Source organism: Somniosus microcephalus, chromosome 11, assembly GCF_052327205.1.
Source record: "Somniosus microcephalus isolate GS21.2 chromosome 11, FLI_Smic_1.0, whole genome shotgun sequence".
NCBI lineage: Eukaryota > Metazoa > Chordata > Chondrichthyes > Squaliformes > Somniosidae > Somniosus > Somniosus microcephalus.
In genome coordinates, this window is record NC_140997.1 from 148,758,542 (window position 1) to 148,902,720 (window position 144,179).

General features: G+C 45.8%; 1 protein-coding gene across 3 annotated transcripts; it reads left to right on the forward strand.

Annotated features, from left to right (window-relative positions):
* The first annotated feature begins 11,854 nt into the window (after positions 1-11,854).
* On the forward strand, positions 11,855-62,796 carry edem1 (ER degradation enhancer, mannosidase alpha-like 1). Of its 3 annotated transcripts, XM_086001371.1 has the most exons (12): positions 11,868-12,659; positions 19,175-19,247; positions 36,794-36,897; positions 37,915-38,086; positions 40,037-40,220; positions 43,018-43,192; positions 45,202-45,322; positions 45,422-45,592; positions 48,529-48,602; positions 54,831-54,927; positions 58,603-58,788; positions 59,663-62,796. In XM_086001371.1, the coding sequence occupies exons 1-12, from the start codon at positions 12,163-12,165 to the stop codon at positions 59,750-59,752; spliced, it is 1,944 nt and encodes a 647-aa protein (XP_085857497.1). In that variant the 5' UTR covers positions 11,868-12,162; the 3' UTR covers positions 59,753-62,796. The 3 variants fall into 3 exon arrangements, 2 of the variants coding, with proteins under 2 accessions (XP_085857499.1, XP_085857497.1); XR_015080017.1 differs by lacking the exon at positions 54,831-54,927 and having other exon boundaries at positions 11,855-12,659; XM_086001373.1 differs by lacking the exon at positions 59,663-62,796 and having other exon boundaries at positions 11,856-12,659; positions 54,831-54,910; positions 58,603-58,696.
* Positions 62,797-144,179: the final 81,383 nt, after the last annotated feature.

Sequence of the window (144,179 nt, forward strand, 5' to 3'; positions counted from 1 at the left end):
AGGCATGTTATAGATGCAAGGACAATCACCTGGCGAGTGAATGCTGGTTTCTGGAGGAAAAGTGCTACAAGTGTGGGAAACAAGGACACACAAAACGAGCTTGCAGGGCAAAATCACCTGTGGAGGAATCCAAACCAAAAGGGGGAGGAAAGCAAAACCAAGGAAGAGAAGTGAAAAAACATGGAGCACACCACATCAGCGGGGAAGAAGAGGACATGTTCATAATGTATAGCATGTTAGAGAACATTCCAAAAGTGGCTCCTATCACATTGCAACTGACAGTAAATGACTCTAAGGTGAACTTTGAAGTGGATACAGGGTGTGCTGTGACCATAATGAACAAGGCAGAGTACTCAAAATTGTGGAACCGTGCAAAAGTTCCAGAGTTAAAGCCTTGCTCCCTGCATCTTAAAACATATACAGGTGAACGAATAGCAACATTAGGTATAGCTAAGGTAACTGTGCAACACAGGGACACAGTGGAACAGCTACCTGTAGTTATAGTATCGGGTACCGGACCAAACCTGTTAGGTCGGGGCTGGATAAAAGAACTTAAATTAGACTGGGGAGCAGTAAATCAAATAGATGAGGGCAAACAGTTGACTTTGCAAGAAGTGTTGAGTGAACATGAGAATGTATTCAAGGAGGAACTTGGCACATTTAATGGCCCCCCAGCTAAGATTTATGTAGACAAGGAGGCACCGCCAAGGTTTTTTAAACAACAACCTGTGCCTTATGCCATGAAACCAAAGGTAGAGGGTGAGCTTGACCGTCTATTGAGAGAGAACATACTGGAGCCAATGCAATGTTCGGAATGGGCAGCTCCCATAGTACCTGTTTTAAAACCGGACAATTCGGTAAGACTCTGTGGAGATTATAAATTGACAGTCAATAGAGTGTCCAAACTAGAGCAGTATCCTATTCCCAAAACAGAGGATCTCTTTGCAAACCTGGCTGGAGGAAAGAAATTCACAAAGTTGGATATGAGTCATGCCTACTTGTAGATTACACTGGATGATGAATCAAAGAAGTATGTTACCATAAATACACACAAGGGTTTGTTTACATATAACCGCTCTAGTCCAGCTATCTTCCAGAGGACAATCGAAGGTGTACTGCAAGGGATTCCACATGTTTCCATCTATCTGGATGACATTCTGGTGACGGGAAGAACCGACCAGGAGCATCTGAGCACTCAGAGAGGTGCTACAGAGATTGGAGAGGGCAGGGTTACGACTCGAGGAGTAAGTGCACTTTCCTGGGGAATGAGGCAGTGTTCCTGGGACACAGAGTGGATGCTACCGGGCTCCATCCACTCAAAGAGAAGGTACAAGCACTGCAGGACGCCCCTGCTCCTACCAATGTGGCTGAGTTAAAAGCTTACCTGGGACTGTTGAACTATTATAACAGGTTTTTACCAAACTTGTCAACAGTGTTGGCACCTCTTCACAAACTACTGCGCAAGGAGACACAGTGGCAGCGGGGAGAGGAGCAGGGGGTTTCATTTGAACAGTCCAAGAAACTGATGCTGTCGTCGGATGTGCTGGTTCACTACAATGCAGAGAAAGACATCATTCTCTCTTGTGATGCTTCGCCTTATGGGGTGGGGGCAGTTCTTTCACACCGCATGGAAGATGGAACTGAAAGACCAATAGGGTTTATGTCCCGAACTCTAACACCAGCGGAAAAAACTATTCCCAGTTAGACAAAGAGGGGTTAGCAGTAATGTTTGGGTTACAGAGGTTCCACAAGTACATATATGGCAGGAAGTTCACCATATGCACTGATCATAAACCTCTTCTCTCTCTTTTCAATGAAATGAAAGCAGTTCCACAGATGGTGTCACCCCAGATCCAGAGGTGGGCACTGACGTTGAGGGCATATGAGTATGTCATCGTCTACAAGGCGGGCAAGTACCATGGGAACGCAGATGCCTTGAGCCGTCTTCCACTGCCAGGCACACCGTGCAGCTCCAGAGGACAGAGTTTTGATGTTGGAGGACACAAACACGGCACTTGTGACTGCAGAGCAAGTAAGAACATGGACAGGTAAAGATCCAGTACTGTCTAGAGTTCGAGAATATGTGGTGAGGGGATGGCCACAGCATCCGGAAGGGGCTGACTTCACACCCTACAGTGTCAGGAAAACAGAGCTGTGTGTGCAGGATGGTTGCGTGTTGTGGGGAGCACGAGTGATTATTCCACAGCCAGCACGACAGTCTATCCTAGAGCAACTACATCAGTGTCATTCTGGGGTCTCGCGTATGAAAGCCTTGGCTAGGAGTTACTTGTGGTGGCCAAAGCTAGATGAGGAGATAGAAAATCTAGTCAAGACATGCAGCACTTGTCAGGTACACAGGAAGGCGCCAGCAGCGGCTCCTTTCCACCCCTGGGAGTGGCCAGATAAACCATGGAGAAGATTGCACTTAGATTATGCAGGTCCATTCATGGGGAAGATGTTCCTCATAATCATTGATGCACATTCCAAATGGATGGATGTTTATCCTGTAAATTCTGCTTCCGCCACTACTACTATAGACTGCCTGCATCGGAACTTCAGTAATCAAGGGCTACCAGAGATCGTGGTGAGTGACAATGCCACTTGTTTTGTGAGTACAGAGACAAAAGAGTTCTTGAGAAAAAATGGCATAGTGCAGGTGACCTTAGCTCCATACCATCCGTCCTCAAATGGACTTGCGGAGAGAGCCGTACAAACATTTAAAGAGATGATGAAAAAAAGTGCAGGAGTTTAGCAGCTAAAGTGTCACGGGTTCTGTTCAGCTACAGAATAACACCTCAATCCACCACAGGACTCTCTCCTGCTGAGATGTTATTAGGTCATAGACTACGCTCCACTCTTGACCTTGTCCACCCAGACCTAAAAAGGAAAATGGAAAACAGACAAAACAAACAAAAAGAGAACCACGACAAAAGAACAAAGAGCCGAAGTTTTGGAGAAGGAGATGCGGTCCTTACCAGGAATTTCAGTAATGGACCAAAGTGGATTCCTGGCTTCATAGACTCAATGACCAGTCCAGTATCATACAAGGTCATGTTGGGAGATGGTAGGGTAGTACGCAGACATGTAGATCAGATACTTCCCATACAAGGGGAAATTGAAATGAAGGTTCCAGATGCAATGACTGAGGACAGGATTGCCCCCAGTTATCCAAGTGCATCTGTGGTGCCACCACCAGGGACAGAGACAATTCCACAGGAACCCATTCGTCAAGAGGAAACCATCGTTGCAGAGTCAGATACTCTGAGCACTGCTCAGGAGCAGCTGGTGGCTTCACCACAAACAAGCAGGGACTTTACTGTTAGACGTTCACCAAGGTCTCGCAAGCCACCAGGGAGATTGATACTGACCTGTTAGATTCGTCAAGTATGGAACATGGTGAATGGAGACTTCTTATGTGACCCTTAGGAATGGTTGTTTGTTAAGAAATTCATACTGAAATCTTAAGGGAGGAGGGATATAGTGATCTGGGTTGTTATGGTTGGGGTTGTCCACCGGGTGGTGCTGTAGCCAATGCTGCTGCTAAGGTCAGGGGTTTTGCTTCCTGTTAAGGTCAGCAAAGGTGGAATGTAAAAGGCTGCAGGCCTGTATGTGTTTCCCAGTTATTAATAAAGTATTTGCGTTAATTCTAAGATATCGCCTCTTCGAGTCCTTGTTCCACTTTATGGATTTATCACAGACTAGATGCAGGAAGGATGTTCCCGATGGCAGGGGAGTCCAGAACCAGGGGTCACAGTCTAAGGATAAGGGGTAAGCCATTTAGGACAGAGATGAGGAGGAATTTCTTCACCCAGAGAGTGGTGAACCTGTGGAATTCTCTACCACAGAAGGCAGTTGAGGCCAATTCATTAAATATATTCAAGAAGGAGTTAGATATATTTCTTAAGGCTAAAGGGATCAAGGGATATGGGGAGAAAGCAGGGACAGGGTACTGAATTTGGATGATCAGCCATGATCTCATTAAATGGCGGAACAGGCTCGAGGGGCCGAATGGCCTACTCCTGCTCCTATCTTCTATGTTTCTATATTCCCAATAACTCTCAAACAATTTTTTCTCATTTTTCCCCTAGCTTTTTTGCCAGTTATCTTCCTCTGTTGAACATAAATTTGTCCTCTAATTGATCCAAGTTGAATGCACGAATGGAGGTTGAAATGCAATGAGTGAATTCACTGCCAATGTTCAGAAGGGAGCTGGACGAGTTCCTGGCTGAGGCACATAACCCAACAGTTCACCTACCCTTTGCATGCAGTGATATGTGCCTCGTGGTCACTGGTCTCCTGCACTTTCTTTGATCACCTTCAGGGATCAGATGAATTTTCTAGAATTCTTCATCCCTGAATTGGCTGGTGGGTGGGAGCATTTGGGAGGGGATTTGGGGTGGTCAGATGGACCAGCTGGTCTTTTTATCTGACTTTCATTTTCATATGATGAAAAGGGGTGGGAGGAAGGCCATGTGTAGCATAAACATCGGCATAGAGCACTTGGACCAACTGGCCTGTTGGTGTGTGCTGTACATTCTATATAATTTTTATTTGTTCTGGGATGTGGGCGTCACTGGCAAGGCCAGCATTTATTGCCCTTGAGAAGGTGGTAGTGCGCTGCCTTCTTGAACTGCTGCAGTCCTTGTGGTGAAGATACTCCCATAGTGCTGTTAAGAAGGGAATTACAGGATTTTGACCCAGCAACGATGAAGGAATGGCAATATATTTCCAAGTCAGGATGGTGTGTAACTTGAAGGGGAATTTGCAAGTGATGGTGTTTCCATGCGCTTGCTGCCCTTGTCCTTCTAGGTGGTAGAGGTCACAGGTTTGGGAGGTGCTGCCGAAGAAGCCTTGCTGAGTTGCTGCAGTGCATCTTGTGAATGGTACACACTGCAGCCACGGTGCACCAGTGGTGGAGGGAGTGAATGTTTAAGGTGATGGGTGGGGTGCCAATTAAGCGGGCTGCTTTGTCCTGGATGGGGTCGAGCTTCTTGAGTGTTGGAGCTGCATTCAGCCAGGCAAGCGGAGAGTATTCCATCACACTCCTTACTTGTGCCTTGTAGATGGTGGAAAGGCTTTGGGGAAGTCAGGAGGTGAGACACTCACTGCAGAATGCCCAACCCCTGACCCACTCTTGTTACCACAGTATTTATGTAGCTGATCCAGTGTTTCTGGTCAATGGTGACCCCCAAGATGTTGATGGTGGGTGATGGTAATGCTGTTGAATGTTAAGAGGAGGTGGTTAAACTCATGCTTGTTGGAGATGGTCATTGCCTGGTACTTGTGTGGCACGAATGTTACTTGCCACTTATCAGCCCAAGCCTAAATGTCATCCAGGTCTTGCTGTATGCGGGCATGGACTGCTTCATTTTCTGAGGAGCTGTGAATGGAACTGAACACTGCAATCATCAGTGAACATCCCCAATTCTGACCTTATAATGGAGGGAAGGTCATTGATGACGCAGCTGAAGATGGTTGGGTCTAGGACACTGCCCTGAGGAATTCCTGCTGAGATGATTGACTTCCAACAACACAACCATCTTCCTTTGTGCTAAGTATGACTCCAGCCAGTGGACAGTTTTCCCCCTGATTCCCATTGACTTCAATTTTAATGGGACTCCTTGATGCCATACTTGGTAAAATGCTACCTTGATGTCAAGGGCAGTCACTCTCACTGCTCCTCTCGAATTCAGCTCTTTTGTCCATGTTTGGACCAAGGCTTAATGAGGTCTGGATCAGAGTGGTCCTGGCGGAACCCAAACTCAGCATTGGTGAGCAGGTTATTGGTGAGTAAGTGCCACTTGATAGCACTGTCGATGACACCTTCCGTCACTTTGCTGATGACTGAGAGAAGACTGATGGGCAGTAATTGGCCGGATTGGATTTTTCCTGCTTTCTGTTGACAGGACATAATCTGGGCAGATTTCCACATTGTCAGGTAGATGCCAGTTTTGTAGCTGTACTGGGACAGCTTAGCTAGAGGCGTGGCTAGTTCTGGAGCACAAATCTTCAGCACGACAGCCAGGATGTTGTTGGGTCCCTTAGCTTTTGCTGTATCCAGTGCGCTCCCAGAGATGTCGGGGAACATAGGGTCTGATGAAAGGGAGGAACTGAAAGAAATCAGTATTTGTAGGGAAATGGTGTTAGGGAAATTGATGGGATTGAAGGCTGATAAATCCCCAGGGCCTGATAATCTACATCCTAGGGTACTTAAGGAAGTGGCCCCAGAAATAGTTGATGCTTTGCTGATCATCTTCCAACATTCGATGGAATCTGGAACAGTACCCATGGATTGGAGGGTAGCTAATGTTACCCCACTATTCAAAAAAGTTGGTAGAGAGAATACAGGGAATTACAGACCGGTAAGCCTGACATCGGTAGTGGGGAAAATGCTAGAGTCCATTATAAAAGATGTAATAGCAGAGCACTTGGAAAACAGTGACAGGATCGGACAAAGTCAACATGGATTTACAAAAGGTAAATCGTGCTTGACTAATCTACTGGAATTTTTTGAGGATGTAACTGGTAAAATAGATAAGGGAGAACCAGTGGATGTGGTGTATTTGGACTTTCAGAAGGCTTTCGATAAGGTCCCGCATAAGAGATTAGCGTGTAAAGTTAAGGCACATGGGATTGGGGGCAAAGTATTGACTTGGATAGAGAACTGGTTGGCAGACAGAAAGCAAAGAGTTGGAATAAACGGGTCTTTTTCCGAGTGGCAGGCAGTGACTAGTGGGGTACCGCAGGGATCGGTCCTTGGACCCCAGCTATTCACAATATATATTAATGATCTAGACAAGGGAACTAGATGTAATATCTCCAAATTTGCAGACGACACAAAGCTGGGTGGGCGTGTGTGCTGTGAGGAGGATGCCGAGAAACTCCAGGATGATTTGGACAGGTTGGGTGATTAGGCAAAAGCAGGGCAGATGCAATATAACGTGAATAAATGTGAGGTTATCCACTTTGGTGGCAAAAACAGGAAGGCAGATTATTATCTGAATGGCAATAGATTGGGAGAAGGGGAAGTGCAACGGGATCTGGGTGTCCTTGTGCACCAGTCACTGAAGGTAAGCATGCAGGTGCAGCAGGCGGTTAAGAAGGCAAATGGCATGTTGGCCTTCGTAGCGAGAGGGTTTGAGTACAGGAACAAGGATGTCTTGCTGCAGTTATACAGGGCCTTGGTGAGACCACATCTTGAGTATTGTGTGCAGTTTTGGTCGCCTTATCTGAGGAAGGATGTTCTTGCCATGGAAGGAGTTCAGCGAAGATTCACCAGGCTGATACCTGGGATGGCAGGAATGACGTATGGGGAGAGATTGGGTCGATTGGGCTTGTACTCGCTGGAGTTTAGAAGAATGAGAGGGGATCTCATTGAAACTTATAAAATTCTGACAGGACTGGACAGACTAGATGCAGGAAGGATGTTCCTGATGGTCGGGGAGTCCAGAACCAGGGGTCACAGTCTAAGGATAAAGGGTAGGCCATTTAGGACAGAAATTAGGAATTTCTTCACCCAGAGAGTGGTGAACCTGTGGAATTCTCTACCACAGAAGGCAGTAGAGGCCAATACATTAAACATATTCAAGAAGGAGTTGGATATATTTCTTAAGGCTAAAGGGATCAAGGGGTATGGGGAGAAAGCAGGGACCGGGTACTGAATTTGGATGATCAGCCATGATCGCATTGAATGGCGGAGCAGGCTCGAGGGGCCGAATGGCCTACTCCTGCTCCTATCTTCTATGTTTCTTCTATATGCTCAGCCATTTCTTGATATCACATGGAGTGAATCAAATTGGCTGATGATTCTCTTCTGTGATGGTGGGGACCTCAGGAGGAGGCCGATATGGATCATCCACTCGGCACCTCTGGCTGAAGATGGTTGCAAATGCTGGAGCCTTGTATTTTGCACTCGCGTGCTGAGTTCTGCCATCATTGAAGATGGGGATATTCATGGACCTTCCTCCTCCCGTTTGTTATTTAATTGTCCACCGCCATTTACGACTGGATGTGGCAGGACTGCAGAGCTTTCATCTGATCCGATGATTGTGGGATCGCTTAGCTCTGTCTATAGCCTGCTGCTTCCGCTGTTTAGCATGTATGTAGTCCTCTGTTGCAGCTTTCCCAAGTTGGCACCTCATTTTAGGTACAGCTGGTGCTGCTCCTGGCATGCTCTTCTGCACTCCTCATTGAACCAGGGTTGGTCCTCTGACTTGATGGTAATGGTAGAGTGAGGGATATGCCAGGCCATGAGGTTATAAATTGTGGTGGAATAACATTCTGCTGCTGCTGATGACCCACAGCGCCTCATGGATGCCCAGTTTTGAGCTGCTACATCTGTTCTGAATCTATACCATTCAGCATGGTGGTAGTGCCACACAACACGATGGAGGGTGTCCTCAGCGTGAAGACGGGACATCATCTCCACAACGACTGTGTGGCGGTCACTCCTACCAATATTGTCATGGACAGATGCATCTGTGACAGGTAGATTGGTGAGGACGAGGTCAAGTAGGTTTTTCCCTCGTGTTTGTTCTCTCGCCACCTGCCGCAAGCCCAGTCTGGCAACTATGTCCTTCAGGACTCGGCCAGTAATGGTGCTATCGAGCCACTCTAGGTGATGGAGATTGAAGTCCCCATCCAGAATACATTCTGTGCCCTTGCTACTCTCAGTTCTTCTTCCAAGTGGTGTTCAACATGGAGGAGTCCTGATTCATCAGCTGAGGGAGGGCGGTAGGTGGTAATCAGCAGGAGGTTTCCTTACCCATGCTTGACCTGAAGCCATGAGACTTCATGGGGTCCGGAGTCAATGTTGAGGACTCCCAGGGCCACTCCCTCCCGACTGTATACCACTGTGCCACCACCCCTGGTGGGTCTGTCCTGCCGGTGGGACAGGAAATACCCAGGGATGGTGATGGAGGAGTCTGGGACATTGGCTGAATTGTATGATTCTGTGGGTATGACTATGTCAGACTTGACTAGTCTGTGGGACAGCTCTCCTAATTTTGACACAAATCCCCAGATATTAGTGAGGTGGACTTTGCAGGGTCGACTGGGGTGGGTGTGCCGTTGTATTCAAAGCCGGTGCCTTGGTCGATGCCAGGTACTCCGTCCGGTTTTATTATTAGTATTGTTTCTCGTCGTGGTTTGTTACAACAGAGTGGCTCGCTAGGCCATTTCACAGGGCAGTTAAGAGTCAACCACATTGCTATGGGTCTAGAGTCACATATAGGCTAGACCAGCTAAAAACAGCAGATTTCCTTCCCTAAAGGACATTAGTGAACCAGATGGGTTTTTACGACAATGCGATAATTCCGTGGCTCACCATTACTGCTACTAGTTTTTTATTTCAGGTTTATTTCATTAGCTCCCCCAGCTGCTGTGGCAGAGATTTGAACTCACGTCTCCAGGCCTGGGGATTACTAGTCCAGTAACATAATCTCTATGCTACCGTTCCCTTTTATGTTTTTCCATTCTCTTGGGACTATTTCTCCTCTTGCCCCTCTCCCTTTCCACCTGTGGTTCAGAACCTGGAGGCAAGCATCCATGATGGGTCAATGATATGTCTAGGTCTGGATGATGGGTGACTTGACTGTGATGTTGCTGTGTCCTAGCTTGAGCACATAAATCTAGGCTGACACTCCAATGCAGTGCTGAGGGAGTGCTGCATTGTTGGAGGAGCCGTCTTTCAGACGAGACGTTAAACCGAGGCCCATCTGCTCTCTCTCAGGTTCACGTAAAAAGAAAAAGGGTGGCTAAAGTGAACGTTGGTCCCTTAGAGGATGAGACCGGGAAACTAGTGGTGGGGAACATGGAGATGGCAAAGACGCTGAACAAATATTTTGTATCAGTCTTTACAGTAGAGGACACTAAAAATATCCCAACACTGGACAAACAGGGGGCAATGGGGGGGGGGGGAGGAGCTAAACACGATTAAAATCACTAAGGAGATGGTACTCAGTAAAATAATGGGACTTAAGGCGGATAAATCCCCCGGACCTGATGGCCTACATCCTAGGGTCTTGAGAGAAGTGGCGGTAGGGATTGTGGATGCATTGGTGATCATTTTCCAGAACTCCCTGGACTCAGGAAAGGTCCCGGCAGATTGGAAAACTGCTAATGTAACACCCTTATTTAAGAAGGGAAGTAGACAAAAAGCTGGAAACTATAGACTAGTTAGCCGAACATCTGTGGTTGGCAAAATGTTGGAGTCCATTATTAAGGAAACAGTAACAGAGCATTTGGATAAACATAATTTAATAGGACAGAGTCAGCATGGGGAAGTCATGTTTGACAAATTTGCTCGAATTCTTTGAGGACGTAACGTACAGGGTGGATAAAGGGGAACCAGTGGATGTAGTGTATTTGGACTTCCAAAAGGCATTTGACAAGGTTTCACACAAAAGATTACTGATCAAGATAAAAAATCACGGGATTGGGGGTACAGTAATATACTGGCATGGGTGGAAGATTGGCTATCTAACAGAAAACAAAGAGTTGGGATAAATGGTTCATTCTTGGGCTGGCAATCAGTAAGTAGTGGTGTTCCGCAGGGGTCAGTGCTGGGACCCCAACTCTTTACAATCTATATTAACGATTTGGAGGAAGGGACCGAGTGCAACATATCCAAGTTTGCCGACGTTACAAAGATGGGAGGGAAAGCAGTGAGTGAGGACATAAAAAACCTGCAAAAGGACATAGACAGGCTAAGTGAGTGGGCAGAGATTTGGCAGATGGATTATAATATTGGAAAGTGTGAGGTTATGCACTTTGGCAGAAAAAATCAAAGAGCAAGTTATTATCTAAATGGAGAGAAACTGCAAAGTGCTACAGTACAAAGGGATCTGGGGGTCCTGGTGCATGAAACACAAAAAGTTAGTATGCAGGTGCAGCAGGTGATCAGGAAGGCCAATGGAATCTTGGCTTTTATTGCAAGGGGGATGGAGTATAAAAACAGGGAAGTCTTGCTGCAGTTATACAGGGTATTGGTGAGGCCACACCTGGAATACTGCGTGCAGTTTTGGTTTCCATATTTAAGAAAAGATATACTTGCTCTCGAGGCGGTTCAGAGAAGGTTCACTCGCTTGATTCCGGAGATGAGGGGGTTGACGTATGAGGAAAGGTTGAGTGGGTTGGGACTCTACTCATTGGAGTTCAGAAGAATGAGAGGCGATCTTATCGAAACATATAAGATTGCGAGGGGGCTTGATCGGGTGGATGCGGTGAGGATGTTTCCACTGATGGGTGAGACTAGAACTAGGGGGCATAATCTTAGAATAAGGGGCTGCCCTTTCAAAACTGAGATGAGGAGAAACTTCTTCACTCAGAGGGTAGTAAATCTATGGAATTTGCTACCCCAGAGAGCTGTGGAAGCTGTAACATTAAATAAATTTAAAACGGAGATAGACAGTTTCCTAGCAGATAAGGGAATTAGGGGTTACGGGGAGAGGGCAGGGAAGTGGACGTGAGTCTAGGTTCGGATCAGCCATGATCCTATTGAATGGCGGAGCAGGCCCGAGGGGCCGTATGGCCTACTCCTGCTCTATGTTCTTATGTTCTTATTAAATCACATGGCACTATTTCGAAGAAGAGCAGAGGAGTTATTCCTGGTGTCCTGGTCGATATTTATCCCTCAACCAACATAACAAAAAACAGATTTTCTGATCATTATCACATTATTGTTTCTGGGAGCTTACTGTGTGCCAGTTGGCTGCTGCGTTTCCCACATTACAACAGTGACTACACGCCAAAAGTACTTAATTGGCTGTAAAGTGCTTTGAAACGTCCAGTGGTCGTGAAAGGCGCTATATAAATGCAAGTCACCTTTTTTGTTAGGAGGTGTTGCCCAATAAGGTAATGGTCCACTTTCCTGCCGCGCCGTGTTTAAAGGTGCAGTCTCTATGACGTAATCCAGAGGTGAACCCGCCCCTTGCCATTGGTCAGAAGTTACTCGAAGGGGCGGGGCGACGCTGGCGACCGGGTTCAGCCTTAAACTGACAGGAAGACGGACCAATCAGCGAGTAGCACGTCAACACCGTGGCCAATCAGCGGCGCCGGGGGGCAGGCAGGCAGCGGGTGCAGGGGCCTGCTCCCTGGCGGCCCTACCGAACACTTCACTTTAGCGATGTGGTTGTGGCAGCGGACGGCGCCGTTGATCTGATAATGCAATGGCGCTCGATAGTGCTGGGCCTTCTGCTGCTGCGGCTGGGCCTCCACCTGACGCTGTGGCTCCTCTTCGGCTTCGGGCCCAGCCTGGGGTTCTACCAGAACTTCGTGCCCTTTCGCCTGGGCTTCAGTGTCGTCCGGAACGCCGAGGCCCAGGCCGCCGCTACCGCTGCCAAGAAGCCGTCGTGGTCCGACCAGACCTGGGCGAGGAGACAGGCGGCCGGTGGCCCGCTGAGGAGAGGCGACCAGATGGTGTGTAAGCGGCGGCCGCCCTCGGCCTCCACCCCCGCCGGCCCCGGCTATAATTTCTTGGACAGTTTCGGCGAGTACAGCCGCAAGTACAGCGCCTTCCCCGAGCCGCAGCGCCGCCGCATGAAGGAGGCCGCCCTGCGCATGTTCTACTTCGGCTACGAGAACTACATGGAACACGCTTTCCCGCAGGACGAGCTCAACCCCATCGACTGCCGGGGCCGCGGCCCGGACCGGGACAACCCGTGAGTGCAGGGAGGAGAGGTGGGCTGGGGGAGGCTATGGTGGGGTAGGGCTGGGGAGAGGGTAGGGCGGGGGAGGAGGGCTGGGGGGAGGAGGAGGGCTGGGGAGAGGGTAGGGCGGGGGAGGAGGAGGGCTGGGGAGAGGGTAGGGCGGGGGAGGAGGAGGGCTGGGGAGAGGGTAGGGCGGGGGAGGAGGAGGGCTGGGGAGAGGGTAGGGCGGGGGAGGAGGAGGGCTGGGGAGAGGGTAGGGCGGGGGAGGAGGAGGGCTGGGGAGAGGGTAGGGCGGGGGAGGAGGAGGGCTGGGGAGAGGGTAGGGCGGGGGAGGAGGAGGGCTGGGGAGAGGGTAGGGCGGGGGAGGAGGAGGGCTGGGGAGAGGGTAGGGCGGGGGAGGAGGGGGGCTGGGGAGAGGGTAGGGCGGGGGAGGAGGGGGGCTGGGGAGAGGGTAGGGCGGGGGAGGAGGGGGGCTGGGGAGAGGGTAGGGCGGGGGAGGAGGAGGGCTGGGGAGAGGGTAGGGCGGGGGAGGAGGGCTGGGGAGAGGGTAGGGCGGGGGAGGAGGGCTGGGGAGAGGGTAGGGCTGGGGAGAGGGTAGGGCGGGGGAGGAGGAGGGCTGGGGAGAGAGTAGGGAGGAGGAGGGCTGGGGAGAGGGTAGGCGAGGAGGAGGAGGGCTGGGGAGAGGGTAGGCGAGGAGGAGGAGGGCTGGGCAGAATTCTGTAAAAGTATCCTCCGGACTCAAAGGAAAACAGTAAACAATGCATGCAGGGCGGAACTAGGCCAATATCCATTAATAATCACTATCCAAAAAAGAGCCACCAAATTTTGGAATCACCTACAAATGAGCAATCCCCAATGCTATCACTACGACGCCCTGAAATGCCAAGAGCTGACCATCAAGAAGAATACCCTCAGTCAACTAGTCCTGGGACTCAGTGAAGTAACTACTAACAATACTAACAATAACCAGCCCCAGGACAGTGACAGGGTAACACAAAGAATTCGACCCAACACAATCGTCGCTAAGCAAAAGGAAAAATATCTGACATATTGGGCAGAAACAACAAAAACCCAAAGTAAACTCAATTGCTACTTGGCCCTAAACAGACAATACAACATAGCTGATTACCTGACCATGGTAAAGGATAACAAACTGAGAAGAACCTTGACAAGGTACAGACTTAGCGAACATAGCCTAGCGATCGAAAAAGGCAGACACAGGCAGACCAGGCTACCAAGAGAAGACAGGATATGCTCTCACTGCAGTCAGGGAGTAGTGGAGACAGAGATGCACTTCCTCACAGCCTGCGGAAAATATCAGGGCATCGGAGAATTTCTACCAAAAATTCACACAAATATGCCCTGATTTCAGAAATCTGAATGACAACCAAAAACTCCCATTCCTACTGGGAGAGGAGAGAAGCTGTGTAACACTGGCGGCACACTATGTTACAGCTTGCCATGAACAGAGGGACAACCAGGAAACTAAGAAAAGAATATATATAAACAATGCGAATGTATATTTATACACTCAGGGATATACCTGTTTATACACTGTATGAATAGAACTGCGTTTATGTGCTAAACCATAAATGTATTTTGATGCTTTGGCAACATAAGATGTAACTTATCATGCCAATAAAGCGATTTGAATTGTGAATTGTGAATTGGGAGAGGGTAGGCGAGGAGGAGGAGGGCTGGGGAGAGGGTAGGCGAGGAGGAGGAGGGCTGTGGAGAGGGTAGGCGAGGAGGAGGGGGGCTGGGGAGAGGGTAGGCGAGGAGGAGGGGGGCTGGGGAGAGGGTAGGCGAGGGGGAGGGGGAGGGCTGGGGAGAGGGTGGGCGAGGGGGGGAGAGGGTGGGCGAGGGGGAGGGCTGGGGAGAGGGTGGGGGAGGGCTGGGGAGAGGGTGGGGGAGGGCTGGGGAGAGGGTGGGGGAGGGCTGGGGAGAGGGTGGGGGAGGGGGAGGGCTGGGGAGAGGGTAGGCGAGGAGGAGAGGGGGGGGCTGGGGGGAGAGGGGGCGAGAAGAGGGGGCGAGAGGGGGGGAAGAGGGGGAGAGGGGGGGGGAGAGGAGGAGGGTTGGGGGGAGGAGGAGGAGGGCTGGGGAGAGGGTAGGGTGGGGTGTTCGGGGGTGGGTTTCTCTCCTAACGGTTTAAAACAGCTCGTTACACTTCTGCTCTGATCAAAGCTGCGCTCTCAGCAGTTTCTGCATGGTCGCTCCTTTCAGTGTGTCCGGGCTTGTTCCACATCCACAGTGGAACTTGCAGCCAGTCTAGTACAACTTTTTTCTTTGGAGGAAACTTTTGATTCGGCTGCTTCCTCCTTGGAAAGGGAGGATCTGTTCTAATCAGAACAAATCTAGTATTCCCCTTTTTATCCTTTCAATGTTCTGACACTAACTTCAGTGCATTTCATGTGTTAACTGCTGTCAACATTAAAAGAGCTGGTGCTAAGTTCATAGCCAGAGATGGTAAATCTCATGACCACAGACTAGGACTAATCATAGAAAAGTTACAGCACGGAAGGATAACAGGATTAATACTGGAAGAAATGCAAGTAATCAGTATCTGACAAAGAAGGACAATGGAGTTGACAGGACTGCACTCCTAGTGTTTTCTTCTTTTGGGTGCTAATGTTCCTACTGTCTATTTCCAGCACTTTATCCAGCTTTGATTTCAGATTTGCAGCATTTCATACCAGAGCAGTTGGTTTGCAATTTGAAAATTTGCAGAGCAGTATGGTTAGTATGAAAGTATTTACTTCAGCTGCAAGAAAGTAGAAAATGGCCAACAAGCTGTTAGCTGTGCTGTAGGCAAGAATAAAACTGTTTAGCTAGCTTTCAATAGACAGTTAATGTAGTCTCTTTTGTGGTGAGTAAAACCCAACATTCAGTTTTGTTTTGCATGAACACTTCATCGGATATTTGCCACATGAATTGAAACAGGCAAATGCAAATCTAGCTTGTTACATTCAACTGAGATCCCATTATGGTTTTTTAATAATGTACTGTAAATAGGGAGTCATGACAAAATTGCAAAGGCATGAACAAGGATTTATAGCAGTGATTTTGAGTGTTTTAAGTGCAGAAATTTGAGTTTAAAAAAGAATCGCAACCCTTTTTCATTATTAAATTTGTACATGTAAAAATATGAGGGAATTCAGCATTTTGAATAGCTGAAATAACTAACTTTAAAGTGGCAGTTTTTTGAACCCCCTTATCCCTGTTGCTTTGTGGATTCCTTGTTCTACAATGAATTCGTAATTTGTTCTGCAGATCAGTCCTCAAGTTGAGTGCGCAGCAATATAGAAATAGTTAGAATCAAAATGGAAAAACTTGAGATTTGCAGTGTGTTTGGAACAATAACCTATAAAATCTACAAAAATTGTTTGTCATAAATGTACAGTCATGCACTACATTATAAATTGCAAAATTGTGGTCTGGCTTATAATTTTCGATGTTCTGAATAAAACATAAATTGTAGCTTGAATGTTTAACTTTACCTTTTATTGATATGAAGAAAATTAAATGTCACATTTGAAGTGTTTTGCTAATTATTAAAATACACGCATGTTGGTACTTTAGTTGATTGTATTCAACAAATTAATTGTAAAAGTAACTCCTGTCTTCCCTCTAACCCCCACAGAACTGGGGAGAAATCTTTCTTGCAGTCTCAGTAATTTTGGAGGTCTTTCATGTGGGTACTTGACCTACTAACAATGACTTTTCACAGTTAGTGAAACTGAGTAAGATGTTTCCAGTTGTGTTTTCCCGGAGATGTCAGTAAAGCAATTGCTTAACATGACTTGACAATGTCATTCACTCCTGTCCAAAAGGTGCTGTTAAAAATAATTAAATAGAAAAGTTATATTGTACAGAGTTTAACTGAAAGCTGTAATAAGTTAATGAAAACAGAAAATCGCTAACAAAAGGAATAGTTAAGGCGAAGAGCATAGATGCATTTAAGTGGAAGCTAGATAAACACACGAGGGAGAAAGGAATAGAAGGTTATGCTGATGGGGTGAGTTGACGGAGGCTCTTGCCGAGCATAAACACCAGTGTAGATCTGTTGGGCTAAATGGCTGTTATTGTGCTGTGCATTCTATGTAAAATGCTGGAAAAACTCAGCAGGTCAGGCAGCCACTAGAGAGCGAAACAGTTAATGTTTCAGGTCGATGAGCTTTCATCAGAACATAATTAATTTTGTTTTAAGATTTCATACAGTTGTCCTGACCCATAAGGACATCGCCATTCGAAACTTTTGCTGATTGTCGTTAATTTTGCCAAATGTTTCTGGATTGGTAAATGTAGATTAAAAATATTAACGTGGTTTTGAAAGCCAAATTAATGTTCCTAGTGTACTGGGAGTTTCTAGGGTGTTTAACTGATTCAAGTCTATCTACGAACTTCAGGAAGGAATTTCTTTCACAGAAGTGATCCTTTGGTTTTCATAGAATCATAGAAATTTACAGCACAGAAAGGAGGCCATTCGGCCCATCTTGTCTGTGCTGGCAGACAAAGAGCTATCCAGCCTAATCCCACTTTCTAGCACTTGGTCTGTATCCTTGCAGTTTCTGGCATTTGAAGTGCATATCGAAGTATTTTTTAAATGTGATGAGGGTTTCTGCCTCTACCACCCTTTCAGGCAGTGAGTTCCAAACCACCACCACCCTCTGGGTGAAAAAATTTCTCCTCCAATCCCCTCTAAACCTCCTACCAATTACTTTAAATCTATGCCCCCTGGTTATCGACCCCTCTGCTAAGGGAAATAGGTGCTTCCTATCCACTATCTAGGCCCTTCTTAATTTTATACACCTCAATTGGGTCTCCCCTCAGCCTTTGCTGTTCCAAAGAAAACCACCTCAGTCTATCCAATCTTTCCTCATAGCTAAAATTCCCCAGCCCAGGCAACATCCTCATAAATCTCCTCTGCACCCTCAAGTGCAATCACATCCTTCCTGTAATGTGGTGACCAGAACTGCACGCAGTATTCTAGCTGCGGCCTAACTAGTGTTTTATACAGTTCAAGCATAACCCCCTGCTTTTATATTCAGTGCCTCGGCTAATAAAGGCAAGTATCCCGTGTGCCTCCTTCACCTTATCTACCTGTCCTGTGCCTTCAGGGATCTGTGGACATGCACTCTGATCCTCTGCACTTCTCAGTGTCCAACCATTTGTAGTGTATTCCCTTGGCTTGTTAGCCCTCCCCAAATGCATTACCTTTTATTGGGGAAAAAGTTGCAAAACATCGCAGAATTCCTTAATGTGTGCCAAGAGTGCTTCGTGGACCCAAAAATAACCAGGATGATTTACAGATGCAGCAGTCAGTTCAGTAGTATGATGTGTGACAAACAGTAAATGCTGGAAACACTCAGCAAGTCGAGCAGCATTTGTGGAGAGAATGAACGAGTTAATGTTCCAAGTGTGGACCCTTTATTAAAACTGTTTTGACGAATGGTCCACACCCGAATTGTTAACTTATTTGTTCTCCCCACAGATGCTGCCTGATGTGCTGAGTGTTCCCAGTGTTTTCTGTTTGTTTCAGATTTCTGCAGTTTTTTGCTTTTCAGTATATGTACACTTATTACTGATTCAATTCTTAACAAACTCACTTAAAACTGGAATGCAGCAAAGCGCACACATGTTGTTGTGGCTCATGCAGTGAATTTTGAAAACCTAATTTCATACCGCCGTTTGTTTTTCAAGTTTGGAAAACAATCCTCTGACAGCTAGTGAAAATCCCTGCAAGATTGTTTGAGGATGTGCTGCAGAAAAGGAGTTAGCATTTGACTTCATTGCAGATCCTGACTAGCCTGCTTGTAGTTGAGTGTGCACAATATGTATTTTAATAGTGCTGCAGAAAAACATAGAATTTACATACAAAAAGCAATTGCAAGCAAACAGAAAAATGTTTTATCTCCAACGCAACCATACATGGTATTATACACCTCAAATTAGGATGATTTATATACAGAGGAACTTAAATTTCAGGTCCTCTTTATAGTTTGAGAGTTATTACTGTTATGCAACATACTGGGCTTTTGTGTGTCTACACGCGCAAGTTCCATAATTTGAATTGCAGTGCAGGTCCTTGTGTGACACTTTCTAAAAGAAAAACTGCCCATTACGATCTTTCACATCAGTTATAATGGTTTTTGTAGGCGCATGCCATTTTGACTTTGGCCTACTCAGCACGATAATTAAAGAAGACAAGCTCTTCTCACTCCGAAGCATCCATGATGTCACTGGTGTATATTTAGGTTATGAAATCAGTATTCATGCAGTTATTTAAGACCATGCCTATCTTTCCAGTTTAGTATTACAGTTAGTTCAGTTAGTTTGCAGAGCCAGACTGCAAATAGGTAATAAAATCTTTGTCACAGAAGTTCTAATAAGTAGGAGGCTTGATGATTTTCTTGATATCCATGTAACACTTGACCAGTAAATGACTAATTTCATTCCCGATCCCAATCTTGGACAATTTGGGTTCATTTTGCTTTTGGAACTTGTAATTGATTTTGTTTTCTTTCTAGTTCAAACATAAACATTAATGATGTCCTTGGGAACTATTCTTTAACACTGATCGATGCACTTGATACACTAGCGGTGAGTAACAGATGTTTGGTTTAGTAATTGCTTCGCTCAGTGGGACTTTTCATTCTTTCTATTGTGTGTTCACTACAGAACTCCAGCTGTGTAAGCTGCTTGTTTTTCCAAACTAATTTTGTAAACCGCCTTAAATAAAATTTTGTGTAGAAAAATCTGTTTTAGCTACATGAGCTAAGTTGGAAATCTGTACGTTAGCTGCAAGTCTTCTGAAAGCCATTATATTATCCAGATTGTTTTGTCCTCAATCTTTTTCACCTGGAAAGTTCAGGTTGCACATACTCTCTGGTGACATCGTCTTGTTTACTGACTGAATAAAATGACCAAGATTGTTGGAATCATGCTCAGTGTCTCTGTGATTGTGAAATTCTACATAAATGAAATAGCCTAAATGCATGTAGGCTAATAATGTCTCCAATTGGAATTAACAATGGCCCAGAAATAGCTGGAAAAATAATGGTGAGTTCATGGCGCCATTATTGGTGCGTTTATTTAAAAAAAAAAAAAAACATTTTGTGGCAGAGATATGCCCCCGAGTTCCTAGTCCCCATAAATCCATAAATTGCTGGTTGATTTTTACTGCTTCCCCAGTCAGCTTCGCAAAACCTCCAAAATTGCAAGCTTGCCATTAGCCCCTCCATTGAAATTAATTGCATGTCATGTACAGGAAACTTTGTTATATCCGGCACTGACGGGACCGAGCTGTTGCCAATCTATCAAAACTGCCGGACATAAAAAGTTAATGTTGAAGCATACGGAGGTTTTCATCTCCGTATTTGACAACAAACACTGTTGCTTAGCAACAGCTTGTAAACAGTCGGCCCGTACCTTGAAAGCGTCTCTGTAGCTTAGCAACAGCTTCAGAGAGACTTTCCAGAGCCTGACTGTTGAAAACAAAGCCACAAGAAGAAAAAAAACCTAACAAAACGGCTCCTGATTTCTGCCGGTAGATCGAGGTTTCCGGACCTACAACCTCCGGATAAACCAAAGTTTCCTGTAATTGCTGGATTTTCACCATAAATGTAAATTAATCTCGCCGCTGCCATTTAGGGCTGGTAATTCATGCCACAAGGACCCTGTTGATGGTGTGATTTCTGGTCCTGACATGGCACTCAACCTTGGAGGACCAGAAAGGAGAATGGCCGAATGGCGGCCTCCTGTGCTGTATGATTCTGTGAAATGAAACTGTGGCGTCTTCGCTAGCAGGTAGTGAATTGTTCGTAGAGGATTTTAAGCTTTTCTTGGGACAGTCTTGCCATCCACATTCCTGTTCGTGTTGGAACACAATAATTTTCAGGATGCAAAGCTGTTTTCTCACTCAGAAATGCAAAACTATTTCTTTCGGAATACAATTTTGGGATACAGTATATCAGTAAGAATGTTTGAACATTTCACATGCCCTGCCATTCACTCACTATTAACTTCTCAAGGATTGTTGCAACAATTTCCAAACGGAACTGGGTGACAATGTCCTTCTGTCTTTTTAAAATTCTTTTCCTTTGTCTCTCAATCCACTTCCTTTCCCTCTTTATTCTTTCACCCTATTTCCCGCTGTTCTGTTTCTTTCTCTATCCTTAAATTTGCCGTGCCAATATCAATTCAAATTCGCGACGCAAAATTAATACGATCTGAAGGGCGAGGTAAAAAAATCCGATTCATGACGCTCACCGCAAGATGCACCACTCCAGCAATTTCTGGGCCAATAAGAAACTATTTGTAAAAAGTGTTCAAATGAACAGGAAATGCTTTTTTTTTTAGCTTCAGTTAATACTATTCACAATAATCACATTAAGATTTACGATATCTCTTGGCGATTACATGGTGGTGTAGGGAGTGTATGTATTGTGATGCATAAGGCATTGCAAATGTATGGGACAGGCTGGATGGACCAGTAGGTCTTTTCCTGTCATGTTTTGTATGTTCTTGTGTTTTAAGTAGTAAACTAAAACAATTTTTACCTTTTTTACATAGCTATAAAATGTGAAACACCTCTTTATACAGTGGCTTAGTATTAAATATTGCAGGATTAGACTCCGTTTTGGTAAATTTATAAAATGTAAAAAAAAAATTGTACCATCTTCTAAAAGCAGTTTGAAGTGGCAAAGCAAATCTGTGCTAGTGTCTGCTCTGCAGAATTCCAATGACATTCAGACAGTTACTCCATTGTGCTTCATTGGATTTTTCAACAAAGTTGTTTTTAGTAACTAGGGGATCTCCCGTGGCATTGCTTTTTTTAAAATTCATTTACGGGATGTGGACGTCGCTGGCAAGGCCAGCATTTATTGCTCATCCCTCATTGCCCTCGAGATGGTGGTGGGAGCCTCTTTCTTGAACCGCTGCAGTCAATCTGATGAAGGTACTCCCACAGTGCTGTTGGGTAGGAAGTTCCAAGATTTTGACCCAGCGAAGATGTAGGAATGGTAATATATTTCCAAGTCAGGATGGTGTCTGACTTGGAGGGGAATTTGGAGGTGATGGTGTTCCTCCACACCTGCTCCCCCTGGTCCTTCTAGGTGGTAGAGGTTGCATATTTGGGAGGTGCTGTCGAAGAAGCCTTGGCAAGTTGTTGCAGTGCATCTTGTGTGCCAGTGATAGAGGCCGCGAACGTTTAAGCTGGTGGGTGAGATGCCGGTCAAGTGTGCTGCTTTGTCCTTTGGTGTCGGGCTTCTTGAGTGTTGTTGGAGCTGCACTCACCAGGCAAGTGGAGAGTATTCCATCGCACTCCTGACTTGTGCCTTTGTAGGTGGCGGAAAGGTGTTAAGGAGTCAGGTAGTGAGTCACTTGCCGCAGAATTATCACATTGATGTTTGTGGGAGCTTGCGGTGCACAAATTGGCATTTGATAAGGTGCCACACGAGGTTATTAAACAAAATTAGGGCTCATGGGCTTGGGGATAATATACTAGCATGGATTGAGGATTGGGTAATGAACAGAAAACAGTAGGAATAAACGGGTCATTTTCAGGTTGGTAGGTTGTAACTAGTTGGGTACTGCAAGGATCAGTGCTTGGGCCTCGGCTATTCACAATCTACATCAATGATTTGGATGAGGGGACCAAATTTAATATGATACAAAGCTGGGTGGGAATGCAAGTTGTGAGGAGGATGCAAAGAGGATTCAAGGGGATATAGAGAGGCTAAGTGAGTGGGCAAGAACATGGCAAATGGAATAAAATGTGGAGAAATATGAAGTTATCCACTTTGGTAGGAAAAATAGAAAAGCAGAGTATTTTTTAAATGGTGAGAGATTGGGAAATGTTGGTGTTCAGAGGGACCTGGGTAACCAGCAGCAGTGAGAGCGGCCCTGGGAGGAGCCTGAGCGACAGCGGGGAGTATAAGGAGTGGGAGAGAGAATGAGGCCCAGACTCACCGGCAGCAGCGAGAATGGCCCTCAACAGGCAACATTCGAAAAGGGACGTCCGAGATTAAAAGTGACGTCGGCACAAGGGAAGCAGCTGATTGGTGAGTAGTGGGTGAGTTTTTTTAGTTTAAAGCTTATTCTGTTGTTAGTTCTTAGTCTTTAAATAAAGTGTAGTTCTTGGTCTTTTAAATAAATGTTTCGTACTTAGCCTTTTAAATAGTCTCTTAGATAAAGGGATGACTGGAATGGCAGGGCCGCTCCGTCTAGCGGAGTGCACATCCTGTGGTATGTGGAAAGTCATGGACGCTTCGTGTTGCATGGATGACTACATGTGCACTAAGTGTCACCAGCTGAAACGACTTGAGCGATGGTTTATGGAGCTTGAGTGGCGACTGGAATCACTGTGGTGGGGGCGTTGCGGTATTGGTTAAAGAAACTATTACAGTTGTGAGGAGGGATATGTTGGAGGGATCATCAAACGAGGCCATATGGGTCGAATTGAAAAACAAAAAAGGGGACGATCACGCTGCTGGGCGAGTACTATAGACCCCAAAGAGCAAATAGGTAGACAAATCTCTGGTGCAAAAACTACAGGTCAGTAATAGTAGGGGATTTCAACTACCCCAATATTAATTGGGATAAAATTAGTGATGCGCTATCAATTACTCATAAAAGACTGAGTTAAGAGAGTAACTAAAGGCTTTTATTAGCAAAGAACAGAGCATGCCTCTCGTGGTTGACTGGGTTCCAAGAAGGCAGGGGGCTGCAGGTCAATCACCTTTATACCTGGGCCTGTGTGGGTGGAGCCAGCCGAGACATGTTGAGGCATGCATAGGTACAACAGTGTGTAATAACAACAACAACAGTGGTTTACCACATTCACCCCTTGTTTAAAATTGAGTCCGGCGGGGTGAAGTGTACTAAAGGTTCGTGTAAGTAAGTCTACCAGGTGGACTTGTATGCCGTCCTGATCGTCGTCGTGGCGGCGGTGATGGTGCAGCATCCAACGTTGAGTCTGGCGTCTCATTGAGTGGTTGGGTGGTCAATGACGGGTCCTGGGGCTGCGGCATGCCGTCTAGCGGGGTTGGGTTGTGGGTAGTGGTGGATGGCAATGGTAGTGTTTCAGGGGCACCCAAAGGTGCGAGATCTTGTGTGGGGGCTGTGTCCTCCCGCCCGTCCCGGTACGCTAAGTAAGCGTACTGGGGATAGGCGTGGGTAGTGGTGGATGGCGAGGGGGGGTGTTTCGGGAGCACCCGAAGGTGCGAGGTCTCGTATGGAGACTGTCCTCCCGCCCGTCCGGGTACACCACGTAAGCATACTGAGGGTTGGCATGGAGGAGGCTCACCCTCTCGACCAGGGGGTCCGTCTTATGGGACCTCACGTGCTTCCGCAGTAGGACGGGTCCTGGAGAAGTCAGCCATGTTGGTAACGAGATCCCCGATGTGGACTTCCTGGGGAAGGAGAACATTCTCTCGTGAGGGGTAGCATTGGTGGCTGTACAGAGCAGTGACCGAATGGAATGGAACGCCGCAGGGAGGACTTCCTGCCAGCGAGAGGTCGGAAGGCCCTTAGATTTCAAGTTTAAAAGGACTGCCTTCCAGACCGTCGCATTCTCCCTTTCCACCTGGCCATTCCCCCGGGGGTTGTAGCTGGTGGTCCTGCTTGTAGCGATACCTCTCGAGTGTAGGTACTGCCGGAGTTCGTCGCTCATAAAGGATGAGCCCCTGTCGCTATGAATATAGCTAGGGAAACCGAACAAGGCGAAGGGGTCATTCAGACATTTAATGACCGTGGTACTGGTCATGTTTGAGCAAGGGATGGCAAACGGGAAACGGGAGTACTCATCAATTATGTTGAGGAAGTACACATTGCGGTCGGAGGAGGGGAGGGGCCCTTTAAAATCGACGCTCAGCCGTTCAAAGGGGCGCGTGGCTTTGATCAGGCTTGCTCTGTCTGGCCTATAAAAATGCGGTTTGCACTCGGCACAGATTTGGCTGTTCCTGGTCATGGTCCTGACCTCCTCGATGGAGTAGGGCAGGTTACGGGATTTGATGAAGTTAAAAAACCTGGTGACTCCCGGGTGGCAGAGGTCATTGTGGAGGGTCTTCAGTCTATCGACCTGCGCGTTGGCGCATGTACCACGTGATAGGGCATCTGGGGGCTCATTGAGTTTCCCGGGCCGGTACAAGATATCGTAATTGTAGGTGGAGAGTTCGATTCTTCACCTCAAGATCTTGTCGTTCTTGATTTTGCCCCTCTGCTTATTATTAAACATAAAAGCTACTGAACGCTGGTCAGTGAGCAGGGTAAATCGTTTTCCGGCCAGGTAATGCCTCCAATGTCGCACAGCTTCCACAATGGCCTGGGCCTCCTTTTCGACAGAGGAGTGTCGAATCTCGGGGCCCTGGAGGGTCCTTGAGAAAAAGGCCACGGGTCTCCCCGCCTGGTTAAGGGTTGCAGCTAGGGCAAAGTCGGATGCGTCGCTCTCCACTTGGAAAGGGATGGACTCATCCACTGCGTGCATTGTGGCCTTCGCAATATCTCCTTTTATGAGAGTGAAGGCTGCACAGGCCTCTGCTGTCAGGGGGAAGGAGGTGGACTTGATGAGGGGTCTGGCTTTGTCCGCATAGTTGGGCACCCACTGAGCATAGTACGAGAAAAACCCTAGGCATCTCTGCAGTGGGGGAGGGGGAGCTCCATAAGGGGGCGCATCCTGTCAGGGTCGGGGCCGATGACTCCGTTCTCCACTACACAGCCAAGAATGGCAAGGCGCTTGGTACGAAACATACATTTGTCCTTGTATGTTAGGTTCAGCCGCTGGGCCGTACGGAGGAATTTTTCTAGATTAACATCATGGTCCTGCTGGTCGCGGCCGCAGATGGTGACGTTGTCTAGATAGGGGAAAGTGGCCTGGAGCGCGTTCTGGTCGACCATCCGGTCCATCTCCCGTTGGAAGACTGAAACCCCGTTGGTGACGCCGAAGGGAACTCTGAGGAAGTGGTATGTTGGTCTGAGGGCTCTCAGCAGCTCCTGTTGCTCAGTGTTTGGTGCAGCAGCCTGCTGTTCAGCGTTTGGTGCAGCAGCCTGCTGTTCAGCAAATGTCGACATTTTGTTTTTGCTAATAAAATTGATGCGCTATCAATTACTCATAAAAGACTGAGAGTTAAGAGAGTAACTAAAGGCTTTTATTAGCAAAGAACCGAGCATGCCTCTCGTGGTTGACTGGGTTCCAAGAAGGCAGGGGGCTGCAGGTCAATCACCTTTATACCTGGGCCTGTGTGGGTGGAGCCAGCCGAGACATGTTGAGGCATGCATAGGTACAACAGTGGTTTACCACAATTAGTATGAAGGGTATATACAGGGTAGGATAAAGAAAAAAAGGAGGCATATGACAGAAACTGAGGGCTAAATACCGCAGAATCTTTAGAGTACAGAAAGTGCAGGGGTGCAATTAAAAAGGATATTAGGAAAGCAAAGAGGGAGCATGAAAAATTCTTGGCAAGTAAAAGAAAGGGTGGGGCCTATTAGAGATCATGAGGGTAATCTGTGTGGAGGCGGGAGACGTCGGTAGGGTTCTTAATGAATACTTTGTGTCTGTTTTCACAAAGAAGAGGGGCGAAGCAGACATTGCTATCAGGGAGGAGTGTGAAATATTAGATGAAATAAACATAGTGAGAGAGGAAGTATTAAGGGGTTTAGCAGCTTTAAAAGTGGATAAATCCCCAGGCCCAGATGAAATGTAAGTGAAGCAAAAGAGGAAATAGCAGAGGCCCTGTCCATTTTCCAATCCTCTCTGGTTTCAGGTGTGGTGCCGGAGGTCTGCTAATGTGGTACCCTTGTTTAAAAAGTGAGAAAAGGATAGACCGAGTAATTACAGGCCAGTCAGCCTAACCTCAGTGTGGGAAAAGAATTCTGAAGGACAGGATAAATCTTCATTTAGGAAGACACAGATTAATCAATGATAGTCGGCACCGATTTGTTAAGGGAAGGTCGTGTCTGACAAACTTGATTGAATTTTTTGAGGAGGTAACAAGGAGGGTAGATGAGGGTAGTGCGTTTGATGTAGTGTATATGGACTTTAGCAAGGCTTTTGATAAGGTTCCACATGGCAGACTGGTTATGAAGTTAAAAGCCCATGGAATCCAGGACAAAGTGTCAAGTTGGATTCAAAATTGGCTTGGAGGCAGGAAGCAGAGGGTAATGGTTGATGGGTATTTTTGTGACTGGAAGGCTGTTTCCAGTGGGGTTCCGCAGGGCTCAGTACTAGGTCCCATGCTTTTAGTGGTATATATCAATGATCTAGACTTGAATATAGGGGGTATGATTAAGAAGTTTGCAGATGATACTAAAATCGGCTGTGTGGTTGATACTGAAGAAGGAAGCTGTAGACTGCAGGAAGATATCAATAAGTTGGTCAGGTGGGCAGAACAGTGGCAAATGGAATTCAACCCGGACAAGTGTGAGGTAATGGCATTTGGGGAGGGCTAACCAGGAAAGGGAATACATGTTAAATGGTAGGACACTGAGTAAAGGGACCTTGGAGTGCATGGCCACAGATCCCTGAAGGTAGCAGGCCAGGTAGATAAGGTGGTTAAGAAGGCATACGGAATGCTTGCCTTTATTAGCCGTGACATAGAATACAGCGGGGGGGGGGTTGTTATGCTTCAACTGTATAAAACACTAGTTAGGCCTCAGCTAGAGTACTGCATGCTGTTCTGGTCACCACATTACAGGAAGGATGTGATTGCACTAGAGAGGGTACAGAGGAGATTTACAAGGATGTTGCTGGAGTAGAGAATCTTAGCTATGAGGAAAGACTGGATAGGCTGGGTTTGTTTTCCTTGGAACAGAGGAGGCTGAGGGGAGTCCTTATTGAGGTGTATAAAATTGAGTGGCCTAGATAAAGTGGATAGAAAGGACCTATTTTCCTTAGAGGGGTCAAAAACCAGGGGGCACAGATTTTAAGTAATTGGTGGAAGGTTTAGAGGGGAAATTTCTTCACCCAGAGGGTTGTGGGGGTCTGGAACTCACTGCCTGAAAGGGTGGTAGAGGCAGAAACCCTAACCACATTTAAAAAGTACTTGGATGTGCACTTGGGATGCTGTAACCTGCAGGGCTATGGACCAAGAGCTGGGAAGTGAGATTAGGCTGGATAGCTTTTTGTTGGCCGGCGTGATGGGCCAAAATGGCCTCCTTCCGTGCTGTAACTTTCTATGATTCTATGAACCTTGTGCATGACTTGCTGAAAGTTAACATGCAGGTACAGCAAGCAACTAAGAAAGCAAATGGTATGTTGACCTTTACTCTTATACTCAAATCCTCTTGTAATAAAGATGTCTTAATGCAATTATTTAGGGCCCTGGTGAGACCCCACCTGGAGTATTGTGTACAGTTTTGTTCTCCTTACCTAAGGAAAGATATACTTGCTATAGTGGGAATGCAATGAAGGTTCACCAGACTGATTCCTGGGATGGGGGGATTGTCCTATGAGGAGAGATTGGGTAGACTAGGCCTATATTCTCTGGAATTTAGAAGAATGGAGGTGATCTCATTGAAACATACAAAATTCTTGCAGGGCTTCACAGGGTAGATGCAGGGAGGATGTTTCCCCTGGCTGGGGAGTTGCGAACCAGGGGTCACAGTCTCTGAATAAGGTGTTGGCCATTTAAGACTGAGATGAGGAGAAACTTCTTCACTCCGAGGTTGGTGAATCTTTGGAATTCTATACCCCAGAGGGCTGTGGAGGCTCAGTCGTTGAGTATATTCAAAACAGAGATTGATAGATTTTTGGATATTAAGGGAATCGGGATATGGGGATAGTGCAGGAAAGTGGAGTTGAGGTAGAAGATCAGCCATGATATTGAATGGTGGAGCAGGCTCGAGGGGCCAAATGGCTGACTCTTCTATTTCTTATGTGATCACACTTCAATAAAGTACTTCATTGGCTGTGAAGCGCTTTGGGACGTCCAGTGGTCGTGAAAGGCGCTATATAAATACAAGTTTTTCTTTTTAATGGTGACCCCCCCGGATGTTGATAGTGGGCGATTCGACGATGGTAATGCCATTGAATGTCAAGGGGAGGTGGTTAGACGCTCCCTTGTTGGAGATAGTCATTGCTTAGCACTTGTGTGGCGTGAATGTTACTTGCCACTTTTCTGTCCAAGCCTGGATGATGATCAGGTCTTGCTGCAGGTGGGCACAGACTGTCCCCGCTAAAGCCTCCGCTTTAGCAGGCCAGGAGTGAAGCTGGGGTACTGAGATTAATGAGGTAGGAGCGAGGCCAAGAAAAGTGGCACGTGAAAGTAGGTGGTATTCGCAGAAGAGAGGTGTCCTACTCCTGTGGGTAATGTTCCTCCTACAGAGCAAATTGGGAGGAATAATGGGAGTGTTGATCACTAGACGGTGATGCAGACTAGACCGGCCGATTGGATGGTCGGAATAGGCTCCAAATCCAACAGTTTCATTTTGACTTTTTCTTATTAATTGATTGCAAAATGGATTCATAAGAGGGGTAATATTTTTCCTCTTGGGAAGGCGAAGTTGATTGTAAACAGAATTTATTGTATTCATGCTACAAAATTTATTTACAATTATATCAAAAGTTAGTTTTGTGATGATAACTGACCTGCTTGATGTTTTGTATGTTTAGCCAATTGAAACGTGCCACACAAACAAGTGTGTGTTCTCATGTTGCATGCACCAATCAGTGCTTGATGAGGTAAAGGCCACTTTGATAATGGAACTAGAGTATAAGTCGTTTTGATTTCCTAATAGACAACTTAATACCTGTTTATCCAGCTGACCAATACTCATAGACACTGGAATGTTCCAGCAGAAACCTGGCAGCACAAGCTCTCGCACATAGGATATAGGTCCTATTTAATACTTCTGTAGTCGTCTCCTCTCTCTGTCCCCCGTGTTCAGCTAGAGATGATGAAACCTGCCTCTTTAAGAAGCTTTTTGCCTCTTGACCATTGTTTATTGTGGCATATGTGCTTTGTCATGTAGTGCGAGGGTGAGGGTTTGATTATCCCCATGCCTCATTCTGTCTAACTCCAGATCTTGGCTGCATGGCCACCTTTACATCATCAGTCCTTGCAACAGACCGTGGTTTGCAGCTACAGGAAACTTTCGATTAACTGGAACGCTCTATCCACTGGCAAAATTCAGGAGTCGGTTCAGATAACTTTTATTTTTTTTTACTTCATTTGTTGCTGTGCAAGGGTGTAGCTGAAGCTGTTGCTAAGCTACAGAGACGCTTGCAACTTGTGCCGATTGTTTTGAAGCACAGGGTTTGTTGCTTTATATGGAGCTCTGAGCTCCGTATCTTTTAATATAGCGTTCGGTTATCCGGAATTGTTGATGAACCGGCAACACGTCGGTCCTGTCCGTGCCGGATACCAGAAAGTTTCCTGTAATTCCTTTGCAATGAATCAGTAAAAGTTAATTTGCAGTCTGCATGTCGGAATCATATTAAGCTGCATATTATTAATTGGGTGACGTTCCTTTTAATTTTAAAGGTTTTCCGCTCTCTTGGTGTGAAGTGCAAAGTTAATTTGATTGCCTTGTTTGCTGTCCTTTTGCTTGACATTGACAGTACTGTAATGTTTGCAACAATATCTGATAAAGTGGTTGTTTGAAATTTGTTGGTGTCGTTCCTTTCAGCAGCAGAGTGAATGTTGCAGGAAATAAGATTGTCTTTTGAATAAAATGGTTCGACAAAATGAGTTTGAAGTTTCTTTGTGTGGGGGTGGGAGGGCGGGTGGTAGTTAAGGAGGGAACAACTTTCAGGTGTTCAAAGATGGAGACTTGATAATTGAAGGCATAGTCTTGCAGCAGTCAGGTTATGATGTCTAGTATAAATAGGTGATTTAATTTGAACTTTCAGTGGTTTGACTACAATTCAAACTTGTGCAGCTGTGAAATACCTAGGTAGTATGTAAGGATATACACTTGGAAAGTGACAAGCGAATATCTTGGTGGCTACTAAAAGCAGTTCTACCTTATAAGTGACATGTTTTCATATCTACTACACAAAATCCTTGTAAAAACATAACTGCTTAGCTGGAATGTGTCGCAAGTGAATAATCTGGTTATCCTTGTCTAGTTGCCTATGATGGGACACAGTAACTTTATAGACCTGTATGCATTCATCCATGTACAAACCCCCTTCCCCAAACTCCTAAAGGACCTCCTAGGTACCTGTATGCAATCCCCGATCATCTGTTAACTTATTGTGTGGATTTGCCCCTGTATAAAACAGTATGTGAGGAGACTATTAATTATTGGTGACTAATTCTAAATTTGCAGCCACATTGTGTTATGCTTCTAACAGCATTAAGAAATTCTAAGCACCAAACGGGTATCGGTATATTACTGCAAAATTGTAGAATTATACTGGCACTGTTGCGTTGCTGCAAAGCGGTTTTCTCTCAGCAGTGATGCAAAAGTGACAGTTTTGGTGGTATTTCTATGTTTTTAGTAACTTTAGTGGCAAACATGCAGTCCTCTTGTTGTCAGCTGCAGTTAGAAATCTAAACCGCACGACTTGCCTTGTGCCAGCAGCAGCGGAAACCTAGTTTTTCGTGAACTTGAACAAACTGAGTTTGTTGGCTTCACTGTGGAAAGTTAAATGGGCGAAGTATCAGCTGGATAGTATAGTGCTGCTCTCCCAAAACAGGCCGTGCGGTACAAGTCCAAAGTTGGGTCCGATCTGCTTGGGAGAGGGTATCTTCCAGTAGTTGGACTAGGCATGCCATGAAGTCCAATTTGTCACATTGGCTTTAAAAAGTAGTTCCAGGATTCCTTGGGTGTGCTCAAAGCATTGAAGATTTACCATCTGGAGAAGTAGCGCTCTGCATTAACATATAAGCACAGAGCGCTCTCCTGGTCTCGAGTATGATTCAGAAGTAGGAAGTATGTTGGGTACAGCTCGATTCGATTCTGTAAAAATACAATGATCAATGCAGCTTTAATGTGTTCTGCAGGTGTTGAGAGAAACTGATAATGTTGTGCGTTAGTGTGGTATAAAAGTTAGCATGTCGTATTGGCACCGCTGAAGATGCTCTAGATACTGATGCAGATCTGCAGTACGAGGAGTGGTAGGGGAGGGAAGCTGGTCCATGGTAGCTTTACCACATTGTACGCCACACTGTTTCCAGCTGTCAATGTTCATTTCTGTGCAGCAGCGGGTAACCGATTTGGAAACTTCTTTAATTGGAGTCATGAAGCTAAATAATCAATTGGAGTCATGGAGCTAAATAATCATGACTTATTCTTAAAAGTAACAGTATTTTGACTCAAAACAAAAAGTACTTGCCTTTATAGAGGGAGAAAAAGGCTTGTGACAAAATGGGTATTGAAGTATCTTTAGTGAGAATCATTTAAAGTGGAAGCATTTCAGCAAAATTAAACTTTTCTATCACCGCAATACCAATTGTTCAAATTGAATGTACAATTGACAGCAGCATATTTCTCGTTCAACTCGTAGGAAGGGGGATATGGGTTATTTGTTAAGTATCTCTACTTGTTGAAACTGCACTGAGCTCAGTTAAGACCTTAACTGCTTGGTAAAAGATTTAAATTCTTACAAGCATAAAAAGAGGCCTGTGACATTCTCAATAGGCTGACCGCTTAGGGAGAGTTTGCTGAGTGTGCTGTCAATGGAGCAGCTGTCATGATGTGACTGGTCACTGATGGGCAGAGCACGTGTCTCTCCTTATCATAGTGAACTCTTGCAATTGGTCATTTATTGTGAAAGAATTTTGCTTTGATTTTTGTCCTTTGTTTCATCAGAGCTGCTTTGGAGTAAAGAAAGCCTATGTGTTTTGTATTGTACTGTTTTAAAATTTTGCTTGCATTGGTTAGGCTTTCTCCCTCGAGATGAAGTGGAAATGTAAATTTATGTGGCACTGTGGTTGAGTTTTCTTTTAAATAGAGCAGCGTAGGTGAAGATCACTGATGTGCATTTGTGTGTATGAAGTTCAACAGGACTAACTTCGTACCTACCATGCTTCAATAATGTAACACCACTATATTGGACTCTTGTCTTTTCTTTTGTGTCTTTGTTGGATTGTAGGATTCTCCTTTGCTTTCTTATTGGTGCAGTGACCATCAGATTGCAGAACCAGAGGTGGGATTAACTGGCCACGATAGTTATTTTGTGATGCCTGGTAATCCAGCACACTGGACTGGCTGGGCTCCAACCTGAGCATTAGAAGCAGCAGTTAGTGAGCAGCAGCGGTTGAGGGTAAGTGTCTACCTGAGACCTCGGTGGAATACCGGTGAGCAGTGTCGAGGGAGATTTACTAGTGTCAATTTTTTGGGGGGAAATCCTAATCTGCAATATGAATTTTGAGTACATTACTTTGTTTATTGAGTGTAATTTTTTTTCTGCAGTGAATCTATCTGGACCTAAATCTCAGCATACCTTCCATTGCATCCACCTATTATTTTGTACTCCCATTTCAGCCACCCTAGGGCAGATTATGGGCAGTTTGATGTACTGGAGTGACACCAGTAAGAACTGGTTTGAAAGTGCCTAAACACATGACTGTTAATAGCAGAGTAAAATGTGAACCCCTAGCCACAGCAGAGATCAAACTTTGACTATACAAACATCCATTGTCATTGCAGCAGTCGGAAACTCTACTGGGGGGAAAACTGGTGTCTCCAAAGCACAGTAAGTGCAGGGGGAATTGGCAACCATAACCGCTTCACAAACCCCTTTCCAGTTTTTCTTTTGGGGCAGTGATGGGAAGTGATCTGATGGATCAGCACTCGCCATCAAATGAGAATCGGGCAATAGCAAGCAACTGCAATGGGACTCGGATTGGAAATTGCAAGTTTTTTAATTGAAGATGACAACTTTGAAATCTGGCTCTGCTTGGTCTCAAAAAATACTAACTGTACAAGAAAAAAAATCTTCACATTAACTGGTGGGGAGACAAAGGGACCAGAAATCTCCTTTCATGGGTAAAATGGTTACTATATAACTAACCTGGCAAAAGATGCTCCTGGTCTCTTAAATGTTTGTGTTCAGATGCTGATCAACCATGTAAGGTTTGCTTTAATGGTTAATACATCTGTACCCACTGATTGCATCATAACACTTCCCAGCAATCTTCTATTTTCTGAAGGATATTTGCAAGGATTTGCTATCTTAAAGGCTCCTTGAAAGGTTGTCTTTAGAAATTGGAATATTAATATGAACGCTGTATTGCCTTTTGATTCCCCCTGGTAAAGCTGTTTCAGTAACATTTGTAGTTAAGTAAATTTTAGTTTAAACTTCTTGATTTAGAACAAGATGCCAGTTAATACAAGTTTCTGACCCATAGGAAGTTGCCTTTAGAGTAAATTCACATCCAAGTTGTAAACAGTAAAAGCATGTGTTTTGTAGCTACTGTGGGAAGTTGCCAATAATGTTGTATTTTCAGTGTCCTTTGAAACATAGAAGATAGGAGCAGGAGTAGGCCCTTCGAGCCTGCTCTGCCATTCAATGAGATCCTGGCTGATCATCCAAATTCAGTACCCTGTCCCTGCCTTCTCCCCATATTCCTTGATCCCTTTAGCCTTAAGAAATATATCCAACTCTTTTTTGAATATATTTAATGAACTGGCCTCCACCGCCCTCTGTGGCAGAGAATTCCACAGGTTCACCACTCTCTGGGTGAAGAAATTCCTCCTCCATTTCAGTCCTAAATGGCTTACCCCTTATCCTTAGACTATGACCCCTGGTTCTGGACTCCCCGGCCATCAGAAACATCCTTCCTGCATCTAGTCTGTCCAGGCCTGACAGAATTTTATAGGTTTCGATGAGATCCCCTCTCAATCTTCTAAACTCCAATGAGTATAAGCCCAATCGACACAATCTCTCCTCATACGTCATTCCTGCCATCCCAGGTATCAGCCTGGTGAATCTTCGCTGCACTCCTTCCATGGCAAGAACGTCCTTCCTCAGGTAAGGCGACCAAAACTGCGCACAATACTCAAGGTGTGGTCTCACCAAAGCCCTGTACAACTGTAGCAAGACATCCTTGTTCCTGTACTCGAACCCTCTTGCTGCGAAGGCCAACATACCATTTGCCTTCTTAACCGCCTGCTGCACCTGCATGCTTACCTTCAGCGACTGGTGCACAAGAACACCCAGGTCTCTCTGCACTTCCCCATCTCCCAATCTATTGCCATTCAAGCAACAACTCGGTCAATTTCTGTTGCACAAAAATGCAGATTCAGTGGCAAGATTATCCAGGATTGAGGGACATTTCATTGTAATTATCCTCCATTATAGAAACATAGAAGATAGGAGCAGGAGTAGGCCATTCAGCCCCTCGAGATGAGATCATGGCTGATCATCCCAATTCAGTACCCTGTCCCTGCTTTCTCCCCATCTCCCCCTTTAGCCTCAAGAAATATATCCAACTGCTTCTCATTATAATTTTAAGAAGTTGCCACCTAAGTTACTGAGACTGGTGTGTTGAAGCAGTTAGGTCGTAAGTGATGGTTACCTAATCCAATGTTTTTTTGTTTAAGTGCCAGTGTTTACAACATTACATCTCCCTATCGTGGCATCTCTTGATTAGGCTAAGTTTCTAAACATTAAAAGTTGTGTTCAAACTGAGTTTTCCCTTTTTAACTGGAAGTTAAAATTATAACTTAGTTTCTCGCAGTAAGCTTAAATGTCGGTGAACCTTCCCAGGTTGTTTGCAGATGCAGTATGATTATTTTTTTCGGGTCGGCTGGTTGTCCGAAGGGTCCAGAAACTCTGATAGCTTTATCATTTACGTTGCTGCAAAACGATGCTTATTTTCATATCGCAGCTTAACAGGCAAAGTTTGTGGCTGCAGTGACGTCAACATAGTGCAAAGATCCAGCATCAGCAGGGACCCAACGCAGTAGTCAAACCTTTTTTTGTTCTAGGATTGTGGGCAACATTGGCAAGACAGTATTGCCCATCCCTAGTTGCCCTGAGGGTATTGCCCTGAGGGTATTAACAGTCAACCACGTGGTGTGGCACTGGAGCCACATGTAAGTCAGACTTGGTAGAGGTAGCAGGTTCCCTTCCCTGATGGACATTAGGCAACTAGTTGGGTTTCTACAACAAACTGGCAGCTTTCATGGTCATGTATCTTGTGCTGGCCTGCAAATTGCTAGATTATTGAAATTATTTTCACAACTTGCCATGGAGGTAAGTCAAAGTGACAACATAGTGAACTTGGCCACTGGGGCTGAACTAAGGAGAGGGTGTTGAGAGGAAGTAAGATAGATGAGCAAAGTGGAAACAGCAGTTTGTAGCTGCGTTATTGCGCAGTTATTGTCAAACTCCAGAAAAATTGCAAGAGATCTGTTGGAATATATCTTCCAAGGTCTTCCTGCTGTGAAGTATCTCTTTCTTCCCTGGAGGAATATTGATATATAGCAATCATGTTCTGTACACTTACGTACCCAATCCTTGCCCCTATTGTTTTCTAATTTCTGCAGGGTATTATAGCTTTAATGTTAATAGGTAGAGTTTTTGAAGTTACTCTTCTATCCTTCAATGTATGTCTGTGCCATACACCACCTCCAGAAGGTACAGGCTGGAGATCTGCAGCCATGCCTCTGCCAATGGCACTGTACAGTAGATGGAAGGTGTTTGCGTGGCTCCTGGTGAATCGTCTAGTCTCTGACCGTATGCCCAAGATTGCTATCTCCCTGTGTGGGGAACAGTGAGTGCAAACCTATATCCCTTTACCCCAGCATGGTTCAAACTCGCAAAATGCACTGTGCCAAGCCCCAAGCAAGTTTGTATTCCCCCTACTTAATATTTCTCCATTTCTCTCCCCTTTCCATACCTCCCCTGCCTTAGAGAGGTTATGGGTGCATTTGTTAGGACATGTGCGTTCTGATTTTGATTAGGTTTATACTTTCCCTTGTACATTAAACTGCCATGCTAAACTGGATTAAAATGCGAAGGGCAAAGTGTTCAATGGAAATTTCTGGCTAGCTATTTTGAATCGTTACAAATGGAGTTGATAATGGAAAAGATCACTTGCCATTTCATACTGTGCACCCTTGTTTTGCAGCATATTTATAATAGCTTGTTTGGGACGCTTAATACTCATTGTGCAGCATTTACTAATTTCACACTTCTTAATCTGACGATGCATTTCAAAAAAGTTATCGCAACATTTTTCTGTTCACTGCAGGTTTTGGGCAATGCTTCAGAGTTCAGGAGAGCAGTGAAGCTGGTGATTACCACAGTCTCTTTTAATAAAGATTCAACTGTGCAAGTCTTTGAGGCAACTATCAGGTGAGCCACCGATCTCCTACTTCCTGCACCACAGAACATTTCTGCTCCATGTTTCTATTCCAACAACCCCCCACTCGAAGTTTGTGTGTGTATTAACTGAGGTCAAGCTTGGCTGTAATGCCTAGTGTACAAACATGGGTATAGCAGTACCCCTCGAACCTGTTCCACCATTACCTTTGCTCCATATCCATTGACACCATACTTATTTATCAATCTCATTCTTGAACATTTCAATTGACCCAGCATCCGCAGTCTTTTGGGAGAGCAAGCTCCAGACTAGTGGAAATGTGGGAACCCTTTTTGTGAAACAGTGCTTCCTGATTTTACTGCATATGGCCTAGTTCTAATTTAAAGATTTATGCCCTCTTGTTCTGGATTCCCCCACCAGAGGGAATAGTTTTTCTATCTATGCTATCGAATATCTTAATCATTTTAAATAGGTCTATTAGATCACCCCTTAACCTTCTAAACTCGAGGGAATACAAGCCAAGTTTATGCAGCCTGTCCTCGTAATTTTACCCAGTTATCATTCTGGTGAATCTGTGCTGCGCTGAAAGGCCAATATATCTTTTCTGAGGTGTGGTGTCCAAAACTGAAGGCAGTGCTCCAAATGGGGTCTGGCCAAGGCTCTCTACAACTGAAGCATAACTTGCTCCCCTTTGTATTCCAGCCCCCTTGTGACAAAGGCCACCACCCCAGTAGCCTTTTTAAATTATTTTTTTATGCCTGTTCATTAGCTTTTAGTTAAAGCTTGGTTCAGTGGCCTGTTCACACTCACTAACTAAGCACTTGCATGAAGAATGACCACTTCGTTTATGTACTGGAGTGTGCTTGGCAGCAAGGGAATTTCCCTCATCAAATATCCTTCTCCTTGGTGATAAATATTCCCAAATTTCTGTGTTTAATCTTCATTGCAGTTTTAATCCAAAAAAAATTACCAAGTTAAATATATATCTATCCCCTTTTCTCCTCACTGCACATATTTCTAGTTGTGCTTTAACAGTTTGTTTTGTTTAGGATTTTAGGAAGCTTGCTATCTGCTCATATGATTATAATGGACCCTGCTCAGCCCTTCGGAAACATGGCCCCAGAGGGTTATGATGATGAGTTGCTTCACATGGCTCGTGATTTGGCTGTGAGATTACTGCCAGCATTTGAAAACACCAAAACTGGCATTCCTCATCCTAGGGTATGTGACACACGGTGTTTGAGTTATCAACTATTGTCTGCTTTTTATATCTGCAACATAAAATTGTCAAACATCTTTATTTTACGTTATGGTAAGGGAAAGCTATTACAAGTTCAAGTAATCCATAATCTTGTAAATTTTGGATTTAGAGTATTTGTTGCCTTTTAACTACTGTATATTTAAGCACAAAGTATGATGGGCTATGCATTGGTTGTCCTGTGGACTTGTGCATCTTTTTCCCTTTTTTTTTCCCCCCCTCATGCAAGTGACAAGATTACAATCTTGGTTGTGCCACTTTTTGGAATTGCTGAGCAAAGGTTGTGATCTCCTGTGAGGAAGTAAAATTGGGGAATGTCATCTGTTGAAGTGGTATTGGTGAAAGCTCGGGAGCAGGTTGCTTGACTTCTGGATGCAGGATGGGGAATCGTGTATGGTTGAGAAAGAACAGATATTAAGACAGACCTGTAAAAAGTGCGGAGTACTTGTAAAATTTTAGAACACCAGCCTGAAGAACTACCTTAAGGCTTCGAGGCAGCATTATACATGCTTTTACACTGGCTTTCGAGGGGTGTTTAAAGGCGCTCTATAAATGCATGTTGCCCCTCCCAAAACTTTTGTCTCCTGCACCCATGACAACCCCAGTGTGGATTAGCCAGATTTACTACGGCTGGCTACTGGCATGACTTGAACCCAGGTCACCTGGCGGCTGTTCTTGACAAATCCAGTAAGTGCAGAGTTGCTGAAAAGTGGGTGGGTGTGAGACATGGTGGTCAGAAACCAGTGATGTAAGTAAGCATTCCTCCTAAGGCCAATGTAAAAGCAGCTTTTGTGTGATAGTACTGTAAAGTTGCAGGTAACTTTCTTTTTCACAAAAATTTATTGAACCTTAACTTCTGAATGCTAGTACAGTCCTATCCACTTATCTTGACCTCAGTTAGGTTGACATCCTACTTATGTGGACAGAAATGTCAAGGCACAATCCCTTTACATTTAAACAAAAAGCTTACCATTTGTTGACGTCATCATTAACTCTGGGCTGCTTACATCTACAAAGTTTTTAAAGTCCCTAATAGCATTAAAGGCTTACCGCTTACGTCAACCCTAACATGGACCGGCAAACTCCTTTCCTGATTGACTCCTGTAATCCTAGCACGTTACAAACTCCTTTCGAGCAGTTCGACAGCACGTCATCCCAGCTCCTGGGTCATCTCTGTGCCCCAAGGCTTGACAGTTCACAAATTCCTGTATGCTGGGGGCTTTCTCTTTCACACGGGTTTCTTTTTATTGTATCCTTCCCACCACAGGTAAATCACAGTGATGGCAAGCTGCTTGGCCAGTTTCACGTCAATTTAAAGGGAATTGCTTATGTTGGCAATTGGAATGCTACCTGAAATGTCGACATAAGCAGGTAGGACTGTATCTGTGAACTACATTTTAAATATGATTGAAATGTAGTATTTCGAAATTGTTTAAGCTGCACTTAAAGAAGTTGGCTGTCGGTTTCCAGCTTTTTAAATATTATTTTAAGTTTGCTTGATTGTCCTGCTTGTCCTGTCGGTGGGTGCAAAATGAACATTATTCCTGCTCTTTTGAAAGGTATTCAGTCAGGAACAAATGAGCCACATGCAGTAGCCACATCCACAGTAGCAGTTACAGCTGAGAAGAGCAGGTACTTTTGCTTTACATTGTCTTGAGAAAAGATGAGGTAAGGGCAGAAGATATTTGAGAATTTGTCACAGATGAATGAACTGCAATCGCTTGTTCAACTGGAACATGGAACCCCGACTTCAGAGTGAAGCTCATTCAAACTGAAGCAAGCCAAAGCTTCTTGGGATGTATTGTGGCGGTTTAATTACCTGCTGATCTTGAATTTATTTTGCACTATGTATGGCAGGAAGTAATGAAGTAAAGTGCTCTACCTTTTTGTTTTTTAAAAAAAAAACCCTGCAGGTGAATCTGAAGAAAGGGGTGCCTTCTACTTGTCTTAATGAAACCTGCACTGCTGGAGCTGGCTCTCTGCTTGTGGAGTTTGGAATCCTGAGCCGCCTCATTGGGGATTCCACATTTGAGTGGGTAGCTCGCCAGGCTGTGAGAGCCCTCTGGAAACTGAGAAGCGACGAGACGGGACTGCTAGGTACTTAATGCATTATTTGGGCTTCCGAATTACTCGTGAAACTTTACAAAAGCTGCAATTTAATGACAAAAAGTTCTTGCTGTAAAATGAATTAAAATGTTAGTCTAACACTTAATATTTTGATTAGCTGTTTTACGTCAGGAACATTTTCTGTAAACCTCAAATTGCAGCTTGTGGCGAGAGGTGGGCTGTAATGTGGCCTGTTTTCATTTAAAACATCTGAATCCATTTCAATGTTTGGATAACAGAAGTGACTGAATCCTTGATTAATTATAAGGACAGCTTTGTGTTTGTGGCTAATGCCATAACTTCTAAGAGAAGTTGCCATGGTAGTGTCACCAGGAACTCGAGACTGGCGAACGTTATACTTCATTTTTAATGTAGGTATTATGAATTACAGTAAAAGAAAATGCACGATCCATTTTATTTTTTACGCCTTACAGTACTACACAAAGTTGTTGCCAAGATATCAGACGATTAAAATTTTTGCCCTGCTGCTGTTTACAATTTATCCTTCTTGCTTTCAGTTGAATGCTCTCCTTAATAGCTTAATCGAGCAGGAGCTTGCTGTAGAGAGTCAGCAGTTTTTATTATTGAACTTGTCATCGCATTGTTGTATATTCAAAAATGAAAATTATTTAGCTTGAATATGTCCATCTGTACGTTTGTGGGTTACACAGTGGCACTAGTAACCTACTGACGTGTATTTTTGCTCCAAATATTGGAGAATGCAGTTCGGTATAGTAATATCTATACAATATAATAAGAATCTTGCATATAGGGCACATTTCATAAGTGTAGCATGTTGTGCTTTTTCTGTCAGGCATATGCCATACCAAATCTAATGTTTTTGTGACTCATTTAAATGTAACTATTTCAAGTTGATTTCTTTTATTTGGGGCTTTGTGACTAATTTCAGCTTTGGGTCTGCTGCGTTGCAACTTTGAGGACTACTCCGCTCCACTTGTTTGAGGTCTTTGAGAAACAGGCCTCTGGCCCACCCTGAGCTCCTGCTCTCTCCACCTGGGGCTGGCTTGAGTCTAATTGAAAGTGCTTACTGTGCTTTTGGCATGTTTATTTCCTTTGAGCTGCCCTGATGCCCCTTCATGCCAGGAGACCCTTACCGTCTTCATCACCTGCTTTGACCAGGTGTCGCCCTCTCCAGCTGCATTGTCCTTGTTCACCTTGACCAAAGCCTTGCTCTTCCAGCCACTCTTGCCAACCTGCTGACCTCCCACACCTGAATGAAAATGCTTGACTGAGATAGCTTCTCAGCCTCCCCTCTACACTCCAACTACCTGATATCCCCATTCATGCCTCAGATCTGAGCCACAACAGGAGAATATAGACAGACCACAACAATAAGCATTGAGAAGCAGAAAAGTAGAACGGCAGAGAATCATAACTGGATGAAGATAGTGAGTAAACATTGCAGTATAAAGACAGATATAAGGAGAGAAAATAGGCAGATGAGGGTAAAGGGAGAGACGAGGAGACTGGCAGAAGGCATCCCATAAAAGGATAAACACGCACATTTCTACATGAGAGAAGCAGAAGAAGTGCAACAGAACGGAGATCTTGAAACTAAGAAACTGAACAAACTAGAAAAAGAAATGGAGAAAACCTCAATAATTACATTCATATTGTTAAGACATTCATTCATATCATCTGACTGAGCAATGCCTTGGGAGATCCACTAATATATTGTAGTTTTATTGGATCTCCTTTCAGTCGGGATACATTATTTTATAACCAAACTGGTGTGACCACCACACAGGTGTTAAGTCATGCAACACAATGTATTATCAGTGCCACTGATTTTTTTGGTCACTGATTCAGCCACCTTATGTTTTGGTTACATGTACATTTTTACTTGTATCGTGTTTTGGTTACATATGTATTCTCCATCTGTACTTGGAGGCGACAGTGGGGGGTAGAGCATGAAGTGCATTGCCGTGCATTACCATGAACAGTGGGACCTGGATCCATGTCCTGAACTGAACGTCATTGCTTTGTGGAATATAGCCTCCTGCTGGAGGCTCGATTCTTTGAAAAGGTAGAAAATCGACCGAGTTGCTCTTGACATATTTGGAAGCTTTGGAGGAGGTTGTCGGCGCTCTCCCTTATCTGTCTGACATATGGAGACCCAATTAGAGAAAGGGGATGAATGAACTTGGTGTGTTTGTTTCATTTATTATTCATTCCAGCAATAGCTAAGCTAACTTTTCATGTTTGGAGAATAGCACGCTGACTTTTTTTAACCAATTGACATTAAAATATACCCTTTTTTCTATTCTAACACCATGAAGACTGCCGCTTCAACATACATAAAGTACATTGAAGCCTTATTCATACGGACACCCTGAACTCTTCCAGTATAATTTGATTTGTGAACCAGTTGAAATAACTGGTATATTAAACTGAAGTGTATTACTTGATCATTGGTGTCTACTTGGGATGTAACTGATGTTTGATTCATTTTCCATCGCACCCTAAATTCACAAAAAAAGGATGTCTGAATTCTGGGGGGTAGGGAGATGCTCCACTTCTGATGGGCTTCTTAAACTGTCCATTTGGAAGTTTTCACAGCCCCTATTGGAATTTCTGCACCTTCATTGGGCATCCTTCATCCAGTTTAGAGACTATTAGTTGACCAATTCTAATGGTCAAACTGCTAAGAGAAGCTGTCGTTTCTAAATGGCAGTTAAACTTGAAGTTCCTCTAATGATCTAACTTTTGGGCCCAGAACATCTACTTGAACTCCTGGACATTTAGTTTGCTTTTGTCTTTTACACAGGGAATGTGGTAAATATTCAGACTGGACAATGGGTTGGAAAACACAGTGGATTAGGAGCAGGAATGGACTCTTTCTATGAGTATCTTCTGAAATCCTACATACTATTTGGAGAAAGTGAAGATCTGGAGATGTTTAATGCTGCTTATGAAAGCATTCAGAATCATCTGAGGAGAGGGTATGTTATCCTTATACTGCAGCTTTTAAGCTCATGGATAATTACTGTCTTGCTACAGCCAGCCTTCCTAGATTTCCTTTTTTAAATTTTGTACGTCTTTGCGTCTTGTTGATACAGATTTTCATGTAATTGTACATTCACTCTGAAAATTCATGTAATTTCAGTAAACTGTAATTTTTCTTTTTCTTAAATGTTTTATTGGAGCATTGCACCATGTAGCTTGTAAAGTAATGATGAAAGAAGGAACAGTTATGAAAATTAATAAGCCATTAATTCAGAGAAGCCCCACAAATCTGTTACGTTTGACGTGCAGTGTAAACTTGTGATGAAACGCCAAGTCAGTATTAAACAATGGGTTTTCTTTTGGCCTCCACTGAACAAATTTTGAATAACCCTAATGACAAGATGCTGTTACCTGGAACAAATATCTAATCAATTCAAGGCAAACTATTTTTAACTTGTGCTTGATTTTCATAGTTTTACATTATGGGGAAATGTTGGTCCACTCTATTTTAGGAAATGTTAATAGTATACAGCAAAATCCCTTCTAGAATGTGAGCAGTGCATGTTTTCGGTACCTATGATACCAGCAGTGATAATTATAACCCGACTTCTGTGCTGTACAATGCACAGCTTGCTGATTGAATTACTTTGTATGTGGTTTCAAGAGCTGTAACTAAATCCATTAGCAGTATTTCCAGGCAATGGTTGTGGTTTCAAGTATGCAAAGCATGTTTCCTGCCTTTGTGGGAACAGCAAAATTGTTTTTAGGGCTGCACAAATCCGTTTCACGCCACATTCATTTTGTGATCTGATAGTTATGCAAGTTACACTGCATCAAAGCAATAATAAAATACTGTAGCACCTGATTGTGGCAAATGGTATGAGTACAATGCTCCTTGCTGGAGCTTATTGGTTTGTTCTTTGATTTACTGGATGTTCACTGTTTCACAATAGAACAGCCATGTGTCTGCACTTAGCCATAAGTAGATTGGTTGTCAGTGTAGCTCAAGTTTTAAACCGCGGTCCTGGAATCATGCATTCTATCGGTGATTAGTTGCCAAATGGCTGCTTTTTTACTTTCTGCCTACCAAACAACTATGATTACACTTTATACCATGACACTGTCAGCAATTATAGCAAAGCCTTTCCTAAAATTTTCTATGCCCCATCGTTCATAAAACACACTTTTTGGGGTGAATTTGTTTTTCTGGCCTTAGGGTTTTTAAGCAATTTGAAATATTGCAAAATTATAGTTTATTGTACCAAAATAAAGAAAAATATTGAAGCTGGGAAAGGGTGTCTTCGATATAGAAAAATCTTGGTGGTTGTTACCAGGGAAGGCTTGTGGACAGTATACATCAGTTTGAGCCAATTTGCATCTCTAGAAAGAGAAGCGATTGAGGAATATGATGAAAAGATGGGGTGGGTATCTGAAAAATGGATGGGCTTATTTGGCTTAAAGGCCACCTTCTGCCCCTGAAAATTTGTCTCAAGTACATAGAAGTTAGTTTCCTCTTTCCAGATATAAATTTAAAAAAAGCTACAGACAATTGCCATGTAGTCAGCGGATTGAGCGATGGATTATGAGCGCGCCAGCAATCTTGATGCTTTTTGAACACTGCTGTTGCCCCATTTTATTAGTCTGCTTGGCTCTCCATGCCATGTCTATATAAATAATCTTTGGTCTGCAGATCAGAATCCTCCACATAGGAGAATCAGTCCTACAAGGATTCTTGCCTCAACTTTTTAAAAACAAACATACAATAAATTACCACATGGTATACAGTATAGCATTGGAGCTATATGATGTGATGAACTGATGCTGCCTGTGGCAATATCTTGATGGTCTACTCCTTACTGTATTTGCACAGTAACAAATTTGAGTGGAAACCTATTATAAAGGCGTGTTGGGGCCAGTGGACTCTTCCAGCTCTACAGTTTGTCAATTGGAATTTACTGCTAGATCATAGTTTTAAATTTGTATGTATGTATTTCTTAACATGCAGGCGTGAAGCTTGTAATGAGGGAGAGGGAGATCCTCCGCTCTATGTTAATGTGAATATGTTTAATGGCCAAATAATGAACACATGGATTGATTCACTACAGGCGTTTTTCCCTGGTCTTCAGGTATATTCATTGATTTTAAAATTCTAATTTTTCTAGTCTTTTTAAAACCTTTCTAAGTGTGGCTTTTTATAGTATAAAGGTCTTTTTTATTTATTTTAGGTCTTAACAGGTGATGTAGAAGATGCCATTTGCCTTCATGCCTTTTATTATGCCATATGGAAACGCTTTGGGGCTCTTCCAGAACGGTATAACTGGCAGCTTCAAGCACCTGATGTGATGTTTTATCCACTAAGGCCTGAATTAGTTGAGTCTACTTATCTGTTGTATCAGGTATGGCACCAGAAACGTATTGTTTAACCGTACCCCCCCCCCCCCCCCCCCCCCAAAATCAATCAACCAGGTTACTTCTGGTCTTATTCATTCAAGTTAGCTCTCTTCCACCCCCATATTGTCTCAAGTTGTGCCAGTCAGGATCTCCTTTGGCTTTGGGTGAATGTTGCAGTATTGTGGTCCACGTAGGGAAACATTTGGGTTTCACGCTTAAGTTAGAACGATAGCATAGGATACACTCGGGCACAGCAGACCTTCAAAATCAGGTGGCGATACTGGATTCGCCGGCCATTCTTCAAGTCTTCCGTCATTGCAGCAAATTAATTGCCCAAGAGACTTATCCTGCAGCACCTCCAGAAGGGCCGAAGGAGTTTCACTATATTTAGGGGTCTTTTAGATTGATTTTTTTGCTCCAGATTGTATCGGGTCCATCAATGTTTTGAGGGTATAGGGGTTTTGAGCAGGATAGATTCTCAACACACTAAGTTGGACATGGGCTTGCATTGTAGGTTCACTCAAGGATCCAGCTCTTGTACAATGGGCTGTCATTTACTCTAGGCCTCTCAGTCCATTCCTGACTGATGTGGGTGATCTTAAAGGTTTTTCAGCAGAATTATGGCAATTAACTTGAATTTGTAGGTCCTAATAATCTGCCTGGTTAACCTCTTCAATTCTAAGCTGCTGTTCCACATTTTCTTTTTTTTTTTGAGGGCTCTGGCACAATAAGATTATTTAAAATAAGCGAGACATTTGCACCTTAAATAATGGCCTGGATTTTGTGGTCAGCAGCAAAGAAATGGTGCTCGCTGTCGACCTCCAAGAAAGCTGCCCACAAAGATTTAGCGGGCTCTTTGACGTCGATTTCCCCTATTACGATGTCCGTTTCATTCTGGTGCCATCTATAGGGGATCTCTGATGTCCAGGAACAGTGAAGTTTTCAAGCAGGCTGAGCAGCCAATCGGATTAAAGAATTCTCGCATACAACAAACTAGGAAATAAAAAGCACTGATTATCATTCACTTTTTAATCAGAGAGCAAAATAAAGATTGTGACATACACATGGGATTAAGGTAGAAGCTGAAATACCATAAATAAACTTGGGGGAAAAAAAATTATTAAAAAAATCTGGAACTTTTTCCATGGAATGGAGGGAATGACACTCCACACTTCTACAATTACTTTTTCAGGGACAGAGAGGTTCAGTAATTATGACTTCGTATGCCGTTAAACTCAGTTACACCTCATTCAACAAGGCTTAACTTTTTCAATGGCTTTTACAGCGAGAATAGTGCGTAAATAGTTGAACTTCACATTAAATCTCAAATTCTGTGCTGATTGCATCTGCAAAGACTGCAACAGCACACCCTGTGGAGGAGCAGGGTATCACTAAATTCTGTGCCAATACAGGAAACTTTTTTTTTATCCGGGGCCAGCGTGGTGCCGGTTGATCAAAAAGTCCGGATTACAGAGAGGTATACTTATCAAGGTACGAGAGCCCCGTACATGGCCACAGGTGCAGGAGTCCCTGTTGCACGGCCACAGGTGTAGGAACCCCGGTTACACAGCCACAGATCCAGGAACCCCGGCTACACGGCCACTAATATATAGTAAAACTTACCTGAACCTACTCCTGCATTTTGCTGGTTGAGAGATTTCTGGATGCCGGTTAAGAGTTTTCTGTAATTCTTAAATTTTGGGCCATCTAGCGCACACCACTGTGTAGCAGGTAGTTAGTTTTGGGTTCTTTACTCCAAGTATCTTTGGTTTAGAATTTCAACCCACTCCCTTAGAAAGTGAGGGTTCGTCTGGAGCGTAACTACTACCCAACGTCTAGGTAATTTGTAGTGAGCACAGGAGTTGATCGAGCTCTCTGCACTGTAATTTGGTTTACTGACCGTATTGCCTGCCCCAACGATCTACCTTGATTTTGGAAGGTGGTAGAATAATCGCTTCACTGTACTGTGGTTTAGGGTGACAAATGCCAAACAGATTTATTAAACTATAATTGGATATGAACAGAAGCAATGACTTGCTGTAGAGTTACAGTAGTTACGGGCTTAACTAACCTCATCTTGTAAGATGGAAAGTAATAGTTCGGTACTGACTTTTCCAGGCTTTGCACGTTTTTGCAGAGGACCTTTCAGTAATAGCTGCATACCTATGTTGCAGGATTTTCATGTGTAGCTGTATCTGGACAAATGGTTAGTCTGAGCTTCCAGCCTGGACTCCAGAAATTGGGCTTTTGGTCAGTCATAAGTCGCAACTGGATCCTTTGCAGGACGTGGTTTCTACAGTTCTGTACAGTCAGACATGGAATGTTCTGTGTGGGATAGATTTGTAGTGCACAGGAATCTAAATGCATCCCCTTGGTGGATGGTACCTATCTCTTGATCCAAGTTTATCTACAGATATTCGTGCTTATGACAGATGCCATCTTTGTAGTTCCTTATGCTTGTCTGTTTATGATTGCTCTGGAGCTAAAGTTGCTTAAATTGAACCCATGTATAACAGTATATATGGAAAATGGCTTTTTTTTAACTTCAGTTTTCAAAGTAGGGGACATAGATATCTATTTTTACAAATTTCATGTTTTCTCACCTGTTCTACCCAAGATATTGACTTGTGCTGTGGTACTATTCCACACGTGTACACTTTCCTCAGCCTGGTGACACTGAATTCAGTCAATTACAATATCCCATTATTGTTTTGCCTGAGATCTGCCAACCAGGCACAGACCAGAAACTGTTCTCGATTATATAGTTCAGTGCTCTACTTCGAAGTGTATTTGTTTATTAATGAATTGAGTGGTTTTCAAGAAAATAATTCTATAAACGCTGCATTTAAAAATTGTGCAGTTAATTTTATGTTGTGGAATGCCAGCATTAATTGTTTTCTGAAAATTGTTAAACCATTTCTTGTTTTTGTTTTGATGTTAGGCAACAAAAAACCCTTTCTACTTGCATGTGGGAATGGATATCCTCCAGAGTCTGGAGAAGTACACCAGAGTCAGGTCAGTGCTGGAATAGAATTTATAGATTTTTATCTGGGCGACTCACTGTTCATTTGTTGTTTTTAAAAGTTAAAAATGTAGTGTTGCTCCAAGTTGGTTTCAAAAATTCACTGGCTTCTCGGGATAGGATTTCTGGATTAATACTGTAAAAAAAATTTATATCACTTACCAACACATTTGTATAATCTTTGAGGTAGCGGTAAAAGGATTTTGATTTGCTGAATTGGACGTAACAGAAAATAATTTCCCACTGGTATCTCTCACTGGATTGTTTGAGTCAATGAGCCTGGGAGGAGGTGGGGATGGACACGATCGAGCAGAGTGGGAAGCAAGTGGCAGCCTATTGGAAAGTGGGAATCTGGAGGGGAAGAGGAGAAGTGGGACCTGTGTTGCAGGGCCCCTTGTGTCAGGAGTGCTTGGCCCTAGGTTACCCGGTCAATTGGATATAACAAGATTTTATTGGAACATTAGCAGAATTAATCATGCAGTATTCAAGCAACAATTAACAGAATCAAGGTCGGTATTCTGGGTCTTCGTCTCTGGACAGCCGCGCAGCATGGTAGGTCTTTTTCAAATCTGTTTTGTCCTGTTCGTGCTCTTTCATTTATACCCCTTTCCTTATAGCTCTGTTGTGCATGCATGCCCCTGCATCAGCCGAAACTCATTGGCTCCATTCTGTCTAGTTTCAACCAGTCATGATCTCACACAGACTACTGTGTCCTTGTTTGCCCAGAAATAGGTGTGACCTACCTCCAATCAACTGTCAATGCATGTAATCAATAAGTTAACAGTTAACGAGGTTAAAGCGATCCAAGTCCATCTAACAGTTGATGAGGTTAATGCCATTTAAGTGATTTAAAAGAGTTAATTCATTATATTTCACTGGTATAAAAATAGTTACTTGACATTTCAACAGACCCCAATCTGAGGGAAAAGAACTTTTTCTGATACATCACTATTATTGTTCCCTTAATAAAGTTGCCATGTCATGTACAGTATCTACTTTCTTCTTTAAGCGTTTTATAACACCTCTAAGCCAACAGACTAAAATGAACAAAACTCCCAGTACCACAATCGGAGCAACAGTTAAGGTTCAGATAACGAGCAATAATATTGGCAAGTAAAATCAAACAAAACCCAAAGAGAGCAAGCGAATAACTGAAGAAAGAGTAGGGCCTATTCGAGACCAAAAAGGTAACCTGTATGTTGAGGCGGAAGACCTGTGTGGTTCTTAATGAATACTTTGCGTCTGTCTTCACAAAAGAAAGGGACAATGCAGACATTGTAGTTGAGGAGGAGTGTGAAATATTAGATGAGAAACATAATGAGAGGAAATATTAAGGGGGTTTAGTACCTTTGAAAGTAGATAAATCATCAGGTCTGAATGAAATGTATCCCATGCTGTTAAGACAAACAAGGGAGGAAATAGCAGAGGGTCTGACCATCACTTTCCAATCCTCTGTCTACAGGTGTGGTGCCAGAGGACTGCTAACGTCGTGCCATTGTTTAAAAAGGGATAATGGGATAGACCGAGTAATTACAGGCCAGTCAGCCTAACCTCGGTGGTGGGCAAATTATTGGAAATAATTCTGAGGGACAAGATAAATCATCATTTAGAAAGTCATGGATTAATCAAGGACAGTCCACATGGAGTGTTTAAGGGAAGGTTGTGCCTGATTAACTTGATTGAATTTTTTGAGGCGGTAACAAGGAGGGTTGATGAGGGTAGTGTGTTTGATGTAGTCTACATGGATTTTTACCAAGGCTTTTGACAAGGCCCCACATGGCAGACTGGTCAGAAAAGTACAAGCCCATGGAATCAAAAGGAAAGTGGCAAGTTGGATTCAAAATTGGTTCAGTGGCAGGAAGCAAAGGGTAATGGAGAACGGGTGTTTTTGTGACTGGAAGGCTGTTTCCAGTGGGGTTTTGCAGGGCTCTGTACTAGGTCCCTTGCTTTTTGTGGTATATATCAGTGATATAGAGATCAATGTAGGGGCATGATTAAGAGGTTTGCAGATGATACAAAAATTGATTGGCCATGTGGTTGATAGTGAGGAAGAAAACTGTAGACTGCAGGAAGATATCGATGGGCTGGCCAGTTGGGCAGCGATGTGCCAAATAACTGCCCGAATCCGAAGTTAAAGCTTAAGACTGAAGCCATTTATTAAATAAGAATCATGGCAGAGTTAACAGAGTCCATCATCGACCGAGCCCTTGGTAGAACATACCAGAAGAGGGGCGGGGCCAGGGAGGAGCATTAGTGGTTCCGCCCGGTGGAACATTCCAGACATTACAAGTACAAATATCAGAACAGTTATTTCATCACAGGCAGAAAAGTGGCAAATGGAACTCAATCCAGAGAAGTGTGAGGTAATGCAATGGAGAAGGCTAATGAGGCAAGGGCATACACTATAAATGGTAGGACACTGAAGTGTAGAGGAACAGACGGACCTTGGAGTGCATGTCCACAGATCCCTGAAGGTAGCAGGACAGGTTGATAATGTGGTTAAGGCATACGGGATACTTTATTAGCTGAATATAAGAGCAGGGAGGTTATGCTTGAACTGTACAAAACACTAGTTAGGCCACAGCTAGAGTACTGTGTACAGTTCTGGTCACCACATTACAGGAAAGATGTGATTGCACTAGAGAGGGTACAGAGGAGATTTACAAGGATGTTGCCAGGATTGGAGAATTTTAGCGATGAGGAAAGATTAGATAGGCTGGGGTTGTTTTCTTTGGAACAGAGGAGGCTGCAGGGAGACTTGATTGAGGGGCCTAGATAGAGTGGATAGGAAGGACCTATTTCCCCTAGAGGAGAGGTCAATCGCCAGGGGGCATAGATTTAAAGTAATTGATAGAAGGACTGGAGGGGAGTTGAGAACTTTTTTGACCGAGGGTGGTGGGGGTCTGGAACTCACTGCCTGAAAGGGTGGTAGAGGCAGAGACCCTCATCACATTTTCAAAGTACTCTGATATGCACTCAAGTGCTGGAAAGTGGGATAAGGCTGGATAGCTCTTTTTCATCCAGCACAGACACGATGGGTTGAGTAGCTTCCGTCTGCCGTAAATTTCTATGATTCAAGCTACATTGCAAGTAAACAATAGGGTGACTTTAGGAAACAAAGAAAAGTAAGCAAATTCAGTTAGCTGTGAAACTAGTCTAAATTCTACCCATCTGATGCTACCTAGGCGGTACTGTGGATATTTTAAAAAATTAATTCTGGAGATCTGGATGTCGCTGGCAAGGCCAACATTTATTGCTCGTCTTAGCTGCCCTTGAGAAGGTGGTGGTAAGCCACCGCCTTGAACTGCTGCAGTCCATGTGGTGAAGGCATTCCCACAGTGCTGTTAGGGAGGGAGTTCCAGGATTTTGATCCAGTGACGACGAAGAAAGTGTGATATATTTCCAAGTCGGGATGGTGTATGACTTAGATGGAAATTTGGAGGTGATGGTGTTCCCATGCACCTGCTGCCCTTGTCCTTCTGGGTGGTAAAAGTCACGGTTTGGGATATGCTGCCCAAGAAGCCTTGGCAAGTTGCTGCAGTGCATCTGTAGATAGTACACACCACAGTCACCGGTGGTGGAGGGAGTGGGTGTGTAAGATATCAAGCTCGTTTTAATGTTTGTTCCCTAATTATCCTGCCACCCCCACTTCCTCTCCTGACGATGTTGACTCATTGTGGGCGTATCGTTCCATGGCTCCATGTATCCTCCAGCACCCTGCTTTAAAGGCTAGCCTCGGCATTGAGTGCTGGCAGACTATTGGACAGCAGGTGGCACCAAACAAAGTGTCAGATCCAATCCTGTCCTTGCCTCCAAGACACAGACATGATGGGCCGAATGGCCTCCTGTGTCGTAAATCTCTGATTCTAAGTAGTACCATGGATTCTGGCTTGCATTATACACTCCCGCCATGAGTGTTTTCCTACTTGTTTTATTTGTCTCAGCTGCCTCATTGTCCTGAAGCATGCATAGGTGTTATAGGCTATACCTTGCACCTGGGAGCATGTCGAGTGGGGAACAGAATAGTATGTGTTTCTGGAATTGATATCCCAAGTGTGATTCAGCCCTGCTAACCTTGTTGTTTTAGTCACTTGGTTAGCACTGACCAAAGGACAAAACCTTAAGCACTGTACAATCATCTGTCGCCCCACTTCCAGTTGCATACATAAATAATTTAAAGGCTAACCTGGTTTTCAAGTACCAGGGAGAATTTCACCATTTATCTTGATACCTGTCAAAAACAGGTCCTGATACAGCTGCACATTTTGTTTGTCGCTACTTCAGTAACTAAAATAAAATGTTCCTCTCCCAACTCCTTTCCTTTAGGCAGGCAATTATGCTTGTGCTGGGGCATGGTCCTGTAGGTACTGGTGGGCATCTGGTATCTCCTCCAAGTACCCATTCTCAGTATGTGCACATGAACAGAGCGTGGCAGCAGAGATTGCGGGGGAGGAGGGGCATCTCCAATCTGGTTTCTTCCTGACCTGCAACAACCATTTGCATTTATATAGCACCTTTTTAATGTAGTAAAACATCCCAAGGCGCTTCACAGGAGTGTTACCAAACAAAATTTGACACCGAGCCACGAGATATTAGGGCAGATGATCAAAAGCTTGGTCAAAGAGGTAGGTTTTAAGGAGCGTCTTAAAAGAGGAAAGAGGCGGAGAGGTTTAGTGAGGGAATTCCAGAGCTTAGGGCCTTGGCAGCTGAAAGCACAGCCGCCAATGGTGGAGCGATTCGGGATGCTCAAGTGACCAGAATTGGAGGAGCGCAGATAGCTGGAGGAGATTAGAGATGGGGAGGGGCGAGGCCATGGAGGGATTTGAAAACAAGGATGAGAATTTTAAAATCGAGGCATTGCTTAACTGGGAGCCAATGTAGGTCAGCATGCACAGGGGCGATGGGTGAATGGGACTTGGTGCGAGTGAGGACACAGGCAGCAGAGTTTTGGATGACATCAAGTTTACAGAGGGTAGAAAGTGGGAGGCCAGCCAGGAGTGCACTGGAACAGTCAAGTCTAAAGATAACAAAGGCATGGATGAGGGTTTCAGCAGCAGATGAGCTGAGGCAGGGTGGAGTCGGGCATTATTACGGCAGTGAAAATGGGCGGCTTTAGTGATAGTGCGGATATGTGGTCGGAAACTCATTTCGGGGTCAAATATGACAGGTTGCGAACCATGTGGTTTAGTCTTAGATAGTTGCCAGGGAGAGGGATGGGGTCAGTGGGTCGGGAACGGAGTTTGTGGCAGGGGCCATGTCTTCGGTCTTCCCAATATTTAGTTGGAGGAAATTTTTGCTCATCCAGTACTGAATGTTAGGCGAGCAGTCTGACAATTTTTAGAGACGGTGCAGGGGTCGAGAGGTGGTAGTGAAGTAGAACTGGGTGTTGTCAGCGTACGTGTGGAAACTGGTGCTATGTTTTTGGATGATGTTGCCGAGGTATTGGTGCAGGAGCGGGAAGAGAAGCCGTTGCAGGTGATTCCCTGGCTATGACTGGATAGATAAGAATGGAACCAGGCAAGTGCAGTCCCACCCAGCTGGATGACGGTGGATAGGCATTGGAGGAGGGTGGTGTGGTCAACTGTGTCAAAGGCTGCAGACCGGTCAAGAGGGACGAGGAGGGACAGTTTACCTTTGTCACAGTCACATAGGATGTCATTTGTGACTTTGATAAGAGCCATTTCGGTACTGTGGCAGGGGTGGAAACCTGATTGGAGGGATTCAAACATGGAGTTCCGGGAAAGATGGGCATGGATTTGGAAGGTGAAGTGCGTTCAAGGACTTTGGAGAGGAAAGGGCGGTTGGAGATTGGGCGGTCGTTTGTAAGGAATGGGCGGGGGGGTGGTGGCCGGGGGCTGTCGAGGGTTTTTTTTTTAGGAGAGGGGTGATGCTGGCAGATGTGAAGGAGAAGGGGACAGTACCTGAGGGGAAGAGAACCATTAATATGGGAGCCAGGAAGGGAAATTTGGCAGTCAGCAGTTCAGTGGGAATAGGGTCGAGGGAGCAGGAGGTGAGTCTCGTAGACAAGATAGAGCTTAATATTTTGGTACAGGTAAATTATCATTAGCAAAATTATGATTAACAGAATATGATAGGCCACAAAAAAGTGGGAAGCTGTTTATTCCAATGTACCGTGGAATTTAGTCGTCATGGTGAAAATTAGCACCAATCTGTGACACTTTGATGCTGAAATTACAGTTAGCTGTTTTCTTTGCAAACAGATGTGGTTATGCCACACTTCATCATGTAATAGACAAGTCAAAGGAAGACCGAATGGAGAGCTTCTTTCTCAGCGAGACATGTAAATATTTATATTTGGTACGTTACTCCTGTAAACATTTTTAAATGAAATTAATAAATTTAAAGGGAGTCTATTGGTTAATATCAGTAGAATTCTCTTCAGGTTTAAAAAAAACTGTGCAACTCTATAGAATAATGATTGACTTAGGGTTCAAGGCTGCAACATTGTCTCAAGTTAATGCAAATTATTTGAGCTTTGGTGATCTTTTGCTTGCTGCTACCTTTTTATGCAACAATAATTTATCTTCCATGGTGTTGCATACAGGGAGCCAAGACCAAGTCAAGTCTTCAGGTGAAACGAGGCTGTAGGGCAGGAGATAATTAGACCATGGTGCACACCGTCCCATATTAAAAGTCATGAGTTCTGTCCTTATTTATATTTAAATAGCATTGACAGATGGGTGAAATGGGCAGACACATGGCAGGTGCAATTTAACGCTGTGGAGTGATGCATTTTGGTAGGAAGAATGAGGCGAGGCAATATAAACTAAATGGTACAATTTTAAAGGGGGTGCAGGAACACAGACCTGGGGATGTACGAACACAAATCTTTTGTGGCAGGACAAGCTAGGAAGGCTATTTTTAAAAAGCATACGGGATCCTTGGCTTTATAAATGGAGACGTAAGAGTACAAAAGCAAGGAAGTTATGCTAAACCTTTATCAAACACTGGTTAGGCCTCAGCTGGAGTTTTGAGTCCAATTCTGGGCACCACACTTTATGAATGATGTCAAGGTCTAGAGAGGGTGCAGAGGAGAATGGTACGAGGGACTATAGTTACGTGGAGAGACTAGAGAGCTGGGGTGGTTCTCCTTGGAGCAGAGATTTAATGGAGGTGTTCAAAATCATGAAGGGTTTTGATAGAGTAAATAAGGAGAAACTGCTTCCAGTGGTGGTAGGGTCAGTAACCAGAGGACATAGATTTAAGGTAATTGGCAAAAGAACCAGAGGCAAACTTGTAATTTTTTTTACGCGAGTTGTGATCTGGAATGTACTGCCTAAAAGGGTGGTGGAAGCAGATTTAATAATGGCTTTCAAAAGGGAACTAGATAAATACTTAAATGGGGAAAACATTGCAGGGCTATGAGGAAAGGGCAGGGGATTGGGACTAACTGGATAGCTCTTAGAAAGAACAAGCTCCGGCATGATGGATCGAATGGCCGCAACATTTTCGAAGCCGGAACGGAGAGTTGGTTGGTTGGTGCATAACAGTTTCTCTGCATTACAAGCCAAGGATCTGGGAGACATGAAACTAAAACACTGCAGTGTCACCACTGGTAGGAGGGTGGAATTACAGTGCGACCAGTTTACATTGACCGTGTCCATTGTAAATGTGGGCATAGGAATTTCTGATAGAAAAAGTTGACACAAGTGTGACAAAAGCATGACAACAGGAAGAACGCGCACAGATGTAATACTTTTAATATAGATTTAATTTTTTTAATTAGAAAGTTCAAACAAGGAATCTTGAGTTTTGTTGAAAATTGTTCGTGCATGATGCGAACACTTTCTAGCTTGGATGCTTGCTAATAAACAAAGACTTAGGTTTTCTGCAGAAATCCACCCCGCCCACTCAAAACAATAGTATAAATACCAGAATGTCAAGTAGTAAATACATAATTTTATTTATTCAGTCATGTATAACCATTGGCCACAGTTATAAATGGATGCAGTTGCAAAATACAATCTCCAGAGCACTGGTAATGGACTATATAATAAAAGTAACATTTTTGCTTTATTTGGCAGCCCTACTGGTCAGAATCTTGTTATGGGACTGTTCCTGTGTTTGTTCCTGACCTCAGCAGAATGGCTCCCGTTGCGTAAAGCAGCTGCCAAAACCTTTTAATATATTGCAGATGTAGGGTTGAAGACACATATTTTATACTGAAAGCACATCTACACTAATAATATGGAACAAGAGTCTATCAATCTCAGTTTTTAAATTTTCAATTGACCCCCTAGCCTCAACAGTTTTTTTTGGTGGTGGAGTGTTGAGTTCCAGATTTCCACTACCCTTTGTGAAAAGTACTTTCTGACATCACCTCTGAATGGACTAGCTCTAATTTTAAGTTTATACCTCCATGTTCTGGACTCTCTTCTCTCTTTTCCCCCCCACCACAACCAGAGGAAATAGTTTCACTCTCTCTACCTTATCAAATTCTTTAATCATCTTAAACACCTCAATTAGGTCACTCCTTAATCTTCTATACTATAGTGAATACAAGCCTAGTCTATGCAACTTGCCCTCATAATTTAACCCTTTTAGCCCCGGTATTATTCTGGTGAATCTGCACTGCTCCCCTCCAAGGCCAATATATCCTTCCTGTGCAGTGCTCAAACCTGAACGCAGATCTCCAGATAGGGTCTAATCAGAGCTTTGCACAGCTTTAACATAAATTTCACCCCTTTGTATTCCAACCCTCTTGAGATAAAGGCTAACATTCAGTTAACCTCTTAAATTATTTTTTGCACCTACCCACTAACTTTGAGTTTTTTGCATTTGTACCCCAAATCTCCCTGCTCCTCCACAGTTCCAAGCTTCTTGCCATTTAGAAAATATTCTGACAGATGGAGTTCAATGTGGGGAAAGTGTGAGGTCATCCACTTTGGACCCACGAAAGATAGATCACAGTTTTGCCCATCATTCAATCCATCAGTGTCCCTTTGCAACTTTCTGCTCTCATTGGCACTATTTACCTAGCTTAGTACCATCAGCAAACTTAGATGGCTCTCTTCCATTTATCAAGCCATTTATTTATGGGGGACACCACTAGTCACATTGTCAATTTGAGTACAAACCTATTATCCCACCTCTGTCTCCTACTTCCTAACCAGTTCCCTATCCAAGCCAATAGGTTGCCTCCAATTCCATGTGCTCTCATTTTTGTTAACAATCTCCTATGTTGAACTTTGCCAAATGCCTTCTGGAAGTCAATATTAACATCCATAGATGTTCCTTATCTAGCATGTTTGTTACTGCTTCAAAAAATTCAACTAGCCTTATTAAACATGACTTGTCCCGTACAAATCCATGTGGCTCTCTGATCAGCTCATATTTGTCCAAATGCTCAATCACTCTTACCCTAAACAGATTTTAGTAACTTACAACTGCCTTTGGACTAATTATGGGTTTATGATCACCTGTTTGGAGTGCTGCAGTGCCCTTTTCACTTGATAGTTCCCACCTGTGATCTCTTGCCAAGAGTTTTGCAAAGACACTGGAGCTTTACATACATAATTAAGTGGGCAATCAGTGGGTTAAGGTCCAAATGTAAAATGTCAGTCTGAACATAGTTAAGGATGCAAAATAATCATTTGATCCATCAAAGCTCATCCCTCCAGTATTCAAGCAGACCCAACCTAGCATCCAGCCATGCTTTCACCTCTTTGCTCTTCTGCCCCCCAATAGCCGTGTCTATACTACCTTGCTTGGAATTTTATTCTAAATGTTCATCACTCCCTTGCATAAAGGAGTTCCTTCTAGTATCTGCTCTAAATGTATTTTTCACAAGTTTATGTTTGACATCCCATTGTATAAATATTCTATAGTATATTCAAGATTTTGCTTATCTGAGCCATTTCTAATGTATAATCTGTATTTGTCCAAATAGGACTCTGTTCTAGTTGCTGTTGGTGTTCATTGTGTGGATGGAACCAACTTTTAATCTCCCCTTTCTTTTGACACTATGATCAGCTATTTGATGAAGACAACCCATTGCACAGATCTGGGAGCAAATACATTTTCACAACAGAGGGCCATATTTTGCCAGTAGATAAACTTTTCAGAGAAAAGCCTTGGGAAGATGTCTCTTTTAAAGAGGAGGGTACTGTAGATGACTCTAGAGTGCTGGACCACAGACCTGCCAATTCCAGCATTAATGTAAGTAAAGTAAGACGCATGTGATTTTGAAAATAAAAATGAACTCCCCTTTTTTTCTAACTCCTGGACACTGAAGTATTTTCCAGACTAATGTTGTGAAGCCCTCCACCCTGAGACTGTCACATGCTGTAATGTGAGGTCTTGAATGGCTTTTCTCTCTCTGGTTCAGATTTGCCTTGGTGGTTTGCTTGATTTTGCTCCAAAGGCTCAAATCTCCCACTGCTCACCAGTATGTTTTGGTGTTGTTATTGGATCATTGGTCTGAATCTTATTGATTGGTGTCAAAAGTATTGCTAATCAGATGGACCGAAGAGTAAAGTCGGCAAATGAAGTGAACCCATATTGTATTGGATGTAGTAGTCTTTCTGCTGTGTATTGCCTATTGTCTGAATGTGAGAGAATTAATGGGAAAGGGATATTTTACCTGAGCTTTGGGCAAAACTACACTTCATAAAACAAAAAGCACAGGCTTATTTATTGAGTACTTCCCTGTTCTGAGTTTTCCCTTTTCTCCTGAGGTGAGGGATATCAGCGTGGGGGGTGCTTCTAGTGTATCCGATTGAGAAAGTGCTGGTTGAGGGGAATGTGCGCATTCTCTCCCTCCCCAGTTCTTTGTCTGTATATGGGTACTGAAGCTGCTGGTAGTATCAGTGTACTACTTGCAGCTGTCCAATTTGACAAGGATGTAGGTTAATGATCTTTATACAATTAAAACAAATGCAGCCATTTGCAAATCACCTTGTTTCGACAAAGTTAATCTCTCTCTATTCTATCTTGGCATCACTTTTGTGAGGATACATTGTTTTTTTGGATGCTACTGTAATGAAAACTAATTGCTTTTATAAAAAAAAAAAAAAAAAAAATGTTTCCACAGTGCAGCAGAGTCCCCAGTGAGCGGAGATATGCGCTGCCCTTGAAAGGAGTTTACATGCAGCAGATTGACCAGATGGTGGGACTTCTTTAAACCGACCTCATAAAAGGGCTCGTACATGGATATGCAGGGACTTAACCTTCAGCTATGCAACTTTTTATTTTTGTGTAGAAATGTATTGACATTTATTTATTAAGATTTTTACAACTTCCCTGAAAACATTTCTAGGACATGTAATTTCATCTTTGCAATAGTGATATTACTTCTAACCTTTGCTTTTGTGCAGGGGGGGAAAATGTTTTTGTTTAAACGGGTGGGTTTTTGGTGCATAGTGTCTTCTGTGAAGGCATAGGATTAATCGCTTGACTACAGGGCTCTTCCAGGAAAAAATAAAATGTAAGAAGATTTATGCTAGGTATTTGTTTAAATCCATTTGAATATTTGTATAATTTACTGTCTTAAATGTACAACAATTTGAAATAAGTTTCAGCGCACATTACAGAATCCATCTTTACACTAATGTATGTGCTGCACATGGGTGTGAGAACCAAGAAATGGTGTGACGATCTGGACTGTGAAAGACCATTCATGCACTTTTTCCAGTTGTCTAGTATTGGGTGCAGGGTGTCCAGATATGGAAAAAGACAAGTGTAATCTGCTCTGGATTTGACTAATGTGCCTTGTAACAATCAATGCATTCACCAAAAGTAGCTAGTGGCATCTCATGTCTGAGCATCAAACCTGCATTGATTTCAGTTAGCTGTCTAATATGCATGCAGTGCCCATTAGATGGTTGGGCTCGTGGCTGAGAGAGGATGGCAACACTGTTATGATGGTGTGCCATGATCATGAAGTATATTCGCCAACCGCAACTTGATTTATTTTTGTGGATGATTCCTTGTGATCTGTCTTCAGAAAGTAAAGCTTCTTTGCTTCTCGGTATTTTAAATATAAAAACCGCTCAAATGTCATCACATCCTCAGCCCCAAGACCCCACAACCCATCTGCAACTCAACTTCTTGAAGGGGGAGGGGTGTGTTGAACTCTGCTCAGTACCTCCCCCGTATTGATGCAGCTCAGTTTGAGAACTCGAGTTGGGATCAAATCCGCATCCTAGCATTCCCTGCTGTTGCACAATGTTCCAGAATGTTGCCCTCAATGTACCATCTTAAAATAGTCACCGTTTAGTTTTGATGACATTTGCTCTTGGAATCTTCCTAGCACTTTTGGTGGTTTATTAATGCTCCGTGTAAACTTCAGCACTGCCCATTCTTTGGTCTTGTGCATCCCGGGTGAACTCTGTCAAACTTCTGTTTCTGAATTACCTGTGATGTAAATTAATCTTCTGTAGATGACAGGCAATTACTGAAATACATTTCATGTTTTGTATGTGGTAAGTTGAGACATTGGTTGGGGCGGTTCAAAGAACAGATTAGGCTGTTGCAATGGAATATTTATTAACCTTGTCAGCAAAATGTGGAGCATTTGTTTTTTTTACACTTCCTCCCACCTGGTTGCTTATTTCCTGGTCTACATTGTACGTGAGCAGCTCTTGTTAAACTGGGACACTTTCTTTTGTGCGTGCATTTTCTCTCTGTCATCGGGACTGAAAATTCAGCACGTGTGAAATATTGGATGTGCTCAGTCACACTGCTACTCACTAGAGTCAGGCAGGGTGGAGGAAGGAAACTACTTCAAAGTCTGACTGGGTCGTCCAGAAGAGTGTGCCTACCTTTGATAAGCTGGCGATTTGAGATTTTGAATGAAGAACAAAAATTGTGTCATTCAAGATGATGATCGTGTGCGTTAACATGGAAGTTGAGCCGGGGTGCAGAGATTGGACAGAGGGAATGCAAAAGAAACCAATAGGTTGAATTTTGGTGATGGCACGAGTCAGCACTTTGTCACTTTCAGTCTGTGTTGCATTTTCAGACCAAGAGCTGAGCCCTGTTGTAACATCTCTGCTCACACTGTGCTTAATCCACTGTTTTCCAGATGTGCAAGAGTGGCTTTCCTTTCAGTAACTTTTCTCTCCCTCCCTGTTTCTCTCACTCTCTCCCTAAAGGTATCAAGGGATATGGAAGAAGGCTGGAACAAGGTACTGAGTTTGGATGATCAGCCATGATCTCACTGAATGGCGGAGCAGGCTCGAGGGGCCAAATGGCCTACTCCTGCTCCTATCTTCTATGTTTCTCCCCATCTCCCCCAAATAAGGAAGCACCTTATTTCTGTTCAGTGTTTTCCCTTGACGGGTAGAACAAGACTGGGAACCAAAGGTAGTGAAATCATGGCTCAAACTTGCATTCTCCCCTCTCCCCTCAGTAGTGCTGCACAATCAGGCTGTCTTCTCTTAAAGACTTTATTTAATTTTTCTACTGAATGTATACTCTCAACTGGATCAAAATCCCAGATGTTGGTAATGTTGGGTTACTGAAATTTCAAACCTAGAAACGACCAAAAATAACTTGGACAGATCTGTGCAGTCTAATTAATATTCCTGGAGTATGTTTGCCTGTTCCCTTCTCAAACGACATATTGACCTATTTGGATGAACTATCTGTCCAGCAGTCTCCCTGTTGTTTGAAGAAGAAAAAAAATTAGAGGACAATCAAGTGGTTAACTCTGTATAAGCATCAGGAAACTTCCAGTTCCCTTCAGACTTTGTGGCCTTTTGTGTGTGGGCGAGAGAAGAAGGAGCCTGATCGGGGCACAGGGCTGAATTACATAAGAATCTTCCTTCAGTTATATGTGCAATGAAGGTGCCAAATGTCAAGGTTTGATGGCCAAAGTTTTAACATTTTAGATGATTCTATTGCACCTTTTTATATAATTGACCCATCTGGGTGCGGTGGTAGAGAATAACAAAGCACATTGGATCTGCCTCATTTTTAACACTGTGTAAGGTTAATTGTCAAACATCGTTTTCTTACAAATAAAAGTATTTACTCAAAAAAAAAAAAAGCTGGATGTTTAATATACAGGACAATGCTGAACTATTAAAGTTTACCAAAATCAATGTGCAATACACTGTTATATAGAAGAAAAATTGTATAAATTTTATTTTCCCAGAAATGAGCAATGGTATTCAAATTGTCAAAGGACCAAACAAATGTCAATAAAAATGTGGTGCCATTGTTTCTTGCTGTTCATTTTTCTTTTTGCAAGTGTCTGAACCAAAACACAGTTCATCTTCTAACCTCTGCTAATGTAAGATTTAAGAATATAACTTACAGGATTTTCTATAGCTGTCATGTTTGGTATTTCCAGAGCATACTTGATCTCTTAAAGGAATGGGTTGAAGTATCCTTTGTCGCAAGATGCATTAATACAAGGATCACCTAGTTATTCTGCATTACGGTGACATTTCCTGCATACGTTGGTTATTGTGGTGGCTGTGGATACAGTGGACTCTCCATTTAGATGCGTCAATCAGCATCTGATAAAAGGATGCATGTGATTTTATTTTTTGGTACTGTGAAAATTTTAAACTCTCCTACAAGCAGCCTCTTCAATGTAAACTTTTAGTTTCTTGGCTAAAGCACCTAATCCCTGTATCAGTTTTGTTGTCCCTGCTGTACTACAGGGAGCAGAATTGTATGCAGTAGTCCCAACTGAGGCCATCTATATGAGGTCTCTGTTTTCCCTTCAGATTTGTGCTTTATCCCTAATACTGTATATTGTTTGCCGCCTTTCCTGCTACACTTAGTTTAAACTATCTATTCACTAGTACCCTGACCAGTTTCCCATGTCCTGTAGTCTATTAGGTTTGTGCTGCTGTTGCTTATTCCTCTTCCTTATCTCTACAATGTATCCAATTCCCTCTTTAGGTGTGCTTGTTTCTTGAAGCCTTTCCACCATGTTTTCAGTGCTAGCAAGCTAAGCTTCATTTCCAAATCATTTATGTGTACTGCAAGCAAAAATGACACTGCTTTCCATCCTGATATCACCTAGAACTACCCTTTGCTTGTTCTGAGCCAACTGAGTAATTTCTTTCCTTACCATTTTTAAAAAACATCTACCTGTCATTTATACTTGGAACTTTTTTCTTCTTCCTCCCCTGCCCTGCACCATTACTTCGCCCGTTGGTTACATTGAGGCACTGCAATCTTCACCGCGCGTCAAATACAAGAGAAATGCAGGGGACAGTACCAACTGCTCTACATGGCCTTTGACCTCACAAAGGCCTTCGACACTTGTCAACTGTGAGGGGTTATGGAGTGTCCTCAAATTCAGCTGCCCTCAAATGTTTGTCATCGTCCTCTGCTTCACGATGACATGCAAGCCGTGTTCCTGACCGGCTCCATCGCAGACCCAATTCACGTACAGACCGGGCTCAAGTAAGGCTGTTTTATTGCACCAACGCTCTTTCAATCTTCCTTGCTGCAATGCTCCATCTCCCCCTTAGCTCTGTACTGGGGTGGAGCTAATCTACAAAACAAACAGGAAACTGTTCAAATTCCGTCGCCTCCAGTCCAGATCCAAGGTCGCCCCATCCTCTGCCATCGAATTACAGTATGCAGACAGTATGCTTGCGTCTGCGCAACCTTGGAGGTTGAACTCCAAACCATTGTCAACACCTTCACCGAAGCGTACAAGACTAGTAATTATCCCTTCACGCAGTCTAGTTTTACACATCGCCCACAGACTAGTTTTACACAAGTCCCACAATGTTGTTCTACACAACTCCCACAGACAAGTTTTACACAAAGCCCAGTGTCTAGTTTTACACAACAACTGGTCTAATTTTAAACAACTCCCAGCCTAGTTTTACACAACTCCCACAGACTAGTTTTACACAAATCTCAGTCTAGATTTACACAACTCCCGCAGGCTAGTTTTACACAACTCATAGAATCATAGAAAGTTACAGCATGGAAGGAGGCCATTTCGGCCCATCGTGTTCGCGCCGGCCAACAAATAGCTATCCAGCCTAATCCCACTTCCCAGCTCTTGGTCCGTAGCCCTGCAGGTTAGAGTATCCCAAGTACACATCCAAGTACTTTTTAAATGTGGTTAGGGCTCCTGCCTCTACCACCCTTTCAGGTAATGAGCTCTAGACCCCCACAACCCTCTGGGTGAAGAAATATCCCCTCTAAACCTTCCCCCAAATACTTTAAATCTGTGCCCCTTGGTTTTTGACCCCTCTGCTAAGGGAAATAGGTCCTTTCTATCCACTTTATGCCCCTCATAATTTTATACACCACAATAAGGTCTCCCCTCAGCCTCCTCTGTTCCAAGGTAAATTGACCCAGCCTATCCAGTCTTTCCTCATAGCTAAGAATCTCTACTCCTGGCAACATTGTTGTAAATCTCCTCTGTAACTGCTCTAGCGCAATCACATCTTTCCCATAATGTGGTGACCAGAACTGCACACAGTACTCTAGCTGAGGCCTAACTAGTGTTTTATACAGTTGAAGCATAACCGCCCTGCTCTTGCCTTTATTAGCCGTGGCATAGAATACAAGTATTTCGTATGCCTTCTTAACCACCTTATCTACTTGCCCTGCTACCTTCAGGGACCTGTGGACATGCACTACTCAGCGTCCTACCATTTAATGTATATTCCCTTTCCTTGTTAGCCCTTCCAAAATGCATTACCTCCCACTTCTCCGGATTGAAATCCATTTGCCACTGTTCTGCCTACCTGACCAATGTATTGATATCTTCCTGCAGTCTACAGCTTCCTTCTTCAGTATCAACCACACAGCCGATTTTAGTATCATCTGCTAACTTCTTAATCATACCCCCTATATTCAAGTCAAGATTGTTGAGATATACCACAAAAAGCAAGGGACCTAGTACTGAGCCCTGTGGAACCCCACTGGAAACAGCCTTCCTGTCACAAAAACACCCATCAACCATTACCCTCTGCTTCCTGTCTCCGAGCAAGTTTTGAATCCAACTTGACACTTTGCCCTGAATCCCATGAGCTTTTACAGACTAATTTTACACAACTCCCACAGTCTAGTTTTACACAAATCCCAGTCTAGTTTTACACAACTCCCACAGTCTAGTTTTACACAACTCCCACAGACTAGTTTTACAGAACTCCCACAGTCTAGCTTTACACAACTCCCACAGACTAGTTATACACAACTCACACACATCAGTTTTACACAACTCCCACAGACTAGTTATACACAGCTCCCACAGACCAGTTTTAGACAAGTCCCACAGACTAGTTTTACACAACTTCCCGCAGTCTAGTTTTACATGACGGCCACAGTCTAGTTTTATACAACTCAATGGCCTAGAAATTCGGTATAGCTGCATTTGGGGCGCTAGTCCTGGCGATGCGCAAAGTTTAGCGCCAGGCACAATTTAGCGCCACCTAGCGCGATATTGGGTTGCAGCGCCCCTAAAGGTGATTGCGGCGCTAAATCAGGCGCTGCACGCTACTCTTAAGGCGCTAACCCGGCGGCGCAACCCAATTTCGCGGCGGCGGGGCGCAGCGAGGGTGCTGTCAATAATCACTTTACCTGAGACACAGTGGCGCCAGCCAGCTCTTAAAGGGGCAGGTCAATTGGCATCACCAGACACACTCACTGCCTTGTAGGCCTTCAAAGCGGTGGGAGCCTACCTGTGGCGCACCAGCCTAGCAAGACATGGAAAGGGTGAGGCAGAGGGTGGAACGCCTCACTGATGGGGCATTGGATGCTTTGGTTGGCGCAGTGGAATCAAGGCCAAGGAAGATGGTCGGAATGTGATTTATGTTTTGGACAGTCTCCCGGGTGTGAGAGGCAGTTATGTGTCAGTGTATTAGTTTTGCTTTCTGTTGCCATAGCTTTCTCACGTTTGAAGGAACCACATTTTGTGTAATGAAACACTTTCTTCATTTACAATGGCCATGCCTGCTATTTACATGCGTCTTGCCCTTCACAGGCTTGGAGGTATCAGACCGGTTCCATTCCTGTTCTTGGAATGGCAGCAAGCATTCCGTGAGAGGGGCCTAGAAGCTACTTCTGATCAGCCTCTGACGCGCAGCCTGAGAAGAGCCGCTCGTGTGGAAGTTCAGGCCAGCAGCCATCTTATTAGCCGCCGACAGAGGTGTCCTGCACCTTATCTGAGGCTGCAGATCTGGCTGAAGCAGCTGGCACAGCTCAGTCACCACCTCCTTTCTAAATCGCAGCCTTCTGACACACTTCTCCTCCGGCATGTTCATGTAGGAAAACTGCTGTTGGATAACCCTGCCAACGTAAGGTCTGCTGTGGCGACGTCTGTTGGCCCTCCTCCGTCTGGCCATGCCCGCCCCCCTCTCCCAGCGTCTCAGTGCCCTTTCCAGATGATTCAGCAGCAGGACGTTCCCCTCCAATGCAGCCCCCATAATAAGTGCCCACAGGAAGGTTCCCCGTTGTCAAGGCTCACCAACAGCAAGGTGATGGTCAGAAGGCTGAAGATCATCTGCCTGCGCTGGCTCAGTGGTCAAATGGCTCTCAGTGTGCAGCTCAGCAACTCTTTGTAGCTCTTGAGGAAGTTGTGATCCAAAAATGGCTGCCGCTTTTAAACCACACCAGTCCCCTTTAAATAAAGCTCCTCCAGCCTGAGAGCGACTTGGTAAGGCCCAGGTAAGCTGTAACTATTAGCGCCAGGCGCTACGGAGGGGGGCGCCACTGAATATCCGGTCCGGGGCGCCCAAAAGGCGTTGCACACTCAAATGATGTCATAATCAGCCTGCGCCCATGAGCGGGCGCTAAGATTTAGCGCCGGCACTGAATGCATGCTTAATATGGGGTGAGGCGCTAGGCGCTTTGCGTCTGCCCAGAAATTGGCTAGCGCCCCACTTCTCGGCCTCTTTAGGCATTAATCGGTGGCACTAACAACCAAATTTCTCCCCCACAGTCTTGTTTTACACAACTGCCACAGTTTCATTTTACACAACTCCCACAGTCTTCTTTTACACAACTACCACAGTCTAGTTTTAAACAACGCCCACAGACTAGTTTTACACAACAGCAACAGTCTAGCTTTACACACCTCCCACAGACTAGTTTTACACTACTCCCACAGACTAGATTTAAACAACCCCCACAGTCTAGTTTTACACAACTCCCACAGTCTAGTTTTACACAACTCCCACAGTCCACTTTTACACAACTCCCACAGTCTACTTTTACACAACTTCCACAGACTAGCTACACCCAAATCCCACAGCCTAATTTTACACAACTCCGACAGTCTTGTTTTACACAACACCCACAGTCTAGTTTTACACAACTCCCACAGACTAGTTTTACACAAATCCCACAGTCTAGTTTTATACAACTTCCACAGTCTTGTTTTACACACTTCCCACAGTCTAGATTTACACAACTCCCACAGACTAGTTATCCACAACTCCCAGTCAATTGTACACAACTTCCAGTCTAGTTTTACACAAACCCCACAGTCTAGTTTTACACAAATCCCACAGTCTAGTTTTATACAACTCCCACAGTCTAGTTTTACACAACTCCCACAGTCTAGTTTTACACAACTCCCACAGACTAGTTTTATACAACTCCCACAGTCTAGTTTTATACAACTCCTACAGTCTAGATTTACACAACTCCCACAGTCTAGTTATATACAACTCCCACAGTCTAGATTTACACAACTCCCACAGACTAGTTATCCACAACTCCCAGTCAATTGTACACAACTCCCAGTCTAGTTTTACACAACTCCCACAGACTAGTTTTACACAACTCCCACAGTCTAGTTTTATACAACTCCCACAGTCTAGATTTACACAACTCCCACAGTCTAGTTTTACACAACTCCCAGAGATTAGTTATGCACAACTACCACAGTCTTGTTTTACTCACTTCCCACAGTCTAGTTTTACACAAGTCCCACAGTCCAATTTTACACACTTTCCACAGACTAGTTTTACACAACTCCCACAGTCTAGCATTACACCACTCCCACAGACTAATTTTACACAAATCCCCATCTAGTTTTACACACCTCCCACAATGTAGTTTTACACAACTCCCACAGTGTAGTTTTACACACCTCCCACAGTCTAGTTTTACACAACTCCCAAAGTCTACATTTACACACCTCCCACAGACTTGTTTTACACAACTTCCACAGACTAGTTTTACACAACTCCCAGAGACTAGTTTTACACAACTTCCACAGACTAGTTTTACACAACTCCCACAGACTAGTTTTACACAACTTCCACAGACTAGTTTTACACAACTTCCACAGACTAGTTTTACACAACTCCCACAGACTAGTTTTACACAACTTCCACAGACTAGTTTTACCCAAATCCCCATCAAGCTTTACCCAACTCCCAGTCTAGTTTTACACAACTCCCATAGTCTAGTTTTATACAACACCCACAGACTAGTTTTACACAACTTCCACAGACTAGTTTTACACAACTTCCACAGACTAGTTTTACACAACTCCCACAGACTAGTTTTACACAACTTCCACAGACTAGTTTTACACAACTTCCACAGACTAGTTTTACACAACTCCCACAGACTAGTTTTACACAACTTCCACAGACTAGTTTTACCCAACTCCCCATCAAGCTTTACCCAACTCCCAGTCTAGTTTTACACAACTCCCATAGTCTAGTTTTATACAACACCCACAGACTAGTTTTACACAACTCCCGCAGACTAGTTTTATACAACTCCCAGTCTAGTTTTACACAACTTCCACAGTCTAGTTTACACAAATCCCACAGACTAGTTTTACACACCTCCTGCAGTCTTGTTTTACACAACAGTCACAGTCTTGATTTTCACAAATGCCACAGTCTCATTTTACACAACTCCCACTGTCTTCTTTTACACAACTACCACAGTCTAGTTTTACACAATGCCCACAGACTAGATTTATACAACTCCCACAGTCTAGTTTTACACAACTCTCACAGTCTAATTGTACCCAACTCCCACAGTCTCGTTTTATACAAAGCCCACAGCCTAGTTTTACACAACACCATCAGTCTTGTTTTACACACTTCCCGCTGTCCTCTTTTGCACAACTCTAACAGACTAGGTATACACAACTCTCATAGTGTAGTTTTACACACCTCCCACAGACTAGTTTTACACAACTCCCGCTGTCTAGCTTTACACACCTCCCACAGACTTGTTGTACACAACTTTCACAGACTAGTTTTACACAACTCCCACAGTCTAGTTTTACACAACTCCCACAGTCTTGTTTTACACACCTCCCACAAACTGGTTTTACACAACTCCCACCATCAAGTTTTACACAACTCCCACAGACTTGTTTTACACAACTCCCACAGACTAGTTTCACACAACTCCCACAGTCTAGTTTTACACACCTCCCACAGTCTAGTTTTACACACCTCCCACAAACTGGTTTTACACAACTCCCACCATCAAGTTTTACACAACTCCCACAGACTTGTTTTACACAACTCCCACAGACTAGTTTCACACAACTCCCACAGACTAGTTTTACACAACTCCCACAGACTAGTTTCACACAACTCCCACAGTCTAGTTTTACACAACTTCCCATCAAGCTTTACACAATTCCCAGTCTAGTTTTACTCAACTCCCACTCTAGTTTTACACAACTCCCAGTTAGTTTTACCCAACTCCCGCAGTCTAGTTTTAAACAACTCACACAGACTTGTTTTACCCAACTCCCACAGTCTAGTTTTACCCAACTCCCACAGTTTAGTTTTACCCAACTCCCACAGTCTAGTTTTAAACAACCCCCAGTCTAGTTTTACACAACTCCCACAGTCTAGTTTTACCCAACTCCCACAGTTTAGTTTTACACAACTCCCACAGTCTAGTTTTACACAACTCCCACAGACTAATTTTACACAACTGCCACAGTCTGGTTTTACACAACTGCCACAGTCACATTTTACACAACTGCCGTAGACTTGTTTTACACAACTCCCACAGGCTAGTCTTACATAACTCCCACAGTCCAGTCTTACTCAGCACCCAGTTTAGTTTGCACAACTCCCACAGACTAGCTTTACACAACTCCCACAGACCAGCTTTACACAACTCACACAGACTAGTTTTACACAACTCCCAGTCTAGTTGTACACAACTCCCACAGACTAGTTTTATACAACTCCCACAGACTAGTTTTATACAACTCCCACAGACTAGTTTTACACAACTCCTGCAGTCTTGTTTTACACAACTGCGACAGTCTAGTTTTACACAACTCCCTCAGTTTTGTTTCACACACTTCCCACAGTCTAGTTTTACACAAATCCCTCAGCCTAGATTTACACAACACCCACACAACTCCCACAAACTGGTTTTACCCAACTCCCACAGTCTAGTTGTAAACACCTCGCAGTCTTGTTTTACACAAGTCCCAGTCTAGTTTTAAACAACTCCCACAGACTACATTTACACAACTCCCATTCAATTCCACACAATTCCCAGTCTAGCTTTACACAAACCCCACACGCTAGTTTTACACAACTCACACAGTCTAGGTTTACACAACTCCCACAGTCTAGGTTTACACAACTCCCACAGTCTAGTTTTACACAACTCCCACAGTCTAGTTTTACACACCTCCTGCAGTCTTACTTTGCACAACTGCCACAGTCTTGTTTTACACAACTCCCACAGTCTTGTTTACACAACTCCCACAGTCTAGTTTTACACAACACCCACAGACTAGTTTTACACAACTCCCACAGTCTAATTTTACACAACACCCACAGACTAGTTTTACACAACTCCCACAGTCTAGTTTTACACAACTCCCACAGTCTAGTTTTACACAACTCCCACAGTCTAATTTTACCCAAGTCCCACAGTTTAGTTGTATACAACTCCCACAGTCTAGTTGTAACACCTCACAGTCTTGTTTTACACAAGTCCCAGTCTAGTTTTACACAACTCCCACAGACTAGTTTTACACAACTCCCAGTCAACTCTACACAACTCCCAGTCTAGTTTTACCGAACTCCCACAGGCTGGTTTTACACAACTCCCACAGTCTAGATTTACACAACTCCCACAGTCTAGTTTTACACAACTCCCACATTCTAGTTTTACACAACTCCCACAGACTAGTATTACACAACTCCCGCAGTCTAGTGTTACCCAACTCCCACAGTCTAGTTTTACACAACTCCCGCAGTCTTGTGTTACCCAACTCCCACAGTCTAGATTTACACAACTCCCACAGTCTAGTTTTACACAACTCCCACAGACTAGTTTTACACAACTCCCACAGACTAGTTTTACACAACTCCCACATTCTAGTTTTACACAACTCCCACAGACTAATTTTACACAACTCCCACAGTCTAGTTTTACACAACTCCCACAGTCTTGTTTTACACAGCTCCCACAGTCTAGTTTTACACAACTCCCACAGTCTTGTTTTACACAGCTCCCACAGTCTAGTTTTACACAACTCTCACAGTCTAGTTTTACACAACTCCCGCAGTCTAGTTTTACACAGCTCCCACAGTCTAGTTTTACACAACCCCCACAGTCTTGTTTTACACACTTCCCACAGTCTAGTATTACACAACTCCCACAGTCTAGTTTTACACAACTCCCGCAGTCTAGTTTTACACAACTCCCACAGTCTAGTTTTACACAACTCCCACAGTCTTGTTTTACACACTTCCCACAGTCTAGTTTTACACAACTCCCACAGTCTTGTTTTACACACTTCCCACAGTCTAGTTTTACACAACTCCCACAGTCTTGTTTTACACACTTCCCACAGTCTAGTTTTACACAACTCCCACAGGCTAGCATTACACAACTCCCACAGTCTAGTTTTACACACTTCCCACAAACTAGTTTTACACAACTCCACGTCTAGTTGTACCCAACTCCCACAGACTAGTTTTACACAACTCCCACAGATTAGTTTTACACAACTGCTACTGTCTAGTTTTACACATCTCCCACGGTGTAGTTTTACACAATGCCCACAGTCTAGTTTTACATGAATCCCATGGTCTAGTTTTACACAACTCCCACAGACTAATCTTACACAACTCCCAGTCTAGTGTTACTCAACACCCAGTATAGTTTACACAACTCCCACAGACTAGCTTTACACAACTCATACAGACACGTTTTACACAACACCCACAGAATAGTTTTACATAACTGCCACGGTCTGATTTTACACAACTCCCACAGTATAGTTTTACACAACTCCCACAGTCTAGATTTACACAACTCCCACAGACTAGTTTTACACAACTCCCACAGTCTAGTTTTACACAACTCCCACAGTATAGTTTTACACAACTCCCACAGTCTAGATTTACACAACTCGCAGTCTAGTTTTACACAACTCCCTCAGGCTAGTTTTACACAACTCCCACAGTCTAGATTTACACAACTCCCACAGTCTAGTTTTACACAACTCCCACAGTCTAGTTTTACACAACTCCCACAGACTAGTTTTACACAACTCCCACAGTCTTGTTTTACACAACTCCCACAGTCTAGTTTTACACAACTCCCACAGTCTAGTTTTACACAACTCCCACAGTCTAGTTTTACACAACTCCCACAGACTAGTTTTACACAACACCCACAGACTAGTTTTACACAACTCCCACAGTCTAATTTTACACAACACCCACAGACTAGTTTTACACAACTCCCACAGTCTAGTTTTACACAACTCCCACAGTCTAGTTTTACACAACTCCCACAGTCTAATTTTACCCAAGTCCCACAGTTTAGTTGTATACAACTCCCACAGTCTAGTTGTAACACCTCACAGTCTTGTTTTACACAAGTCCCAGTCTAGTTGTACACAACTCCCACAGACTAGTTTTACACAACTCCCAGTCAACTCTACACAACTCCCAGTCTAGTTTTACCGAACTCCCACAGGCTGGTTTTACACAACTCCCACAGTCTAGATTTACACAACTCCCACAGTCTAGTTTTACACAACTCCCACATTCTAGTTTTACACAACTCCCACAGACTAATTTTACACAACTCCCACAGTCTAGAATTACACAACTCCCACAGTCTAGTTTTACACAACTCCCGCAGTCTTGTGTTACCCAACTCCCACAGTCTAGATTTACACAACTCCCACAGTCTAGTTTTACACAACTCCCACAGACTAGTTTTACACAACTCCCACAGACTAGTTTTACACAACTCCCACATTCTAGTTTTACACAACTCCCACAGACTAATTTTACACAACTCCCACAGTCTAGTTTTACACAACTCCCACAGTCTTGTTTTACACAGCTCCCACAGTCTAGTTTTACACAACTCCCACAGTCTTGTTTTACACAGCTCCCACTGTCTTGTTTTACACAGCTCCCACAGTCTAGTTTTACACAACTCCCACAGGCTAGCATTACACAACCCCCACAGTCTAGTTTTACACACTTCCCACAAACTAGTTTTACACAACTCCACGTCTAGTTGTACCCAACTCCCACAGACTAGTTTTACACAACTCCCACAGATTAGTTTTACACAACTGCTACTGTCTAGTTTTACACATCTCCCACGGTGTAGTTTTACACAATGCCCACAGTCTAGTTTTACATGAATCCCATGGTCTAGTTTTACACAACTCCCACAGACTAATCTTACACAACTCCCAGTCTAGTGTTACTCAACACCCAGTATAGTTTACACAACTCCCACAGACTAGCTTTACACAACTCATACAGACACGTTTTACACAACACCCACAGACTAGTTTTACATAACTGCCACGGTCTGACTTTACACAACTCCCACAGTATAGTTTTACACAACTCCAAGGCTTGTTTTATACAACTCCCAGTCTAGTTTTACACAACTCCCTCAGGCTAGTTTTACACAACTCCCACAGTCTAGATTTACCCAACTCCCACAGACTAGCTTTACACAACTCCCACAGTCTAGTTTTACACAACTCCCACAGACTAGTTTTACACAACTCCCACAGTCTAGTTTTACACAACTCCCACAGTCTAGTTTTACACAACTCCCACAGTCTAGTTTTACACAACTCCCACAGTCTAGTTTTACACAACTCCCACAGACTAGTTTTACACAACACCCACAGACTAGTTTTACACAACTCCCACAGTCTAGTTTTACACAACACCCACAGACTAGTTTTACACAACTCCCACAGTCTAGTTTTACACAACTCCCACAGTCTAGTTTTACACAACTCCCACAGTCTAATTTTACCCAAGTCCCACAGTTTAGTTGTATACAACTCCCACAGTCTAGTTGTAACACCTCACAGTCTTGTTTTACACAAGTCCCAGTCTAGTTGTACACAACTCCCACAGACTAGTTTTACACAACTCCCAGTCAACTCTACACAACTCCCAGTCTAGTTTTACCGAACTCCCACAGGCTGGTTTTACACAACTCCAACAGTCTAGATTTACACAACTCCCACAGTCTAGTTTTACACAACTCCCACATTCTAGTTTTACACAACTCCCACAGACTAATTTTACACAACTCCCACAGACTAGTATTACACAACTCCCGCAGTCTAGTGTTACCCAACTCCCACAGTCTAGATTTACACAACTCCCACAGTCTAGTTTTACACAACTCCCGCAGTCTTGTGTTACCCAACTCCCACAGTCTAGATTTACACAACTCCCACAGTCTAGTTTTACACAACTCCCACAGACTAGTTTTACACAACTCCCACAGACTAGTTTTACACAACTCCCACATTCTAGTTTTACACAACTCCCACAGACTAATTTTACTCAACTCCCACAGTCTAGTTTTACACAACTCCCACAGTCTTGTTTTACACAGCTCCCACAGTCTAGTTTTACACAACTCCCACAGTCTTGTTTTACACAGCTCCCACAGTCTTGTTTTACACAGCTCCCACAGTCTAGTTTTACACAACTCCCACAGTCTAGTTTTACACAGCTCCCGCAGTCTAGTTTTACACAGCTCCCACAGTCTAGTTTTACACAACTCCCACAGTCTAGTTTTACACAGCTCCCGCAGTCTAGTTTTACACAACTCCCACAGTCTTGTTTTACACAGCTCCCACAGTCTAGTTTTACACAACTCCCACAGACTAGTTTTACACAGCTCCCGCAGTCTAGTTTTACACAACTCCCACAGTCTTGTTTTACACAGCTCCCACAGTCTAGTTTTACACAACTCCCACAGTCTAGTTTAACACAACTCCCACAGTCTTGTTTTACACAACTCCCACAGTCTAGTTTTACACAGCTCCCACAGTCTAGTTTTACACAACTCCCACAGACTAGTTTTACACAACTCCCACAGTCTAGTTTTACACAACTCCCACAGTCTAGTTTTACACAGCTCCCACAGTCTAGTTTTACACAACTCCCACAGTCTAGTTTTACACAACTCCCACAGTCTTGTTTTACACAGCTCCCACAGTCTAGTTTTACACAACTCCCACAGTCTAGTTTTACACAACTCCCACAGTCTTGTTTTACACAGCTCCCACAGTCTAGTTTTACACAACTCCCACAGTCTTGTTTTACACAGCTCCCACAGTCTAGTTTTACACAACTCCCACAGTCTAGTTTTACACAACTCCCGCAGTCTAGTTTTACACAGCTCCCACAGTCTAGTTTTACACAACCCCCACAGTCTTGTTTTACACACTTCCCACAGTCTAGTATTACACAACTCCCACAGTCTAGTTTTACACAACTCCCGCAGTCTAGCTTTACACAACTCCCGCAGTCTAGTTTTACACAGCTCCCACAGTCTAGTTTTACACAACTCCCACAGTCTTGTTTTACACACTTCCCACAGTCTAGTTTTACACAACTCCCACAGTCTTGTTTTACACACTTCCCACAGTCTAGTTTTACACAACTCCCACAGTCTTGTTTTACACACTTCCCACAGTCTAGTTTTACACAACTCCCACAGGCTAGCATTACACAACTCCCACAGTCTAGTTTTACACACTTCCCACAAACTAGTTTTACACAACTCCACGTCTAGTTGTACCCAACTCCCACAGACTAGTTTTACACAACTCCCACAGATTAGTTTTACACAACTGCTACTGTCTAGTTTTACACATCTCCCACGGTGTAGTTTTACACAATGCCCACAGTCTAGTTTTACATGAATCCCATGGTCTAGTTTTACACAACTCCCACAGACTAATCTTACACAACTCCCAGTCTAGTGTTGCTCAACACCCAGTATAGTTTACACAACTCCCACAGACTAGCTTTACACAACTCATACAGACACGTTTTACACAACACCCACAGACTAGTTTTACATAACTGCCACGGTCTGATTTTACACAACTCCCACAGTATAGTTTTACACAACTCCAAGTCTTGTTTTATACAACTCCCAGTCTAGTTTTACACAACTCCCTCAGGCTAGTTTTACACAACTCCCACAGTCTAGATTTACACAACTCCCACAGACTAGTTTTACACAACTCCCACAGTCTAGTTTTACACAACTCCCACAGTCTAGTTTTACACAACTCCCACAGTCTAGTTTTACACAACTCCCACAGTCTAGTTTTACACAACTCCCACAGACTAGTTTTACACAACTCCCACAGTCTAGTTTTACACAACTCCCACAGACTAGTTTTACACAACTCCCACAGTCTAGTTTTACACAACACCCACAGACTAGTTTTACACAACTCCCACAGTCTAGTTTTACACAACTCCCACAGACTAGTTTTACACAACTCCCACAGACTAGTCTTACACAACTCCCACAGTCTAGATTTACACAACTCCCACAGTTTAGTTTCACTCAACTCCCACAGTCTAGTTTCACACCACTCCCACAGTCTAGTTTCACACAACTCCCAGTCTAGTTTCACACAACTCCCACAGTCTAGTTTCACACAACTCCCACAGTCTAGTTTCACACAACTCCCACCGTCTAGTTTCACACAACTCCCACAGTCTAATTTTACACAACTCACACAGTCTAGTTTTACACACCTCCCACAGTCTAGTTTTAAACAACTCCCGGTCTAGTTTCACACAACTCCCACAGTCTAGTTTCATATTAATGTTGTGAAGGACTGCTAACGGGTCACCCACTATTCTCCCTGGTGGGCCAGGGGCAAAATTTAGTAATAAAACAGTATCGATTACTTTTTATTTTTATTGTAGATCTGGAGGGTCTTCTAATACCTCCATGAATTTTCGTACATCATGGGGTCTTGTGATCTTTCAACATCTGATGAAGCCTTAAAGTTAACTTATGGGAGGTACATTATAATAAGTTTTCCTGATATCCCTGATTTCTGATTAATCATAAGTAAGGATATAAATTTACATGTACCCAGTCCAGGGAAATACCTCCTCATTCATATCCTTCCTGAGTTTAAAAGATGTCCGTGTCTAGCTACAATGTACATTTGCAATGCTGAGAGGTACTGACAGCACAGATTGGTGGGTAATATAACTTGACTCCTCATAGTTATCATAGTGACTGGACATGACCCCTCATTAATAATAGTGCTGGACACAAGTGGTTTACAGTGAATGCTGGCAGCAGTGATTTGAGCTCCCTGGAACTCCAGACACTGTACAGTGATCATGGTCCCGAGAGCTACCATCACTGCATGATGCAAATAGTGCTCACCTTTGGACCGTGCACACATGCAGTAGTGCTAAGAGCTCATTAGAACTATAGGTCCTATGGTACTATTTTGAAGAAGAGCAGGGGATTTCTCCTGGTATCCTGGCCAATATTTGTCCCTCAGCCAACATCGCTAAAGCATATTACCTGGTCAAAGGTAACATTATAACAGTGCCTACTCTTCAAAAGTACTTTATTGTCTGTGAAACGCCTTGGGACGTCCTAAGGTTGTGAAAGGTGCTTTATAAATGCATGTTCTTTCTTTTTCTTTATAGGCAATGCACACTGCCCCCTGAGAGCTACTGACAGCACGTATGATGCTGTATGACCAGCCTGACCTCCCTCCTTTACCTCTCCCCTTCTTCTATTGCTTTGATTGACTTGTAGAGAGGCAAATTTTCAATGTAGGCATTGCTGGCTTTAATCAAGGATTGAATGGAGAACAGAGGTAATCCCGATTCCAGTATTTCAGAGAATTTTGCAGATAAAGGTGCTGTTGAATGTCATGGGGGAGAAATTCGTTATCGCCCCGTTTGGGGCGCAATTATCGGCCAGGCGCAACGTTTAGCGCCTGGTGCTAATTATCGCCTCCGACTGCAAACCTGGCTTCTATCGCCTCTGGAGGTGATTGGAGCGCTAAATCAGGCGCTACACACCTGTCTTAAGGCACAAAAGTCGAGGAGCGAGGCGCTATCTCAGAGCGCTGGCGAAGCTCATGTGATGTCAGTCAGCAATGGAACCCAGACACACTGGCGCTGGCCAGTTCTTAAAGGGGAGGGTCGATTTTGCTCTCCATCCAAACCCTGCTCATTGCAACCTTGAATCTCGGCCTGGAGAAACCTGTACGTCAAATCTGCTGGAAAGAACAATGGAGCTACCCAGGGAAAGAGCTCAGAGTGCAGCCCCCATAGTCTCTTCTAAATCGATGCAAGGAAGATCAAATCAAAATGAACCTGCAAAGTGCTGCTCAGTACCCAAAACTTCTCAACACTGCATTGAATATCTCCAGAAGTCTCTCTCTCTCTCTCAAAATGTGTGGTGCAAAAATGTCGCCGACAAATAAAGGCAGGAAGCGTTCGCCTTTAAATAGCGCTCCCTCAGTCCCTTCCCAACTGCAAAACGCTCCCATCAACCTGTCGTTTCTAGCGGCAGGCGGTAAGACAGAGGGCGCCACTCAATATCTGGTCCGGGGCGCTACCGAGGCATTGCATGCTCAACTGATATCATGATCTGCGGGCGCAGGAGATCGTGGCGGTAGTGTTTAGCACCGCCGCAAAATGTCTGGTCAATTTTCCGAGCAGCACAAACATCGCCGCACCCGGGCACTAGTTGCTTTGTGCCCCATTAGTGCCCTCTTAAGGTGCTAATGGGAGGCGCAAACCAAACGAATTCCCCCCCGCCCCCATATCTATTAATTGTTCTCGGCCCCTCTCGTGATGCACGAGGTAGCCAATTTAAAAAATATATACTTTAATGTAAGGTCACAGGACATTGTAATCATTTAAGAATAAAATTGTGTTCAGAGTGCCCTCCCTCGGAGATCTCTGCGCTCCTCCAATTCTGGCATCTTGCGCATCCACGATTTTAATCGCTCCACCAGCTACCAAGGCCCTAAGCTCTGGAATTCCATCCCTAAACCTCTCCGCCTCTCTACCTCTCTCTCCTCCTTTAAGACGCTCCCTGAAACCAACTCCTTTGACCGTCACCTGCTGTAATATCTTCTTATGTGGTTCGGTGTCAAACTTTGTTTGATAGTGCACCTGTGAAGCTCCTTGGGATGTTTTACTACGTTACAGGCACTATATAAATGCAACTTGTTGTTGTTGTTGTTGCTGCTGTTTTGGATATCCTGTCACATTTGGGTATTACTTTCAGTCTCTCTGCTTTCTGTTGCAAGTTGGTTTGACAGTTCCCGGCACAAACTTCCCTCCGCTGCTGTCACCTTGAGCGGGCTGAATCCATGCAGTAAAGGCACAGATCGCAATGTACTGTGCGCAGCAGGGGACCCCCTGGGCTGACTGGTGGTGTGCGCAGTTCTGAGTTCCATCACTATGTGCGGTTACTTTTGGAATGGCCCCTTCTGAGTAGTTTTGGTTTCAAAAATGCCACAAGGTGGCATCATGCTAATGTTGAATAACTGCTGGTGTATTTTGAAAGTGCAGGAAGTTGTCTTGCACCTATGCACTTTTTAATTTGAAAGCTACCAAATTTTTAGACTTTTATTTTCTTCCAGTAGCGCTCTCATTATTTGGAAAATGTTAATTCATATCCCGGTGCTGCTGCAGATGTGGATTAGGGCCAGTTTAAGCTGCCCATTTGTATTGTAAACGGGGTAAGGATCTCCAGACATGTTATCCCCTGCCGTCACAAATAGAAAGAACCAGAAGGTTGTCTTCTGGCGGGATGCGCCTGCAGCTGCAAGCCTATTATCATCAACTGTGTGAAGTCGCACGATCTTCAGCAAGCTCTGGTGTTGGTTTTCCTTCAGGGTTCTTTTGAAATGATTTTGTGCGTCCCACTGAGGGGGTTGTCCCCTCGACCACTTCCTTTGAGTGGATTTTGGGCACAATCGCTCTTGTTTCATCTGCACAACTGCGGATCAGCATTGCTTGCACCTCCAGGATGGTCCTCCGTCACCGAGGGAAGCAGGCACCCTTATTTCAGCTCCGCAGGCGGGGACATGAGCTGTAGAAAAAGCTTCTCGCTGTTAAAGGCAGGCTGAGTTAATTGGCTCCGTTCATTGATTGACGAGCTCCTTTTAAATCCCAGTTTGTTTTGTATCTGACTGCGTGATGCATGCGAGATGTCAAACCACTGTTGTGGCGCTACATTTTGGGCCAGATTTGCACAAAAGCGCAAGTTTAGGATATAGATCAGGAGCACAGAAAATACCACAGTTCATTAAGATCTTTTACTGTCTGCACCAGCATCTGCTTCTGTTTATTTTATTTGTGTTTTATGGAGGTGTAAATCTTATACTGGAATAGGGAAAATTCTTCTTGTTTTTCTTGCCAATTTTCTCCTTTTTAAAAATTTATTCATTGATGGGATGTGGGCATTGCTGGCAAGGCCAGCATTTATTGCCCATCCCTAATTACCCTTGAGAAGGTGGTGGTGAGCCGCCTTCTTGAACCGCTGCAGTCCGTGTGGTGAAGGTACTCCCACAGTGCTATTAGGGAGGGAGTTCCAGGATTTTGACCCAGCGACGATGAAGGAACGGCGATATATTTCCAAGTCGGGATGGTGTGTGACTTGGAGGGGAACTTGGAGTGGTGTTCCCATGCACCTACTGCCCTTGTCCTTCTAGGTGGAAGAGGTTGCGGGATTGGGAGGTGCTGCCGAAGGAGCCTTGGCGAGTTGCTGCAGTGCATCTTGTAGATGGTACACACTGCAGCCACGGTACGCCGGTGGTAGAGGGAGTGAATGTTTAAGGTGGTGGATGGGGTGCCAATCAAGCGGGCTGCTTTGTCCTGGATGGTTTTGAGCTTCTTGAGTGTTGTTGGAGCTGCACTCATCCAGGCAAGTGGAGAGTATTCCATCACACTTCTTACTTGTGCCTTGTAGATGGTGAACAGGCGCTGGGGAGTCGGGAGAAATGATCCCGCTAAGATGCATGCGCGTGGCTGCGCAGTAATATCTGAATGGTCCCGCGCAAACCGCTCACCGGCTTTTACATTGTAAATACCGCACATGTGCAGAAATGTGAAGGGACAGGCCGTGCAGAGCAAAGTGCAGCTCACAGGGAACGTTGGACAGGAGGTGAGTCACTTGCCTCTCCATCTTTCCACTTTCTATCCATCGACTCCACAATGGGGTTTAGTTCCACGGTCACCCTCAGTACATTGCACAAGTGGCCACATCCATCTGCGAGTCACAAGAACATAAGAACATAAGAAATAGGAGCAGGAGTAGGCCAATCGGCCCCTCGAGCCTGCTCCGCCATTCAATAAGATCATGGCTGATCTGATCCTAACTGCCAATCTACTATCACAGAACCATCTCCTGAATCTAACAGAATTAGACACACGAAATAGGAGCAGGATCAGGCTACACGGCCCCTGGGCCCGCTCCGCTACCCACAGGGCCATGCCCGATCCGAACCTAGACTCATGTCCAAATTCCTGCCCGCTCCCCGTAACCCTTAATTCCCTTTACTTCTAGGACACTGTCTATTTCTGTTTTAAATTTATGTAATGATGTAGCTTCTACAGCTTTTTGGGGCAGCATATTCCATGGACCTACCATGGCAACAGGAGAAGACCGTTCAGCCCGCAAGCCCGTTTTCTATTCTATTAGATCATAGCTGATCTGTACCTCAAACCCCATTTACCTCCCAACAAATTACTGACCCATGTCACAGGATGACCTCCAGTTCCATGCGCTTTCACCGTTGCAGGAAGTGTCAGCAGGCAAATGAACCATGAAAGATGAGGGTGGCAGTGGAGTTGGAGGAGTGTCGACATCATCAGCGGAGCCTGATCCTGGCTAAAAGTCCATACACTTTCAGCTGGTGTCACTGAGTAATGATCAAGCAGGAACCTTGACCCAACTTTTCCTTCACTGCCAGGGTTAATAGTTAAGCCCATAGTGCTACCTTGTATTGAGATCAGCTAAGTCAGCATAGGTTGGGGACTGAAATTGGAACCTTCCTGGCTCAGGTAGTCACTGAATAAACTCACTAAGTGATCTGAGGTGCCTGGGAAGAGTCGACTTCTGCTTACATTGGCATTTCCCTGCTCGAGTCACACCATCTGTTCAAATTTTGAGACCTATTAGTGTTTGGACAGATGCACGTAGCATTACTCACGTTTCCAGTCTAGATTGTGTAACTTGCGTTCAAGCCTCACTCCGGGACTTGAGCACATAATCTAGACTGACAATCCAGTGCTTGACTGAGGGCGTGCAGTATTGCCGGAGGTGCTGTCTTTAGGGTGAGATGATAAACCGAGCCCCATCTGCCTATTCAGTGGTTCATGTGGGCAAAAAAAAAATCCTGTGGGCTGTTTGAAGAAGAACAAGGAGTTCTCCTGGTGTCCTGGTCAACATTCCTCCCTTAAACAATAACACCAAAAAAACCTAGCGTAACCTCATTTGCTATTTGTGGGACCTTGCTGTGTGTGAATTCATTGCTATGTTTGCCTTTGTACTACGCCTTTAAAAGTAATTAATTGGTTGTGAGGCGCTTTGGGAAGTCCTGAGGACACAAAATGACGTTATATAAATGCAGGTTTGTAAATTCTTACTTTGCAGTCCTGATAGTATGACTCGTTGCCACACACTCATTTCTGAGCTTTGTTTTTATTTGTTTTTGGAATGCGGATGATGATGTCAAGGCAGCATTTAATGCTCATTCCCACGTTGCATTGAGAAGGTTGAGCTGGGCCTTATACTTGAACCCCTGCAGTCCTTGTGATGACTGGTGCTTCCACAACAGTGTGAGGTAAACAATCCCAGGGCGCCGATGCAGTGATAATGAAGGAATGGCAGTATATGCCCAGCTCAGAATGGTGTGCGGAGGGAAAGCTGGAGGTGATGCTGCTCTTGTCCTCAGTGATGGAAGTCATGGGGCTGGGAGGTGCTGTCGAAGGAAGCTTAGTGAGTTGGTACAGTGCATCCAATGTCAGCTGTGACTCAGTGGGTAGCACACTCGCCTCTGAGTCAGAAGGTTGCAGGTTCAAGTTCTCACTCCAGGGAACTTGAGCACATAAAGCTAGGCTGACACTCCAGTGCAGTGCCGAGGGAGTGCGGCACTTTCGGAGGTGCTGTCTTTCGGATGAGACGTTAAACCGAGGCCCCGTCTGCTCTCTCAGATAGATGTAAAAGATCCCATGGCACTATTTGAAGAAGAGTAGGGGAGTTCTCCCTGGTGTCTGGGCCAATATTTATCCCTCAACCAACATAACAAAAACAGATTATCTGGTCATTTTCACATTGCTGTTTATGGGACCTTGGTGTGCACAAATTGGCTGCCGCGTTTCCCACATTACAAAAGTGACGACACTTCAAAAGTACTTCATTGGCTGTAAAGTGCTTTGAGATGTCTGGTGGTTGTGAAAGGTGCTATATAAATGCAAGTCTTTTTATTTTCCTGTAAATAGTGCGTACAATGCAGCCACAGTGTACTGGTTATGGACAGAATGGATATATAGTCCAGTGGCAGGGGCACTAATAAAGTGGACTACTCTATCCTGGATAGTGTCAAAGCTTGTTCAGTGTTGTGGCTGCACCCATCCAGGCGAGTGGTGAATATTCCATCAAACTCCTGACTTGAACCTGACTTAATTACCAGGTGAGAGTCCTTCGTGATTGTATTGGAATAATAAATCTGAAACCGCAGATTGATATTTCAGATCCTGTTGTGTATGGAGCCGTGGCTCAGTTTGGTAGCACTCTTGGCTCTGAGTCAGAAGGTTGTGGGTTCAAGTCTCGCTCCAGAGACTTAAGCACAAAAATCTAGGCTGACACTCCAATTGAGTGCTGCACTGTTGGAGGTGCCATCTTTCAGATAAGGCCCTGTCTGCTCTCTCAGATCTCATGGCACTATTTCAAAGAAGAGTAGGGAAGTTATCCCCAGTGTCCTGGCCAATATTTATCCTTCAACCAACATCACTAAAACAGATGATCTGGTTGTTATCACATTGTTGTTTGTGGGGCCTTGCTTTTGTGCTTCCTTACATTACAATAGGGACTTCAACTGCATTGGTTGTAAAGCGCTTTGGAACGCCTTGAGCTTGTGAAAGGCGCTATACAAATGCAAGTCTTTCTTTTAGTTCTGCACCCAGACTGCAGTGTCTCAGCAAACTGACTTTGTAGCTGCAGTTACCATTTGCTTCCAGCAGAGGTCAGAGTTAACTTTGTCACTGAAGAATTCTTTGAAGGAACAGGAAAATCAGCCTCTGACTTACTGGACTCAAGTTATCGTTGACTTGGAAGGAAATAGTTTACTGCTACTGTAAAATGGTGAAAAAATAGCTTTTTATTCTAAATCTGACACTAATATTTTCAGTTCAGCAAAATGAGTTCATATTTTAAACATAGCTTGAAGTGAGCCCAACAATGTGTTGTTTTCCCTTCATAATATCACACATTTGACATGTTTACTAGCCTACAGGTGCAGCCCCTACACTTGTAGCCTGTTGTATGAAGCTGAATCGGTGACTGTTGGGTTTATTTATGTACAGTGGCAGGCAACCATGTTAAAATGTGCATTCAAATTTACTGCTTTTAATATTCATCCTAGCTCTGTGCTCCCCTGCTGACTGAGGGAGGCCAGTGAATTTCTTATTTTCTCCTTCCTCATAGAATTACATAGAATTTTACAGTGCAGGAACAGGCCATTCGGCCCAGGAGGTCTATGCCGGTGTTTATGCTCCACACCAGTCTCCTCCCACCTTACTTTATTTCACCCTATCATCCTATCCTAGAGTGTGACGTCTCAGTCCGGGGATGGTGGGAGAATCAGCTGACTTCCTCACGATTAGGTAAGGTGCAGCGCTAACAAAATGGCCGCTCTCTTGGTCAGTCAATCCACATTGCCTCATTGAAGGAAGCTGAGAGAAGATTATAAATAAGGAACTATAAGAACAGGGGGAGAAGTGAAAAATTGTATCGCAGGCGGTTATGGAACAGTTATATGAATGCATTGTCAACTTGTGATTGTTTTTGATTATCATCAAATAACCCCGACGGGCATGGTCTGTCAGACACATGGTGGACAAATTAAAAAGCTTTTAAACGGGTTGGTAAAACTTACTGGGGTAGAGTTTCCGCTCGATTGTGCTGGATTTTTCGGCGCAATGCGACTGAAGTCGGCGTAACCCGCGCAAAAGATCAAGGAATTTCAAATGCAAATTGTGTTCAGCGCAAATCGAGTGTCTGCTTGTTTAACAATATTTTTAAAGTAAAGTTACTTTTTTCAAAATGACATTTTAAAGCACTGGTTGATGGCAGATTTTGCATTTGGTGATATGCAAATGAGCTTGAGCGGAACCTCACGAAAAAAACCATTTCTCAAAACTTGTGCAACTTTGGTCACAGTTTGCGCCCGGATCGATGATTGCGCCCAAAGCAGAAACTCTACCTCATTGTTTGAAAGACAATTCCCTTGCATTTGCTAGTCATTGGTGGCAAGAATGAAGCAACATTGAGTTCAACAATTTCAGACTCTAACCCCTGCCCCCATTTTTCAGGCAGCTGTTGATGATTCTGCCATCCCCATTTGCAACGGGTCGATTTTAGTTCAGGTGCGGGGAATTGGCGGGTTCCCCGAATTTACTGATTCCGACACGATTGTAAATGGGTCTGTGAGATTGATGCAAATTTAACACAATTGGCCAATTGATTTCTAGCATGTGGGAAGCCTTGGCAATTGAATATTTCCAGTCAGAAAGTCGCAGAATATGACGTCATCATTGCTGCTGCTTTTAAGGTCCACAGCAAGCCTTGCTTCCTCTGCAGGCTTCCAACCTTCAACATTAAGATGGCACAGGAGCCTGCAGGAGGAACAGCCAGCGGGAGGGCCAGATCTGCGCCCAAATTTGATGAGGCTTCCCTACAGGCATTATTGGATGGTGTTAGGGCCCACAGGGAGGTCCACTTCCCTTCTTCAGGGAGGAAGAGGCTTCCCAGCCAGACCAAGGCTGTGTGGCTAGAGGTGGCAGGTCAAGTCAACTCCTTGGGGCTAACACGAAGAACGTGGTTGCAGTGCAGGAAAAGATTCCATGACCTTCTTCACACTGGAAAAGTAAGTACTGTATGATGTTTCCATCACCCTCAATCTGATCCCCATTGCCTTTCCTCACCAGCACTCAGCTTTAGCAATCTCTTCCTGCACATCACACTAGACACTCACATCCATGCACTCTTATCCATTCCCTCTCTCTCTATGCTCACATTCACAGAACTATGCCACCATGCAGCCCTCACACTCCCTCTCACTCTGATGCTTTGAACACAACTGACAACACACAGGGAGGGCCCTTGGTATTGCAACTTCACTCCATCTTTGTCTCCTTCTAAGTATCTATGCTATGCAATCTCTGCACTCACTCCTTCATTCTCACTCAACCTCCACTTGTCTCCCTCATTGCAGGAAAAGAGAGCTCACAACAGGAGAGAGTGAGCCAGGACAGGAGGAGGGCCACCCTCATTAGCCCAGCTCACCCCCTGGGAGGAAGGCATCCTGGAGATTGCCGGGGCTGACCGAGATGTGGACGTTGGGGAAGGACAGGCAGGAGCATCCCCGCAAGCTGGTGACAGAATAGTTTTCCATCTCTCTCATTGGCATTGCATGAGTCGCTGATAATGATTCTGAAGCTACATCATATGGACTTATGATCATCTGCAAAATGCAATGTGCATGTAACCTTGGCATCATATCTCTAACCTTTTCCTTGGCTCCTCCACAGGACCATCGAGAGCCCCCATCCCCACTGTAAAGTCTGTGTGTTATATGGCGAATTAATACACAGACTACAAGAGTAACTTTAACAGGACTTTACTATTCGAAGGTCAGGGCGAATCTGCCCAATCACTCATTACACAGCACTTATATACCGGTGTGGTCACCACCGGTATTACAGTATACCGCAGCCAAGATAAAGTAGTGCAACACCTAAAATAGTTCTCTTAAAGGTGGACGGTTACATACAATAGTTCTCTTAAAGGTAGAACGGTTACATACACTACACCCACGGTGCAGGAGGAAGAGCCTGAGCAGCCGAACTATTCAGAGGAATCTGCAACCTCTGAGGGTGCAGCGTCATCAGAAATAAGCGCACCCAGCACCAGCGCAGACACTCACACCTCGGTGGGACCTTCGGGACATAGAATAGAGTTGTCACCTGGTGTATCAAAGCTGACAAGTGAGCATCAGCAGATTGTGGAGACAGGGACAGCAGTGGAGAGTCCTCGTCGGAGGGCGCAGGGCTCTGCCAGCTCGGCTCAGCTGCATGTTGACCCTCTGCCTCTGGGTCCATCCATAAGATCAGAGGTGATGGAACTCCAGGAACAGATGCAGGAGTCTCTGGCAGGTTTTGTCTCCAGGGTCGCTGCGAGTGTGGAGCAAATGGAGGAGTCCATTGCGAACATGAGCAGAGTCTTTGTGGAGTCATTGGCACATGATTGCATCAACACGGAAAGGATGGCTACCTACGTGGAAATGATTGCTGCCTCCGTGATAAGGCTGGCTACGGTAGAGGAGAGGAGGGCTACGGCCATGGAGGAGGTTAGTCGACAGGGTATGGAAAACATGGTGAGTGTTCAGAATAGAATGACATTTCTTGAGGAGCGATGGGCATCTATTGAACAGAGAAACCAGACCTTCATGGAAGTCCTTCTGAGTAGGACTGCCATTGCAAATACGGGTCCCCATGGCCCCCCTGATGTGCAGCAAGCTGCTCTCAAGCCACTTGCAGGCACTGAGGGGGACCTGACCCATAAGAGGGAGGTTAGTGGCAGACCTCAAGGAAGTGGGGGCTCCTCTCCAAGCGCTCACACTTCCATGCCACTGCAGAGCCCTCGGTCAGAGCCCTGCTGGAGTACACACCCAACTGAGATAGAGGTCTCAACCCCTGCACAGCCGCAGGAGCAGCAGACTGCTGGCGAGCCCTCACAGGCTCGCCATCCCAGAAGACGCCCGCCAAAGGTGTCGAGACAGGAGCAGCAGGAAAGTGAGCAAGAGGCCTCCACATCTGCTGAAGCCACAAGGGAACCACTACGTAGGAGCACGCGTAAGAGGAAAATAAAGCACAATTAGTCACAAGGGTAGTCACTTGGGTGAAATGCTGTGTATTTTGTAAAAATGCCATCAGTTGTTTGTTTCTCATAAAAATTCTAATGGCAACTTCTGCAGTTGTGGCGTGTGTCATTTCGCGAATGGGGCTGGATGTCCTCTAATGCCAAGAGGGGAAGGAAAAAACGGCCTCCCATGCTTCTGGTAGGTGCCTCAGTTGAGGAAGCGCCGAGTGAGGGTGGCGAGAGGGGTCTCGCAGGAGGTCACACTGGAGATGGGTGTCAGGCTCCAAACTTCCACAGCTGTGGTTATGCCATCTAAAAGTTCCCCCAGACCTGAGACAACAAAGTCCTGCCACCTACAAATGATGACTGATCAAATATCCTCTTTAATGTTGGACCTGCAGCTGATAGTCAGCAAGCCAATACTGTTTACGCCAGGTATCACAGGCCTCATCCCCACCAGGCGCGTTTCACATGGGAAAAGGGTTAAACAGGCAAGGGCCTGTTACAATGGGATTATAAAGGCCGATAAGTGCTGTTTAAGGGCCCTAAAGACCAGTCCCGCCTGTTGCAGGCGGGATTGATTTGGGTCAATCAGACACACCTAGGTTAAAATGGCGTGGAGGCGAGAACCAGGTGGGGGGGTCGCGACCCCTAGGTTTTGCCATTTTAACCCCCCGCACGCCTAAAAGCCCGCCTCACGGCCCAATGAAAATCGAGGCCTTAATATCTCCTGCCTCCTACCCTAGCACAGACTTCCTTCAGTTCCTTCCTCCCCTCCCCTCCCCCCTTTCCCTGTCTCTGTACCTGCTTAAAATCTGTTACATCTCTAACTTTTTCCAGTTCTGATGAAGGGTCACAGACCTGAAACGTTAACTCTGTTTCTCTCTCCACAGATGCTGCCTGGCCTGCTGAGTGCTTCCAGCATTTTCTGTTGTTATTTAAGAATGAAGCCTTTATGGTTTCCAGAATTTCACTATTCGCTAAAAATCATTTGCCGTGTCAGCTTGGCTGAATGGTAGGACTCTCGCCTTCCTAAGTCAGAAAGTCATGTGTTCAAGTTGCTCGCCAAGCTTTCAACACGTAATTTAGGCTGACACTTCAGTGCAGGATTAAAGAAGTGCCGCATTGTCAGAAGTGCTGGTTTTCAGATGGCCCGTTTACTGAGGCCATGTCTGCCTGTTCAGGTGCAGAAGATCCCATGGCACCTACTCCGAAGAAGAACAAGGGATTTTCTTCCAGTGGCCTGACAAAAATCCCCCACCCGCTTCAAACAACAACTTTCAAGACATTGCATGAGTCCCTCTTTAATTGTGGATCTTTTCGTCAGAATAACCTTACCCGAGCGCCCCCCAGCTTTGTACTGAGCATTTTGAAGTTTGAATGACATGTGCCAAAGGATATAGTAGTGTTTTTTCCCCCTTCCTGTTCCTCTTTCTGGATACACATAGAAGGGAAAATCTTTACTTAACCTTATTTGTATATGTTAATTGGCATTACTCTGCAATATGTTTCTCCTCAGTAGAATAACGAACACAACCTTCAAGATAAGTTAAAAGATCAATTTTATTTTGAGTAGCAGGGGAAAAAATGTTCCTAATTTGTAATTGATGTCTAATTAGAATAATTTATTAACATGTTAATTGTAATGACATTGGGGATATGCTCCCCAAGTTTTGCAAAGTAGGATTTTTAAAAATAATGTATACATGTAAATTCTAAGCATAATTGTCTTAATATCATACTGTAGGGGGGCATCCTTTACCTGGTTTATGGTAATTTACCTTCCTTTACCTGGTTTACGGTAATTCACCTGGTCAGGCAGCCTTTTACTGCTGCACTCTGACCAATCCCAATCAGCGGTTTCGAATCGCTAAACCCACCCTTCCAGTTTTGACTGGACGAACTTATAATTAATGATATATTAAAACGGACAAATGGTCTGGATGTCAGAAAGTCAAATTTTATTAAACTAAAGAAACTATACCACACGATTAAAGTAATCAATGTAAAATTGCTTAAATAGGGGAGGGAAAGAAACGGACACAACGAGGGAAAAACGACTAAAATAACAATTCTTACCAAAATCCCCACTTTACCCCCACCCCTTGTGGAAGTCCAGAAAAATATATGCTCACCACTTGCAATGCTAGCTCCGTGCCCTGCGATCTTAGATCTTCACTGCCCAGAAGTGAAAACACCCCAGTGTTTAAAAGTAAACTGCTGGTGTTTAACTTCCACAGACAGACTCCACGCTGTAGAAGGCACACGGAGGCAAGCCAGAGAGAGAGAGAGAGAGGCCTCCGAGAAGCTATCTCTATATACCCCAATTCTGGGGCCGAAATGTTCCCGCCCACATCCAGAGTTTTCTGGGCTAAAACAAAGGGATCCAAACCGTCCCCATTGTCTAATAATGGGTGATTCAAACCCATTCATTCTTAAACTGTTCCTTTTCTTAGTCTAAAAAGTCTCTTCTGTAGTTTAGGTGTGTTTCATTGTGTGTGATGGGTTTTGAATGGAGTTGGATTACTATGTAAACAGAAACCCATTCTCTTGTGGTCATTGAAAGCGCAGTCAAGTGGTTTTAATCCCTTGTGCAAACATCCTTGTAAATAAACATCGATTGTCTCTGGAGGGAGGGGAAACTCCCCTTTTGATTGACAGAATTTTACTGCCAACTTTGATCCTCCCCCTTTTCACAGACATACATGAGCTGCTTCCAAGCCCCTTTGTCCTTGGCCATGCTTTTCTGACGGCCATTTTTATCCCTGGGCAATTTACCAAACTCAAGGGTACAATTTTTAATAAAAATGTACTGTCTTAAGGTGTGTGATTTTTTACAAAGTTCTTTGATTCCGGTGTTGCCCAAGTGCTGCTTAGCTCACGGGCCCTGTAATGCAGCCTTTTGTGGTTCTGGGCACATTTTAAAACATTGTCCAATCCAGAGACAATTTAAATCACACAAAGTCTTTGTCCACGATGTGGATTAATATTTCCCGATCTTCGGGGGCTGAGGGGATTTTCCGAACCCCTACAATACTCATAGGAAAGCATAATTGTAGCCCCTGGGTATCTTCAGTGCAGATATAAAACTTATCCCTTACAGTTCAGTAAAATTCCAACCTGAATATCTCAAACACTTTGTTACCCCAATAGTCAGATGCTTTTTCTTGATTTTAATTTTGTTTTCATCTGTTAAGTTAAAGCTGCTGTTCTATTCTATGTGTATTTAATGACGTTTCATGTAAAGAAATTTAACTGCAAGTAAACAAGTACAATTCAAATTTCAAGACATTTCACACTTCAAAAGCTCATGGCTTCTTTTCGAACTATTGGCTGGTTATGTGAAGGTATCCATATGGCTTGCTCTGATTTGATAAATTATCTCTCCATCTGCCAAGTAAGTTTAATGCTGAATAAAAATAAATCCCAGCTTCCCTTGTGTTAAGTTAAAGGAAATAAATCAGGCCAAAGACCTGCAATATGCTGAAAAGAGTGCCACCTGGCTGTGACAAGGAGCTTGCAATGTGTCGAGCGGTGCTGAGTTTAAGTCTTCAGCTGTCATAGTTTCATGGGAACGGTAGCGTAGTGGTAATATCACTAGACTAGTTAATCCAGAGGCCTAGACTAATGATCTTAGAGACATGAGTTCACATCCCACCATGGGGAATTGAAATTTAGTTAATTAAATAAATCTGGAATTAAAAAACAATCAATGGTAACCATGATTGTTGTAAAAACCCATCTGGTTCACCTGAACTGGTCTGGCCTATAGACCCACAGCAATGTGATTGACTCGCAACTGCTCTCTGAAATGGCCTAGCAAGCCACTCAGTTGTAGCAAACTGCTACAAAACATAATGAGCCAGAACTTCGGGTCCCCACAGGTGAGTAGGTGCTGGGTACTCAGGCGTAGGCCCAATGAAAGTGCTGGTTTTGTGCATGCACGGGAAACTGGAACTTCCGTTCCCTTAAAGGAAGGGGTTCACAGGACGCATGCATGCACCGGAGAGGCAGCGCGTATGCCTGGAACTTCTGTTTTTTTGCAGGTTTTTCCGGGAGGGTAAGTCTCCAGGAGCTACGCTTCTAAAAAGCAGTCGCAAGGCCTGCTTTTAACAAAGTAAGTGGTGAATTAAGTAAAATTAAAACATTTTTTCCACAGGTTTATTATTTTTAAATACTTTAAAGAAAGGTAAGTTTATTTTTAGCCCCGTTAGAAACTGTAATTAATTTTTTCAAAAATTTAAATTATTGTTTACAATAGTTATCTTATGTAATTTATAGTTATTTTAAAAATGTGATTAAAAAAAAAATTATTTGAAGTTTTAGTTATGTTTTGGGGCTGAATTGTATTCATGTGCTCCTGGGATACGCAAGCACTGCGCGCCGGCAGTTGGAGCAGGCCCAGGATCAGAATCCCACGCGGGCCCACAGCACAACGGCTGGCGCGCTAGGTAAGTGCAGGTCGGAGGCTCATACCTGCGGGAAGCCTCCGACCCGAATTTCTGGGTCATAAACAATGAAACCGGATGGACCACCCGGCACCGGCTATGCACACGCACACCCAGTCCAGTCGACCCTGCAAAGTCCTCCTCACCAACATCTGGGGACTTGTGCCAAAATTGGGAGAGCTGTCCCAGAGTTTAGTCAAGCAACAACCTGACATAGTCATACTCACAGAATCATACCTTTCAGCCAAACCCCTGTCGTGTCCCACCGGCACAGTGGTATACAGTCGGGAAGGAGTGGCCCTGGGAGTCCTCTACATCCAGACCCCATGAAGTCTCATGGCTTCAGGTCAAGCATGGGCAAGGAAACCTCCTGCTGATTACCTCCCTCATGTTGAACACCACCACTTGGGCACAGAATGTAGGGAAAAACCTACTTGACCTTGTCCTCACCAATCTACCTGTCGCAGATGCATCTGTCCATGCAGTAGCAGTGATCACCTCACAGTCATTGTGGAGACGAAGTCCTGTCTTCCCTCCATTGTGTTGGGTGGCACTACCACTGTGCTAAATGGGATAGATTCAGAACAGATCTAGCAGCTCAAAACTGGGCATCCATGAGGTGCTATGGGGCAGCAGAATTGTATTCCACCACACAACATATCCCTCACTCTACCATTACCATCAAGCCAGGGGAGCAACCCTGAGTTCAATAAGGAGTGTAGAAGAGCATGCCAGGAGCAGCACCAGGTGTACCTAAAAATGAGGAGCCAACCTGGGGAAGCTGCAGGACAAGACTACATGCATGCTAAAAAGCAGCATGCTATAGACAGGGCTAAGCGATCCCACAATCAACAGATTAGATCAAAGCTCTGCAGTCCTGCCACATCCAGTCATGAATGGTGGTGGACCATTAAACAACTAACAAGGGGAGGAGGAGGCTCCATGACTGTTCCCATCCTCAATGATGGTGGAGCCCAGCATGTGAGTGCAAAAGACAAGGCTGAAGTGTTTGCAATCATCTTCAGCCAGAAGTGCCGAGTGGACGATCCATATTGGCCTCCTCCTGAGGATCACAACGGCCAGTCTTCAACCAATTCGATTCACTCCACGTGATATCAAGAAACGGCTGAGCGCACCGGATACAGGAAAGGCTATGGGCCCCGACAACATCCTGGCTATCGTGCTGAAGACTTGTGCTCCAGAACTAGCCGCGCCTCTAGCCAAGTTGTTCCAGTACAGCTACAACACTGGCATCTATCCGACAATGTGGAAAACTACACAGGTATGTCCTGTCCACAAAAAGCAGGACAAATCCAACCTGGCCAATTACTGCCCCATCAGTCTACTCTCAATCATCAGCAAAGTGATGGAACGTGTCATCGACAGTGCTATCAAGCGGCACTTACTCACCAATAACCTGCTCACTGATGTCCAGTTTTGGTTCCGCCAAGACCACTCGGCTCCTGACCTCATTACAGCCTTGGTCCAAAAATGAACAAAGGAACTGAATTCCAGAGGTGAGAGTGACTGCCCTTGACATCAAGGCAGCATTTGACCGAGTGTGGCATCAAGGAGCCCTAGTAAAACTGAAGTCAATGGGAATCGGGGGGAAAACGCACAACTGGCTGGTGTCATACCTAGCACAAAGGAAAATGGTTGTGGTGGTTGAAGGTCATCGCTGCAGGAGTTCCTCAGGGCAGTGTCCTAGGCGCAACCATCTTCAGCTGCTTCATCAATGACCTTCCCTCCAACGTTAGGTCAGAAATGGGGATGTTCGCTGATGACTGCACAGTGTTCAGCACCATTCACAACTCCTCAGATAATGAAGCAGTCCATACCCACATGCAACAAGTCCTGGATGATGTTCAGGCTTGGGCTGATAAGTGGCAGGTAACATACATGCCACAGAAGTGCCAGACAATGACTATCTCCAACAAGCGAGAGTCTAACCACCTCCACTTGACATTCAACGGCATTACCATTGCCGAATCCCCCACCATCAACATCCTGGGGTCACCATTGACCAGAAACTTAACTGGGCCAGCCACATAAATACTGTGGCAACAAGAGCAGGTCAGAGGCTGGGTAATCTGCGGCGAGTGTCTCAGCTCCTGATTCCCCAAAGCCTTTTCACCATCTACAAGGCACAAGTAAGGAGTGTGATAGAATACTCTCCACTTGCCTGGATGAGTGCAGCTCCAACAACATTCAAGAAGCTCAACACCATCCAGGACAAAGCAGCCTGCTTGATTGGCACCCCATCCACCACCTTAAACATTCACTCCCTCCACCATTGGCGTACCGTGGCTGCAATGTGTACCATCTACAAGATGCACTGCAGCAACTCACCAAGGCTTCTTCGGCAGCACCGCTCAAACCCGCGACCTCTTCCATCTAGAAGGACAAGGGCAGCAGGCGCATGGGAACACCACCACCTCCAAGTTCCCCTCCAAGTCACACACCATCCTGACTTAGAAGTATATCGCTGATCCTTCATTGTCGCTGGGTCAAAATCCTGGAACTCCCTCCCTAACAGCACTGTGGGAGTACCTTCACCACACGAACTGCAGTGGTTCAAGAAGGCGGCTCACCACCACCTTCTCAAGGGCATTTAGGGATGGGTAATAAATGCTGGCGTTGCCAGTGACGCCCACATCCCATAAACAAATTTTTAGAAAGCCTATAATAAAGCATAGGTGTTAGGTTGTCCTGGTCATGGGAGAAATATTGGCCAACGTTTAACACAGTAAGCTCACCAATCTACAATGCTACCCTTCTCAGTTGACTGTACTCTTGCCTCTGGGCCAGAAAGTTGTGGGTTCAAGCTCCACAATAGGACCTGAGCACATAAACTAGGCTGACACAATATTGCAATACTGAGGGAGTGCTCCATTCTCAGATGTCCTTCAAATGAGATGGCAAACCAAGGTGCCATTTATTTGTTCAGGTAAATGTTTAAGAGCCCATGGCATTACTTGAAGAACAGGGATTTTTGGTGTCCTAACCAACATTCCTCCCTTTACAAACACCACCAAAAAAAATAGACTAACTGGTTTTCATTTCATTGCTGTTTGAAGAGCGTTGAGAAGGCTAAAGTTGTGCTATAAAAATGCTAAGTTATTTTGCATTCCATAAACTCTCTGGTCTTGAATTAGGCCCTGCAGTATTACCGTTGTCTGCTATTTAAATGGCGGTGTTTATTTTAACTGGATTAATGTCTCCGTGAAATTAGCAAACCAAGTGGTTGCATGTGAAGGTGTTAAGCATTCAGATGCCAATATTGAAGTGTGTGATTTCAAGGTCTTGCAGAATGCTTTCAGTCAACTTAAATAATTGAAATGTGAATGACAGATCTGATGCAATATGCATAATTGGGTTTTGATGCTTCAAGATCCTATCTATAAAGGTCAATAAAAATGATGACAGCCCCTCTAATATGACTCCATTTGTACAGCTTAATTACCCAGACACATCTATTTAAACGGCCTGCAACCCAAGTTGCAAAGGGCAAGTGATTGTGTTTTAAATGGGGCAAGAGCAGGGTAAATTCCAACTTGGCTCAAAAAATCTGATGTGTTACTTATCGCAAATGAAAGTTTAAATCTAGTCAGAGTAAGAAAGATACAATCATCAGGCACTTCAGACAGAGATTTGTAAATGCATTGCAGAGTAAAACTCTTTACCTGCTGATACACTCAGGTGAATTATTCATGACTTTCCTCTCTACATTTGTGAATAATTATGAAAAACAAACATCAACCAAGCCTTCTGCTACCTCACTTAAGTGACTATTCATGTGTAAGTCAGTACCTCTGTCAAAAGTCAATTTTACTGTGCGAGCCAGTAACTCATCTAAGTGCCTATTCTTTATGTGTGAGACAGTACTTCGCTCAAATGTCCATTCTTCATACGCAAGTTGGCGTATGTTACCCATGTGTCTATTCTTCAGCTGTACCTCATCCAAGTGTCCATTCTTCATGTGTGAGTTTGCTCAAGTGTGAGCAGACGCAATGAGTATTGATATATTGTTCAACTGTGCACAACATCACAGTTGCGCCTGATCCTATCCTCATCTGGAATCCATGTGCACACATTTCATCACGGGTTATTGGACAATAATCAGGTGCCAGAATCCTGGCTAATTTTGCTTTTCTTAATCCCAACTGTTGTCTCAGCGGAAGTCCGCCAACTGAACACAGGGCTCAGTATCACACTTGTCAGATTTACCCACTGAGCCGTTGTTTACTTTGATTAATTAATTCTAAGAATTGTAGGGGGTGGTGTGTGCAGTCAGCTCTGCCCCTGACTGCTTTCAGTGGTTTGAATCGCTCCCACACCCCTGGGTTCTAGACACCGGACTTAGGTACAGGCAGCGATACAGAATTGGAGCAGACAACTGGTTTGGTGCAAGAAAACTGTGTTTTATTAAAGGCACAATAAAATTACAACACTGAAAATTACTGGAATAGTTACAGGCATACAGGAGTACACTTAATTAGGAATGGGGAACACACGGCACATCGAGGGAAAATTTACATTAACAATCCCCCTACCCTTGTCCCACCCCCAATATCTGACTAAATTGTGCTATGAGGGGCCAGGGATTATGCTCACCAATCAGGGTTTCTGGTCAGGTCGAATCCTGTTGATTGAGCCGGCTGCGGTTTTGGGGTTCGCTCTTGGTGTCCTTTGGGGCCTGCCGTCGCCACCTGGTCTCAGGGCGCGGTGGTGGAGTCGTCCGAGTAAAGTACCCTCTTTCTCCGTTAGAGATAGGGAGTAAAGTCTTTGTTGGGTACTTTACCTTGTAGAGTGGAAAACTTCAGGTTTTGTTCTTCTGGTGGTGGTCTGGTCGTCGAAGTTTTGTTGCGGTTGGGGTTCGGTTGGTGGTCTTCGGTGTTAGCTCGGTCGCAGTGGCTTAGATCACTACCTGTGCAGTGGTAATGATCTGAAGGTATGGTTTACCTGGCCCTTTGTTACCGCGGTGCTCGTGGTCATTCTGCTTCGTTGAGTTTCGAGTATTTCTGGACCAGAGCGTGTGCCTGCTCGTCCCCAATGCTTCTCCATGCTGCCCTTCTCTGCTTATCAGCCTTGCCGTTCGCCTCGTCTCGCCTGTCCGCTTGCTGCCCTGTGTGTCCTGTGTCTTTTTGGTTACCGGTGGGCCTACAATTATACTGTTTCGGAGGTTCGTTATCTGCGCGCCAAATCTGGGTTCGTTCTTTGTCTAATTTTAGCGGGCTCGGTAAAGTGATTGTGGTCATTCACCTTAACTGCTTTTGGGGCGGTTGTCTCGTTGTTAAGTGATCTTTAATGTTTCGGTGTTTGTTATTCATAATATTTAATCGGCGTCTTCCTGGCTTGGTGGCTACTTCGAACTGTAACCGATTATTTATGCAAAAGGTTTGATGGGTTCAAGATTAAGTCTTTCTTGAGTTGATCTGTTTCAAATGAAGAATGCGTATTCTGCATTATCTATTGTCTGGCTTCAGCTCTCACAGGCCCAGGCATGTCATTTGACCTGCCGTTTTTGCAGGGCCCTGCTTTCCAATCTTGCAGGCTTCTGCCACGAGGTCCAGAAGCCATTTTCTTTAGGGTACCCTTATTAATACCTTTGTCGTTCAGGGTCCCTTTATTACTAACTTTGGGGAATGTGGGAATTTTGAGAACCCTACACTCCCCCCTGTTGATACTAAAACTCGCTTTAAGTATCATACTTACGACAGTGAGCAAAATTCCGACCCTCCACAGCCAATCTTCCCTGTAATTACCTATCTAAAATCCCATGACACATGCATTTCCCATTCTCTGAAAATGTAGCGTACATAACCATACATAGGCAAAATACAATTATTGACACACATCCAAGCATGGAGGGGGTCCAGCACCCCTGCACCACTTGGTACACACACATCTTTATTAAAAATAACACGTTAAAATCTTTATTGAAAATAACAAAACGCAAGAAAACAACAATCTTTATTCAGAAATACAAAATAAAAGATTCAAACAGGTGTATCTCCTTCCACCTTAACAGAATGCTCCTTCCAAGTCCTTTGGTTTCGGAATTCTAGTATTTGTCCTTTCCCCTTGCACTGAGTGCACACTAGGTACAATACTATTCCCAGCTGGCAAACCACGAGGATGTGGGAAGCCATTCTAATCCATGAAGGGACCTCTATATTTTCAAAAATGTCCCACCAGGGTGGAACTACAATGTCCAATATCTTGGCCCCTATCTCTACTGTCTTCTGCTCTAACGTGTAGAAGTGTTTTTGTGAGACGATTACTGCTTTGAGTATTTTGGTAAGATGTTCTGGTAGAGGGGGAATTTCATAGCCAAAATGTGCTATGTATTTTTGAAGGTTGGTGAAATTCTCTTTTACAGTGAGGTGAACAGTGGAGGGTTCAGGAAGGGGGACAATTCGTTCCTGGGCCACTTGAACTTCTGCCTCGGGTTTAAAGCAGAAATTGCTGTCACTTACTGGACACCAGCTATGCTGTCCATGCTGGTAGTGGGGCACACCTGTGGTGACACAATATGTCCCATCTCCTATATATGCTACCTGTGGGGGAACATGGTCTTGTGCCATTACCTCCATGGTACAGTTTATAGGTTTTGCGCCAGCAGCTTTAAACCCACACTGTGGTTTTGAATAGGCGTTCAAGTGCTGGGGACACAGTATTATGTGTGCTCCCTGGCTCCGGCACCCCGAGAGGTCAGTACCTGTCATAGCGTGCTCCCACTTTATGACATAAGGTGGGACCGCTGTGAAATGGATGTGTGCACCCCCTTGAATGACTCCAATGTTCTCTACCCTGTATACCAGTGCAGGTCGGGCTGTCCCACCCATGACCGGCATCCTCACTACTATCCCCATGATAGTGTGGTTAGAGCGCCCACAATCTACTGGGACAGGGTAGGCCTCAGAAGCTAGCCAGAGTTGACACGGGCTCAATGCATTCTCAAATGGATGGAGGGCTGTGAGGTGCTTGTTGCTGATCCAGGAGGGGACTAAACCCTGTTTTAAATCCTCCAGGTTACTACGGCCCTCGCCCAGCAACCACGCCCTGTACAGTATGCACACCTCGTTCTGTGCGGCCTGATCTGAAGCATTCCTGTCCTCTCTTATGAGGGCATTTACAGTTTTGGCATGTCTTTCCAGCTCAGCAATGATCTCTTTTAAATGGACCGTCATAGCTTGGTCCTCGTGTAACTCTGAGCCTACTACTGTATTTTCATCCATTAAGATTTTACGTAATTGTGTTTTTAAACCGTTTATCTGTATCTGCAATTTTATGTCATCCAGGCTGTTTATAACAGAGGATCCCGTGTTAAACACTGTGAAAACATCATTCCAGGCTCCCCTTCTTTGTCTCCCCGCATTACCAAAATACTCATGGTGTGTAGTGTACAGTTCGGTTTTGTCTACATTGGCAAAATCGAACTCGTAGAATTTCCTAAACATTTCTTTTAACAGGGCCTGGTATAGCTGTTCTGTCTCTTTAGGGCACTACTCAGGTAAGTGTACCTCGGTAAGGTTCAGGATCACGGAAGCTACCGCGTAGTGTACCCCCTGGTATAGCACCTGTTCCATCGGCACTAGTACCAGCCCATTCCCTGGTCCCTTGGTGGTGGCAGGGCACCCCTCTCTGTGTGTTTCCTTGCTGCCTGAGTCGTGAGCAGGGGCTTTTGGGCACGTGCCACTAGTTCAGTGGCTTTGACTGGGGCTGGGTAACGTGGGACTATGCAAGTGTGTAGGTGGGAATCCCATTCCACCCCCTCCCCCTTATCCTGCCATGATGCAGAGAAGATGATAAATATGCCTGTGGGGCAGGCCCTTTGCGACCCCCACATACAGACGTAAATTCCCTGTTCCGATTCCCACCACTTATCCCAGCATACACTAGTTCCTCCTTGGGTCCCTGTGACCGTCTGGTAGGTGTCGTTCCCCATTCGTACCCAGTCACCTGTATGGTCCCCCATGTCTGTGCTCAGCTTCCTGAGCCACCACCTTCCCAGGGGAATCTGCCCACTGCAAGTCAGGCACACGCGCTTCCCGTCATTGACCCCGACCCGTGAGGCCACAAACTGTATGCTGGGGCAGGGGAGGGAGGCCTCCCCATCGGTGAACCCGGTCTGGCTGGAGTACAGGGTGGAGTTGGATCCCAGCCACCCTGGCCATCTTCCCTCATGGGAATAGATGGCGAGCTCCTCCACGCTCCGTTCGCCGCCCCCAGCAGTCACAACCGGTGCTCTCTCTCCTGAGCACCCATAGATGTGGGAGTCCTCCACATCACCTCACTTCCCAGTGCTCATTCCTATCAGGGTGAGTAGGAGTATTCCCCCCTTCATCTCAAAATCCCTTCTGTAAAGAGACACAAGAGCATATAGCCATATCCCGAGAAGATTCTCTGGCTTGGGTAAAGCACAGTCGAGTCTTGCGACCTCGACTCAATACAAACATTCTTTAACAATAACACTGAAACTACCAATTACCTCATATAAACTTAAACTAAAACCCAAACTTAACAATAACTAAAAATTACATTACAGAAACTATGTACATCCGCCGCCCGTCTCCGGGCGGCCAGGCTCCTGTTCGGGCTGCAGCACACTACTCCCTTCGGTGTGGCTGCACTGTCCTGTACTTTTTGTCCCTCGCAGCCTGTGGCTGATGGTTGGGGACGTCTGCCCTCAGATTGATCCCTGACTCGAGAGGCTGCCCTGTTAAACTGGGGAGCTGGTGACCACGGTTTCTTTGGCCACGGCATTCGTGGGGACCTTCTAGGGACTTTGGCGGGTGCGGTTTTTCTGGCTGGTGGTTCTTTAACACGAGCCACTGCCACCTCCTGTGCGGTCTGTGCACTCTCCACTGCTGCTGGCTGGGGGTTTTCATCCTAAGGCTTTACCTCTCCTAAACCTATGCTAGGGGCAGGTAACTCTTTGCAGACTGGTGCTGCAGGCTGAGGGTCCTCGCCCTCATCTAAATCTGAGTCCGGGGCAGGGTCTTCGCCCTCAGGTCCCACCTCATCTACATCCCAGAGGAGTGGGGGAGTGTCCCAAATGGTGGGCGGGATGGCGTCTCCCCTAAAACAAGCCACTGCACCTGCCTGTGCAGTCTGTGAACTTGCTCCTGCTGCAGGCTGAGGATTTCTATCCTCAGACCTTGCCCCAACTGGCTGTTCTCTTTTCTCGGGCTTAAACAATTTGCATTGGTTAATATGGAACCATTTGATGCACCGAGGCATCTTTATGGCGTATACCATGGGGCTTGCCTTGTCTACAATGCTGTAAGGCCCCATGTATAGCAGTTCTAGACTTCCTACCCGAGCAAAATTCCTCACCATAACCTGATCCCCTATCTCCCACTTGTGGTGTTTCCGGGGTTCTAACAGCAATCGGTTACTCCAATGCTGCCTTCCCATGTTCCCAGCCACCTGCCCGTGGACCTGCTTAAGGTGCTCGAAGAGGTTCCTGGCGAACCTGTCCTGGTTTACCTCCCTGAGCTGACCTTCTGTGAGCACCGGGGCTAGTACATGGGTGGGGGTCCGCATGACTCTGCCAGTCATCAGCTCGTGCGGGGAGTACCCCGTGCTTTTTGACTGGCTGGCTCGGATCCCCATCAGGACCAACAGTAGGACCTCTGCCCATTTTCTAGGTGAGTCCACTGTCTCTTTCCTCAGCCTTTCCTTCAAGGTCCTGTTCATCCTCTCCACAATCCCTGATGACTGTGGGTTGTGGGCAACAAGCCATTTCCCCTCAATGCCGAGTACCATAAGGGTATTCTGCATGACCTGTCCGGTAAAGTGATACCCTTGGTCGGACTCCACATACTGTGGTAGCCCCCATCACGAGAACACCTCCCTGACCAGGATCCTGGCTGTACCCAGAGCTGTGGCTGTTCTGCAGGGGAAGGCTTCTACCCATTTGGTGAACAGATCTACCAGGATTAGGCAGTACTTATAGCCTCCCTGGGCAGTGGGTAGGGGCCCGATGTAGTCGACCTGGATCGACTGCCATGGTCCCTCTACCCTCCTGATGTGTCCCATAGGTACCTTCCTTTTGTGGGGGTCGGGGTTATTAGCAGCGCACACCAGACAGCTGGCGCAGAACTCGCAGACATCTTCCCTGAGTCCTGGCCACCATCCCGCCTGTTCCACCTGCGGCCAGGTGGTCTCAGGGCCGGGATGCCCCGCTCCTGGACCCTCATGGGCCAGTTGAAGGAATTCCCTCCAGTGTTGCTGTGGTACCACCCATTGTTCTCCCCTTCTTTCACAGAGAGGGCTGCTGTGCTGTAAGGGCCCTCTACCCTTTTTCCCTCAGTCACTGCACTGAGGACTGCCTTGAGGACGGGGTCTTGGGTTGGACCATCTTAAAGTCCGGGGCTAAAGCTACCCCTGCACTCCCTTGTGTCCCATTCCTACCCCTGACTGCTGCTATAGGACTGGACCCATATGGGTCCCAAAAAGTGCCTGCGCGGGCACCCTCCTTAGCTAGCACGTCGGCCTGCTGGTTGCCCTGACTACTGGGTTCTGCGGAGGAATGGGCTTTCACCTTATGGATGAAAACCTCCCCTTCCTCCCCCGCTGCTGCTAAGATTTTCTCCAGCAGGGGTTTCACCGTGAGGGGTCTCCCGTCAGCGGAGGTGTATCCGCGGCGGGACCAGATGGCCAGGTACTCCGTACATGAATTGCATGTGAACATACTGTCCGAGCAAATCGTGTATGGGGTGGGGAAGATTTCGGGGTGTGTAACGACGTACACTGCCACGGACAGTTCAGCCTGCTGGGCACTCATGGTGCTGGGTAGCTTAATTGCCAGGGCAATGTTTGCCGCTGGGTCATAAACGCCACACCCTGTGAGTCGCTCACTAGCAGATACCGTGCTGGAGCCATCCACATAGGTTTCGCGGCCTGTGGGGTGTATCCCGGCCCGCAAACCTATGTCCACTTCCCAAACCCCTTCTATGGAACACCGGTGGGCTGTTCCAGGATATACCATGTTGGCTGCGAGCTTTGGCTCGCAGAGACCTTTCACCTTTAGGTCCATCTGTGAGAGAAGCAGGGTCCAGCGAGCAATGCGGACACTGCTCACTGTCCCATCCTTGATTCTCCCGTCCAGGAGCATCTGGGTGGGCGTGTGATGGGTGAGGAGGGTGATGGGAGAGGTGCCTGTAAAGATCAGCGATCTTTTCACAGCCCAATGTGTGGCCAAGAGGTGCCTCTCACAATTGGAGTAGCTCTTCTCCACATCCATCTGTATCCTGGAGGAGTAGACCACCGGCCTCAGCCTGCCATGCCGCTCTTGGAGCAGCACAGCACTCAGGCTGTCCCTGCTGGCTGCTACCTCCAGAAAGAACTCTTTCTCCCCATCTATGGCCCCTAGAGCTGGTGCGGTCTGCAGATCTTCCTTGAGCCTGACAAATGCTGCCTGGCAACCCTCATCACAAACCCACTCCACTCCCTTATGTAGGAGTCAGAGCAGAGGGGCTGCTGTGGCTGCATAGTCCTCAATAAAATCTCTGCAGTACCCGGTTAGCCCTAGAAAAGATCTCACTCCCGTGACTGTGTTGGGGACTGGTAACTCCTGTACCGCTTCCCTTCTAGCTTTGTCCATGGCCCTTTCCCCAGCGCGTACGGTCAGGCCCAGGAATTTCACCTCCTGCTGGCTGATCTGCGCTTTCTTTGGGTTCACTTTAAACCCTTCCTGCCTGAGCAACTCCAGCAGTTTGGCCAGTAGTGGGCCATGCTCCTCTCTCGAATCCGTGAATAGGAGCAGGTCATCCATATACTGTACCAGCTGCCTGGGCTGGCTGAAGCCCTTTAAACTGTTTGCCATGCATTGATGGAAAATGCTAGGGCTATTGTGGAAGCCCTGAGGCAAACAGTTCCAGGTGTACTGTTGCCCTTTAAAAGTAAAGGCAAACCTGTACTGATCCTCTCTCCTTAAAGGGATGGACCAAAACCCGTTGGAAATATCCAGCACCGTGAAAGTGGTCGCGGATGCTGGGATACTTCCTATCAGGTCGGCAACTGCTGCTACCGTGGGTGCACAGGCTAGGATGTTACTGTTGAGCACCCGATAGTCCACCGTGGCCCTCCAGGAGTTGCCTGGCTTTCTAACCGGCCACAGTGGAGAGTTTATTGGGTGGCTATCGGTCTCAGGACCCCCTGCTGTACTAAGGAGGACATGGCTGCTTCCATGTCTGGCTCCGCTTCCCTGGGGAAGTTATACTGTTTCTGTGGTCGGGCCATGGGGTCCCCGTCTACGCTGACCTCAAACCCGTTGACCCTCCCACAGTCGTGCTTGTGTGTGGCAAATGTGGCTAGGTGGGCTCGCACAAATGCCTGGAACTCCTTTGGGGTATTACTGACCATGAGCTCTGTGATGAAATATTCCATTCATCACTGCCTGTGACTGTGGTCGGTTTCAGTGTCATTTCCCTTCCCCCAGTCCTCATTGTATTGTTTATTGGAATGTGCTGGAATGTGCTGTGTGTGTAGGGCTCCGCCCATACCTGGCCCCTTTTGTAAGCTAGCTCAGTCTGGCCTCAGTCTCCAGAAGGAAGATACCTCTCTCTCTTACGTGTTACTTTCTAAGTTAATAAAAGCCTTGTTTTGTTTCGCTAACATCGAGTCTCGTAATTATTGAGGCACATCAAGCTCGAGGTTATAACCCTCTTTAGGCTTCATGGTGCACAGGGTCCTCTTCCCCTGTTTCCCTGGGATGACTACTACTCCGCCTTCCTTTCCTGTACTTGCCCCCCATAGGCAATGATTCCTTAAATCCACCAGGATCCCGTGGCTTACAATAAAGTCGGCTCCCAGGATCCCCTTTCCACCCTCCACTTCCCACTTCATCAGGATATAGGTCCACTTAGAGCGGCGTGTTCCCAAACGTATGGACAACGGGATGGAAAATGAGCCAGCCTGTTTTTACCAGTGAATCCCGACAGACTGTATGGGACCCCGCTAGATAGAGGCGAGGTGGTGGGGTTAGCTGAATGGATCATGGTGCATGATGCCCCTGTATCCAACAGATAGGTCCCCTTTACCTTTTCTACCTCCATCTCAACAAGGGGTCTCTTCCATAAGTCGTACTGCAGGGAACACAGGTAAACAGGGTGCGCTGGCTCTAGTCAGGGCTGTGGGTTGGACGGGGCTGAAGGGGTCAGCGCACCTGTAGTGGCTGCTACTCTCCCAGGGCCAGTCAATAGGGTCCTCATCGCGTCCAAAAATGACTCGACTGTGGCAGGAGGGATCCCTAACTCTGTCTTTTGGGCTGGGGCTGAGGAATTCTTTCCCTTGTTATCCTTCCAAGGGTTTTTGCACTCCTTCCTCCAGTGTCCATCCTTCCTACACCAGTAACAAATAAGCTTCATGCTGGAAGGGTTATTCCCTTCCTGATGCCACTCCTTCCTACCCTGTCCGGGTTTTACTTCATGCATCTTCCCCTTAGGTGGGTGTGCATCGGTTCCCCTACCATTCCTGTAGGCTAGGGTCAACTGTCTGATCACCGTGAGTTCGGTAGTCAGGGGATTCTTGGGGTCAAACCAGACTTCCGGCTTGGCCCTGACCTGTGGCAAGCTATTTGCCACCAGGCAACGGAGCCAGAGGGCCAGCTGATCCCGGTCCAGGTACGCCCGGTTAGGTGCCCAGTAAAGGCACTCCGATACACCGGCCACAACTTGTCTGCAAAAGCCTGCGGGGTTTCCCCCGCGATCTGCACTGTCTTCTCCACTCGGGAGAAAGGACTTCCCTCATTCATCCCCATGGCCATGAGAACTTCCTCCTTGAGTTCCCCATAATCGCACTGTCCCTTCTTACACTGGTCAGAAAGGGACTGGAGGAGCTTACCCTCCAGGGAGAACAGCAGCATCTTGGCCTGTTCGGCATCATTGCACTCGTTGATGCTGGCTGCCTGTTCCACTTCCCTGAAGTGGACCGAGTGGTCCCCTTTTTCTGTGAGCTTTGGTATGTGGCTTACCATAGCTCTAAGCTGTTGGGTGCCATAGGGAACTACGAACTGGTTTTGGAGGGGTCCCTCTTCCTCGTCACGAACGGGTGGGCCCAACCTTCGCTGCCGGGCCGGGCACATTGGCCCCGGTTCCGGCCTCTCTTGCGGGGGTTGTTCCACCTCCGCTTCTACCCCTAACCTCACGCCCCCTTGCTGCCAGACCTCGCTAAAACCTGGCGCTATGGGTGGTGGTCGTGGGACCTCCTGTTTCTCAACTGGGTCGTCCCTTGGCACTACCACTGGTGTCTGAACCGTTCTCCCCTCGTTCCCCATAAAATCCGCCTGGGCTGCCTTTGGGCTTATGAGGCACCCTTTGCCTTCCTTAGGGCCAGGCTCAGATTCTCTATCTGTTCCTTGCAGGGGCCATGATCTGCATCTTCAAACCCCTGCTCGCTCGCTAACTTATAGGCTGCCTTTATGTCTTTTACTTTCTCCTCCTGCTCTCTCACTTGTCTTGCTAGGCGGGCATTCTTCTCCCGCAACCTCAGCTCATTGCTCTTGGCCTCGGTGACCTGGCACTATAGATATTCCAGCCTGGCCTTATGCTCCCCTATTAACTGTACCCTTTCCTGGTTTAGGGCCTGCAATGCCACCAGTAACTTTTCCCCTGCTAGAGCCCTGTCTTGGACATCCAGGGCTGACTCCCGTATCTCGGCTGCCTGTGCTTCAACGAGCCTGTCCAAAAGCTGGATCTGTTTCTTGAAGCACATCAGCCAGGCTGCCTTTTCTATGGATTCCCTATGATCCTTCCCTTCTGTCCATTTAGCTGCAGTGTCTACCGGACGCCCAGCTTTTAACAGATTAGTGATCCACTTCTTAGTGATATTCACTTTACTGAATACATAATTAGAAATCCTCTCTTCCATCACGGTTTTCTCTTCCGAATCAGTGTCTACTGTATCGCACTCCTGTTGCCGGGGTCCTGCCGCGGTCACCATTTCTGTAGGGTGTGGTGTGTGCAGTCAGCTCTGCCCCTGACTGTTTTGAGCAGTTTGAATCACTTCCACACCCCTGGTTCTAGACACTGGACTTAGTTACAGGTGGCGATTCAGAATTGGAGCAGACAACTGGTTTGGTGCAAGAAAACTGTATTTTTATTAAAGGCACAATAAAATTACAACACTGAAAATTACTGGAATAGTTACAGGCATACAGGAGTACACTTAATTAGGAATGGGGAACACACAGCACATCGAGGGAAAAATCATATTAATAATCCCCCTACCCTTGTCCCACCCCCAATATCTGACTAAATTGTGCTGTGAGGGGCCAGGGATTATGCTCAACAATCAGGGTTTCTGGACAGGTCAAATCCTGTCAATTGAGCTGGCTACGGTTTTGGGGTTCACTCTTGGTGTCCTTGGGGGCCTGCCGTCACCACGTGGTCTCAGGGCGCGGTTGTGGAGTCGTCCGAGTAAAGTACCCTTTCTTCTTCATTAGAGATAGGGAGTAAAGTCTTTGTTGGGCACTTTACCTTGTAGAGTGGAAAACTTCGGGTTTTGTTCTTCTGGTGGTGGTCTGGTCATCGAAGTTTTGTTGCGGTTGGGGTTCGGTTGGCGGTCTTCGGTGGTAGCTCGGTCATGGTGGCCTAGTTCACTACCTGTGCAGTGGTAATGATCTGAAGGTATGGTTTACCCAGCCCTTTGTTACCACGGTGCTCATGGTCGTTCTGCTTCATTGAGTTTCGAGTATCTCTGGACCAGAGTGTGTGCCTACTCATCCCCAATGCTTCTCCATGTTGCCCTTCTCTGCTTATCGGCCTTGCCGTTTGCCTCGTCTCGCCTGCCTGCTTGCTGCCCCCTGTGTCCTGTGAGTTTTTGGTTACCGGTGGGCCTACTATTATACTGTTTCGGAGGTTCGTTATCTGTGTGCTAAATCAGGGTTAGTTCTTTGTCTAATTTTGGCAGGCTCATTAAAGTGATTGTGGTCGTTCACCTTAACTGCTTTTGGGGCGGTTGTCTCATTGTTAAATGATCTTTAATGTCTTGGTGTTTGTTATTCATAGGCCTAGAAATTCAGTATCGCCACGTTTGGGGCGCTACAGCTGGGCGTTCGCTAAATTTAGCGCCCGGCGCAACTTAGCGCCGCCTTCGCCGAAATTGAGTTGCATCGCCCCAAGTCGTTGCTGCTGTGCTAAAGCAGGCAATGCACGACTATCATAAGGCGCTAAGCCGGCGAGCTGAGGCGCTAACACTGAGGGCGGGCGCAGCGCAGGTGCAGCGAGTTTCTGAATGAAGGCAGACACGTTGGTGCCGGTCAGCTCTTAAAGGGGGAGGGTCGACTTGTTTGGCTGCCATGCCCTGCACACTGCAGCCCTGAAGCAAGGCCTGACCATTGCTGGTTCATCAGTTCTACGCCCTGGACCATGGGGAAGCCCGCTATTCTTCCAAATCCCATTGCACGCTCTTGCTGCTTGTCCAGGGTCATGGGGAAGGAGGTGTACTGACGTCTCCTTCTGACAAGGGCATTGGTCACCTGGCGGATGCAGCAATGTACCGCAAACTGGGAGATGTTGGCAATGTCCCCAGTAGCAAATTGGAAGGAGCCGGTGGCATAGAAGTTGAGAGCCACCGTCACCTTCACTGCCACCGAAAGAGACGTCCTGCTCCTCAGCTGTGGCTGCAGATCTCTGTGAAGCAGGTGGCAGATCTCAGTGACCACCTCCCTTCTGAATCGCAGCCTCCGAACAACACATTGCTCCTCAGACATGTTCAGATATGAGAACTGCTGGCGGTATACCCTGGGTGGGTAAGGCCTCCTGTGCCGACGCCTGTTGGCCCTTCTCCGTCTGGCCATGACTGGCAATCTCTCACAGCGTCTCTGAGCCCTTTGAATGCACTGCAGAAAGCCAACGTTTCCACCCATTGCAGCCCCCATTATATGTGGCGACTCAAGGCTATGGCACTGAAAGTTAAATCCAAGTGCAAAGCTCTGACCTGAAGCCAGAAGTACCTGTGCGAGCGCTGAGTCAATGCAGAAAGCTCTCTGCCTTTGTCTCTCTCCAAATATCCGTCTCTCACACAGAAGGATTGGCACAAAATGGCTGCCACTTATAATGCAGGAGGGGTCCCCTTTAAATAGCGCCCCCCGCACCCCGCAGCGACTGGGAACCATTCCCCTCTACCAGTCGCTGGGGGCGCCAGGCGCAAAGAAGGGCGGCGCCACTGAAGTTCCGGTTTGGGGTGCACCAAAGGCGTTGCACCATGAAATGACGTCACGATCTGCGCGCGCATCTGAGCCGGCACTGCGGTTTTGCGCCGCCACTAAATCTTGAGTGAAGTTCGCAAGAGGCGCAGATCGCGCCGCGCCCGGGCGCTAGCCACTTAGCACCCCACTTCTCCTCCTCCTAAGGCACTAGCGGCTGGTGCTAACAACTGAATTTCTAGGCTATAATGTTTAATCGGCGTCTTCCTGGCTTGGTGGCTACTTTGAACTGTAACCGATTATTTATGCAAAAGGTTTAATGGGTTCAAGATTAAGTCTTTCCTGAGTTGATCTGTTTCAAATGAAGAATGCATATTTTGCATTATCTATTGTCTGGCTTCAGCTCTCACAGGCCCAGGCATGTCATTTGACCTGCCGTTTTTGCAGGGGCCTGCTTTCCAATCTTGCAGGCTTCTGCCATGAGGTCCAGAAGCCATTTTCTTTAGGGTACCCTTATTAATACCTTTGTCCTTCAGGGTCCCTTTATTACTAACTTTGGGGAATGTGGGAATTTTGAGAACCCTACAGAATGTTATGAACACTGAAAATATTATGAAGAAATGTACTATGGTTTCTACCTTTCTTTTATTCCACTTTATAAATAACGTACCTGTCATTAGAAATTTATAGAAATCTTTTTGCCTGAAGCTATGTGAAAGAGTATTTCACATAACTAAAAAAAGGGGCTTTAGTCAGAGTGCAAAGTGTATTGCTACAAACCTGTAAGGTAATCATTAATATTTTACAAACATTAGCCTCGGGAGAGGTGACTGTGCCAAACGCAAATGTCTTTTTATAATAGTGTAAACTACCCTGTAGTCTTAACAGCTTTGTAATTGACACTGGAAACTTTATTCTATATCTTGTTCCATTTAACAGATACAGAATATGGAAGGTAAGTACAAAATATATTTAGGGGGAAAAATTTGGTTGGTTTGTGCCTCCCGTTAGTGCCTTAAGAGGGCGCTAATGGGGCACAAAGCAACTAGCGCCCGGGTGTGGCGATGTTTGAGCCGCTCGCGAAATTGACCAGACATTTTGCGGTGGCGCTAAACACTACCGTCATGATCTCCTGCGTCCGCAGATCGTAACGTCAGTTGAGCGTGCAATGCCCCGGTAGCGCCCTAGACCGGATATTGAGTGGCACCCCCTGCCTTACTGCCTGCCTCTAGCAACGACAGGTTGAGGGGAGCATTTTGCAGTCAGGAAGGGACTGGGGGAGCGCTATTTAAAGGCGACTGGTTCCTGCCTTTTTTTCGGGTGACATTTTTGCACCACGCATTCTGAGTGAGAGAGAGAGAGACTTCTGGAGATAGTCAACGCTGTGTTGAGGAGTTTTGGGTACTGAGCAGCACTTTGCAGGTTCATTTTGATTTGATCTTCCTTGCATCAATTTAGAAGAGACTATGGGGGCTGCACTCTGACATCTTTCCCTGGGTCTCTCCATTGTTCTTTCCAGCAGATTTGATGTACAGGTCTCTCCAGGTCGAGATTCAAGGCTGCAATGAGCAAGGTGTGGATGGAGAGCAAGATCGACCCTCCCCTTTAAGAACTGGTGAGCGCCAGTGTGTCTGTGTTCCATTTCAGACTGACATCACATGAGCTTTGCCAGCGCTCTGAGATAGCGCCTTGCTCCTTGGCGTTAGCGCCTTAAGAGAGGTGTGTAGCGCCTGATTTAGCGCTCCAATCACCTCCAGGGGTGATAGAAGCCAAGTTTGCAGTCGGAGGCGATAATTAGCGCCAGGCGCTAAACTTTGCGCCCTGCCGATAATTGCGCCCCAAACGGGGCGATACCAAATTTCTACCCCTTAATGTCTGAAGGAAGTTCTCTGTGTAAAACATTCTGCTCGTCAAGCTCTCTCTTATAGACTTCATACAGCTGGAAGTCATCCATTTTTTATTTCTTCTGTTTCTTGGCTTAAGTAACATTATGCTAGGGAGGAGGAATACCTTCCCTTGACTCATAAGAGCTTTGTAATTAGAATTAGAGGTGGCGGAACAGGCTCTCACTTAAGAGTCCAGAAGAGGGTTCACTCCTCATCGAACTGTAAATATGTTTAGTCCTGTGGCCTTCGACCTTGTCAATAAAAAAAAATTCAAAAATTGAATTTTGCTACTACCCTTCAATAATTGATGCTTCAGTCATGGTACAAACATGTTCATACAGTGTTTTGCAAGTACGTATCCTTTAGTATTGAGTTGAATAATTAATGGTATTAGTGAAAGTACCCTGCACTCTGATGGTTGGAGTGGTGATCAGGGGGGAAGGGAACAACTTAGCAGACCATTCTTATTGTAGAGTCAGTTTGTGAGTAGGGTGGTTCAAGGCATTGCCATTTTTGTTGCTCTCTTTCCCCCACATGTTGGGTTAGGTATTCGTAGAGTGAAGAGGTGGGGGGCGGGGAACAGCCTAGAATTTGGGATAGCGGGCTCTTAGGAAGGACTGGTTACCCCTCCTAAGATCTCCATCTTTGGCTTAATGTCCAATTTTTAGATTATGCCTTGGGAAGTTTTTCTACATTGAAGATGCTATGTAAATGCTTTTTGTGGTTATTGTCTGTACCATAGTAAGGTGATGGACCTTTTTGTTCGGCATAGTGCAAACTGGACTAGCCTCTGCAGCAAAGTGGCCCTGTGGCTCTAGATAGGAGGCCAAGTAGGCATGAGACAGGAACATAGGAACAGGCGTAAGGCCATTCAGCCCCTTGATTTTGGGGGGAGAGAGTTCCAGATTTCCACTACCCTTTGTGTGAAGAAGTGTTTCGTGACATCACCCCTTGAACAGCCTAGATCTACTGTTAAGATTATGCCCCTTTGTTCTCCCCCACCAGAGGAAATAGTTTCTCTCTGTTTAAGATGATTAAAAGATTTGATCGAGTAAACACCTCAATTAGATCACCCATTAATTTTCTGTACTCAAGGGAATACAAGCCTATGCAAGCTGTCCTTTTAATTTAACCCTTTTAGCCCCAGTATCGTTCTGATGGGTTGTAAATAAAACATTCCAGAAGGATGTAGTCTATGAGAAATGAGATTCCAAACAGAGGAGGAGGTGATACAGGGACCTGCTGTCACAGCAGAAAACATCTTGGGCTGCCAGTGACATTGTCTTTATTCCCTTATGAGAATGCCAGTTACTGTGCATATCTTTTTCCATGCCCAGGAGATAGGTAGTTGGCAGGAGGCCCAATGGCAAGTCTTCATAGAGCTGAGTGAAATCTTGTGTTTCCTGCCAGAAGAATGACACTTTGGGACTATGCATATATGTCCTCAATGCAGCTGAGCACAAGAGAGAACATCCTGTGAATCATTTACAGGAAGTTTACATTTACACCTCTCTTTCCACTTTTAAAATCTTTTCAAAACTCATCACTTCAGCCAAGCTTTCCATCGCATCGCCTAATCTTTCTCTTTCTGGCTCAGCATCTATTTTCACCGCCCACTTTGAAGTGCCTTGGGATGTTAAAATGTTGATACATTGAAGCTGCTATTCAAATAAATTATTGTTGTTGCTACTGGTGGCTTTGTGACCTCGATAACCTGGCCTCTACCCAAGGGATTTACAAGCAACTGCCAACCTACGGAGATTTCCATCCGCTATTAGCCTCCAATCACTTTAGGATGGAGTCTTTTTTATAGACCGCTTCTCTGGAGAATCTGACCAGTAGACTTAAATGGACAGGCCAGCTTAAACACAGCTCCAGATAAATCCGTGAGTAGTTTGATCAGCCAGCACAATTTCTTTTTACTGGTACTGTTTTATTAATTTTTCTCTTCCTCCTCTCCTGAAAATGAACACTCAAGCTGAGGGACAGTTCTTCAAATGCAGACAGCCCACCAGTACTTTGCTCCTTTCTTTATGTGTGAGCCTGGGCAGTGAGTGTTTATCATAGAATCATAGAATTTTACAGCACAGAAGGAGGCCATTCTTGTCCATGTCGGCCGACAAAGAAGCTATCCATCCTAATCCCACTTTCCAGTATTTGGTCCGTATCCTTGTAGGTTACGGCATTTCAAGTGCATTTCCAAGTACTTTTTAAATGCGACAAGGGTTTCTGCCTCTACCACCCTTTCAGGCAGTGAGTTCCAGACCCCTACCACCCTCTGGGTGAAAAAAATTCTCCTCAAATCTCCTCGAATTGTCAATTGTCGCATTGTCAAATGTGAAGGCATCACAGACTGGCCTGATCCTGCACTCATCTGTTGTCTATACATGACATTTCCAGCAGGGACGGTGATTAGGACCATGCATCCTTGATGCTTTTTCCTCTTCCTCAGTTTGGAGATCTGCTAATTCAACAAAGGCCAAGGATTAAACTGGAGATGTTCCTGGTCCATAGGGCTCAATAAAGCATTACATGCATTTAATCACCGAGGCATCAGGGAGCTGGGAATTTAAACAAAAGAAAACCAAGTGACCTGAACCACAAATCATTTTATTGGACCCCCGTCTCGCCTCTGAGTCAGAAGGTTGTAGGTTCAAGCCACACTCCAGAACTTGCATACATAATTTGGCCAAAAAATTGCTGTTAAAGTAACAGCGCGGCTAATGGCGCTCACCATTCTTTATGTACAAATGCTACAGCAACGCCAGGTAAGGGCAGGTGCATGATTAAACGTGAAAATCCAAAAGTTGCTGTCCGAGTTGCACTGCTCTGCCGTTAGCTTTGCGAAAATGGCATCTCACTTTCTGGCTGACCATTGAAATGCATTGAACTAAACTCGCCACAGAAAGTTAAGTCAAGTTGCTTCAAGTCTAAGTAGCGTTTTAACAGTGATAAGTGTTAATTACTGCCAGTCAACCTCTCTGGCACTGAAAATTAACTGTTATAAGTGTGTAGTCTCATTCCTTCAAGTTTTAATTGTTGGTAATTTGAAAAAAAAATATTTTTTAACTTTTTCTTTCTGTCTTTTTTTTTCTCTCTCTTAATCTAATCTTTCTTTCCCTCTCTTTATTTCTCTTTCTGTACCTGATTTGGCACTAAATTCACCCACTCTAATTTACACTTCCTTCTCAGACCTTGCATTGTTAATTTCACAATGCTTCAATCTGATTGGTTAAGGAGACACACAGTTGCTTGCCTGTTCACTCGGGTCCCAGATGCCCTGTAGAGGGCACTGCGTTGTTTCCATCTCACACTGGCAGGGCAAAATATCATTGGGCCAGAAATTCGGGTCCCCACGGGTGAGTACGCGTTAGGTACTCACGCGTAGGGCCAACGAAAGTGCAGGTTTCGTGCATGCACTGCGCATGCGCTTGAAACCGGAACTTCCGTTCCCTTGAACGAAGGGGTTCACAGGTTGAACTCGTGGGCCAGAGAGGCAGCGCGTACGCCTAGAACTTCCATTTTTTTTACAGGTTTCTCCGGGAGGGTAAGTCTCCAGCAGCTACGCTTTTCAAAAGCAGTCGCAAGGCCTGCTTTTAACAAGGTAAGTGGTGAATTAAGTAAAATTAAAACATTTTTTCCTCAGGTTTATTATTTTTAAATACTTTAAAGAAAGGTAAGTTTATTTTTAGCCCTGTTAAAAACTGTAATTAATGTTTTCCAAATTTAAATTATTGTTTAAAATTGTTATTTTATGTAATTTATAGTTATTTTAAAAATGTGATTTAAAAAAAAATGTATTTGAAGTTTTAGTTAGGTTTTGGGGCCGATCTCTATTCATAGATTTGACAGGTCTTCCTTGAATTTTTCGAGGTGACTAGGTGTGTGGATGACGGTAGTACAGTTGATGTAGTCTACATGGACTTCAGTAAGGCTTTTGACAAAGTCCCACATGGGAGACTGGTCAAGAAGGTAAGAGCCCCTGGGATCCAGGGCAATTTGGCATATTGGATCCAAAATTGACTTAGTGGCAGGAGGCAGAGGGTGATGGTCAAAGGTTGTTTTTGTGACTGGAAGCCTGTGTCCAGTGGTGTACCGCAGGGATCAGTGCTGGGTGTAGGAGGTATGATCAGTAAGTTCGCAGATGACACGAAAATTGGTGGATTGGTAAATAGCGAGGAGGGAAGCCTCAGGCTACAGGACGATATAGACGGGTTGGTTAGATGGGCAGAACAGTAGCAAATGGAATTTAACCCTGAAAAGTGTGAGGATTTGGGAGGACTAACAAGGCAAGGGACTACAATTAATGGTAGGACCCTAGGAAGGACAGAGGATCAGAGGGACCTTGGTGTGCATGTACATAAATCCCTGAAAGCAGCAGGACAGGTAGATAAGGTGGTTAAAAAGGCCTTCATTAGCCGAGGCACAGAATATAAGAGCAGGGAGGTTATGATGGAGCTGTACAAAATGCTAGTTAGGCCACAGCTGGAATACTGTGTGCAGTTCTGGTCACCACACTATAGGAGGGATGTGATTGCATTGGAGAGGGTGCAGAGTGTTAGATCCGTGATTCTTTAAATAGGATGTTTCCCCAAGAACTACACGGAGGCTGTAACTTAACAATCAACAGGTGTTTACTGGAGTAGAATAGTCTCACGACTGAAGTACAGAAGCCTGCTCCTGCTTTATATACAGGTGTGGTCACTGCCGGTACTACAGTATACAGGAGCTGTAAAATAGTTCTCTCTTGAAGGTACATACACAACAATTCCTCCCCTTTTAGATTAACAGTACCATAACATTCATTTAACAATTAACATTTTTAACATGCAACATTAACTGAAAATAGTCCATTTATAAATTCAGTCTTTGGGGCGGCTTCCTGATCCTTTCGGGATAGCGCCTTCCCTGAGGTTCTTGTTCTTGGTGTGGAGGCGATTCTGGCCCCCTTTCGTCGGTTAGTTCATCAGTTTCCACTGCTACTGTTTCTGAGGTAGATGCTACCGGTATGTCGGGTTCATCCCCAGGTACGCGAGACATGGGGTTGACTCGTTCCTGTGACGCTAAGATCTGGTCGACGTGGCATCTCACAATGTTCTCCCCGACATCCACTGTGTATATTAATGGCCCCTGCCGTGTGCATATCGTTCCGGGTTGCCATTTCTCTGTTCGGTAGTCACGGGCCAAGACTGGTTGTCCTACATTGAAGCTCCTTGTCGGCTTCTCATTGATGTGCTGGAATTGTTTATCCTCAACATTTCTTCGCACATTTGGTCTGAGCAAATCCAGACGAGATCTCAACCTTCGGTTAAAGAACATCATGGCCGGGGTCTGGTTGGTAACTGCATGTGTCGCATTTCTGTAGGCTAACAGGAAATTGTCCACCTTATGCTGTAGTGGAATTTCATCATCGCACATGGCCTTTATCGCCTTTTTAAAGGTTTGTATGAACCTCTCAGCCAATCCATTTGTGGCTGGATGATACGGGGCGGATGTGTAATGCCTTACCCCATTCCTTCTCATAAATGTCCGAAACTCTTCGGACACAAACTGTGGTCCATTATCAGAGCAAATCTGCTCTGGCAAGCCGTTCCTGGCAAATATGGTCCGTAGGACTGCAATCGTTTTCTCTGTAGTGGTTGAGGACATTTTTATCACCTCAGGCCATTTCGAGTGCGCATCCACTGCTATTAAGAACATTGAGTCCATGAATGGACCAGCAAAATCAATATGCACCCGTTGCCATGGAGAGGAGGGCCACTCCCATGGGTGTAGAGGGGCATGTGGTGATGCATTTTGGACCTTCTGGCATCCTGAGCAGCTCTTGGTTAGGTCCTTGATTTGTTGATCAATCCCCGGCCACCACACATAAGCCCTAGCAAGGCTTTTCATTTTTACCCCTCCCAGATGACCTTTGTGAAGCTCATTGAGCACTCTCTCCCTTAACTTGGGTGGAATTACCACTCGGGATCCACACATCACTGTCCCCTGGCATACTGACAGCTGTTCTCTTCTGGATGAGAATGCTGGCAACAGTGAGTCGCCATGTGTTGGCCATCCCCTCACCGTCAAATCATATACCCGAGACAGCGTCGGATCATTGCGGGTCTTCTCTATATCCGCGTTAGTTACTGGCAATCGTTCAATTATTGACGAATAAAATATCTCTATAGGGTCCACTGCTGGTGCTTCCTTCACAGTAGGCAGTGGCAAGCGTGATAGCCCATCAGCGTTTCCATGCTGTTTCGTGCCTTTATATTCTATTTCATATTGGTTCGCCCCTAGAAAAAGGGACCATCTTTGTAACCGTTGTGCAGTCATCACTGGAATGCCCTTCTTTGGATTAAAGATGGAGACAAGTGGTTGGTGGTTAGTCAGCAAGGTGAACTTCTGCCCGTGCAGATAGTGGTTGAATTTTTTTACTCCCCATCCTAGGCTGAGGGCCTCCCTGTCGATCTGGGCATAGTTGCGCTCGGCTGAGGTTAGTGAATGAGACGCAAAGGCTACTGGCCTCTCCAACCCGTCTGGGAATTTGTGCGACAGCACCGCTCCAATACCATAGGGTGATGCATCACATGCCAACCGAATTGGTAGTGCTGGGTTGAAATGGGCCAACACCTCTTTTGATGTGATCAATTCTTTGCACTTCTGGAAAGCTCGTTTACATTCGTCATTCCACTTCCATGGTACCCCTGTTTGCAGTAGGATATTCAGTGGGTGTACTACTGTAGACAAATTTGGTAAGAACTTATGGTAGTAGTTTACCAGCCCGAGGAACGACCTCAGTTGTGACACATTTTCCGGTGCTGGAGCCTTGACTACTGCCTCAATCTTTTCAGGAGACTTATGTAACCCTTCTTCATCAATAATGTGGCCACAATACGAGATCTGCTTCTGGAAAAACTCGCACTTGTGGCGATTAGCTCGTAGCCCATATTCCTTCAATCTAGTGAGCACCTTCTCCAGGTTGGCGAGGTGATCACTGTCATTTTCGCCCGTGACCAGGATGTCGTCCAAATAACACTGGGTCCCTGGAATCCCTTGCAGGACTTGATCCATTGCCCTTTGCCAAATAGCCGGAGCCGATGCTACACCGAACACCAGTCGGTTGTATTGATAGAGACCTTTATGAGTGTTGATCGTGAGGTATTGTTTCGAGGCTTCTTCTACCTCCATTTGCAAGTACGCCTGGGCCAGATCAATTTTGGTGAAGCGTTTACCTCCAGATAGCGAGGCGAAAATATCCTCAATCCGTGGAAGCGGATATTGTACCGTGTGAAGGACTGGGTTCACTGTCACCTTAAAATCCCCACAGATGCGGACCTTCTTTGGTTCCCCAGGCGTATTACTCAATGACCTCTTCATTACAGGGATGATGGGTGTAGCCCAGTAGCTCCAGTCTACTTTGGACAGTACTCCTGAACGTTCCAACCCTTCCAGCTCTGCTTCAACGGCTGGTCGGATCGCATAAGGCACTGGTCTGGCCTTAAAAAAACTTTGGACTTGCATTTTCCTCTATTTTAATCGTTGCTGTTATGCCTTTTAGCATTCCGAGTCCCTCCTGGAACACTTCTTGTGCGTCAGTTAGCATTTTTGACAGTCGTCCAGGTGTGGCGTCGTCATCCTTTTTGGCCTCAACCTTCAGTGCCTGTATGGAATGCCAATCTAATTGTATCTTCCGGATCCATTCACGTCCTAGTAGTGGTGGTCCTCCATCTGGCAATGCATATAGGTCCATTTTAGGTATTTCCTGGCCTTTGTATATCACTTTCACCCTTATTTTTCCTTTGGGGTAGACTTTTTGCCCCGTGTACGTCTTCAAGACAATCTCTGTAGCTTTCAAGGGTATATGTGGAAATAGCCGCTTGTAGTCCCTTTGGTTTATGACTGTTAGGGCTGATCCAGTGTCCAATTCCATTTTCACTTGGACTTCATCTATCTTGAGTGTGACCCAGATAGTCTGGTGATCCTCCATTTTGGTTACCTTATGTAGTTTCAGACAACCCAGCTCCTTGCTTCCGGAGCCTGTATCATTTCCCTGTTCGTCTGAACCACTGTCCGTTACCTTATGTACCTTTTTGTACTTCTCCTGTGGAGATTTCTTGCTGTTGGTTTTCTTCCCTGACCTGCAGGCTCTTGCTATGTGTCCTGTTTTTCCACACTGTCTGCACACTTGGTCCTTGAACCAACAATCCTTCTGATCGTGTGTTGTTCTGCCGCAGTGATAACACTTCCCTGCTCCATATGACATTTCATTGGTGCCGTATTCTTGCGGTCTCCATTGTATCTCTGCAGCGCCCCGTGCGGCTGCTTCGTGTGATACTGCCATGCTGAAAGCCTTGTCCAGCGTAAGATCCTTTTCTGATAAAAGCCGTTTCTGGGTTCCTTCACTTTGAAGCCCACACACAAACTTGTCCCTTAACGTATCTGATAGTCCCGCTCCAAACTGGCAGTGTTTCGATAACTTGCGCAGTTCCATTAAGTACTCAGCATTACTTTCGTCTTTATGCTGGTTCCTTTTGTGGAACTTAAATCTTTCTGCTATCAGCAGCGGTGTGGGGCTTAAGTGGTCCTGTAGGATTTCTACTGTACTTTCGAAATTCTTCTCCACGGGCTTCTCTGGGGTTATCAGGTTTCGCAGTAAGCCATAAGTTTTTGCACCCATGGAATTTAACAAAACCAGTGCTTTCCTAACATCTGGCACTTCATTCGCCCTGCAGTACACCTCAATGCGTTCCACATATGTCGCCCAACCTTCGACTTCATTGTCGAACGCCTTGATACTGCCATTCTTCGCCATCCCTGGGTGTAATTTAACTGTCTAAATGGCGTCTCCCGTGCTCTCCCTTCTTCTTCGCTGGAACAAAATGGCATCTCCCGCGCTTTCCTTCCTTCCCGCGCTCGCCCTTCTTTTCCGCTGCGGCTTAAAAAAAATGGCGTCTCCCGCGCTCTCCCTTCTTCTCCGCGGCTCAATGGCGTCTCCCGCGCTCTCCCTTCTTTTCCCCAGCACTTGATCCATAGCCTTGTATGCTATGGCTGTGCTCTGCGCGTTTTCCTGTGCGCCTTTCCCGTTGCCGTCGCTCGGTCCTGGACCCGGCTGCTGCTTTACCCTCTCTCTCTCTCTCTTGTTTTTCCTCGACGCCGCTCGGTTCTTTAACCCCCGGCCACGCCCTGTGCGCTTCACCCTATCTCTTACCCCATCGACGCTGCTCGGCTTTTCTACGCCGTCGGTCGGCTCCCGCCGCCGCTGTCCGGGAAGGGTGTGCGCTGCACCTGTTTCCAGTCTGTTGCTGGATCATCGTGGCTCTCAACAGCCACTCCTGCGATGTTCACTTGCTGCCGGATGACTGGGTGGTTGCTCGTGGTCGACGCCCATGCTTCTGGCCTCGACTTTCTTCCACTGTCCTCCCTGAGCGATTCCTTGATGGGAAATGCAGAGTTGCAGGCAGATTCGAATCAACCTCGTCGCCACTGTTAGATCCGTGATTCTTTAAATCGGATGTTTCCCCAAGAACTACACGGAGGCTGTAACTTAACAATCAACAGGTGTTTACTAGAGTAGAGTAGTCTCACGACTGAAGTACAGAAGCCTGCTCCAGCTTTATATACAGGTGTGGTCACTGCCGGTACCACAGTATACAGGAGCTGTAAAACAGTTCTCTCTTAAAGGTACATACACAACACAGAGGAGATTCACCAGGATATTACCTGGGCTGGAACATTTCAGCTATCAAGAGAGACTGGACAGGCTGTGGTTGTTTTCCTTAGAGCAGAGAAGGCTGAGGGGGGACCTGATTGAGGTGTACAAAATTATGAGGGGCATAGATAGGGTAGATAGAAAGGAACTTTTCCCCTTAGTAGAGGGGTTAATAACCAGGGGGCATAGTTTCAAGGTAAGGGGCAGGAGGTTTAGAGGGGATTTGAGGAAAAACGTTTTCACCCAGAGGGTGGTTGGAATCTGGAACTCACTGCCTGAAAGGGTGGTAGAGGCAGCAACCCTCACAACATTCAAGATGCATTTAGATGAGCACTTGAAACGCCATAGCATACAAGGCTATGGACCAAGTGCTGGAAAATGGGATTAGAATAGACAGGGCTTGATGGCCGGCGCGGACACGATGGGCCGAAGGGCCGCTTTCTGTGCTGTATAACTCTATGACTCTATGACTCCAAGTGACAAAGCCACTTCCAAAAATGGACAAGAGCGGAAAGTGGTGCAAAGAAATACATTTATCTGTGTCATCAAAATAACTGAAACTTAGCATTAACATTTGTTCATCCACCCATGTGCACACCCTTGTGCATCTACTTTTGTGTCATTTTACTTTTCCGAGTGCTTCTACATGGTGCACACCCTATGGCTTCAGCAGAGGTAGAGGCAGGCTGCTCACTTCCCTGCTGCGACTGGTTAGACACTCCTCTGGGTTTTGGAGCCTGTGAGGGTCCCGCCAAAGTCTGCTCCTCGTGCGACTGTGCAGGGGCAGACTCGGCCATCGGGATCTGAGGCAGTGTGTGGGGCTCTGACTGAGGGGGAGGCAACGAGGGAGAAGTGGAAGCGCTTTGACCAGAGCCCCCACTTCATGTCCACTCTCACCATCATTCCTCTCATGGGCCACCTGCACTTCCCTGTTAGCAAAGATCTGGAGAGCACCTTGCTGCACAGCAGTGGGGCAATGAACGCCCAAGTCTACATTTATATCCCTCCTTGAGAGGAGGTCTGTGAGCACCTGCCATCTGTTGTCCACAGCTAGCTTGTGCTCATGTGACTGACGCATTTACTGCTCCATACAGGTGTCCATCCTTTCCACGGAACAGCGCATGGAACAGCGACATGGTGGTGCTCATGTTGGAGATGGACTCCTCCATTCTCTGCACATTTGCTGCAAAAGCTGCCAAAGCCTCATGCAATTGTTGCTGTACCTCCAAATTCACCCTCTTTCTTGATGGCCCCCGAGGCTGAGCCTCTGCATGCAGCTGAGCAGAGCTGGGAGCATCATGTGCCCTCTGGCGAGGAGTCTCCACTGCTGTCCCTGTCAACACCATCTGCTCTTGCTCACTTGTGAAGTGTGTGACACCAGGTGACAACACTACTCTATCTTGCACACACCCCAGCAAGATGTGCTTATCTGTGCTGCTGCGCTTGGGTCTGGTGATGGTGCACCATCAAAGGCTGGAGCTTCCTCTGAGGAGTCGTCTTCCTCCTCCAGCTGGACAGTGTGGGGGGCTCTTAATGGGCTTGTGGGAGAGTAAAGAGATGATTTAGAAGTGATAACATTAACATTATGCGCATGATGAAAATTCACTGGCTCCTGACATCAATCACCATATGAGTGATTGCTGTATGCCATGTGGCTGTATGAGATGTGATTCTGTCACCAGGTTGCTGGCAGATCCTCCTCTCTCCGTCTCCCACTGCAAGCAGCTCTGCAACTCGCGATATCTCCAGGGCCTCCTCTTCTGCTGGTGTTAGTTGCGTCAATACTGGAGGGCCACCTCCGCTTCTCTGTCTCTCTCGCGTGTTCTGGGCTCTTTTCTCCTGCAAGGAGGGAAAGAAGAGAAGTTTGAGTGAGAGTGATGGAATGAGTGTAAGGAATGGATGGGTTACATCTGTAGAGGGTGACTATGAGGGAGTGGGGTGCCAATGCCAAATGGCCTCATTCTGTGGTGTTACTTGTTATGATTGCATTAGGATGAGCGTGAGTGTGAGGGGTGGTTAGTCAGGTGGGGATATGAGTATGTAGATAGAGATAGAGGGATGGCTGAACCTGCAAGGTAGGTTGGTGTGAGTAATGATGTGCAGGAGTAGGCTTGGGAAGGCAGAGTGATGGGGATGGTGTGACAGGCACATCAGGATGAAGGTGAGTGTGGCATTGTACTCACCTTTCCTGACCTCATGAGATCATTGAATCTTTTCCTGCGCTGGACCCACGTCCTCCTGACAACATCCCTGCTGCTGACCTTCTCTGCAATCTCCAAGCAGACTCTGACTGCCTTCACCAGAATAGGCCTACTCCTGCTCCTATTTTCTATGTTTCTATGTTTCTATGCAAGGATGCATCACTAAATCTGGGTGCAGCCCTCTGCCTTTATGTATCCATCTTTTAACGTTTGGGACAGTGCTCAGACATTTGTAATTAACCTTGCACACTTCTTTAGCAGCCTTCAAATGAGATGTGTGCAAGGTTGCTTTAAATATCAGCGCTGGAAACGAGTCAGCGATGACGTCATCAGACCCGCTCCATTTGATAGGGCCGGGAAACATGCATGACTGCTATAAGTGGGGCCATTGAGTTAAAGTCGCCCTGAACAACGCACTGAGTAAAACATCGCGTTCCGCATGCACCCGACGCGACTCCAAGGTAAAAATTCCGGCCATTAAGTTTGAATTTAAGGGGTGTTTCCATCATCCCGTCAATACCAAGTAGGAGCTGCCTTTTGGAACAACAGGGCTACCATGTTGTCTCCCTATCTTGGACTTACACTCCTTGTGAGCATGGCTTCTTGTTGAAAGCACGGGATCGTGGAATCATCCTTTGAAAACTTTAGCTTTGAAGGATACTGAGAAAAACCCCACTAAAATGGATTTGTGGATGATCTCATGCATTGATTTCCTCCCTGCTCCAGATGTATGTAGATTTAACAAACAATGTTTATATTTGATTTATTTGTGGTGTAATACAGTAGATGGTATTTGACACAGAAAAGCTCCTCAGTACTTCTGTTTCCGAAAGCCCAGTACTCTCTGCCTACCACTCAAATTCTTATCCTTGTACGATTTACATGCTCTAGAAATTGCTGTTGTTTCTTTTTGTTGAACTGTTCAGTTAAATTCCCTCCTTGTGGTGTACATAGGACATAAAATGGTAAATGGTGTGTGCACATAAAAGTTAATAGAAGACTGAGAGCTATCAAGGCTAGAAGACAATCGAGAGTTCAAGAGTTCCTGGTCTATTATAAACTTGGAGATTGAATTACAACTTTGTATCTTACTGGCAAAAATACATTACTGTATGTTACGCATATGGAATATGGTATTCTTTAAAAAAAATACTTTATGCTTTTTCTTACTGTTGTTTGTATGACAGGGATTGGGGCAGGATTTCCTCTGGTCGCTGAGGCTGAAGACTGGAGCCTGAGAGCGGGGAGCAACAATGAAAATAAGTGTATGAAATGTGATTGGTGAATCGGATTGCTGGGTTTTTTGTAGAATGTGATTGGTGAATCAGATTGGTGGGTTTTCTGTAGAATGTGATTGGTGAATCGGATTGGTGGGTTTTCTGTAGAATGTGATTGGTGAATCGGATTGGTGGGTTTTCTGTAGAATGTGATTGGTGAATCGGATTGGTGGGTTTTCTGTAGAATGTGATTGGTGAATCGGATTGGTGGGTTTTCTGTAGAATGTGATTGGTGAATCGGATTGGTGGGTTTTCTGTAGAATGTGATTGGTGAATCGGATTGGTGGGTTTTCTGTAGAATGTGATTGGTGAATCGGATTGGTGGGTTTTCTGTAGAATGTGATTGGTGAATTGGATTGGTGGGTTTTCTGTAGAATGTGATTGGTGAGACAATCAAAGCAGAAAATTACCAATTAGAACACTGATAGAAGACACATAACCAGTCAGAAAGAACAATATAGACACAAAAAGAACTTGGGAAGATTAGGGACCGCTCATAGTGTTGCTCACAGGAGTCGGGCTGGAGGACTCAGTGTTGAGTTCCGGGAAAACAAATTGAACATTTTTAATAACTTGATCTGGAGCAGTCAGCTGAGGGGCCAAAACTTCCCTGGGCGCTGAGTTTGTGAATGTGAGGCCTCAAGTGTTTGTCAAAGACAGATAAGCCATTTTTATTCTTAAACTAGGAAACTAGGCACTTGGCCTTCCGATTTTGTGTTTACTCTTGTAGTATACACTTCCTCTCTCCCTCTTTCCCCTCTTCTTCCCACCCATTGAGAGGTTAACCCGTGAGAAAACCTTCAGGAGGCAAGGGATGATGAAACTAGAGCTCAGGCACCAGCTTAGAGCATCAAATTTCTCACGTTCTTTTTTTCAGCTCCTATTCACTTACTAGCTCACTCTGGATACACTGTAGGTCACATCCACATTGATCATTGAGTGGGATGATGCATCTCAAGAGTTGTCACCGAAATAGCGTTGTATAACTTGTTGCTCTTCTGTTTCTCCAGCTGTGCCACGTGAAGCGGAGACAGCATCCAAGTAGATGGAGGAAACGAGCACCTCACAACAGGTACCATGCCTCACTCTACCCCAGCAAAGCACCAGCTCAGATACATCCGTTTTTACAGGGAGATTGAGGAGAGTGCACTGGTTGAGAGACAAACGGGGTGATTTTAACTCAGGTGCGGGATGGTGTCGTGTTATCCGGATTTCGTGTTTCCCACACGAATCTAAATGGATGTGGGAGATTGATGCAATTTTAACTCAATTGACCAATTTTTTCCCAACATGTGGGAAGACTTTGGAAATGGGTTTTTCATGACTGAAAGTCCTCTCCGATGCCATCATCATTGCTGCTGCATTTAAGGTCCACAGCAAGCCTTGCTTCTTCTGCAGACTGCCAAGCTTCTTGACTATGCAGTGTGAGGGAGCTGCAGCAAATATGACAAGCGGGAGGGCCAGGTCAGCTCCTCGCTTTGACGAGGTGGCACTGCAGGCATTAGTGGATGGGGCTAGGGCCAACAGGGAGGTGCTCTTCCCTTCATCAGGGAGGAAGAGGCCTCCCACTCAGACCAAGGCAATGTGGATGCAGGTGGCTGAGGAGGTCAACTCCTTGGGAGTCACCCACAGAACCTGGACACAGTGCAGGAAAAGATTTCATGACCTTCAGCGCAATGGAAAATGAGTATGAATTTCCCATCACCCTCAATCTGATCCCCATTGCCTTTCCTTACCAGCACTCAGCTTTAGCAATCTCTTCCTCCACATCCCACTTGACACTGACATCCATGCACCCTTACCCATCCCCTCTCTCTCTATGCTCACATTCACATAACTATTCTACCATGCAGCCCTCACACTCCCTCTCACTCTGATGCTTTGAACACAACTGACAACACACAGGGAGGGCCCTTGGTCTTGCAACCTCACTCCATCTTTGTCTCCTTCTAAGTATCTATGCTATGCAATCTCTACACTCACTCCTTCATTCTCACTCAACCGCCACTTGTCTCCCGCATTGCAGGAAAAGAGAGCTCACAACAAAATAGAGCGAGCCAGGACAGGAGGAGGAACAGCCTCAATAGCCCACCTGACCCCCTGGGAGGAGGCGGTCCTGGAAATAATGAGAATAGAGGATGATTCACGCATGGGAGACGGACAGATGGGTGTAACACAGCAAGCTGGTGACAGAAAAGTAACCCATTTCTCTCTTTGACATTGCATGAGTCGCTGATAATGATTGTGAAGCTCTAACAGATGGGCTTATGAGCATCTGCAAAAAGCTATGTGCATGTAGCCTTTGCATCACATCTCTGACTCTTTCCTTTACTCCCCCACAGGACCATCACAAGCATCCGTCCCCCCTAGCCAGGAAGTAGAGGCTGAGCAGCCAGACTCCTCAGAGGAAGCTGCAACCTCTGAGGGCGCAGCATCAGCAGAATTCAGCGCACCCAGCACCAGCGCAGACACTCACACCTCGGTGGGACTTTCGGGACATAGAGTAGTGTTGTCACCTGGTGTATCACAGCTCACAAGTGAGCATCAGCAGATTGTGGAGACAGGGACAGCAGTGGAGAGTCCTAGATGGAGGGTGCAGGACTCTGCCAGCTTGGCTCAGCAGCATGTCGACCCTCTGCCTCTGGGTCTATCCATAAGATCAGAGGTGATGGAACTCCAGGCACAGATGCAGGAGTCTCTGGAAGGTTTTGTCTCTAGGGTCGCTGCGAGTGTGGAGTGAATGGAGGAGCCCATAGTGAACATGAGCAGAGCCTTTGTGGAATCATTGGCGTATGAACGTATCACCACGGAAAGGATGGCAACCTCCGTGGAAAGTATGGCTACCGTAGAGGAGAGGATGGCTATGGTAGAGGAGAGGATGGCTACGGCCATGGAGGAGCTTAGTCGCCAGGGTATGGAAAACATGGTCATTGTTCAGAATAGAATGACATCTCTTGAGGAGCGATGGGCATCTATTGAACAGAGAAACCAGGCCTTCATGGAAGTCCTTCTGAGTAGGACTGCCATTGCAAATACAGGTCCCCATGGCCCCCCTGATGTGCAGCAAAGTGCTCTCCAGCCACTTCCAGGCGCTGGCCCCTTTTGGCCTGTGCAGCCTCAGGTGGGTGAGCAGCAGCCTGGCGCTCCTGCTGCTGCTGATGTTTCTGGTGCTGCTGTTGTTCCTGGTTCTGCTGCTGCCGCGGCTGGTGCTCAAGCTCCTCTAATGCACAGATGGGAAGGAAATAAATGGCTCCCATACTTCTGGTATATGCCTCCGTTGAGGAAGCGCTGAGTGAAGGTGGCGAGAGGGGTTTCCCAGGAGGTCACACTGGAGATGGGTGTGAGGCTCCAACCTTCCACAGGTGTGGTTAAGCCTGGTAAAAGTTGCCCCAGACCTGAGACCACTAAGTCCTGCCACATGCAAATGATGGCTGATCAAATCTCCTCTTTAATGGTTGACCTGCAGTTGATGGTCAGCAATCCATTAGTGCTCCCGCCAGGTTTCACATTCGTGTTTCCCACCAGGTGTGTTTCATGTGGGAAAAGGGTTAAATTCACAAGGGCCTTTCAAAATAGGATTATAGAGGCCGTTTAGTGGTTGTTAAGGGCCTTAATGACCAGTCCCGCCTGTTGGATGCGGGACGGAGTTGGGACCATCAGACACGACTAAGTTAAAATTGCTCGGAGTCGGGAACCAGGCGGTGGGGGGGGTCCCGCCCACCAGTTTTTGTGATTTTAACCCCCCGCACGCCTCCAAGCCCGCCTCCATGGCTCAGTCAAATCGAGTCCAAAGTGCGAGAGAGCAAAAACAGGGGAGTGATGGCAGAGGAGGAGCTACAGGAATGGCCACTGACAGTGCCGACTGGATTGGAGATATGACCTAGAAAGAGATGACACAACTCATTCAACGCCTCCCTCTTCTGTCTGTGGTGGGTCTCAGGAGCATTCCACAGCTAAACTCCAGCCCCGTTTCAGTGGGCCTCCCCGGCAAAAATTGGGGAGCCCACCTTCTTTCTTTAAATGACCGTGGCGCCGGAAGATCAGGTGTGGTGGGACACATCTCAATGGTGGTGGAAGTTCCGTCCTCTGCAGATGCACCCCAATCAATGAGGTGGGTGGGGTGGGGGAGGGAGGGAGACAGCAAGTCTAGTCTTTGGTGCCACCTTGCATATCTGTCAGTCTGTTCCTGCTCCTACTCATCATTTTCAGCCTGCGGGACAGTACTGAATGCAATTCCCATTGTGCGATGTATGCTGTACTACCTGCTAAAACCAGCTGCTTCTTGAGGACCCTCCATTGCAGCAGAAATCTGTTGTTTCCTGGGGTCTCTGCACTCTTTCACTTCAACCTCCCAGATGATATGTATTATGTCCGTGTGTAATTGAGACACGGACTGCAGGAGTTGGTTATAACAGGTCTTTACTGAGTGGAGACAAACTGGAACTACTATGCAAAAGTTACTACACAGGCTTATATACAGGGGTGGTCACTATTAGTGCTGCAGTATACAGGGGCTGCAGAATATGGTTCCTTCTGCAAAGTACATACACTACAATTCCTCCCCTTTTAGCTAAACAGTACATAACATTCGATTAATAATCAAATAACATATTTACAATTACAGTTGCTATATACATTAGCTGAAGTTAAGCAATTATAAGTTCAGTCTTTGAGGAGGCTTCCTGATTCTGTCTGGATAACGCCTCTTTGGGGTATCAGGTTCTTCTGGCAATGTTGATTCGGGATCAACGTCGTTGTTTGGTTCGTCTGCTTCCAATATCACCGATTCTGAGGTAGATGCAATTGGTACTTCGGTTTCATCACTAGGTGTATCGGATCGTGGTGTGGATTTGACGTTTTCCAGTGACTCTAGAATCTGGTCAGCATGGCGTCTTACAATGCTCTCTCCAACGTCCACGGTATACATTAGAGGTCCTTGCCGTGTGCAGATCGTTCCTGGCTGCCATTTCTCTGTGCGGTAGTCCCGGGCCAAAACTGGTTGACCTATCTTAAAACTCCTGGTCGGCCTTTCATTCATATTCTGAAACTGCCTGTTCTCCACATCTCTTCTGATGTTTGGCTTAATCAAATCCAAGCGGCATCGTAGTCTTCGATTGAAGAACATCATGGCTGGAGTTTGGTTGGTAACCGCATGTGTCGCATTCCGGTAGGCAAGCAAGAAGTTATCCACCTTGTGTTGTAGGGGTATGTCTTCATTACACATTGCCTTGATAGCCTTCTTGAATGTTTGAAAGAACCTCTCAGCCAATCCATTGGTGGCTGGATGATATGGGGCGGATGTGTAATGCTTAACACCATTGTTCTTTAAGAACCTCCGGAACTCTTCAGACACAAACTGTGGTCCATTGTCGGAGCAAATCTGTTCAGGCAGCCCATTTCTGGCGAATATGGTTCGTAAGACTGTGGTAGCTTTTCTGTGGTGGTTGAGGACATTTTTATTACCTCTGGCCACTTTGAATGTGCATCCACCGCAATTAAAAACATCGAGTCCATAAATGGACCAGCAAAATCAATGTGTACCCTTTGCCATGGAGATGAGGGCCACTCCCATGGATGTAGAGGGGCTTGTGGTGGGGCGTTTTGGACCTTCTGGCATCCTGTACAGCTCTTGGTCATCTCTTCGATTTCTCTATCGATTCCCGGCCACCACACAAACGCTCTGGCTAAGTTCTTCATTTTTACCCCTCCCAGATGACCCTCATGAAGCTCATTGAGCACTCTATCCTTCAATTTGGGTGGAATTACTACTCTGGATCCACACATCAAGGTTCCTCTGCACACTGACAGCTGTTCTCTTCTCGGCGAGAATGCTGGCAGCAGTGGTTCGCCATGTGCTGGCCATCCCTTCACCGTTAAATCATAGACCCTGGAGAGTGTCGGGTCATTTCGTGTTTCCTTTTCTATGTTTGCATTCGTCACAGGTAGACATTCGACTATGGTCGAGTGGAATATCTCCACAGGATCCACTGCAGGTGCTTCTTCCACCGTCGGCAACGGTAGGTGCGACAATCCATCAGCATTCCCATGCTGTTTAGTTCCTTTGTACTCGATGTCATATTGGTGTGCCCCTAGGAAAAGGGACCACCTCTGTAGCCGTTGTGCTGTCATTATCGGGACGCCCTTCTGAGGGTTGAAAATGGAGACAAGAGGTTGATGATCAGTTAGTAGAGTAAATTTCTGACTGTGCAGGTTGTGATTGAACTTCTTCACCCCCCACACCAGGCTGAGGGCCTCTCTGTCAATCTGGGCGTAGTTACGCTCGGCTGAAGTTAACGAGCGTGACGCAAAAGCTATCGGCCTCTCTGAACCATCAAGGAATTTATGTGACAGTGCCGCTCCAATGCCGTAGGGAGACGCATCACACGCCAGTCTTATCGGTAGTGATGGGTTGTAGTGAGCCAATACTTCTCTTGAAGTGATTAGGTCTTTACTCTTCTGAAAGGCCCGCTTACATTCATCGCTCCATTTCCATGCTACTCCAGTTTGTAGCAGGGCGTTCAGTGGGTGCAGAATTGTGGACAAATTCGGCAAAAACTTATGGTAGTAATTCACCAATCCGAGGAATGACCTCAGTTGCGACACATTTTCAGGCGCTGGAGCCTTAACTACCGCTTCAATTTTGTCAGGGGACTTATGTAACCCCTCTTCATCAATCACATGGCCACAATACGATATCTGTTTCTTAAAAAACTCGCACTTGGGGCGATTGGCTCGTAGCCCATGTTCTCTTAGTCTAGTGAGCACCTGCTCTAGGTTGGCAAGGTGTTCACTGTCATTTTCACCTGTCACTAGGATGTTGTCCAAGTAACACTGAGTCCCCGGAATCCCTTGCAGGACTTGTTCCATCGCTCTTTGCCATATCGCCGGAGCTGATGCTACTCCAAATACCAGTCGATTATACTGGTAAAGACCTTTGTGAGTGTTTATCGTGAGATACTTCCTAGAGGATTCTCCAACCTCCATCTGCAAATATGCTTGTGCTAGGTCAATTTTTGTAAAACGCTTTCCTCCAGATAGTGAGGCGAAAATATCTTCTACCCTCGGGAGGGGATACTGTACTGTGTGAAGGACTGGGTTCACCGTCACCTTGAAGTCCCCACAGATGCGAACCTTCCTTGGCTCCTCAGACTTATTGTTTAACGTTTTCTTCATGACAGGAACGATGGGTGTCGCCCACTCGCTCCAGTCTACCTTAGATAACACGCCTGCATTCTCCAGCTCTGCCTCGACGGCTGGGCGAATTGCATATGGTACCGGTCTTGCTTTGAAAAACTTGGGTATTGCACTCTCTTCTATTTTTATCGAGGCGGTTACGCCTTTAAGAGTTCCCAGTTCTTGTTGAAATACCTCTTTGGCGTTAGCTAAGATTTTTGACAATCGTCCAGGTGTGACGTCGTCATCCTTTTTACCAGCCACCGTCAGTGCCTGAATGGAGTGCCAGTCTAAACTTATCTTTCTGATCCATTCACGTCCCAATAACGGTGGTCCACCATCTTGCAGTATGTACAGATACAATTTCTGTATTTCCTTGCCGTTGTATTCGACAGGCACCCTTATTTTCCCTCTGGGGTATACTTTTTGCCCCGTATACGTTTTCAAGACAATGGATGTCTCTTTCAAGGGTATGTGTGAGAATAGCCGCTCGTAGTCTCGTCGATTCATGATGGTCAGGGCTGATCCTGTATCCAATTCCATTTTGACTTGGGACCCTGCTATCGTGAGGGTGACCCAAATGGTTCGGTGATCCTCTTTTGCGATTATGTTGTGAAGTTTGAGACAGCTTAGTCTCTTGTTCCTGGATTCACTATCACTCATCTGGTCTTCGGAACTACTGTCCGTCATCTTTTGTACTTTCCTGTACTATTCCTTAGTAGCCTTTTTGTTGTCATTGGTCTTCTTCCCAGACCTGCAAACTTGTGCAATATGTCCCATCTTTCCGCATTGCCTGCATATTTTGTCCTTGGACCAGCAGTCCTTCTGGTCATGGGTTGTTCTGCCGCAGCGATAACATTTTTCAAATCCCCGTGTCATTTCGTGGGTGCCGTATTCCTGTGGCTTTTGCTGTATTTCCGCAGCTCCCCTTGCTGCTGCTTCGTACGATACTGCTACGCTGAAAGCCTTATCTAGCGTCAGCTCTTTCTCTGAGAGTAACCTCTTCTGCGTTCCTTCACTCAGGAGTCCACAGACAAATTTGTCCCGTAGGGTATCTGCCAGTCCTGCTCCGAACTGGCAGTGCTTTGATAGCTTGCGTAGTTCCGTAAGGTAATCAGCATTGCTCTCATCTTTATGCTGATTTCTCCTGTGGAATTTAAATCTTTCTGCTATCAGCAGCGGCGTAGGATTTAGGTGTTCCTGTAGGATATCAACAATTTCATTAAAACTCTTCGCCATCGGTTTGGCTGGAGTAATCAGGTTCCGCAGTAGGCCGTACGTTCTTGCGCCCATTAAGTTTAGTAGTACCGATGCGTTTTTCTCATCGGCTACTTCGTTTGCCTCGCAATATACTTCGACTCTTTCCACATACGTGGTCCAGTCTTCTATTGCATTATCGAAGGCAGTAATATTGCCAGTCTTCGGCATCTTGGAAATCTAAGATGGCGCCTCCCGCGCTTTGCCTTCTTCCCCGATTTAACAAAATGGTGCCTCCCGCGCTTTCCGTCTTCTCCGCTGCTGCTAGTGCTGTTGCTGGTGTTTTATGCCTTGATGGCGACGCCCTATGGTCTTCGCGCACTTCCCCCCACGCTGCTGCTAACGCCGCTCTCTGCAGTTACCGTGGCAAACTGCAGCTCCTCGCGGCTTTCTGCGCTTCTAATTTCTTTTATTTCCCCGTCATCGGAGCAACCCTGCGGGACACTTTCCTCCCTCTTCTCGGGTCTGTATGCTGCCCGGCTTCGTAGCACCGGCCGCGCCCTGTGTGCTCCACCCTCTCTCTCTCTCTCCTCTTCCCGACAACGCTGCTCGGCCCCGTTGAAAAGCCACCGATCGAGCTCTAGCCCGCCGCAGCCCAGGAAGGATCAGTGCACTACCTGCCACCAGCCCGATTAGCTGGAACACCATCGACAGGATAACCAAGCCCGCTCTCGACAGCCTCTCCTGCAAATCTTTCACTCCGATGAATCAGAGGCGGTTGCCCACGGTCGACGCCCGTTTCTTCAGATTGTTTTATTTATTTATTTATTTTTTCTTTCTTCCTTCTGGCCTCGACCTCTGACAACTTCGCTTCAGGGATGGATCCCCATGAGGTGGTGCAGACTGTAGTTAAGTTCGGATCTGCTCATCGCCAGTATTATGTCCGTGTGTAATTGAGACACGGACTGCAGGAGTTGGTTATAACAGGTCTTTACTGAGTGGAGACAAACTGGAACTACTATGCAAAAGTTACTACACAGGCTTATATACAGGGGTGGTCACTACTGGCACTGCAGTATACAGGGGCTGCAGAATATAGTTCCTTCTGCAAAGTACATACACTACAATTTGGGCCAAAAACGCCCATTCCACGTAACGAGTTTGTTTCCTCCTCAACCAACAATTATGCAGGGATTCGATCTCCTGAATTGCTCTTCTGCCAGTGTTGTGTGGTTTACTGTACAGAATCCTTTCCTTGCTGCTCACACCATGGATTAGAGTGGTCAGCGATTGGAAACCGTTCACAAAGCTGCCCTCTTGATTTTTCTGCTGCTTCTCTCCCAGTTAACGCTGGTGTAATTTCTATGCTTCTTTGGGATTCAGGTATAAACAGTAACTGTGGACTGGGTGACATGCTGTGCTGGGCAGGCCAGCTAAGTCGTGTTAGCTTCAGTAACAACGGTCTATTGTAGATAACTTTGCTTCAGCAATTCCATCTCCGCTATCAGTGCAATCCAGTAGGTAGCCTGACAGGTTCTGTAAATTGCTGTCAGGGGAGATACTTTAAACTGAGAGGTTTTGTTGATGCTAGCATTATGTGGGTGTGCTGTCTGCTTGACAGATGAACGATTGTATTGTTAATGAAGGAAATGTTCACACTGAATTATCTACTTTTCTATCCTGAAAATGCTTGCACCAGTACTGCATTCCCCCTTTTCTCCTGGGAATTAAATGTCAACATAGCGTTGGTATTAGCCTGACACTGACTAGTCATGGCGAGGTATGAGCTAGTAACAGTGATGCATATCTCATAGAAGCTACTGAGGCAGTTCGTTCTGCTGAAGATTGTTTCTGGTAATGTTGTCACATGTAGGGAAAAATGTAACTACAGCTGTTCCTTCAACTGATGGATAGCAAGTTCTCTGAAGAAACTTTGACAAGGCAAGGCATGCACAGAATGTAACTGTTAAAGGAGAACTTCAGGGTGTCTTCTATTTAGCTAACAGACCCTTTCCTAATGGCTAACTTTCATCAAAAATGCTTTTATTGTCATTGCACTGTTCAAAACAATTTTGCAGAATAGTTTTCTGCTGAAGTCTGAGGGTAAATTCCAACCTCAGTTGGTTTGTGGTAGGAATCTGTAATGTAGGTAGACATCACATGTCAGGCAAAGAAGATTGCGATGATACGGTGAGATAAAACGGGCAGGTGTAACATCAGGGGCTGATCCAATCTACCTGGGCAGAGATTGGAAACATGGAGTGAACTAAACTCCAGAGCAGAGAAGGCCCAAACAGAGAGAGAGCTCAGTAAAACCATATTATTCTAATGGTACAAAAAGAAAATACTGCAGATGCTGGAAATCTGAAATAAAAACAGAAAATGTTGGAGATACTCAGCAGGTCAGGCAGCATCTGTGAAGAGAGAAACAGAGTTAATGTTTTAGGTCGATGACCTTTCGTCATCTAATGGCATTGGGCATTAAGAACATAAGAACATAAGAAGTAGGAGCAGGAGTAGGCCATACGGCCCCTCGGGCCTGCTCCGCCATTCAATAGGATCATGGCTGATCCGAACCTAGACTGACGTCCACTTCCCTGCCCTCTCCCCATAACCCCTAATTCCCTTATCTGCTAAGAAACTGTCTATCTCCATTTTAAATTTATTTAATGTTGCAGCTTCCACAGCTCTCTGGGGTAGCAAATTCCATAGATTTACTACCCTCTGAGTGAAGAAGTTTCTCCTCAGCTCAGTTTTGAAAGGGCAGCCGCTTATTCTAAGATTATGCCCCCTAGTTCTAGTCTCACCCATCAGTGGAAACATCCTCACCGAATCCACCCGATCAAGCCCCCTCACAATCTTATATGTTTCGATAAGATCGCCTCTCATTCTTCTGAACTCCAATGAGTAGAGTCCCAACCTACTTAACCTTTCCTCATACGTCAACCCCCTCATCTCTGGAATCAACCGAGTGAACCTTCTCTGAACTGCCTCGAGAGCAAGTATATCTTTTCTTAAATATGGAAACCAAAACTGCACGCAGTATTCCAGGTGTGGCCTCACCAATACCCTGTATAACTGCAGCAAGACTTCCCTGTTTTTATACTCCATCCCCCTTGCAATAAAAGCCAAGATTCCATTGGCCTTCCTGATCACCTGCTGCACCTGCATACTAACTTTTTGTGTTTCATGCACCAGGACCCCCAGATCCCTTTGTACTGTAGCACTTTGCAGCTTTTCTCCATTTAGATAACTTGCTCTTGATGTTTCTGCCAAAGTGCATAACCTCACACTTTGCAGTATTATATTCCATCTGCCAAGTCTCTGCCCACTCACTTAGCCTGTCTATGTCCTTTTGCAGGTTTTTTATGTCCTCCTCACTCACTGCTTTCCCTCCCATCTTTGTATCATCGGCAAACTTGGATATGTTGCACTCGGTCCCTTCCTCCAAATCGTTTATATAGATTGTAAAGAGTTGGGGTCCCAGCACTGACCCCTGTGGAACACCACTAGTTACTGATTGCCAGCCCGAGAACAAACCATTTATCCCAACTCTTTGTTTTCTGTTAGATAGACAATCTTCCACCCATGCCAGTATATTACCCCCAATCCCGTGATTTTTTATCTTGATCAGTAATCTTTTGTGTGGCACCTTGTCAAATGCCTTTTGGAAGTCCAAATACACCACATCCACTGGTTCCCCCTTATCCACCCTGTATGTTACGTCCTCAAAAAATTCGAGCAAATTTGTCAAACATGACTTCCCCTTCACAAAACCATGCTGACTCTGTCCTATTAAATTATGTTTATCCAAATGCCCTGTTACTGTTTCCTTAATAATGGACTCCAACATTTTACCAACCACAGATGTTAGGCTAACTGGTCTATAGTTTCCAGCCTTTTGTCTACTTCCCTTCTTAAATAAGGGCGTTACATTAGCAGTTTTCCAATCTGCTGGGACCTTTCCTGAGTCCAGGGAGTTTTGGAAAATAATCACCAATGCATCCACAATCCCTACCGCTACTTCTCTCAAGAACATAGGATGTAAGTCATTGGGTCCGGGGGATTTATCCACCTTCAGTCCCATTATTTTACTGAGTACCACCTCCTTTGTGATTTTAATTGTGTTTAGCTCCTCCCCCCCCATAGCCCCCTGTTTGTCCAGTGTTGGGATATGCTTAGGCCTAGAAATTCAGTATAGCCACTTTTGGGGCGGTAAAGTCGGGCGGCCGCTGAAGTTTGCGCCCGGCGCAAAGTTGAGGCCACTTCGCCGATATTCAGTAGCATCGCCCTAAGAGGTTGCTGCAGCACTAAAACTGGCGATGCATGACTATCTTTAGGCGCTAAGCCGGCGGTGCTGAGCTATACCGCCGAGGCCGGGCGCAGCGCAGGTGCGGTGATTTCTTCATTGACGGCAGACACGCTGGCGCCAGCCATCTCTTAAAGGGGGAAGGGTCGATTTGTTTGGCTGCCACGCCCTGGGCACTGCAGCCCTCCACCTAGGCCTGAGCACTGCTGCTGCAACTCTTTACCACCCAGGACGATGCAGAAGGCCCGGGAGAGAGCGCTGCGCTTTAGCGAAGGTGACCTGAGGCTGCTGGTTAGCGCAGTGGAGCGAAGACGCCATGTTTTGTTCCCTGACAGTGGCAAGAAGCCGGTGCCCAGCGTCTACTGCAAAGCCTGGAGGGAGGTCGCCAACAGGGTGACATCCAACAGTGTGGTTGCCAGGAATCCTGTACAATGCAGGAAAAAGTTCAACGACCTCACTCGGATTGTCAGGGTGAGTACCCTTTCCAGTGTCCTCCTCATCCTTGCATGTGCACCTCACATTATGGACAAAGGGACCTGAAAGCCCTAATGGCCAGCCCTCATCCAGCAGCTATGGGACTGGCATGAGCATCAATTGCACATTCTGCAGTTTACACACTGTCCAAGCTATTTGACCATGGGAGGCAGTGCAGACAAGATCAGGGCTACACACTGGCCAAGCTATTCGACCATGGGAGGCAGTGCAGACAAGATCAGGGCTACACACTGGCCAAGCTATTCGACCATGGGAGGCAGTGCAGACAAGATCAGGGCTACACACCGTACTTAGAGGCCGTCCTTTCTCTTGCAGGCCAAGCTGGCTAACAACAGGCGTAGCCAGATTGGGACTGGTGGAGGCCGACCTCAGCACCAGGAGCTCACTGACCTAGACCAGCGCGTGGAGCGCATTATGGGAGTCCGTCTGATTGGCCCCGTTGCCACTGGAGATGCCGACCCTGTTCTGGGCACCAATGGTAAGGACATCACCTTTTGGACCTCTCTCGTTCCACTTGCGCATCAGATCAACATCCTTTGCCACTGTCCGACCAATGCGGTGAATGGCACCACTCATGCCTCCCTCGCTGACGCCCTGTCCTCACTCTAAAGCTACTCTTGTGCCTTCCTGCTTTCAGATGGTGAATCGCCAGGTGAGGAGGTGGGCCCAGAAGCTGCCAGTGACAGCCCCTCGGAAGAGGAGGAGGAGGAGGAGGAAGAGGTAGCCGGCCCATCAGTGGCACCCTCTGCCGCGGCAGCCCATGGCGATGTAGGGGACACGTCTTCCCTGGAGGGGAGCCTGGGGGAAGGGTCGCAGGAGAGTGAAGTTCCTGGGCCCAGCGGCCTGCAGCAACGCAGGAGGGGTGGGGAAGCTCGGCGGCCTTCTCCCCAGAGGGTGAGTGCGGCCTCCAGTCCTGCGATGGTCAGCGCAGAGGAAGTGCGCCTCCTAGAGGAAATGGCCGTTGACTCGGAGCGCAGGCACACGGAGCTCATGGGGGTAGTGGCACGGATACCTGACTCAATACAGTCACTGGCTCGGACTGTGGAGGAATTCGGGGCAGCACAGGCCAGGAATCTGCAGGAATTCGGGGCAGCACAGTCGGCGAGTACCCAAGTGCTCACTCGTGCCGTCCAGTCACTGGCTGGGAGTGTGGAGGAATTCGGGGCAGCACAGTCGGCGAGTACCCAAGTGCTCACTCGTGCCGTCCAGTCACTGGCTGGTCTTATGCGGTCACAGACCAGGGCAACACGGGCACTAACTGGTGCCACACTGGCTGCATCAGCCAGGCATCGCCAGGGAACCCGCCGCGCTGCAGCAGCCCAGCGGGCTGTCCTTCAGCAGTTTGCTGCGCATGCTGCAGTGCTGGCCCGGGCGACTGCCACTGTCTCAGGCGACCAGCGAGCGCCTGCCATCAGCCAGCTTGCCCCCATTCCTGCAGCCGACACTGCCACTCCACCAGTGCAGCTGCCACCAGCTGCTGGACACACTGATGCCGCCCAGCCACAGCTGCAGCAGTCACCAGCCGGACCCTCGAGGGCCAGAGCTCGTGCAGGCCAACCCCCAAGGGCATCTGCCGTCTTGCCATGTGCCCCTCAGGAGCCTTCCCCCAGCCTTGCTGCAGCCACTGGGCTCCAATTGAGGAGCAGCAGGGCGGGCAGGGGCTGCACAAGTATGCGCAAGGCATCGCCCTCGTGGGACAAAAAGTAGAAGGTGTGGGCAAATGTGTTGTTTTTATGAAGGCCGAGGATGTTGTGCTTGTTTTTATGAAGGCCGAGGATGTTGAGTTTGTTTTTATGAAGGCCGAGGATGTTGTGTTTGTTTTTATGAAGGCCGAGGATGACGGTCATTTTTGTTTCACTGTTTTGTTAATCCTCTCCAGGTTGTGGGAGCGAGTTATGTGTCTGACAGTTTTTTTTTTTTTTTTCTGTTTTTGTTTGTCATGTGGGAAGGGCACAGAGTTTGTGGAATAAACAATTTTCTTTAATCAGATTGTCCATGTTTGAACTTTGAAGTTTTTGTTGCCTTGACCGGCTGAGGGCTTGCGGAGCGGCTGCATTCATGTTCTTTCATTGGCACAAGCCATTCCCTGAGAGGGGGCCTAGAACCTACGTTCAATAAGCCGCCGACGGGCGGCCCTTGGACCTTGTGCCTCCCTCCTGTGCTGGTCCTCCTCCTCCTGCTCCTCCTCCTCCTGAGGTGGTGCTCCAATCTGTGGTGGCAATGCCTGAGTCCTGCGGATAGCCAGGTTGTGCAGCATGCAGCAAACGACCACGAAATGGGAGACTCGCTCCGGAGCATACTGCAGGGCTCCGCCGGAACGATCCAGGCAGCGGAACCGTTGCTTCAGGACGCCGATTGTTTGTTCGATGATGTTCCTGGTCGCTTGATGGCTCTCGTTGTATGCCTCTTCAGCAGGGGTCCTGGGCGCGCGGAGCGGGGTCATCAGCCAGGTACACAAAGGATAGCCTTTGTCCCCGATAAGCCATCCTCGTGGGTGAGGCTGTGCCTGGAACATGTCAGCCACAGTAGTCTGTCGCAGGATGAAGGCATCATGGCTGCTGCCTGGAAAGCGGGCATTGACAGCTAGGATGAGCTGCCTGTGGTCACACACCAGCTGCACGTTCAGCGAATGGTAGCCCTTCCGGTTGCGGTATTCCTCGGCATTCTCCAGAGGTGCCCGCAAAGCCACATACGTGCAGTCAATGGCGCCCTGCACCATGGGAAAGCGCGCTATTCTTCCAAATCCCATTGCACGCTGTTGCTGCTTGTCCAGGGTCATGGGGAAGGAGATGAACTGACGTCTCCTTCTGAAAAGGGCATTAGTCACCTGGCGGATGCAGCAATGCACAGCGAACTGGGAGATGTTAGCAATGTCCCCAGCAGCGGATTGGAAGGAGCCGGTGGCATAGAAGTTGAGAGCCACCGTCACCTTCACTGCCACCAACAGAGACGTCCTGCACCTCAGCTGTGGCTGCAGATCTCTCCGAAGCAGCTGGCAGATCTCTGTGACCACCTCCCTTTGGAATCGCAGCCTCCTAACACACTGGTCGTCAGACATGTTGAGATAGGAGAACTGCTGGCGGTAGACCCTGGGTGGGTAAGGCCTCCCTTGGCGACGCCTGTTGCCCCTTCTCCGTCTAGCCAGGGCTCGCACTCTCTCACGGCATCTGTGAGCCCTTTGGATGTAATTGTGAAAGCCAGCGTTGACACCCATTGCAGCCCCCATAATATGCTGGCAAACAATGAGATATGAATGAAGGCAAAGACAATTGCAAAGCTGTGGCCTGAAGCCAGAAGTACCTGTCCTAGTGTTGGGCCAAAGCAGTAAGCTCTCTACCTTGGTCTCTCTCCAAAGATCCGTTTCACAAGAATGAGTGCTACAAAATGGCAGCCTTTTATAGTGCAGGTGAAGTTCCCTTTAATTTGCGCTCCCTGCGGCCCGCATCGGCTGAGCACCGTTCCACTCAACAGTCGCTAGGGACGCCAGGCGCACAATGGGCCGGCGCGACTGAAGTTCCGGTTGGGGGCGCACAAAGGGCGTTGCACGAGGAAATGACGTCATGATCTGCGCGCGCAGCTGAGCGCGCGCAAAGACTTTGCGCCGGCGCAAAATGTCTACTGAAGTTGGGGCGAGGCGCAGATCGTGCTGCGCCCGGGCGCTAAGCGCCTAGCGCTCGAAATCTACTCCTCCTAAGGCGCTAACGGCTGGCGCAACCAACTGAATTTCTAGCCCTTAGTATCTTCTACTGTAAAGACTGATACAAAATATTAGTTCAGCGTTTTTGCCATCCCCATGTTCCCCACCACTAATTTCCCGGTCTCATCCTCTAAGGGACCAACGTTCACTTTAGCCACTCTTTTTCTTTTTATATAACTGTAGAAACTTTTGCTATCTGTTTTTATATTTTTTGCTAGTTTACTTTCATAATCTATCTTCCCTTTCTTAATTAATCTTTTAGTTATTCTTTGCTGGCTTTTAAATGCTTCCCAATCTTCTATCCTCCCACTAGATTTGGCTACTTTATATGCCCTTGTTTTCAATTGGATACTATCCTTTATTACTTTGCTAAGCCATGGATGGCTATCTTTTCTTTTACTCCCCTTTTTCCTCAGTGGAATATATTTATCTTGAAAGTTGTAAAATATCTCCTTGAATGTAGACCACTGCTCCTGTACTGTCCTACACTTTAATCTATTTTCCCAGTCCACTTTAGTCAATTCTACTCTCATACCTTCATAGTCTCCTTTATTTAAGCTCAGTACGCTGGTTTGAGATCCAACTCTCTCACTCTCCAGCTGAATTTAGAATTCAACCATGTTATCATCACTCATTCAAGGGGATCCTTTACTAGGACAATTTTTATTAATCCTGTCTCATTACACAGGACCAGATCTAAGATTGCCTGCCCCCTGGTGGGTTCAGTTACATACTGCTCAAGGAACCCGTCCCTACTGCACTCTATGAACTCTTCCTCAAGGCTGCCATGCCCAATTTGATTTGTCCAGTCAATATGAAAGTTAAAATCCCCCATGATTATAGCTGTCCCCTTATTACAAGCCCCAAATATTTCCTGATTTATACTCCGACCAACAGAGTTACAACTGTTAGGAGGCCTATAGACTACACCCACTAGTGACTTTTTCCCCTTATTATTCCTTATCTCCACCCAAACTGTTTCACTATCCTGATCCTTTGACCCAATATCATTTCTCACTATTGCAGTGATTCCATCCTTGATTAACAGAGCAACCCCACCTCCCTTTCCTTCCTGTCTGTTCTTCCTAATTGTCAAATACCCCTGTATGTTTAGTTCCCAGTCATGGTCACCTTGCAGCCATGTTTCTGTAATGGCCACCAGATCATACCCATGTGTAGTTATTTGTACTGTCAACTCGTCTATTTTGTTACAAATGCTGCGTGCATTCAGATAAAGAACTTTCAAATATGTGTTGTGACAATTTATTCCTGCTTTTACCCCTTTTACTACTTTACCTTTATCTTTATACATTCTGTCCCTTCCTGACACGCTCTGGTTTTTAATTCCCCTGCTACCTTGCTCTATTGCCTTCTCCGCTGTCATTTTTATTTTTTGCTCTCTTAATACCTCCCCCCCACTAATTAGTTTAAAGCCCTCTCTACAGCCCTAGTTATTCGATTCGCCAGGATTCTAGTCCCAGCACTGGCCAAGTGAAGTCCATCCCAACGGAACAGCTCTCTCCCGTCCCAGTACTGGTGCCAGTGTCGCAAGAAGCAAAACCCATTTCTCCCACACCAGTCTTTGAGCCACGCATTTAACTCTCTAATTTTATTTACCCAAGCCAAATTTGCTCGTGGCTCAGGTAGTAATCTAGAGATTATTACCCTTG

Bases quoted from the DNA above. Each gene is read 5' to 3' on its own strand.
- edem1 (XM_086001371.1), top strand. From the start codon at position 12,163: ATGCAATGGCGCTCGATAGTGCTGGGCCTTCTGCTGCTGCGGCTGGGC. The intron at 38,087-40,036 runs GTATGTGACACA...AAAACCCTGCAG, and splicing joins CTGGCATTCCTCATCCTAGG to GTGAATCTGAAGAAAGGGGT. The intron at 40,221-43,017 runs GTACTTAATGCA...TCTTTTACACAG, and splicing joins CGACGAGACGGGACTGCTAG to GGAATGTGGTAAATATTCAG.